Below are 144,179 nucleotides of genomic sequence, written 5' to 3' on the forward strand. Positions count from 1 at the left end.
TCTTTTGTAAAGAGCCATATATTTTTTAAGTTACTTGGAACTATGGTTGCTAATTCTATATGTTTGTTGCTTGAAATTAATGGGATTTTTTTCTTAATTTGGTAATTATCCAACAATTTTCATGCAAGATATTTGCTAGAGTTAAGCCATCTACATATCTACTTGTTCTGTATTTCTTTCACCTCCACACCATGACACAAATACATCTCAGAAAATTCTCAGGTTTTCACAAACAGATTTCTACGGATGTCTCACAGGAACTTAATAGCAGCAAATTAATGAAGATTGATTGGAGGTTTCCTAACAGTATGGGAACAGCTTAACATACCACCCCCCTCACCCCCCCACCCCCCTGGAATGAGGACGGAGTAAGAAGCGACCTTAAGAGGCAGAGGTCCTGCACCTGGGACCAGTTGTGCACTGATACAGCTCTACCACTTTCAGAACTACGCTTTGTGCCTCCACATGATGACTCGTTGTATGCAGTTTTACCAAACTGACAGGAAATGAGTGAAATAAGAAAGAGACATTTCTTCATGAGGGCATTCAGCACTGCAGAGTCAGATGCCTACTAGCTTGTCTGAAAGTACCCTTGGGCCTTCTTCTGCATCTTTAACATACAGACACCTAAATACTTTTTGCTAACACTCTAGAGCAACTGTTGAAATTTGGTTGTAGGATCTTAGCAACATTTACTTTAATAAAACAACACAGGAATTAAATGTTAATATTTTCATTAATATTTTATCTAGACATACCCTATTATTCTGCTCTATATTATCTGCTATCCAGTAGACAACAAGAAGCCAAAGAGGTCACTTTATAACAGTCCACAGGAAACAAGAGCAGACTGGGAACAGGAGCAGTGTGATCTAGGCTCCAAATCGGCAGCAGGCTTCAGGCAGTAAACTGCTAATCCTGATGAAACATGCAAGGTTGTGGTGGCTTCCCCATCAGCTGTGTCTTTCAAGTGATCAGTGAAACACTCTCTGAAAGATAGACTTTATTCAAACAGGAATTTATGCAGGGCTTGTGTTATGCAGACGATAAACTAGATGATCTCAAGGATCCCTTATGGCTTTATAATTGATGAATAAAGAGCCTCTTTCACTGTTACAGACCCAGTATTTCAGCTCCTTCGGATCCAATGTGGTGTTAGCAGAACTGCTACAATGCATGAATTGTGTAAGATGCTTCTAACGCTGTGAAGGCCCCTTCAGAACACAATGGATAACAAGTGTGTGAAAGAATTGCTTTCAGTGTCCCATCAGGTCAGTTGCTTGAACACAAAGCACTGTTGAGCAAAGAATTACAGCATCTTTGTTCTATTCTCACGTTATGAATCCCTTTCACTGACATACATGGACCCATTAAATGTGATATGGCTGCAATATGGCGGCAGAAATATGAAGTCTTCCAAGATTAGCAGGAGGTATATAGGTGATTTATTTTGTCATTTCACGTAATCATTACTGTTTACAGAGGGGGTCTGAAATTCAGAACACAGTTAAACTTGGTTTATGAGAATCTTCCAGACTTATAAGTTGAGCAGAAAAGTGATTTGTTTTGAAAGGGGTAAAAGAAATATTGACAGGCTGTCTGAATTCAAAATTAGCCAGAAATTGCTCTATTAATACAAGCAGACAGATATTAGTGTCTAGACAACAGAAGAGCTGAGTTATAAAAAGTCATATATAAATCACATCTGACAAACCAAGACACCTTGTTTCTTATTATAAAAATTAGAACCATTTCATAGATGTAGTCTGCAACAATTTCATGTCAGGAAGCGCTTGTGACATTAACTGTAGTATCTTAAACAGTGAAGGCAAGTTGGCTTGAAGAACCACTTCATAAAAGTCATGTCATGACTGTAGTTTCAGCAGTACTCTTGGCCAATATGCAGATATGCACAAACTAGCTCTTCCCCATCTACTTCAGATATGACAAGGAGGATAACCATGACACCACAGAGCTCGACTCTAACCACAGAGCCTTCCTAAGTAGATGCTGCAAACCATTCTAAGTTTCGTTTGGCCATTTCTATGGAGCTATGAGTAACCATGCTAATTTCAGTTTGAAGCTAGCTCAGATAGTTTTCCTCTTACACTAACTACAGCAGTAACTGAAACACAGGCATACTTTGAGAGGCTCTTGATCAAATACTAGTGAACAAAATCATTCTAACTTGGAGTAGAGAAGAGTACATACCCAATAGGACAAACTGTTTCAAGTTTTACTTAAAATATTTATTAAAGATTTAGAAAAAAAGTATAAACAGTACATTTTGAAATGAAAATTATACTAATTTAGAATGGATTGCATATCTACAGAACACATAAATCACCAGTTATTTCTGGAATGCAAAAAAAAACACATCTCATGCAGAAATATTTGCTCTCACAATCCATTCTCAGAAAACAAATTCAGCTTCTTTTGTTTACAAGGGTAAACTTTGGTTCAAAGGTTACTTCTTGGTGTCCTTCAAAAATAAGTATGTTAGTTATGTGTTTCTTGGTGTAGCTTAGCATTAGAGGTGATTATGTTTCTCCTGTTCTTTATCTCTAAGGATAAAGGCACCAAAGCCACCACAGAAGAGGAATGGCCCCAGTTCTGGGGCTGCATTTTCAGCATGCACATTCTTTCTCCCTTCACCACTTCTTTCCCCTCTTGCTGACAATGCCACACCATTTCATGAGTAAGAGCTTCCTCTTTATTTCTGCACCCTCATTTCCTGCTGCTTCCATTCTGTGACCCTCCTTGAGGATTTTCTAAGTATTTTTCCACTTGGGGTGGGAGAATGTATTGAATGACAAATGCTGGGGAGGAGATGACGAGGATGAAGAATAGAAAAGGAAGAGGAGAAGGTATGGAAACAGAAAGGACAACTATGAATTAAATGAGGAAAATGGAGATGTATAAATGAACAGAACAGTGAACAGCAACATAGAAGAAAGAGGGAGGTTCTGTTGCCTCCCATCATTTCTGAAAACTGAAATGGGTACGAAATAAAAAATAAAAAACCTATTATATTCATTATTAGTAAGAAAATTAAAACAGGTAGCTTCTCCAAAATGTAGCTAAGCTGGTAGTGTCATATCATGCAGACAAATCCTCCAAACCCTGATGTTACATTGGCAGCTAAATAGAAGAAAAATTGTCCCTCTTCATGGGAGCTGCAAGCACAGGTCTTAAGAAAGCCTCTTATTACAAAATATCATCTTAAAAACATATAACTTCATGGTGTGGCTGCATCTTAAATACTGTGTGAAGTTCTGATCCCTCAATAAAAAATAAATACATACATACGTACATACGGAGAAAGCAATGAAAGTGTACTCAAAAGTGAAATGGTTCCCTGCACCACAGCTCATGTAAGACCATCTTACAAAGCAGGACAGAGATGGTTACTTATCTCGCATCTACATCTCAACAGTCCAGACTTCATACAACTTTGAAGATGTTCCCTAAGTAAGTTACGGGGTTGAGATGTTCAAGTTATTTTTAAAAACAGAAACCCGAACTCCCCGTACATGAGAAAGTAAGTGCTCTGAACTAAAATAGTATCCCCACAAGCAGTTTTGTTTAGAGTTTCTGTATGTAACTCCCATGACAAGATGGCAAACATGGGCTTGGGGGTTCTTTTGCACTGTCCTGTAATCATCCTGTGTCAGATGGCTTGTCATTTTCCTAGAAAGGGGCTGTAGGGCTAAGCCACAATCATTTTCAGAAGTCAACCCTTTTCATGCAAGTTACTCAAAAAAAAGGGGGAAGGGCAGCTTCTCCTCCGCTGCGACAGCAGGCTGACGGATCAGGTTAGTCAGGCTGGCAAGTCTGTTCTAGTAACGGGTAAGGATGTCTGAACACGCACTGGCAATCTGAGCACTGAATCCCGGGCTGGTAAGCACCTCAGAAACTGCACTGTGCCTCTTGCTCTCCCTCACCAGTATTCAAAAAGAAGTTCAAGGCAACGTATCTGCCTTTTTTTTTTGTTTTAAGAAGAGGACAAAGGCATTGACTGGGACTGTGGAAGCTAAAGGGGGTTTTCCACCAGCAACCAAGTGTTTCAGAGATCCAGGTAAACTGGATACCCAGGGCATGCTGCCTGTATGCTCACTCTGGATACAAGCTCAAGCTGGCTTGTCTTAATGCAGGCCTTATTTGCAGTCAGGTCCACAGCGCTACAGCTCTGGGTTCCCACCTATCCCTGCCTCCAGGTGCCTCCTCTGCAGATATAGACACAGGATCAGTGCAGTGCCCTAGGCAGTGATCTTCTCAGGGCATGGATGGGAATCATACTTGTGAGACCATTTAAATAATGCTAATAAATTTGTTTCTTCCTAGAGAATTTCAGTTGTGACACTTGGGTCATCTTTTCCATCCTTCTACAGCATGCTTCCATCCAGAGCGTTCAAGAGGACTGAAAGATGATGCATAAAGCCTTTATCTCCAGAGTTTATTCTACAAAACAGTAAGCCTGGGATTTTTTTTTTCCTTCTGCTTGTCTGAAGATAAGTTTTTGCTCTATTTGAGACAGTAATTTGTGATTCTAGTATAAGCTTTTAGATATTCCTAGAAAACTCCTCACCTTTCTTGATGCCTTTTGAATACCTGTAAAGTGTTAATCCTCCTCATTTTGTTTTCTAGCCAAACTCTGCATGTATGCATTATTTCATTTTCTTATGTATATTGTAATGAAAACTCAGGAGAAATACAGAAATATCTTAAGAAAAATGCCTATGAATTGTATTAAACAGGCAGAGGAGAGAAACCTGTTAAATCTCCTCACAGAGACAAAGGCTGCAAAATCAGCTTATTTCCTCATAAGCAGCAGAAAATGCATTTGGAAGCAAATCTGCAATAAGAGAACATATTTTTCGACAGCAGAAGAAACTTCAGCAAAGGCTTGTCTTTGTACAGCAGAAAATGTAAGAATGATTCTACCGCAGTCACTTAAGCTATTACTGTGTCTCCAGCAATGATCAATAGCCTCGGGAAGAACCTGAGACCTGGGAGAGACACTGCCGCTTCCCCAGAAGTTGGCTCCAGAGATGTGATTGTATGGCTCAGGGTCACAGCTCCTGCTCTTTCTGCCACCGGGGAAAGGATGCTTGCAAACTCCAGCGAGCCAATACTTGCACCACAATTTTCATGAAGGGATAGAAAAGCACAACCCTGCTTACAAGCTCTATTAAAATCCTTGTTTAAACTAAAATTAGCCGAAGGTCTCACCAAATGATAGCATTTCTTATCTCTGTGTTTGAGTGCCATAACAGGAACAAAGGAATTGAATCTAAAGCTAATTAGAGGATTACTTCTGGGTTATGATAAAAAATTTGCACATCACGTAACGTGAAATGCTGCAATAGCCTTGATTTGGCAGGCGATGGCCAAAGCCAAGCTTTCCAAGGAAGCTCGGTGGATGGGGAATGGACAGCACTGGTGCAGAAGAGCCTTGGAGCCCTGTTCTCAGGTACAGCTCTGAGCTGGGAGACAGGCAAGTCCAGAAGCTTCTGGCTCACCTACATGATTTCAGACTAAGATGAGAGAAAAAAAAAAAAAAAAGGTTTTTGTTTTTTTTTTAAATACATGAATGTACTGCAGATGGAAACTTTTTAATCAGTTGCAGTAAAATCAGATGACACTGTCTCAGTGCTGATGTACATCTCTCCACTACCGCACACAATTTAGTGTGGTGATGAAGAAGCATATTGGAGTTTTGGGCCTGTTGGCACTGCTTGAATTTTCAGGAAACCATGGGTGGAACATTTTTCCTTTCGTCCTTCCCAAGAAAATGAGACAGGAGGAGAGCCTACTGCCAGATGTGCCTTTTCTCTATTCTACAGTAAAGAATTACTGTCTCTGTATAATAAGTCTAGATATTTGTAATTCTCTCTAAAAAGCTGCTAGTTCTTCTTTTCCTAATTATTTGTGTGCAAAGAATTCTGTCTTGTTTTAATGAAATCCAATTTGAAAGCTATTTTGGCAACATTTAGTGAGAAAAAAAAAAATCATTGCATATCCACTCACTTAACAGTGTTAAAATGAGACAATCCCACATGAAGCAATGCTGCCCTGCCTTGCAGAATTATTACCCAGAGGAAAAGCACACCACACCTATTGTACAGTTTCTATCTTCAGAAGCCTATGCCAGGACCTTCAGGCTGCTGTTTTCTTTCACTGCCTACACAAGTGAGTATCATAAACAATAAGAAAGTCATTCTGCATTATTGAAATGGAAAATTAAAATAAAACATGGCATAAAATAATTATTTAAGCTATGAGAAAAAAATCTGTTTTGTCATATGAAATAAAATTGTTCTACAGTCTCTGTATTTTCTTTTTTTCTGTTATTCTTTATACCACCATTACACTGAAAGCATTATTTGGCTGAGCTACAAACCTTGCAGAGAACTCTAGATTTAGGAGCTCAGGAAAAAAATGAGCCCGGCATTTGCAAAAACAGCCGCTCAGAATATTTTAGAAAACCAAAATCATGCTTGATTTCGAGTAATTCCTCTTTTAGGTATTGCAATTTATCTCAGTCCACAAGGCCAAAGGACTCCAGACAAAGTAGGTTTACCCAATTACTACAACCACGCTGGCAATTTCTGATAGTCATTGCTTCTGAGTAAAGCGCATGGACTTTTAAAGGACATAAACACAATCCTCCACACAGCTGAATTGTGAAGGAAAAGACTTGGAAGCCTCTCAGGGAGGAAACTGCTGGATTTACACTTTCATAGAATCAGTGGCTACAGTAGAGATGTGCACACGGACAGCAACTGGAAACAGAGCTGACACCCCCAGTTTCCATGGAGTTTCCACCAAGCACTAATATTTTTTCAGAAGTTATTTTCCAGGAAAACAGCCAACCAGCCTGCAATACTGTTTTAAAAAAAGTAATTTTCAAGAGAGGGTGAGACAACAGGACAAGCAGTCCACAGATAGTAAGGGTCGACGTTTTCCTTTAGGGTTGTCCAATTTGCATGTTTGAATAATAATTTCAATGTGGTGGCAGTCTGTTTAAAAGTATTATATATGCAACATTTCTACTTTGTACAATTTATATTTCTACACTATTTGTTCAATTTTTTGCCCAGTTTAATATGGAAACATGAAATGTTTTTCATCCCTTGCGTAGAAATAGGTACATATATGTGAGTCCTATAACATTTGGACCCTTTAGTGGATTTCCAGCAAATTCAGCATGAGACAAGACACAAACATTTTTGGTTGCCTGAGAGATATTTTTAGTGAAGAATATATCTTGAAATACTAAATGGCATTTGTTTGCTTTTTAAGGGATTCTTCCTGCTCTGCCCTCAGATCTACTCAGGCAGACTTTTAGTTGTAGCTGTTTCTGTCTGGTGCTCTCAAACCAGGGGCTGAGCAGGGGAAAGGGCAGCTCAAGAGATGACATCCAAGATTTAGCTAGCAGCACCAGTAGCCAAAGAGACAGCAGTAGCTGAGCACTAGGAAAGTCCTCAAGCAAACACAGCATTTTGGGCAGCCAACGATGGATAGAGGCTGCCAGCCTGGAATGTGGGCTTATTTGGAGGCCAACTCAGGGCCTAGGGGTGAGGATAAGGGGCAATAGGAGTAGAAAGGGGGTTGTGAAATGAAAACCTTTGGCAGAAATTATGGGACATTTCCTCACGGAGATAACTCAAACCCAAGGGATATGAGGAAAATATCATGAGCACAGGACTGCTGCATGATGCCAGCAGCACAGCATCATCCTTCATGTCAGAAGCAGGGTGCTGCAACCAGAAACAGCAGTCTCATGCTCCTGCCCAAATATCCTACAGGAGATGGGAAGAACAACTTATTTGTACAATATATACAGACATAAAATTGAAGTATTAACCTAGCTTATTTAAAAACCAAGAAAACTGTAAGGCTACAAATGACCAGCAGGACAGGCTTCAATATTTTCTTACGAACTCACTTGCTCACTAAGGTTCATGTTTGCACTAGAAAAAAAATAAGCAGTGGTGGCATCCAAGAGCTGTATGGCAGAAAACATTTGAGAAAATCAAATCTAAAATTATATCCCAAAAATCTCATTTATTTCTGGAACTAATAGCAACACCAGAGGAACACGAAGCATGGGAACTTAAATGCCGATAAGAGACATGCCACTCTTCTTGGTATGTCATAACAACACTGCTGAAGAAATCCAAAGCAGAGCTGTTTATGTCCTGAATATAACCCATAAAACTTAGCTTATAAAGTTTTAAGAAACCAGTAAACAGTTACTTCATTTAAATTAGTTAAATGTTGTGAATCAATAGTAAGCTAGAAAGTATAGGCAGATACCACCATGATATAATTAAATTAGGCTTTTTTAACACAAAAGAGAAAGTTGTTGCTTCATAGAAGATGAGAGCAAAAATCTTTAAAATCTCTAGAAAACATATATATACATATATACGTATCTATATGTACGTTATGTATAGGTAGATACAAACATAGATACATACATGTCTATAAACAGTTCAAGGTTTAGATTCCATTCACATAATTAATCTACTTCTTTTCCCTCATTTCAAGAAACGTAAAACAGGAAACTTGTCTTTTATTTACTAGCACTGGAAAGAAAGGTAGCTGACAGTGAGACACACCTAAAACCCAGGGGAAAAAAAAAAAAAAAAAAAAGAAAGAAAAAAAAAGCTAGAATTCATATTCCTTCCTTACCCAGAACCCAGCACTGAGCCATTGGGGACACTTCTCTACCACTGAATATAAGCTTGGGAAATTAAACTTTAAAACCATGAGCTGTTGAGAAGACAGTCAAAGGACTCCTGCATGAAATTAACTGCATATCGCGTAGTCTGATGCTGGTGGATGAGACCTCCTCTGTCATATAACAGATCATTTAACGCAACTGTCCTGGGATTTCCTTTTATGAATAATTTATGTCAAAGCAGGTCCTTAAGTGCTGTTTTGCTTCCTGCACTAGTCTATCCATGATACTTCTTCCTCCAGTGATCAAAAGGCTAAATCAGATTACAAAATATTGCAAAGACAAACTGTAACAATTATTTTCGAGTGCCAAACAAAAACATGTATTTATCTCATAACCAAGCTTTTTCTTTAGCAACAATGTCTGTGAAAAGATAAAATGATAAAAATGGCCCAGTGGGAAAATAATAATAATAATAATCTGCTGTTAGTTCATTTTCCTGTATTCCAAGACAAAACATTTCCAGATATACCACAGTGCTCTTAAGGTAGTAAGTGTGGTAGGAAAAATAAAGTATAAGGTGATATAACAAGCTTAGTACATGTATTTATCAGTTCTGTGTCATTTGGATTTACTCCAACAACTAAACCAGAGCAAAAGACAAGCCTTCGCTTACATGTGAAGTGTGATAAGCAAGCCTGGACCTGTTCCAGCAGGTGAAGCCAAGGATGTTCCTAAGAGTATGACTAAGATGAAAATGTCCAGATTACAAGAACAACGACCTTCATTTTCACTTCAGTCCTGTCCTTCCCAACAAAAATTCAAAAAGCATGCATGCAAACAATATGCTACTTATATTCGGTTTACCTCCACGGAAAAGGACAAGGTGGAACAGTTGAAGTGGTAACAGAAATACCCAAGGGTTTTCCTGGTTAAAAAAAAAAAAAAAAAAAAAAAAAAAAGGGGAGAAGACAAGTCACTTAAGAGCCCTAAACATTTTGTATAAATAACCTGTGATGCTATCCAGAATCAGCTGAGCTGCAAGCATCGTCTGCCCCAACCATGAGTCAGCCTGAGTAAGTGCAGTGTACTTTTATGGTACCATCACAGACAGAAAAATACAACTCTCGGCAGTACAAAAGAAGTCTCTGAAATATGGAAGGAGCATTTGGTGGGAAGGCATTCTCTACTATTGGCTGGCAGTGAAATCAGCGGAATAAAGAAAATGCCAGCATACTTAACATATCTGTCCCCTTATTTTTAGCCTAAACAGTGGACTGAAATCAAGGCATAAAATGAAAGGCAAACCACGTTCTCTCATGCAAAACAATTTTAAACTCTTTGCACACTGCTCCTTCTGCCCAGCAGCTCTCAGCCTATGCAAAGAAGCCCTGTGGCACTTCGGACTGGGTAAACACGGTGCTCACAGCTGTTTGCGTCCCTCCTGCTCACACTATGCCTAACATCCTGGCTGGTAGAAGTTATATTTGCGTTTAAACACGATAAGACTGATTTATATTAGAGGAATGCTTCTGATCAATCATTCTTGCTGAGTAGCCAGTGACTAAGTGGAAACGCTTCACAGGGTGCGCTGCCGAGTAAGGACTGAGTAAGAAGTTTATAAAACACTGGGACTTGGCCAGCAGGCTCTAATCTACTTAGCTGATAGCATGCAACTTCCTGTCACGGCTAAAATTGGACATCCACGCGTTTCTTCCAGTATTTGGAAGAGCCCAAGTAATCGTGATTATGGAACATAAAAGGTAGGGCTCTTTGTGCTTGGCTTTGCCAGGGAAAAGTCTGCTGCCAAGTACAAGCCAACTGCTACAGTCAGCAGAGAGATACGAGACCTTTGAGGCCTTTATCTTCAGGCGGCATGAATCACTCTGTCCACTGACTTACGGTATCAGCCTAGAAACTAATTAGCTGTCTCTGGATGAGGCAAAACCCACCAAAAGTTTCGTGCTGTCTGCATGTAGGATGGATCACAGGCCGATGGTCTTTGTCAGCCTGTCAATAGCTATGGGTCCAGTGGGGCCATGAAACCGGCGGGGGCAGCAATCTGCACCCTGGCCTTTGCCAAGTTTACAATCCAGCGGCCTCTGAGCAGCTGATCTGCTGCTGAAGGCTCCTTGCAGAATAATTTTATAAGGCACAAATAAATATTTACAGCAATAAAGCATTGCTCCTCTGATATTTGAAAAGTAATAAAATCAAGGATTTAATTTTAAATAAAGTTCAGACTTTTAGGATGTTTTCAAGAAAGAAAAGTGCAAAAGGAGGGTTTTAGACAAAAAAAAAAAAAAGTTACAACTGTGGTGTTTTTTAAAAGACTTGTGTTGCCAGTAATGGCAGAAAATGTTAAATTATTAAAAATGGATATGTTTCAAAGCTAATTTAATATTTACTATTAATCATGTTTTTAGGCTTACAGTGTTGGATCTGCTTAGACAATAAAATGTCAGGCCAATTTTTATTTGGGGTTCATGTTAGCTCAGTGCACTGGCATCTGAGAGAATAGCATCTTGAACTGAATATCATCTTTTCATTTTAGAGCTTTTTACAGTGTTAGCATTGCAGTAATTTATTTTAAAGTTCTAGGGAATTTATTAATGCCAGCCTCAGCTATGTTTCTGTAAACCAGCAAAATTAATGTATAAACATTATTTCCTCATGAGCGGAGTGGAGGGGCAGACGCTGAGCTCTGCTCTCTGGTGACAGCGACAGGACTCAAGGGAACGGCATGGAGCTGGGACAGGGGAGGATCAGGCTGGGTGTTAGGGAAAGGTTCTGCACCCAGAGGGTGGTTGGGCAATGGAACAGGCTCCCCAGGGAAGTGGTCACAGCACTGGGCCTTCTGGAGTTCAAGAAGTGTTTGGACAATGCTCTCAGACACATGGCTTAGTTTTTGGGTGGTCCTGCATGGAGCCAGGAGTTGGACTTGATGATCCTTGTGGGTCCCTTCCAACTCGGGATATTATGGTTCTACAATTCTGTGATTATATGATTCCATTACTACTTTCAGTCAAGGCCAAATTTCTGTTTATAGCTTGCCTTTTTCTGTTATACAGCTTTTTTATATTTACACATCTAAGAAAACCATCTTCCTGAATGTGTATGTTTTTCTTTGGAAAGAATAAAGGGACCCACCATTTCCAATAGCGTAAAATTAATATTAAAAAAATAATAATAATAAAAAATAAAAAATTCCTGCAATCTCTCATACTTGGGGCAAAGTTTTGATGTTCAGCACTCATCTGGCCCATGAGCCATCAGAGGTATCCTTTGCATCCCTGATGGCAATTTAGTAAATTAGGCTGCTTTATGAGAGTGGACTATCTCAGTTCACATATATTTGATAGAAACTTATTAGCATTTGACATTTTACAAAGTTTTGGAAGAATATTCAGACAAAGCAGATGAAGCAATCTAGAGGCTCACAGAAGAAAACAGGAAGAAGGAAAGACAAGGATGGGATAAGATGGAAGATGGATCATATAGGGAACAAGTTTTTCTTTGATGTTGTTACTACCCGGGCAAAAAGACCTAAAATTCACATTTACTGGTTTGAAGACAGTTTAATTTTAGCTAAACCTCAGCTGCAGCAGAAAGGCAATGCCACATATTAAAGTATGTGGTTACAGAAAATACCACAGATTCTGAGTAAGCTGTGAGGCAAAGGGCTGAAAGCCAAATGACTTTCTACCACCTGAGCAGTGTGACATCCAGCACGGCCTACAACTGCATTACCCTTGTAGCATTTCTTACTGTTTGCTTTTTGTTTTTGCTTGTTGTGGTTCTTTGTTGCTTTTTTTTTTTAACAAGAACTAGACTATGAGTTCACCTCCTCATGGTGTTCCACCTATTTCTTTTTAAGCTGTTCTAAGAATTACTTGTGATTTTTTTCCATTATATTCACTGACTATTGTTTTTGCACTTGCATGCCTTGCTGGTTCATTATACCCAGGAGAAATCAGAATGGAGGTTTGTGTTTGTAGCAGTTATAATATCAACTCTGGCCAGAATATCCTACCACAAAGAATATCAGCAAATATCAGGGCTTCTTACTGTAGTTTCACACCTAACATGTAATTAATGAGGTATTTAAGAGCCTGCGCAAGCAGACTAAGAAACTGATTTTTTTTCTTGATGAGTCCAGTGAGGTCGACAATTTACTGTTGCAAAATACTGTAACTGCTGGCAGAGTCAAAGAGAAACTTGGTGGACAGCACAAAGTCAGAACTGCTTTGTATTAGCCTCTGCACAGATGACAAGATAGTGGGATAAATCAATACTCGGGCAAAACTGCTATTAACATCCAGACGTAACCTCTTAAGAACAAGAAAATTTATGACACTTGTGCTAGAAGGAGAACAATATATGGAGATCGTTGAGAGTTTGCAAGTGAGAATTTTTGGCTGTGAATCACTGGCATCTTAGACCAAACATTATTACTGCCAAAGTATTTTAGATATGAGTATAGGAAATAGAAAAATGAGTAGAATAAATGATTTGAAGAAACAGTCAGGAAAATAAGGCTGAGTGTGTAGGAATGAGGAGGATAAATTGGGGATTTCAGAAGAATCTCAGCATAGGACTCTTTCTTCTACTTGACGGAAACAATATCAGAAAAATAATATTATGTTCTGATCTTTTTTTGCCATTGTTTTCCTAGAACAGCTGATCATCTTATACAATAGTGATTCCATTTGCCCACATCTTCTTTCCCAGAGGCGGCATTTCTATTTATTTACTTCAGACTATTCTTCCTGTTTCTTGCTTTCTAGTCTTGCTTGCTTACAATCTTGTTTTCCGTATAGCTCCTCTTTCTCCTTGAACACCAGTGAATATAAAATTTGTCCTTACTCCTGCTCTTACGCCACAAACATTCACTGGTAGTAGGTTGTTGCCCTCTCCTCCTTTTCCTGTAGCAGATGATATCAAAGTCCTCCTCTCTCATTCCTGTACCTCCCCTGCTCTACAAAAGTAATAGCAACTGCATTGAATTTAAAATGTTGGAGTATGTCCCTCATGGTAAAACTGAGAAAGAAAAAGTATACAAAGGAAAACTCTCACAACCCTCCTTGCATGCTTTTTTTTGGGAGCAGTGGAATTCAGTTTTTCCCCTAACATGCATGAGCTGCTTCTCCAAGCAGTGGGAATCCCCTGAGAAAGAGGGAACGGAATCTGCAGGCATGTGGCCTCAGAGCCCCGTCCTCCCTCATCACAGAATAAAAGCAGCACATGGTAAGAATTAACTAACTGCTGAAACTCAGGAGGTTATTGTGCATTCAGAATTATCATCCTTTGGGGATATTTCTAATCTCCCATAGGCGTTTTTTCTTGGCTAATTAAACACTAGAAGATCTTCAAGCCTGAAATTTTAAAATCAATTTCTCTACCAAACTTGCTTGATTTCAAACAAAATACTGAGCTGGTGCAGAAACTCTGCCCTGTGTTATCATAAACGTTTCCTTGGAACACAAATCTAAATGACTTTATTCTCTTTGTTTAAATCCTACTCACTTCCTTATTTTGGAACACGGTAGGAGCCTGTACTTCATGCCTAGGCATGGAAAAGGATTTCTACCTTGTTTATGAGAGACAAAACATTTTAAAGAATTTATACATTAAAAAAATTGTCTTTGTAATGATAGAGATTCAGAAAGCAGCTTAGGAAGAAATATATCCATGTGGCCAACAAGGAATGTGTATACTATTGATAGCAGGGAAAACAGGACTGCAACAGAAATAGCTTAGCTGATTCAAAAATATGCACAAAAGGATGAGGGAGGAGTTTTGTGGGTGAAGTAAAGGCAGAAGAAGAGCCAGAGGAAGTCAGACAGACTGACGGGGCACAGCACAGCTATAACCCAAGCTGCCCTTCAGCCCCGGCAGCCCGCTGCATGCCTGTGCAATGGATGCCCTCTTGTCCTCCTGCTGCCTGGCAGCCAGAGCCACAAGGTGTTCTTAAACACTGCTGAGCTGAAGGAAGGGCTTGGCGGACTCCGACCTTTTTAGCCTCACGTTAGACACAGGACTGATTAAACAAAATAGAGAGCTAAGCGTTGATCATAAACCAGGCGTTAATGTATCAAGCTTACTGCAGCTAAGTGCTGAACGTGACCAGGAGGCAGATCCAGAAACAGATCTGGAACCCAATCCAGCAGGGCATTCAGTGTCCTGCAAGTGGACAGTCTTGGAGAGCAAGTCTTTGCCGCCAGAATATGATCTGCTGCAATCTTCCAGCTCGCCGTCCCCGTGACTCACGTCACTCCAGCCTTTGTGTAGGGCAGGAGAAACTCACCCCAATGTAAATGTACCACTCTGTATAATGAGCACATTGTACGTGGCCGATAAGCTGCCAGGTCAGCTCGCTGTCTGCATCTGTGAAAAAAAGAGACAGAGGCTGACATGAGAATTAATGACCACAACCACTTAGCACCATCACTTCCTGCACCAAGCGAGCCCATCTTTTAATACTACGTGCTATCGGTCTTGTGGCCGTGTCTAACATCTCCTTCATTCTCCCTCTCAAAAGGCACAGCCCCATGCTGAGCAGATTCTAGCAGGGCCCCTTGCTCGCCATGCACCTCCACAACCATGCAGAGGTGGCTGCGGTTCCTTAGCAGGGGCCATGGATGCTGCTCTGCTCCCAGGCCAGGGCAGGGAAGGCTGGTGCTCACAGAGGTGGCAGCATCCCAGGAGGTCTGCCTTGGTTTTATGGCATGGTGTGGTGGTAGTGGCGATTTTTTTTTTGTTTGTTTAAAAAAAAAAAAAAAAAAGTCCTAGGTAGGTTAGAAGCATTTTGAACAGGAAGGGGGAGAAAAGAAAAGAAGGGGGGAAAAAGAGAAAGAAAGTACTCCACTCTCAGTAACACATGTTGGGAAAGAGCAGTACAGATAACACTCAATGAGGCTGAGACAGGCTGAGTTACCTCATGTGGTGTGAAGCAGCGAAGACTTGTGTTAGGAAGTGGTGAGATTATGAGCGAGGTGGGAAGGAGCAATGCTCTGGGGAGAGCCTGCCTAATTGTGGGCATGTGGGGACCAACATGCAAAATGCAGCACTCCTCACTGTGGCCCCAGTTGCAAAGCATCTCCCTTTAAACCCTTTGCTGAGCTTCAGGAGCAGAGGCAGCGAGGTGGAGAACAGCCATGACAGCCCCCCAGCAGCATGGGCTTGGGCACCCACCAGAGCTCAGTGGGTGCCAACAACCTGCAGCCACTGGGGAACTGCAGCCAAGAACCCCACCCCAAAATGTATATATTGGTACCTACGGATAAAATGATGCTCTGACAATTGGCCAGAGATTCTCAGGCTGCGACCTGGTGCTCCACCAACCACTCGCTACTTTTCCATGATAAGTGGCTCTCTTTTGCCAATGGCTCAGATTAAAAGATAGCTAGACAGAATTAAAACATATTCTTTAATGGACTTTTATAGCAAAACTCTAGTAGGTATAAAAGATAACTCCATGTAATTAAATCAGCTGTACTCACTAAGTAATATATTTTTCCAAATATACTGTAACCATTTTGAAAGCAATAACTAAAATGCTAAAATATTTTTCTACTTATGACTTTTTCAATAATATGATATGCAAACAATCATAAAAACAAGAGGTATTTACAAACTATTTTGCTATTTCTGTCGGTATGTCTGCAGACATCACTTTGCCAGCTCCCCTGAGACAGTCTATTTTACAGCACAGAAATTTATGTCTTACATTGTTCACAGAAAATGCATGTAGATTACACAGAAAATGAAAGGCACCATTACCAAGTGACAGTGCTTATGGTTTCCTAAATATAATCCAAGTATTAAATATACATGAAGAAATCGGGGAAAAATAATAATATTATTTTAATATAATTACGCTAAGTAAATAAAACTAAGTTAAGCTAACTGAGGTAATATAATTCTGACATTTTCCAATTATTGTATTGGTTTGACACATGCATGTACATGGAGAAGGAAGAGTGAAACCTACATCTGAGTCCAGTAGCAAAGAACCACAATCTCTCAAAATTACAGAATAAGCAATAGCTAACAGAAAGCAAATCCAGCAATATGAAAAAAAAATGGTGTACATACTGAGTGAATACACACAATTTCATACTCCTTTGCTTGGTGTCACATTTGCTCACCTATTTTTTGTAAGATGCAAGGCTGTGGATTCCCAGAAATGATACCCACGCCTAACAGCAAACAAACACTTCCCTGCTGCCTGCTCAGACCATGGAAACCTGCCTTTGCTTGATCGCCTTCATTCAAAAATGTTCACTCACTCTCACAGATGTTGTGTATACCACAATATGGAGATGCTACATTAAACATTTTGACATCATCTGCAGTTGCGTCTGCTGGCTCAGATACCTCCAGCATTTTCTCTGACATCTTTAGTACTTCGGAAGTGTTGGAAAATAACAAATGGCATTCGTGCACATCTGCACTCTCCAAAAGGCGTCCAGAAAGCGGCCAAATAATTCAGCGATTCTTTTCAGCCATTTGGGAGGCTTTTCCTGCCAGCTTCCTATCGCACAGTCAGCCACTGGCAACTTGACTCACAGATGTCTGCACTGGGAGCTGTGGTAGCGTTGGAAGCACCAGTTTGCTAACAGTTTATTGACTCCTCAGCCCCAGCAAGCCACAGCCATGACAATGGGGGCCACATTTGCCACTGCTTGTTTGCAGTACACCATACTGCATGTCCACTTGTGATTTGCATATTCTGGCAAAGCATTAATTTATTTTTTTTTCTTACAGTAAGGCTAGATACCTTTCCTAAAGACATTTTTCTCCCCCAGTACCTAAATGCCTTGTGGCAGATTGCTATCCATCCTGCATTTGCTTTTGTTTTGTGTGATATGCCGTTTTGGAAGTTTGTTTTTATGGCAGCTTGTTTCCCTGTTCCTGGCAGCATTAATAATGCATGCTAAGTTAACTGCTGCACCATATGGTTCCTGGCTTCTTTATCTCTCATCGTGCGAGTTATTTCTTTGCCACTTTGGTTGTTCGGTGTTTGCTTGTGATGAAGTTGCTTGGAAAGCAACCGACAATTTAATTTTCTAAACACGGTGTAAAGTTGTAGGATTGCAGCTGAACCAGCGTTAAAAGCTTGTTGCTGCATCAAGAGACTCCATCCTCAACAACTGCACAAAGGGAAGACGCATCCGGACCACACGTGCCTGAGTAAGGCAGAAAGAGTTTCTATTTTTATTTTTAAGCGCTGTTAGTGAGAAACTGGAGGAAAAGGGATAAAAACGATTATCAGTCTTGAGTTATCCTTCCCAAAGCAGCACCGGCACAAGCTCCAGCGCCAGCAGGTCGGTCCCAAAGCACAGGGCGCCCTGCAGCACTTTACCTCCCCGCAGAGCTCCCAGTGCCACTTTTCCCTTCTCCATTAGCGGCTCCCCACGTCGGGGGGCACTGGGAGAGGAGCAGCAGGCTCCTTCCCCGGGGCTGGGGACCCCGCTGGGCTCTGCCCCGGGGCTCAGCACACGGACCCCGCCCGCTCCCTGCCGCTCCCTCACACCCGGGGCCGGGAAGCGCGGGGGCCCTGCGTGCTCCCAGCCCCGACGGCGGGCGTGCAGCTGATGAAACGCCACCAAATAAGGCGATGGCGGCCGCCTCCGGGGGAGCTGGGGGACAGCGGGGACACCGGCGATCCCCGAGAGCCCGTCCCGTGCCCGGCGGGGCTGCTGAGGGGGCGCAGCCAGCGCCAGGCGGGGCGGCCAAGCCGTGCTGCTCGGCGGCCAGGCCGAGCCCTCCCGCCCCGCTGCTCGCCTTCCAGCCCCCCTGCTCGCCTTCCAGCCCCCCTGCTCGCCCTTCTCGCCCTCCTTCCCTCCCCAAGCCGCAGCCCGGAGCGCCTCCTCCGCGCCCCCGCCCGGGGCTTGACGGCAGCGGGGAGGAATGTGTTTCCGGGGCGGGGAGAGGGCGGCCGAGCGCGGACCTTCCCCTCCCTCCCCTTCCCTCCCTCTCTCCCTCCTCTCCCTTCCCCCGCCGCCCCGTGCGCCGGGCACCCCCCCCCGACACCCCGGAGGAGCGGAGGGCAGCCGGACAGGACAGGACAGGACGGGAGAGGAGAGGACAGGACAGGAGGGACGAGGAGGGAGGCAGGCAGGGCGCCCCGCCGTGCACAGCCCAGCCCAGCCCAGCCCAGCCCAGCCCGCTCCCGGGACGCCGGGGCGCGGGGGGAGCCGCAGGCGGGCGGCTCGGAGCGCGCCCCCTGGCAGGAGCCAGCAGCGCCGCGGCCATGGCCGAGGTAGCGGGGGGACGGGGGTGGGACGGGAGCCCCCCGGGAGGAGGCTGGAGACCCCCGGGAGGAGGTTGGAGCCCCCCCGGGAAATGGCTCGGAGCCTCCCGGGCGGGGATGGGAGGCGGGGAGCCCCCGGGAAGGGGTCCGGGAGGGCTCCGCTGGCGGCGGGCGCAGAGCGCGGCTCCTCCCCGGCCGGGAGCCGCCTGGCCCCGGGAGCGGGGCGGGAAGGTGCCGGGCCCGGGCTGCGGCTCCTTCCTGTGGCGGCGGGACGGCGGCCTCGGGCCTCCCCGCCCGCTGGCCCCTTTGTCCGCCCGGCCCCGGGAGGGATGCGGGGAGCTCGCTTCGGTGGCCGTCCCCCCCCCACCCCTGGTGTCCGTGAAGTTGGAGGCGCCCCCCAAACACACACACACCGAGGGGTGTCCGCCCTGCGGGGCTGCCTGCATGGCGGAGGGGAAGGGGCGAGTGACAGGAGTGAGGCAGGGCAGGAATTTGGGCGGCTATCTCGAGGTTTTGGGCCTGTTGGGTTGTTTGAATGGCTGCGGGGGCACAAGGCAGCGCTCGGGCTGCCTTCAGCTCGGTGCCTGTTCTGCTGGCGCTGAGCCTTCGCTCTGTACGAGCTTGTTTTGGGGTGGGGGGCTTTTATGCGATCCCTTTCACGTGGTGGTTTCTGAAATGCCCTAAAACAATGCGAGCGGCGCGTTTTGTCCAGTATCGCCGCCTTCGTGTACCAGATGGCTGGGAGGAAGCATAAAGGGTGAAGGGATCGGAAATTCTTCCCTGACTCACTGTTAGGTCGCCTTTAGCGCCAATGTCAGATGTCTTCGTCTTATGGAATAAACGTCTGCCCGCCTGTTAGACTCATCAGGTGGTCTTCGTGACTGTGTTTCTTTATCAAAAAAAGTTGGACAGGAGTTTCTCATTTCTGCTGGGTTTCTCCTTTGTATAATACAACGGTGCATTCATGCCAACACATGTGCGCATACTTGTCGGGTGAAAAATGCTGATTTTCTGGTGGATTTACCAGCTTGGTGCTGCAGTCCTGTGCATGCCAACGCACACAAACCTTTAGGAGGAGGGCTCGTTGCCATTCAGATCAGTCAAACCGCTCGTGGCGGGCGCTGAGCGTGTGCTCAGGTGTTGAAATGGAGTGGGGCTTCGCGTGTGTGGAGACGGCTTTAGATAATCTGAGCTCCTGGCACATTCACTAGGTGATGGTGGCGGGGTGAGAAGAACCAGTTTCCTACTGTGAAATGAGATGACTTGGTAGTAACTTTTTTTTTTTTTTTTTCCTTTTAAAGAAGCGTTGTGTGACTAGAAGGACTTAAATTTGACAAATTAAGCAAGACTCTAAAAGTAGCGAAGACATTCATTGTCCGCGTCCACCCCCGTGATGAAACTGATGATTCATTGTCCTGTCACCAAAAAAAAAATTATTTGCCTCTGGCAAATGATTAAGTAGCATTTTGCAAGCCTGCCTAAGGCTATATTTTTAAGGGTTGCAAAAACAGTGAGCCATTGGCAATAGGTAGGCAAGATGAGGCAAGTTCATGATGAGAACGCCTTCAACTTTTGTCCTTTTCAAAGATGTTTCATGAAGTGGAAGGTGCAAACTCAACAGGCTTGGAGGATGGTACCTTACCGTAGTCAAAGTTGGAGCTGGTAAGTTCTGTGCCACTTTGCCAGCCGTGTGATAAATAACCAGTCTTACTTCAAAAATGAAGTGTCAGCAGTTACAAGTCTGGTGTCCTTTTTGTGCAGCCAGGGAGACCATTTGGCTCTGGACACGCGTTTGTCCCATCTGCATAATGGTCCTAGTTGTGTCCGCCCTCACGAGGGACAGATTCAGAGGGCTGCAAGTTTTCTCTGGAATATTCATGAGCTTCTGATGTGAGCGCAGAATTGCAGTGTTTTGTCTTGTTGAGTTTAAGTGACTCGAGTGGTTAATCTTCTGCCACTTCCTTTGGGAAGTGATTCCCACAGCTGAATGCAAACTGTCCGGAAACTTTTCCTGCTGTTCTTTCTTCCTGATTCATGTTCTCATCCCTCTGCTCTTAGCCGTGCTCCCCGTACTTCTCTTGGGGCAGATCTGCTGTCATGCAGTTTTAAAAAGAGCACGTTTGCTACAGCTCAGGAAGTAGTAACTTGGGCAGCAGCAGGGCCAGCTCAGAGGGTGACACAGCCGCGGGGCTGACGCATGCTGTTGCCCCGAATATAGTTCTCTTTCTGCCTTTGGTATGAGCACTTCAGCTTGCCCATAAGCAGTTGTCATGCCCACCTTCCACCACTCTTGATTTAGACGATGGGTGTGATGCACACGTGCCCCTTGGTGAAGCCCGAGGCCCAGCCTTCAGAAACCGTCCTGATGGTGGCTGCTGCATGACTGCTGTTAAGGACCGATGAAGTACCTGCTCTGCAGTGGGACCTTTTTTGTAAGCTATCAGAGGCTGTGCTTTTGGAACAGGCTCCCCCAGATGTTGCTCATTCTCCTCTAGCAGCAGACATGGAGGTGGGCACCTGCAGAAATAAATGCGGATGCATGCGTGATGCCTGGCACAGCCTCAGAGCATGTCACCACTGCAGGTAGGGTGCAGATGCCTTCTGTTCCCTGCTAGTTGACAGAAAATGTTGCCCCCAGTGTGTGGTCTCATGAGTGTTTTTTTGGGGGGAAAAAATAGAGCCAGAATGAACATTTTCTGGCAGTTGATGGGCCCTACTTCCCCATCCCTGCCACCTTTCCAAATACTTTTTGTGCATCTTCCATGTGAGAGCTGCTGTTGCAAGCAGTCAGACCTTGCATAACTGCAATTAAAACAGGCATTTTAAAATTTTATTTTTTTTTTTATCAATGTTAATTAAGTATGTCAAGTTAACTGGCTTTAAGATTCATCGTGCCTTCTCAGATGACACTTGGAAGGACATTAGTTAGACCTGGAAGAGGAATCCAGGCTTGGCAGCAGTGGAGCCTGTTCTGCTGTTATTTTCTTTTCTGGAATTTCAAGTGATGTATGTATTTGTTTATTTTATAGGTTGACTGTTCTCCTTGGCAAACTTTTATTTTTAGAAACTGCGGTGAGCCCTCTGAGAGGGAACCCTTGTTGGAATGTCTTTTTTCTTTTTTAAGCTTCTCAGAATCCACTGGTAGAGGTCATAAAGCAATTACATAAATTAAATAATTCTTTAAAATGCAATTAAGGCGACTTGTAGTTAGATTTTTTTTTATTGTCATTTTAAAAGTACTTACCAGTTTGTGTGCTATTTCCCTATGACCAAATTTTTATGCCATCTACCATATTCTGTGCCCCCATAGAAATTTGCCTGTCTCTCAGCAGCAGAAAGCTCAGAATTAGCTCTGTACTTTCCTGCCTCTCATATCCCATCTCGTATATTGCTAATTATGCACTTGCCTCTACTCTGCCTTGCTTTGAAGACACTTCATAACAGTAGTGTGCTTGTTAAGAGCTTTCGTGTATATATGCATTGGGATTTTTTACACGATGATGTGCATCTTAAGGCTTTACAGGAAAATGAATCTTTAGCCTAGCGGAGGCTTAGCTGGTATTTCTGAAGAGGATCTTGATTATTTTTCAAGCGGGGGGCGTCAGAGAATCACAAAATTTGAAGAGGACTGCAGATGAACACGTTCTGTAGCGTGATCTCCTGGTCAGATGTTGGCAGTATCGTGTCCAGATTTAAGGCTCCTTTTGTGACAAAAAGTCAAAATTAGTTGGTTTGTTCTAATATTAATTGATGTTGTCACTTACTGGCCAATATAATCTATTTTTTTTTCCGTGTAGTTCTTCCTATGTTGCTCTGTTTTGCGACATATTGTGTTGTAAACCTGAATAAAGGCTGATGTTACTTGCTGTGCAGTAACCACAGCTGACCACACTATTGACCAGTGTCTGTGCGTTGTCATAGTTATGGACATCCTGGAGTAGCCTACAGAGTCTTTTTCATGTTTACCCAGAAATGGAAAAACAAATTCAACTTTTTTTGTTGTTGTTGTTGTTCTTCCCCAGTTTGTCCTCCATGGGCATGGCCTGGTAACCTAAACTTGAAATTTTAAGTCAGGGTAGATTTCCAATAAGACCTTTCTCTAAATTTACTTCTTTCCCCCCATGTGGATGAGTAGTGTAAGTACCAGAAAAAGTATATACAACTTAATTGTGAGAAAACAACATGTGCTTTGGCTGTATGAGCTTCTAGTCTGATGTAAAACATATATCGGCTTGCTTAATAGATTATTTTGGAAATGTCATGCAGAGAAAATGAAAATTCTGACTTCTGTGAATAGAAATAAGACAACAGGCATCTCACTGGCATCACTAAGTAGTACAGCTGTGTTTTTCAGTATTGAGGGTGTACTCTGTAGAAGAATGTTGTTACTTAACATACTCTATTTTTGTAATAACCACCTTTTACTTTTCTATTCTTAAACCAATTAGAGTGATTCTGCGGGCTTCCTAGGGTATTTAATTGTCCCATTAACAATTTGAAGATGTTTGAAATCTGCAGAGATGGTGAAGTCAGTAATTTAGTACAAAATTTGCGCATAACCAAACAAATGCACAAAAGCAGCTTGGCGAGACTATAATATCAATATTTACTTTGGGGAAAGGTGATGGGATTCCTACCCGACCTATAATCCTCTTTGGGATGTCACTGAATAAAAGCTATTTTGTGTATTAGAAGGATCTTTTTGTCTATATCTTTCTCAATTTCTCTTTACAGTCAGCTGCAAAAAGGGTTATGAAATATGTTTTCTGTCTTAAAAGCCCTTTCATGTGCTTTTTCTTTTCCAGCAGCAGCAGTGAAATATCATTAGTATTCTTGTGGTTTTTATTAGAGGGGAGAGTTTTGAGTAACAAAATTGAGCCTGGAATCTTAACTTTGTTATTGCCAGGAGGAGCTAAGAAGATTTTGGTGTTTTCTCACCATCGTTTTCATTCTTTTCGCTTTCTGAGAGAAAAACATCATGTGTCTCTGTTAAATTAATGCAGTTCTCAAGTTCTGCCAACAAACCATTAGTTTCCTGTCTATAGATATTTTCCCTAAACCTCTCATATGTGAGACCACATTTAATTGCAGGTTCTTCTTAAAATTCTCAAATGCTTATAAGCTGTAACAAGTTCGATATAGTATTTTCCACTTAAAAAAAAAAATCAACATAATATTTGCATTTTATGATTTATGCAGTTTATGAATTTATGATTTGTGTTTTTTACAAGATTGCTTGTGTTCAACTTAGTCCTAGCTTTGAGTTCACTTAGTTTTAACTTCTGCTGTCAACAGTTTCTAGTGTATGAGCAGGGAGGAGAGCCATCATTTATATGGACTCATATTAAAGTGTAGACTTCTGTGTAGTATCCATGCTATGTACAAGTAGTCATGTAATTAGTTTACTGTTATGACTATTAACAAATAATTTTCTTTTTACGTGTAGAACTGTACAGGTAATGGCACTTTTGATGTGGAAGCTGAACTGAAAAAGTGAAAGTATCTTCTTTTCTCGTTCACTTGCGGTAAAATGAAAAACAGTAATTATATATATTGGGCTAAACTGAAACACTGAAATCACCCTCATGCGAAAATGACTGATTTGTGGTTATTTAAAAGAGAAAAAAAATAATTGGATTAGATCAATTTAGAAAGAGTCAGCATTTCATTTAGGAAATGGTGATTCTTGTAAGTCAAAGGCAGTATCTTGGCTATTACGTGTATTAATCCCCGAAATCGTGTTTTTGAAAAAGAAACCTGCTGCTGAGCTTGCTGGTTTGGTACAACCTTGACCTTGAAGCAAGTGTGGAGATAAGGACGTGGGGCTGTTCATTTTTGTAAAGGGAAAAAATAATAAATAAGGAGAATCAGTCATTGCACGGTTTGTTAATTTTCGTTGAAGGAGCTGCAGTTGATGCATCTTACCGGGGTGCAGCGGGCTGGCTGCGGGGGAAGCCCTTCGGTTTGGTGCCTTTGTACGGGGCAGTGTGCCATGGCCTTATCCTGTCCCAACCTGGGGTCCCGTGCCATTCTGTCCCGGTGAGCTGTGCAGTACCGTGAGCATCGTGAGCCTAGCAGGAGCTGCAGGACATCACTTGGAGGGCCTGGTGTTGGGGCATTTTGGCCAGCATCCTCTGCAGCTTCAGTTGCCCAAGTATTAAATCGGGCAACACCCACGCTCTGCCGAGCACCTCAGCTATCTGCTTTTACTGATCTTAGATTCAGGCTTTTGTGTGAAGATGAGAACAGGTGAAAGGAAGGACTGTTTTTGAAGTGAAGATAAATACAAACGACTGCAATTTTTTTGATGTTAAATATAAAGCACTCTCCAAAGGATCAAGAGGTGACGCATCTCAGTAGTTGGTTGTGATTAAAATTGCATTAAATTCTCCATCAGGATGAGTTTGTGTGTTATTAAAGCATCTTTAATAGTGGAGTAATGGAAAATTTTGCACTCGTCCTGTGAAACGTACCTTCTTCTGATGATAAAAAGAAGAAATGAAGTAGTTTTATTAGCATGATACACAAGATCAACCAGTGTAAGTAAGGTTGATTATTTGCTGCCTTTGAAACAGTGTGTTCAGGCCGTTTTTTCTCTTTTTGGACTGAAATTGTGTTTTAGTGTGTTAAAATCAGTTTTGATGGGCATAGGAGAAAGTCAGAAATTACAGTCTATGAAGTTTCTTTTGTGTTTTTGCAAGCTTGTATTTAGTATATGTTAATGTGCCCAATTTCTGGCGTTAGCTGAAGATTGTCCAGATATTGAGAGTAGTACTGTGGCTGATTTCTGTAAAATACAAGTCTTGGCCATTTTTGAAATGTAGGCCTTATGGTTTTGCCTCAGAATAGATGCAAATCTATCCTTAATTGTGCATGAATGTAGCCTATGTCATTTTGCAAAATATCTCTAAGTGTAAAGTTTTAGGAGGTAACATTTTTTCTTTGCTTTTCCTGTGCAGTTCAAAAATGGGGCATTGCTTATCTGTTTTGTTTTTCTCATTTCTATGCAAATAAGAATCTGTGAGAAACAAATGTTCAAGAATGTCAGTGTTTAGATTTTCTTGGGTGTGGACTTGGGTGTTTAAAAAAAAAAGGAAACAGCAAATTTCCTTTTTTGGAAGAACATACTATACATATCAGCTATAGGTTGTTTAAACTGCATCATAAAATTGAAAAAACAGCGATAAACATTATTTTTTCCTCTGTGCTACCTCCCTCCACTGCAGATGTTGCTTGAATTTTCAAAGGCCAGATCAAAATGTTACGTAGCCACGTTGCTGACATCAGCAGTTTCAGCAAAGAACTTGGCTTTAGCATTAAAAAGTAACTAACTGTAAAATTGCTGCCAGCACTTCTTTCGCTGCCAGCTGACCAATTTGGAGGGTGTTTAGATAGTATTAAAAAAGCTTGCATAGATACTGGCTCTTTTTGGTGCATAATTTTCAATGCAGTTTCACTTTCTGAATGAATTAATGTCTGTGTTTAATATTATTAATGTTTGCTTGTAGCTGGCAGCGGTTTTAATACTGTCTTTCTGCAGAGTTTAATGAAAAAAAGGAACTTGCTCATTAAGGAGAACTCAAAACTATGAAAACCACTTGTGTTCTGCAAATTGACCTGAATTTTGTGTTTCATAAAGTGTCCCAGTAGCCCTTGGACCATACGTTCCAGAGAAAATGCATTTCATTTTCATAGGAACATGGTCTTGCAGCAATTTACGCCAAAGTAGGTCATAACTGTTGCAGTCTGATTCTCCCTGCTGCCTGTAGCTTGCAGTCTTCATCCTCCTTGCACCAGCAGTGGAAAGCACGAGGCAGTACGGTTAGTCACTGAAGAAGCTGATCTGGTCGAAAAATATCATGACAAAAAATAACTTTCAATTTTTTCAGCTGCTTCGAGTGGGTGGCCGTGTGCATTACTAGTAACACTCATTAGGGTAAGGGGAGGAATGGTAAAATGTGTGGCTTGTGATCAGAGGAGTGTGGAACTGCAATAATCCAGAATTAAATTGGTATAAACTGTTGTGGAGCCTTACGGCATCTGCTCGTGCATGTGTTGGTGCTCTTCTGACTTGAGTAATCCATGTTACCTTGCTAGGTCAGGTGAGAAATAACTCAGCGTTTCAGTTAGGTGGATTGTCTACAGTAAATATGAGTTATAGACAAAGGGTGCAAAGTCAGAAATTAGGGTCTGAAGAAGTACAGGTGTTGCCATTCAGTAGCAACAAACTGGCAGATCTGCTCAGATGCTTTGAGAAACCTCATTTTTTATCATCTTTTGCAGGACCCTTACGAGTACCTTGTGATCTCCGAGCTTAAAATCCTGCTCCAGAAAGCAGCAAAAGCGTATTAATAGGCAGGTTGTTCAGGCAAGGACGGCTTTTTATAAAGCATCTTGTGATGGATCTCTCGTAAAACTTACTCATATTGAGATTGCAGTTGTTTGTTGTTTTTTTTTTTTTACTGTCAGATGGGTGAGCTTTTTGCCAAGTTTTCAAGCTCCCATATTAAAATTTGGGAGAAGTCCACTATTCCAGTGCATGCTTACGCCTAGCCAGTTGTCACTGCCATTGTATTAATCATCATCATTAGTCATTTTGTTTATAGGGCTGTATGTGTGTATGTGTATATATATTTTAAAGTATATGTATGTAAAAATAAGTACAGGTCTATGAAGCTGTATGTAGTGGGATGACCATTTTTTAATTTTTATTATTAACTCTGTATATCCATTTTCTTGGCTGTTTACCTGATGTTCAAAGTATGCTGAGAGTTGCTTCAGTGCAAGTCTCACTCTAAACTGTGTTAGATAAGGCACCTTTTTACAACTCACAATTAAATATTTAGATGCTAGATGTTAATGTTATGCCACCTTCTTGTCATTAGAATCCTGAAATAAAAAAACAGAGTGGTTTGCTATGCAGTAGTCTTATTTTTCTTTATTTTTTTTATTTTTTTGTCAAAATAAATTAAAAACCAATTGAAAAAAAAATAAAATATATATATATATATATATATATAACTCAGAACAGCTCTGCAGACTGTCTCGCTGTTACGGAGCAGTACCCGAGGAGAGCAGGGCAGGGAGGCAGGTGGGCCCGCCTTGGTTTAGCAGCACCCAAGGAGCGCAGCGCAGTTACCAAGGTCAGTCATTCCGGCAGCCAGCTGTGACCTTGCAGAAGTTGCTTTTTCAGTACTTATCTGGCCCTTTGGAGGCCTGGTTCAATTCATTGAAGCTTACAGAAAATTGGCCTGGATGTGGAAGGGGATGAACAAGGTGTGCCCCACCAGCCCTGCAGGCCGAGGTGGCAGCTGAGGGCAGGGGGCGGTTGCAAGATGGGCAGTGCAGAAGTGGATTTTTTGGAGGTGGGGATGCTGTAGCACTACAGTTTCTTGTAGCAGCAGTTGGCTTTCGTCTTGGTTTTAGTCGCCGAAACTGTACCAGAGTGTTCACGATGGTTACTGGTGGGTAACTCTGCCATGTAAAAACGGAGTTTCCGTTAAGTTTGCACTTTGTGGTATGCCAGCTTGTGATTTCCTGTAGTACCTGCCGTGACAGCGAGTGGGACGTTTTCAAGCATTTTTCTCTTAAAGAAATAGACGTGCAGCACTGCATTAACTGACTTTCTTTTTGCCTAAGAACGTCCATACCTCTCCTCTGCTTCCCCTTTAAAACAAAGCCTCGGATTAAAGTAAGTTTGGCCAGACGTTACGGCAGTCGTGGAATATTACTAAGGCAGTACGGCCTCAGAAGCATCAATTACGGCCAGCTGCGTTAAGGAGCTATATTTATATGTTTAACTAAACTTTTCTTTTCCCCTTGTGTGGATAAATGCGAGGTTTGAGTTGCACAAAATTAAATAGCCTCTTTATGGGAGTAGTAAGTGGTGCAGAGTGTATGGGAATTTAATACTACCACAAGGAACAGACGCCCATGTTTTCAACTAGAATGCCTTAAATCATTAGGTAGCATTCCTAATTGTAATCTGAGATGGAAATGCTAAATTTAGCCAACATGCTGTGTACTAGTAAGACCTTTGTGAACAAGCTGGATGCTAAATTCATCTCCCCCCATGCAAAAACGCCACATTTAAGCACGAGGGGAAATTAAATTATCATGGCAGAAATCATTGGTGGCTTGCAAAGCATTTGAAAAGTGATGCAACAACAGATGCTTTGCTTTGTTTTAATCGCAATTGTGTAAAGAGGTGCTTGTAATAATGAAAAACTTAAGTTTTTACAATGGAAAAACTAGCTACTGATAACAGTGAGAATTGGTACAGCGTGGAGTCTTGGAGATGGTGTGCTTGGAGTCATTAAGGCTGTGGTGGACTTAAACTGTCAGAAAAGTCTTGGGAACAGATCAGGAAACATTTTTGGCAGTGCAGATTTTGAGGTAAAGAAAATCAACATTTGGGGAAAAAAGTGAGGTGTTTCAGTTCTTAACACTTAACCCATCCCCATATATTTATCCTTAAAGAGGAAGCTTTCAAAGTATACTTGTGAAGAAGCTGTTGATAGAGAAACTATTAGTTTCAACCACAGTATCTACACAGAATCTTGTTGTTAGCACCTCTGGAAAGCTAACCAGCTTTCTTTGTGATGTGCTTGCACACTACCATAAGCAGGAGCATGAATAGGTTTTAGTATTTTCTCCTTGACTGAAGTTCAAGCAACTTCGTAATGTCATTATAGGAATTGCAGCTTTCTGCAGACGGTATGCAACAACATGGGATTTGTTAGAGAAAAAGAAATGTGGGGGGGTATTCTGCTTTTTTATTTGGTATTTTATCAAACACAGTGGTTTGAGAGGTGTGCAACAGCAAGATGAAAGTACAAACTGGCTTTTCAGGAAAAAAAAGGTGCACATCGTAGTTGAAGCTAGGAATAAGTTATAGGTATTAAACAGTAAAAGCATATTGCTGGTGTTTTAGTTAGATGTAGCTGCAGGCCTCTGCCTTCTCTGCTTCAGAATATGAGGAGCTGCGTTTCTCTCCTAATTTAATGGTGAACATTGAGCACAATGTACCTGTTAGTTCATGTCATTTCCAAAATACAGCTGTGAGTTTATTCTATAAACTGTACTCTGAGGATAAATTCCTTTTTTAATTTTGAAGTAAATCTATATGGAAAAAAAAAAATATTCCCATGAGACAGAGCATCTCAGTTGGCTCTCAAGCTGTTAGCTGTATGTGGTGATCTTGGATGGCTTGTTTTTGTGAGCTGTGTCCATGTACTACTTGCCTTAGAAGCATCAATACGCTTTCCAAAGCAACTCCTGAACCGTGGAACCTTGCCTCTCGAGTATGTTTCAACAGTTACAGAAAACCTTATACAAATAAGCTCTGTGTGCATATGAGGACCAAGCTGGGGACAGATGTCCGATACAGCGGATGACTGTTCTTGTTCAATAAATAATTACTAGTAGTGTGGTAGTGCAGAGGACATCTAGTCATGAATCAATGCCATGCACAGGAGGCTTCTGCGTACCCATACTATTTGAGAAGCCATCCCCGCTTTGGAAGCGGTGCTGACTACCCGACATCAGCCTGCCTGTACCGCAGCGCTCTCCAGAAGGTGTTACATCGAAGGCAAGAGACAAAGGTTGCTCGTGCGGCTTGCTGATTCAACAGGTGAAAAGGCTTTGTCAGCGGTAGCATCTTCGTGGTGTCCCTGAGCTCCCTTTTTTCCTCACCCTGATACTTTCGGTCCCTGTCACCGGCATGAAATCTGGATTTATGTAACTATTTACTTTGTCTTTTTGGAACATCTTTCTATCTGAGTAGGCTTTAGACATGGTAAGAGTAATCTTCACAATTTACTAGAGCGCTTCACAGCTTGGTTTTGTTTGTGATCAATGTTTTTTAGGTTTGAAGCTGGTTGCAGGAGTTTGTTAGTCATTAAGTGAAATCATCGAGGGATTTTCCTACTGAAAACTTGTACTGAAATGCAGTCCAATGAAGCAAAACATAGTATGTAACAGAGCCTGCCTAAATAGGATTGCTGTGCTCCATAGGAGTCTAAATTCAGTAGGTCTCTCCTTGCCTTAAGGTGTTAAAGGATAAATGTTAACCTTACCTTCCTTTACTCCATAGTTCCTCCGTAGACCATATGGTTCCGAGCGGTCAGGTCCACAGTTAATGATTTTCGCTTGGTGTCCACTAAGTCAGAGTAGTCGTGCGTGATACAGGACAGGTACAGTTCAGGCTCTCTTCTGCATCTGGTTGTGAACATATGTTCATTTCCCTCTACAGATTATGTTATTCAGGGAGAAAAAAGGACAGCTAATACTCCAAACGATGATATCCAAGTCTCTTTGCTTTTATCCTTCAGCAATATAGTTACAGTGATTAGGATCTGGAACCCCACTTACATCTTTTCTTCTACCTCCTGCCATCCAGGTGCTTCAGCACTTAAACAACAGTCAAAACCTTTTCAGCTTCTTTTCTGTCTTGGTGCCTTTTGTTTTTGGCTGCACAGCAACGTTGTTATTATAAGAATAATGATGAATGCTCTTACCAGAATATCCACAGCATTCCCTGGAAATGTGAATTCAAACCCTTTGAGGCTGAGGAGGGTCCGGAGCCCAGTTATCTCACGTCTTGGGTATGTGCTATAAAATATCTGGGAATCATTAGCACCCTTTTGTCATACTGTACCACCAGATCTGCCATGTCCTCATAGTTTTCTGTTTCTTGAGGTGGAAAGGTGGCACACAGAAGGAAACTTTAACATTTGCATTTGTTCTGAAACAGGTACCTCCTTTTTCTGCTAACAGAGGAAACTTACGTGTTCTATCAAGAAAAATCTCCATCTCTACCCGCCTCCGTGCAGCCAGGCACCTAACTGGGGCAGATTTTGTTTCCACTCAGTGATTCAAATCAAGACCAAAATGTAATCTTCAGAAAAGATACTTAATTGCTTCCTTCCACTATTTAAAGCTATCACTAGGTTGAGGGCTTCCTTGAAATCCGGGAACAAATAACAATAAATACCATATATAAAAGGAATAATATGATCAAACTCTGTGAGTGCTTATTAAATTAGCTATTCTGTTTTAAAACAGCTGTGTTTTCTATAAACTAACAAAGAGAAATCCCGTCCTCTAGGGACACAAGCAGACATGAGAACACATTTGGACCTCTGTTCATAAGCTGTGGTCGCAGCCTGCTGGTACATGCATGTGAACAGTTGCATGAATTGAGCTGAACAGCAGCATGGCACAAGTGCACATGCTGGGTTTTCAGTTGTGATTTCAGAGCCACAAATATATTTTAGAACCTAACACCTGTGGATTTCCTGTTGACTCCCATGCTTTTTAGTAAATCTTAAGCCACTTTTCTGCTTAAACTAACTAACTGGGTAGTTATGTGATACAAGACATTACTGAGCCTCTCAACAAACCAGTTGTGTTATATATTTGTCCTCCTTCCTAAACACAGGAGGTGGACACAGGTTCCCTTGCAGAGGCTGCAGAATTACGATTTGTTTCCCAGTGATTCTCAATTCAGAAATGTGCGTTTTTGCCTTTTTCTGGACTCCCAGCTCTGCAGAGAAATTTTCTGAACCAAACCGTGACATACACTAGTTGTGTCAGATAACTTCAGATAACCGTACTAGAGGATTTGGGCTCCCTAACCTGAGCAGGAAACTAGTTTCCTATAGATTCCCTTTGTAATTGAAGTATAAGTCCTATCTTGTGTATCATATATTACTTTAACATATGATGCCCCAGTAGAGCAGAGTGGTTGTGGAAATGCTTATCACAAGTATTTGTTGAACATGCTTGTTTTATTCCATCAACTTAGAGATAATAACAAAGAGAAATGAAGGCCAGTGTGAAATGCTGCCGGTTGATTTATCCTGTGGCTTCACAGTAGCTGAAGACGTTTTGCCTTAAGTTAAAGCTTTTTCAGGACACAGTTTGAGTAAGCAGTCTTGATGTGATGAATTTTTGTGCAAAAGCTGTTTCAGTACTAAAGAATTTCTTATTTTGCACATTAATCTGGGTTAATGTCCCATTCTTTCCATATTACTGCAGTGATCTGTTAAGGTCTGTTAAGCTCTCGGGGAGGGAAGGAACATCTTGCTCTTGCTGAACCATGCACTAAGCTGGTGCAAACAGGCTTAGGTCTGTGTGAATTGTAATACTGCAAAGTCCCACTCTTGAGCCTGCATTTCCAGTGTCATTCTCAACCATTTCCACTATGTTCCCAACCCACGAACACCCAGCTCGCTGATCTCTGTCGCTTCAGGGTCAGCAGCTGGGCCTGCCTGTGAAAACGTGTCCTCAGGGCACTGAGCAAAAAGCCAGGTCTGCAGCTGGGAAGCAAGCAGTTTTGCAGGGTGAGTGAAGGTTTGGGTTCTTTAACATGTCTTGCTTATTTTTTCAACTGTCAGTGCATACCCCAAATCTCCATTGCCATGTGGAATGATGCTCCAGGTATATTTTTAATGTGGTGGTCCCAGGTTTTGCAGTGCAAGCAGTGTATTCCAGCTAGAATTCAGTGTCACAGCAACATTCTTGTTGATTAAATAAGATAGCTGCTAAGGTATCAAGTAAGGAATTACCTATTTTAGTTTTGTTGGAAAATCTACCCCACACCTTTGATTCAAAATACCAAGATTAACTCTATGGCGTGAAACATTTTCATTTTTGCACCTGTGCTTTTTTAACCAATAAACTAAAGAGAGAGAGCAGGAAGACACTGATTTAACACCATCTTTTTATAGCGAATTGCTGATTAGCAGTGAACTGTTGTACAAGCAGAAGGGATGGTGTGTACAGTTGTTGCATATCTGGGCAAGTTCGCATTTGCAGTGAACATCGGTTGCAGTTGTGGCCATCAGGAGTGCTGGCAGTAGCGTGAGTTGCTGTTGTTAGTGTCTGTCCCATGTCACCAGGTTTGTTTGTTTTTTTTTCCAGTTAAGGAAAATTGCCATGTCCTTTTTATCTTCCATCTTTTACAGAAGTGTGAATGGGATACATCTTGCCAGTCTCTAAAATTCACACTGAAAAGTCAGGCCTTTAGGTAAAGCCGGTAAACTTTCTGGAGTGAATGAAGAAAACTTTTTTAGCACGGTATCCATCGAGTACTGAATCAGACGTCTCCAGAGAGTATTTAATTCTGCTTATTTTAGAAACATGTCTCTTCCTGCTCCTTTTATAAACAGAGCCTTGGCGACTGGGGGTCGGGGCTGACCGTGTGACTACTCCAGCCCAGCATACAGCCACAGGCTGTGCGGGGCAGATGCATCCTTTGTTCTTCTCCCAATTCTCTTTTCCTCCATCCCCATCTGGTTTTTCTCACCACCTCTGCCATACCAGGATGAGCGTTTTTGTACCCAGTGGCTGAAAACAGGTACTTTCTTTGCTGGCTTAGTGCAACCGCCAGATCATTTCACTGCTCTAGCTCTTGGTGGTGGTTTTATTAATGGTGACAGGTCAGAAAGGAAAGTAGTAAGAATTACCAACAAGGAGGAGTAGGATGGAACAGCTCTCTTTAGTAACTTTCCATTCTAGGTCAAAGTGGCTGTTGTAAACATCATCTCAGTTTTAGAAGGGATTAATTCCGTACAGCATTTCTCAATCAAGCTTTAAACCCGTGAAAACATAGCTGATTTATAGAGGTGTCAGTCTGCAGGAAGCACAAATGCTAGTCCAAAAGTGTGAGCTGCTTATTCATTTCTAGTTTTATAAGCTTAGTTAGAGTGGTCTGTGGGGATGTGGGTAAGCAGGCTCTGTGGTTATTGCCTCAAAAAGGTGGCTTCTGCACAGTAACTCAATTCTTGCTGGGTGTCTGACCTGTGCATACTTCCCCTTCATTCTGAAGCATGGATATGTATTTGCGTATAAAGTTTTGCAGCAAGGCCCAGCTCAATACACCATGCAGGCAGATGCCTCGTACTTTTTTTTATCCTTTGCTTGGCATTGGCCACATGGATGCTGGAGCCCAGGGTGAGGTGAGGAGCTGCTTGATGGACTGGGACAATGCTGCAGTGGTTGAGCATCTTAACCACTGACACTTAATTTCAAAGGAATTAATGCTTCCACAATGTTTATCTTTTTTTTTTCTTGATCCCATTTGCCCAGTTGATTTTCTACACAGATGCTATTGCTGTTCTAATTTAAAGAAAAAAACCTGCAAAAGGCTTTAGTAATATGGAGGAGTAAATTTTATTTCTAAATACATGGTGATGAGCAGAATACAAAGGTGTTGATACTTGATTTGCAAATTTAAAATTAGTCTCATTGCAGAGAAGTAATCCTTTACTTCTGTTGTCACTTGATGAGTCTCTTATTTCAAATTAGAAGCTTCAGAGACGTACATAAAAGCTGGGTTGTTTTTTTCGTACTGAAAAAAGTCTATTCAAACATTACTGTTTGATGAGGCACTTAGTGAAAAATCTTGGAAAGCAACTAGTTCAAGCACTCAAGGTTATGCCTGTGTTTGTCTTCCTAAAATATTTAACAAAAATAGATTAGGGTTAGCAAACATACAGAAATAATTTTAAAATGAGCTTTACAACAGCACACCATTTGCAGCCTTTTTAAAAGGATCCAGGTTGTGATTTAGTTGTTAAATATAGAGAGGTTTCAGTTCTTGGCAAGCTTACCTTTTGAATGCTTTGAGCTGCTTTTTCAGGGGAAAAATCACTTTTTCAAGGATTCTGGGATATTTTTCAAGGATTTAATTAAAAGGGGAACAACAAGTGTAATAGGAAAATATGTAAAAGTTGTGCAAAAAGCTTCATTTTTTTTTCCTTGTAACAATGGGTTATTTTCTGTTCCCATATTCTGTGGTTGAATACCAACATAGGATTTAGTTCCTGTTCCGCCAGAGGTTTCCAAGGGCTCCTTTTGACGGTCTGGTGTAGCTGGGCGTTACTGGTTTTGGGTTTTGCTTATTCCCTTCACTTACAAGTTGGCAGCACAGCAATCTGGAGTGCTGAGCGGTGACCCACAGGCCAAGCGGGTCTGACACCGCCACGAACAGGTTGCGGCAGGGGCTAGGAGGAGGTTCGCAGTCCAAGCAGCGTCCACACCAGCAAATCTTTCCTGAAGTCGTTCCAGCCCTCACAAATGGAAAAGCCATTCAGCGGTGGAGGTGAAGGAAGTGAGCAGAGCACGTGGGAGGGCAGGCGAGCAGCTGAGGAGAGGCACCGCGGCGGCCTTATATGGGAAAGGGAAAGGACATTTTCCTCGTTAACTTCACGGGGAATCGGTGCCCAGAGCTGCATTCATCATGTGGATGCATTTCCACAGGAACGTTTCTTTTCCAAATCGTCTTAGTCATAGTTTTAGCACTGTGTCACATCTCTGCTGGCTTATTTATATAGTCTACATGGGCTCGCTGTGCATCCACTGCTAGTCTGCCCTAAAAAGGTGAACTGTTTATAATCTTGGCCAACAGAAAAGACAGTACTAAACCGATGCCAGCAGCTTGGTTTTTTTTTTCGTACTGAAAAGACCACCCCGTTTCTGGGCTGTACTTAAAGCAAAACTTAAGGCATGGCAGCAGTATATCCCTTCATCTGGGGGGGGCAAGGTTGGCTAAACACAACATGGCTTCCGCGAAGCCAGGCCAGAAGGAAGCTCAGCGGCCCCGTGAGGCCTTCCCCTCCGGGCTGCTCGTGGCCCTCTGACTGCTGTTCCTCACCAACCTCACACCCTTTCTCTCACCTCGGCTCTTTTTTGGATCACACTTACCCTCTCAGCAAGGCTTGCGGTCACACGCATTTGATTTAGAAGGGGCTTGCTTAGACAGCCCATTCAATGCTGGGTGTTCATGAAGGAGCAACACCTCTGAAGGGATGGCCAGAGGGAGAAATCCGAGTTAGCTGTGCAAAGAGTAATGCCCAAAAGTTGGGTTGGGTGTAGTTCACAGTTCAGTTTTTCTGTTTGTTTTGTTTCCTTTTTTTTTTTTTTTTTTTTTTACCAGAAGTTTCTTTTGTGCCTGTGCCCACCATCTAGCAGTTATCCCACACCAAATTCTCTCAATTCTGCTACGTCTAAACTTCCCCCGCTCTCTGGCTGCAGGATCCGCTGAAGGCAAAAGTGGGCCAAAATGATTTGTCAGAAAAATATGAGACATCTAACATTATTGTTGGATAAAATCTATTAACAAAGGGTTGGCTCCTGTTTGAAACCTCCACTAGATTTTAGAGCAGCTGTCCCATCTAAGTTAGGCCTGGATATGCAAAGTTACAATTATGAATGGCCCTAAATCAGTGTGGGAAAACCAAAACTCAACTGCTGTGCTAATTTAAGCACTGCGCTCTTTGCTGCTAATTTATATGAATAATGGTACCTCTTCCAGAAAATGGCAGGTTCATTTTAAGAGATTCTCTTGGCTAAATTGCAAGATAGCTTTTAGAACAAAAACTTGTTATGAATTCAGGTATTTTTAGGATGCCTGGAAAGGCTGCAGTTAGCAGTAACATTTTAGGGCTACAAAGGAAATTGGTGGCCAGGCTCCAAGTTCTTGTTCTTATAATGAATAATAGAGAAATGGAATTTAAAATAACACCAAAATTTCAAAGTTGTATACAATTTGTGAAAACTGATTTCGGGTGGCTATCTACTATTGGAGGAGAATAAAATTTGGCCAAAAAAAATGGTCTGTTTGAAACCTGTTTTTAGTCAGTAGTCCTAACTCTGGAGTAATAAGTGAAGTCTCTAATAATTATGGAAAATTACAGTTCAGTGACCTTAAGTTGTGGTTTATAGGCATTCAAATCTCATCTTATAAAACTTATATATTATAAAGGTTGCATGTATTTATTTTTTTGGAGCAGGTTTTCATTAAGGTTTGTAGCTTTGGAAAAAGGGTAAAGAGTTTTTTCATTAATAAGAACGGTACCCCTTAATTATCCTTATCCCTAAAGAAGAAGAAAAAAAAGCTGAATTTATATCAAGGATGCTTTAGGTTACGTATTTTGAGAGGAAATTTCTAGTTTGGAGTATAAGGTGCCAAGTTAGGCTGTAAAATACCCTTTGAAGATTCTTAGGAAAAGATTCTGGAAAGGGCCTTGAAGTTTTTCTTACCTTAAAGCAGAGGCTTGAATAGAGAACCTGTATTTCTCTCATACCTCTCGGGTATCTTTATTTTGAAGTCTTTCCCCGGTAACATTCAGAGCATAGATATTTTTGGATGGGATGTTAACAGGCTGGGGTTTTTTGGTTTTGTTTTTTGCCCTGACTGAACAGAATTTCCAAATTTCGGTTATCTTAAGAGTCTATCTAACAAGAGTGTTTCAAAAGAATTTAAGTAGCAGCTGCTTTGTTTGATGTCTTATAAATGAGAGTTTGGTTTATAAATACAGTTGTATTAGATGAAAATTCATCTGTCTGTCCAGTTGGTGTGGATAGGAACATCTGGTTTGAGTCTACTCTGTTCCTATCCCCTCTGAAACAGTTGCATGTGTGTACTTCCATGCAACTTTATTTTTGTTTACTGGTCACAATAAATCATAAGATCTGGTTGTCTGGTTTTGTATTTCAGATTAATTTAAAATTTCTCACGTGGGCTGGCATCCTCTGTTGCTTGATATGGAGCGGATTTGGTCAGCAAGGTAAATCATTTGATTTCACTGCACTACTTTAATATTGCTTTAAAACTGTATTTAGCAGTTGTTTGTGCCAATGAATGTATTGGTTAGATGAGTGCTCCTAACAAGATGTTGCTCATATCTCTTAGTCATAACATGTAGAACTTAGTTTACAGGGGCAGTATGAAACAAATTAAAATTGTATTACTGTCAGCATGTCTTTATAAATGAAGTGACCTATCTGTATTCTTTCATAGCTGGAAGTGACTGCATAAAAGCTAATGCAAAATCATGTGGAGAATGTATACAAGCAGGACCTAACTGTGGTTGGTGTAAAAAAACAGTAAGTATTGTACTGTTCCTTTTATTTTTTTCCCTCGGTTTCAAATTTAAATAAATACTTTAAATGTATATAAATGTCATTTTTATTAACGATAATTTCCTGTAGCTCTTCAATTGGAAGAGCTATTTTTATGTATTAGTACATAAAAATTCAGTACCATGATTTTCCTGATGTCCTGATTTGAGTAGATCTTTTTACAATGTGTTTACTTCTCCTTTTGTAAAAGTTAAAGGTATATAGACCCTACAAGCTGTATCATAGCTATTTCATATCCTTCCAGCATGGAGGCTGTCTGGGTATGTTTAATTATATGTTTTCAGTGACATTAGAGTAAAAGGTAAGTTTAGACATAGGTGGAGTAGAGGAAGAGAGCGAAGGTCTGCGTTTAAAAGGAAAGATGTTCAAATTTTAGAACATCTACCATCTGTTGTTGGTAGACTTGGGGGTGGGAGACTGGTTTGTGGGGGTGGGTTTTTTGTTTTAGTATGAACCTTCAAAAGAAAGCTTGTGTAATTAAAATCAAATCTTAAATCTTAAATTATGTGCTGTATATGCTAAAGTCGAGTGGAAGTGTCTTCAGGTCAGAAACAGAAGGAAAGGTGCTTTAGAGCACTTTTTTGGTTTGTTAATGAAAACTGGGAAACTTTCCTGTTTCCTGCTGTAAGATGATACTGTGTACTTAATTCCATGCGTTACCAACTTACTGTCACTTGGATCAGCTTGTAAGCTTTAAACTTTTCTAGTAAACTGACTTGACTTTAAAATTTGTCTCTCAGATTCATTTGGCCAAATTTTATTTATTTGGTCTTAGTCAGCTTCTCATCAAGAACTGATAAAGTTTATAATATATTTACTTAGATGTGTATTCTGGGGGGAGGGAAAAATCAGAATTGCCAAGCTCCTCAGTTAGAAACCTTGTTTACTTATATTTGAGTTTAGAGCTGTTTTGAAGATTTGAGGTAATAGTAAGTTGTGTTCAGAGCAAAGTTACTTTTTTTCTTTGCTAATAGATATTACTTTTGGATTGTTGTCCTTCTTTCCACTGCTCTGTCAGCATATTGCCATTGTTTTGTTGTGGAGTACCAAGGTACCCTTACGTAATCTCTAATTAAAGCCTTTCAAAAAAAAAAAAAAGGAGGGTAATTGGAAAGTAGGCTGTACAAATAAGTTCACAACTTAATTGACAACTGCATGAAGATGTGAGCCTTTCCCATCTGCTGTCACTTGTGGAGTAGCTGATTTAAAAAGATACACTGCTTCTGTTAGAGGTGACGTTGTATATATATTTTTTACTTTCATCTTGCTTATATCTTTTACACAGATTATATACATAAATGCAAACTCTTGGATTAAATTTTAGCCACTATTTCATTGAGTAAAATTTAACATGTTTCAGAACTGTGTTTTATTACTGGATTCTTTTTTTTATAAGGATGGAGTCATTGTAAAAAGTGTTACTGTGTATAGAGTATAGCAAGTTTCAGATAGCTGTAAATTTGATATTCGTTCACCCCTCTTTTCCAGGACTTCTTGCAAGAAGGAGAACCAACATCTGCCCGATGTGATGACTTGGCAGCACTGAGAAGTAAAGGCTGTCCTATGGAAGATATAGAAAATCCTAGAGGTAGCAAACAGGTGCTTGAAGATAGAGAAGTAACAAACCGTAAAATAGGTGCTGCAGAGAAACTGAAACCAGAGGCCATTACACAGATCCAGCCACAAAAATTAGTACTGAAACTAAGAGTCGGTAAGGACAGTTTCATTCTAGTCTTCATATGATTTTTCCGTCACCACCACAAGTGCATCTTGTGTTTTGAATGTATAATCATTTTGTTTCTGAAACTGCTGTTGTTCCGATAATCTGAATAATAGCAGAACTATTCAGGTTAACCCCAGGTGTTTAGGTAATTCAAATACTGTCAGATTTTTAGAAAAGAGGTTTTTATCACTTGTTCCAGATGTAATTTCTGAGAAAATAGATAAAGCTCATAAAAATGTCAGCATGGTTCAGATAGATCACAAAAATTAAATTGTTCTGTTTTCAGCATTTTACAGTTGATTTTCTGCAGTGTGACTTCTTGTAACAAAAGTAGAGGAGCATGCAAAAACCTAGAGAAGTTATGAGAACAGTTGCTATTCCTTGAAGTACTCCTGTTAAGCAGTCTGCGCCAAATGATTTCATAATATGGGCAAGATTTTCAGTTTGCTATATAAAATAGTTTCCAGAGGGTAAAGAAGTGGATATGAGACTGCATTAATGAAAACAAAGCAGTTGTGTACCATTTCAAACCCATAAAGAGATATTTGATTAAAATGGGAGTGGGGGAACAAGTCTAGTATTTCACACAATACTTGAACATAATGGAAACTGACCTTAAGGACAGTTCCTAGGTGCTGTAACGGTGTCCAAAAATACCTTATATTTACCTGGAACAAGAGCCTGTACTTGGAGCCAGCTGCTTGTTGGGGACTGCATCAATAAATGCAACGTGATCCGAGACTGCTTAGCACAGTGAGGAAAGGGAAGAAAAGGAAAAGAATTAAAATTATTTTACAATTTTGATATTAGCCCTGTTTAGTTCTAGTGACCCTTTCAACTTCAAAAGACAAAATAATAGTCTGTTGACACAAATTTGATCAGCAGAGCATACAAGGGACCTGGACAACCAAAACCTATTAACCCAAAAAATCATTGTTCAGTTTATGAGCACTTCTTTTGGTCACAAGGTCTCCGATTAGGGTTTGTGTGCGTACAGAGGGGGATGTTTGCTTTCTGTGCAGGCTCTTTTAAACAGTAGCTAAGGAAAATCTAAAGCTTTTATTTGTTTTAAATAAAACGTGCTGCATAGCTGCCTGATCCATATGTCCATTCCTTTTGCCCATTTTATGCTTTCCCCAGCTTGTCAGTTTTCCTCATATTAAGCAAATATTTTTTAATTATTAAGCAGACTTAATTGGCAGCAATATCACCATTTCACTTTAGTGACTAAAAGCTGGGATGGAGGAAAAAACTTTCAATTCCATTCCTTATTTCATAAACAATAGGCAAAAGAATTATTTTCCATTTCACTTGCGGGTAGTTCTTCTGCACTGTCTTTCAACATCAGAGTGAAACTACATGCTTCTGTTAGCAAAGCACAGGGTCTGGGCTTACAATTGCAACAGACAGTAACCAATTATCTCAACTACTGTTTTTGTGTTCAGCCTATATTTGATGCAACGTAACTTGAAATATTTTATCCAGAACTGATTTTTCTTTTATAAACCTATTATAAGCGTTTTTCCTAAACTAAACCCTTATGATTTCTTCAGTCATCTTGGATACAAATAGATATTGAAAATTTATGCTATTAGATTGTTAAAATTATTGCAAGCATCGAGATTTAAAATTGCAGCAGCTAAGAGAGGCTTGGTTTTATCAGGATATTATTTTCTATGGGGAAATGAAATGCATTGACATGTAAAGTTGGGCATCTGAAATAAATACTCCTTGAAAATTTTTTCATCATAATTTAATGTTAACTATTTCAATTAACAGGAGAAAAAAAAACCTCACCACTAGCTCAAAACCTCCATCGTCAATATCTCAAAGACTTTACTTAAAAAGACATTTTTCTTGCCGATGTAGTTATTGTGGAATTTTTAATGACTTCTGTTTGTTGTTTAATCTCTGAAACAGGGGAACCGCAAACAGTTTCATTAAAATTTAAGAGAGCTGAAGATTACCCCATTGACCTTTACTATCTTATGGACCTCTCCTATTCTATGAAAGATGACTTAGAGAATGTGAAAAGTCTCGGAACAGCTCTGATGCAAGAAATGCAAAAAATAACTTCAGACTTTCGAATTGGTAAGAAAGATTTGCTTATTCAAAAGTTTCCTTCCTGATGTTTTTCACATCAGTAAAGTGAAAATCACTTCTTATGAAGAATAATTCTTTTTTTAAAAACTAGCAGTATTATGGCAAATATACTAGCACACAGAAACTATTGAGGAATATGAGAATAGTTGTGAAGGAGAAGGTAGAATGTAAACAAGTATGAGAGCTATTTTTAACAACAGATCAGCTATAATGAATTTGTATTGTATTACAATATAAATAATAGAATTCCAGTCTTCAACTTACAGGGTTTTTCTCATTCTCTCCTAGGGTTTGGCTCTTTTGTGGAGAAAACTGTGATGCCATATATAAGTACAACACCAGCCAAACTGAGAAATCCTTGTACAGGTGACCAGAACTGTACAAGTCCATTTAGCTATAAAAATGTGCTCAGTCTTACCAGTGAAGGAAATAGATTTAATGAACTTGTAGGTAAACAGCAAATTTCTGGTAATTTGGATTCTCCTGAAGGTGGATTTGATGCAATAATGCAGGTTGCAGTTTGTGGGGTAAGTGTGTGTTAGTTTTCTGAGAAGAAATTGTTCTAACTGATACTTTAAGGCTGTATTTAAACAATTTCATCTAATAATGTTTTACGGTGCCTGACCTGAGTTTCAACTTGTCATGCTTGTGCTAGCAAGATAGGGTAAAGTAGGCTGCATGAATACGTTGATTTGTTTTGTGGAGACCTCTAGTGAGTGAATGAAGCCAGCAAATGTGAAGGTGGTGATCACAGGTTGTATTCACATCAGATAGATATGTTGCAAAGATGATGTTTTTAAAGGCTGCTGCAAAAGAAGAGTCAAATTCTGCTCACGGATGCATGGAATTCTAAACAGGCAATTGTTATCCAGTGATTTCAAAGAGTCATTACGCTTTTTCCAGCTCATGTTTCAGAATAGCTTGGTGAAGGTTAATTTCTACTAGCTTCTTAGACAGAAGTAGATCAAAAACAGATTTTTGTTTATTTTTGGAGAGCTGATCTAGATTGCTTCATTATTCTTTGATGTTTCTATTCTGACACGATTCTATGCACAATATAGACTCTTCAAAAATTATATCCTACTCTACTGCTTTGTTACTGTATTAATATATTGTTAATCAATGAAGTAAGGACTTTATGAAACTATATGGAGTCCTGTTTTAAAAGTGCAGAAGGAAAGTTTATTGCCTTTGGTGAAAATCTTACAGGTAATATTTTACAGGAGACATTTAATTAAATATAAGTGCTTTTAAGATTTGAGTGAATTACAGTTTCCAGGATGATGCTTTTGTTATATGGCTTCTCCTAAGTCTGTCTGCCTTATTATGTATGTACCTCTTCATTGTTGGTCCACATTAATATAAAAGAAAGTGGTGCAGAATACTGAAATTTATTTTGTTTTAATTTCCTAAGGATCAAATTGGATGGAGAAATGTTACAAGACTATTAGTGTTTTCCACGGATGCTGGATTTCACTTCGCAGGAGACGGTAAACTCGGTGGAATTGTTCTACCAAATGATGGGAGATGTCACCTGGAAAATAATGTGTACACAATGAGCCACTATTATGTAAGTCTTTGCATTGTCTTGTAGGGAAATTTATGTTTTCTGGTGTTTAAGCTCAAAAAAATCATTTTAGTAAACTGGCATGGTTTCAGAATGCTACATCTTTTAAAATTTACCTATTTGCCTATGTATTAAATCAAGTGACTTTAGCTTAAGTAAAGCAAAACTGCAAGAATTAATCCAGTCTTAATTCAAAAACTTCAAGAAGTGGCAACTTCCACTTTATGATTTGTGGTAGTTAATAACTCTGCTTGTCCACTGGTGCTCTGTCCTATTATTTTATTATTTCATTAGTCTGCTTGTTCAGAAGTAGTTCTAATACTGTCCAGTTATTTATAATGTCATATCTAGTTGTATTTTCTTTGGGACCCAAATTAACTGCTTGCAATTAGTCTCTGTTCATAAGTATTTTTTTTTTATATTTTATTTTATGCCTGTTAGCCATTTTGAATCATTTTATCATGAACTCTCACTGTATACTTGTAATTTTTAAATCAATTTTGCACTTATTTGTAATTGAAATGGGATAGAACTCTGACTGCTTGACATCTTATGCTACAAAATTTATGATAAAAATACGTTTAAAAACGTTGTTACCATGTCTTATTGATAAGGTAAGCAGATGAAAAGTGAAATGAAAAACATTTACTTGATAGGATGAACACAATAAGCTTTACAAAGTTTCCATGTTTGTATTCCTAATTGAGAGCGCTTGTTTAATGACAACCTACAATTAATTCTGTTTTATTTAATCTTTTCTTTATGAAACAGTGCAGAAGCTAGTGATGTTCACAGAGATGTCATATGGAAAACTATCAAAGATAATTTTTGGAGAAAATTGAGATTAGGAATTTAAATTGGAGGATTTAAATGTTAGTGAATAGGATAACATTCTTGTACCTTGTACCTTCAAAGATCACCTATCTTCATGGGGCATATATGGAATCTTTTCAAGGATTGTTTGCTTGTGGGGTTGTTTTTTCTTTAGAGTTGTAACATAAGCTGGCTAGTTAGAAGTCTTATGAATGTTTCTAGAAGTGATTTGTATTTCTACTGTCAAAATGTTTCTGATTTTCTACTTTGTGTACAAACTTTGAATTGCATTTTATGCTTGATGTTTTTTAATAGGATTATCCCTCTATTGCTCATCTGGTACAGAAGCTGAGTGAGAACAATATTCAGACAATTTTTGCTGTTACTGAAGAGTTTCAGGCAGTTTATAAGGTAAAGATAAGTAACGTATTTCTGGTCTCTACTTATTTTTCCTCAACCAATTAGAGACTTCAGATTTGGACTGAATTAATTAAAGTTGTTTAATTTGAAATTAAAACAAGTATGGATGGAAGTGATCACAGTAGTATTTTGCTATTTATGTTTTTGTTATTAAGCCTTTTTTTAAGTTGTTCAAAGTGATACTGAACACCTTAGTAATTTCCAAGGAGAAAACAGATCTCATATTTCCTCAGTAAATGATCCTCCTTATCTCTTTACCTTTATAGATATAAGGCAATGGAGAACATATTTGCAATGCTACTTTTTATGCACGTGTTTACAACAAAATAGCTTAGGAGAGCACCTATGAAAGAACGTATTTTGTCCTTTTTGCTCTATTTATATTCATTATGGTTAAAATTGAATATTGGATATGATTATGAAATAAGAAATTACTATTTAAAAGAGTTACTTCTTTTTCCTCATTTTAATGCATCAAGGTATATTTCTTTCTTTTATCTGTATTCAAATTATAAGTTTTTTTTCCACTGGAAATCAACTTTTTTATACCTATCTCTAGAAGCATTGCGCTTCTTTTTTAAGATCTTGAAAATGTGTGTGGTAAATTTGTGCAAGAGCACATCTTTTATTGTATTCTGTTTTATTCTGTTACCATAAAATGAATGTCTTAATTGGCAAATTTAAAGTGAAAAGAAGAGAAAGGTGGATATTTTTTTTTATTCCAGTATTCCTCTGTATAACCTCAAAAATCATGAAGAACGATGACAACACTTTAGCTTTACTTTTTGAAGTACTTGATCTTGACTAGTTAATCCAGTAAAGCATTATATCACCATACAGATACTTACACTACAATTTATACTTAGTTTGTTAGTCAAGCTGTAACTTTCCTTTTACTTTTGTAAATATTGACAGGAACTGAAAAATCTGATACCAAAATCAGCAGTGGGAACGTTGTCTTCAAACTCCAGCAATGTGATTCAGCTGATCATTGATGCATACAATGTGAGTTTTTTTTTCCAAGGTAGATTTTAATTTTTTCTACAAAACAGGAAGTTTGTATTCTAAAATGTAACTTTACAGCCAGTGCATTAAAACCACATTAGACTTTCAGGCACTGTGGTGATCAGAGCTTAGATGACTAGAAAGATACACGCTTACGGTCACTTAACCTCTTTACTTCTTTCTAATTTTATTATCTGTGTTTTCCCTTTAAACAAACAAACATAACCCTTACTTTTGGACCTTCGGCTCTTTGCCTTATTTTAACATGGAAAAGGAATGGGCCACTTTTCAACCGGGAAAATGTCTCCATCAACCTCAGTGGTTCTTTCATTTGGCTCCAAAATAATTTCTTCATACCTGTGTTGTGTAAATGAGAATTGTTGCCCCTTTGGAGTACATAGAACAAGTGTTTGCCAACGTCCACGCATAGCAGGGCTCAGGTGTGAGAAGGGGTCACCATGTGTGAGGATGGGCAGCCCTGAGGCGGTCTGTCTCAGCACACTGGAACTGCCCATCCCAGAAACCTGGAAGGCTGAGGCAAAGTGTCCCAGACTGCTGGGCACAGGCAGACACTGCAGCATTTCCCTCTGCTTAAAACATACCTGAGGGAGAAGAGTGTACTTGGACCTCATTGTGCTCAGAGCCAGAGACCACTTGTGCTTCCCATTGAGAGCCACTGGGCACAACACGAGGTTGGACTGGGATCAGGTCCCAAAGCCTCTTTTGCTCATTCTCCTGCATGTCTTGCATTTCCTGGCGTATCTCTGCATCAGTAGGAGTGAGGGAGAGTGCTGCCTTGTTCAGACTGTCCTGTATTTGTTCATCAAAATGCTTTTGCAACTCCATTCTGAGTTAGCTAATAGCAATCGTTTTAGTCCCTTTCTTCAGAGGTTATCCTGGAAAACAGTAAGCTACCAAAAGGAGTGGCAATCAGTTACAAGTCTTACTGCAAGAATGGAGTGAATGACACACAAGAAGATGGAAGGAAATGTTCTAACATTTCAATAGGAGATGAGGTAACTTACAATACATGTGCTACTGAGAAATTTCATTAAAAGTGTCCAATATTTATTGTTTTTTATAAATATTACTAAGTTTCTTTTAATAATATAGCACTCCATTTATTTTTGTTTGCAGGTTAGATTTGAGATTAATGTAACAGCTTACGAATGTCCAAAGAAAGGACAAAATGAAACAATTAAAATTAAACCACTGGGATTCACTGAAGAAGTGGAAATTAATCTCCAGTTCATCTGCGAATGTCAGTGTCAAAGCGAAGGAGAACCTAATAGTCCAGCCTGCCACGAAGGGAATGGAACATTTGAATGTGGTGCATGCAGGTAAATATATAGACCTTATTTATTTTTGAAAATGGGAAATATGATCTATATTTGGTTTACTTAATTAAGGTTTATTTTATTTTAATAATTTTTGAGTGAAGGAACAAGAATTATTGTTACAAACCTGTTAGGACATTTTGACATACTGTCATATATCTGCAAATAATCCTTGTGCTGGAATGTATAATATCGATAATTATATTGGAGCTATTGCACACATCAGAATTAGAATGTGGCCTTGGGTTAGTCCTTTATAGGACTTTATAGTCCTTTATATCTTTATAGGCCTTAATGCTTTTTTTGTTCACACATTTAATTTTAAAGTCTATCTAATGTAGCGGAACTATGGGAGAAAATGAGTAGAATTAACTTGTGATATTTTTTCAAATATTAATACTTATCTAATTTTGTCTTTCTAATGTGAATTCTGCTGATTTCAAGAAATTCAAAGTCTTCCTAGGTTTTGATAGGAGCTCCTACCTAGGTTGGCACCAATTATGCCATAGAAGGGAAGAGTAAAGTAGCTATTCTTTTGCGACTTTTATTTTAGATGACTTTTTCTCCCTCAGTCTCTTCCCATATGTTATTTTTAACCTTTTAGGATCTTATTAAAATGTTTCTTCTAATTACATGCATCTATAAATCTTTATGTGCAATCTTTTATGTACCTATGCCTTAAAATTTTCCATTATTGCCAATCGTAGTCATTAGATTAGATGTATATCTCTCTTTACACATTTGAAAATCAAGTAAAATAATACTGGATTTTCCGGATTTACACACCACTAGGAGAGTAGTTGGAGATTGACCTCTAGTACATCAAGGTTTAAGGCTTTTTTCCCAAGAAACCTACAGCAAAAATGAAAACAGTCTCTTCTTGGAAATCCTTGAGACAAGAGTGCAAAGACCAGAACAAAATTAAGTAGTTCCCAAAGAAAACAAGATCCAGGACTTCAGAAAACAGTACTGGTTCCTGCTCAGTGAACTGTAGCTGAAATAAGAGTTATAAATCTTTTTCCTCATACTTTAATATGCGATTATTTATGTGACTGAAAATAAAGAAGTTACTGACTTCAAGTTCATAGGACGTCTGGTGTAGGACTGACTAATATCTTTGTGGTGAAGCTGATGACTGTAGAGAACTGAGTGAAAGAATGACATATGGCTCTGAACTCCTTAATACTCAGTAAGTTGAGGAATAACTGCTTCAGACCATAAACACTGAATAAATTGCTTCATTTTGAGGACTTTTTTGGTGTTTCCTTTAAATAAGGAACCATCAATGACCATAGAAAGAATTATTAAACTTGGTATCACTGTTATTAGCATCCCCATGATTTCACACAGGCGATAACAGACCTGTGGATAAGAACTGCCTTTTGCTTTTGGAGCAAGAGCAGTTTCATGATGGAATTATCTCTGATTGACAGGTTGCCAATTGCTGAACAAGAACATCCATTTCTTCATCATTGCTTTATGCTTGATAAGTGCTGAGCCCCAAAGATCTTGGTTGAATTTGCTGGTGCTCAGAAGCTCTGAAGATCAGCTACTCCCCGGACTAATTGCTGCTGTTCTTGGGAAATTCTTTCATTGAAAGTTAACAGCAGCTACAGTGAACAGTCACTGTCACTTAAAAGTAATTATTGTTCTGTCACACAGGAGAGGAATTAATAGTGGTTATGTGGCAATCTAGTTAGCGATGGTGACAACAGTTTCTCACCTGGAAGTAATCAGGATAGGAGCAGCTTAGTCGAGTTATCTCCAGCAGCTTCAAGAGCTGTTAAATAGCTAGAGATCCTGTTTTAAAATTAACTTGGAACATTCCTTGAGATAAGTCACTATTATTCCTGTTCTCTGCTATTTTTGCAGTCTTTCTATTGTATATGTTTTAATTAGTTAGGTTTACATTTTCAGTCATGTTCTTACCTTGCAGATGTAATGAAGGACGTATTGGAAGACTTTGTGAATGTAGTACAGATGAAGTAAACAGTGAGGATATGGATGCTTACTGCAGGAGGGAGAACAGTACGGAAATATGTAGTAACAACGGAGAATGCATTTGTGGACAATGTGTATGCAAGAAAAGAGAAAACACCAACGAAGTTTATTCTGGCAAATATTGTGAATGTGATAACTTCAACTGTGATCGATCAAATGGTCTGATTTGTGGAGGTGAGAAGTGACTTCAGACTTTTTTATAGACAAAACTGGTGAATAGTTTACCAGTCTGTCAACTGTACCCTGTAAAGAAGTGATACTTAGCTTAAAACTACATATCTACTTGATGAGATGAGAAAATGCACAGAGTAACAGTGACTGAAAAAGCTTCTTTATTAATAAGACAGCCCTTTGTGATCCTGAACATAGGGTATGAATACATGTTTCAGCCTTCCTTGATTCAGAGCTAAAAGAAGGATGTAAACTGAACTTGACTTCTGCTGTTTATTGCAGAATTGCCTTCAGGTATTATAGTAAAGAATGCTGAGACAACTGTCATGAGATTATAAAGTTATTCTGGCTCAGTGTAACCACTGCGTCAATAAAAAGAGATAATGACCTCAGTTTACTTGTAATAGTGTTTGAGCAGGTGCTTGACAACATACCAGTGAGATGCTATCTTGAGACTATTTCAAAAGGTGAGTGAAGCTTAGAATGTGCTAGACCCAGAAAGATGCCTTAAATGCTTGAAACAAGACTCTAAATGGCACATTATTCTGAAATCAAAAGCAATTTAGAAAGCCCTCTAGCAGTGACTGTCTAACTAAATTTTGCTGCATATATTTTTGTCCTGTAACTTCCTTAGGCTTCTTCATACGTGGAAGTAGCTGGTGGGAGTGTAACTACTACCTCAGTTTTGACTGTGATCCAAAAAAATAAACAGAGAAACTGCTGAGTTTTAACTGAATTAAGAGAATACCTAATCTGTCTGATTTAGTTGGAATACACCTGTTGCTCATCAGCTGTCCAAAGGATAGGAGCAGTGGTGGTGGTGTCCCAAAATAGATAGTGACAGAGGAGTGTTGACCTGAACACTTTATTTTCAATGGAGAAGAAGTGTATCCAGAGATCTTTCCATTCAATCCAAATTGCCATTTTCAAGATATGGATATCTGTTTCCTCTAGGGAATGTAAGGAGCATAAAGCTCAGGTGAGACAGAGTTACTGAATGGTTTTATAAGGAGGCTAAGGGAGCTCTGCACTCGTATGGCATCACCTCAAGCGTTGTGTGCAGTTTTGGGCACTACAGTATAAAAAGGACTTTAAACTATTAGAGACCCCTCCAAAAGAAGGCAACAAAGATGGTGAAGGGTCTAGAGGGGAAGGTGTATTAGAAGCAGCTGAGGGCCCTGGGTTTGCTCAGCCCCGAGCAGAGCAGGCTGAGGGGAGGCCTCATGGCGGCCTGCAGCTCCCTCACGAGGGGAGCGGAGGGGCAGGCGCTGAGCTCTGCTCTCTGGGGACAGCGACAGGACCCGAGGGGACGGCATGGAGCTGGGACAGGGGAGGGTCAGGCTGGGGGTTAGGGAAAGGGTCTGCACTTGTTGGGCACCGGGACAGGCTGCCCAGGGCAGTGGTCACAGGACTGAGCTGCTGGAGTTCAAGAAGTGTTTGGACAACGCTCTCAGACACAGGGTCTGGTTTTGGGGTGGCCCTGTGTGGAGCCAGGAATTGGACTCAATGATCCTTGAGTGTTTTTTTTCAAACTCAGAATATTCTATGTTTCTAGGTGTTTCATTTTTCTATGTTATAAAGTCTAAGTTAGTGCATTCCTCATCTTTTTAGATCTTGCATTATAAATTTACATAGAGATAGGTACAGCAGTGATCAATAAATATTGATCTGTAGAGTATTTATATACATACAAAATCGCCAGCTGAAGCAGTGCTGTGATGCTATCCACCCATGAGGTATAGCCATCACATTACACTGTTCTTCATCAGCTTTCCCTGGTCTCATCATTTTGTTTATGAAAGGAAATCCAAATGTAGGAAAATGGGAGAAGAAAAGAATTCTGAAAGTAGTTTTTAAGGAAATAATTTTTTTTAGTTCTTTTGATTCATTAGTATATTCATTTTTTGTCGACCAGAGTTTTCTTTTCACTGTGTCTATTTGAAGTTGGTAAACATTTTGTTTCTTAATGTCATAAACTTGTTTAATATAAGATTTCATTTAACTGAAATATCTTTTAAATGCTCAGGAAATGGTATCTGCAAATGCAGAGTTTGTGAGTGTTTCCCCAACTTCACTGGCAGTGCTTGTGATTGCTCCCTGGATACTACTCCATGTATGGCATCTAATGGGCAGATTTGCAATGGAAGAGGAACCTGTGAATGCGGAACTTGTAATTGTACAGATCCCAAATTCCAAGGCCCCACATGTGAAATGTGTCAGACTTGCCTTGGCGTCTGTGCAGAGCACAAGTAAGTATCTAGAAAACCAAATCCTTGCTTCCATTCATTTGGCTTCATGGTGAATTTATGCATAATTTGAAAAATGTGGTATGCCCTGAAATGGAGGAATATAATGCTATCCGTTTAGGTAATAAAAGTCATTGGGTGAGAATCAACAATTACAAACTAAACAGTGTTTTGATTGCTTCCAGATAGTCTCTTTATTTCTTAAATTCTTTCACTGTTGTTTTCTGTTATGCACAGAAATGTGTATATTATGTTAGATCAGTTTTACCCATTCACGTTGACTTGGGCAGGTTACAGATTTTCCCTATTTCATGTATGATTGCTAACAGCCAACTTTCTGCAGAGTTGTGGGAAGCTTAGGTCTGTTGTGACAGGCTGTAAAGTCCCACCGTCAACCTTTTGAAATTAATGCAGCAAAAGTAAGCATAGATAAACTGCACAGTTTCCAGAATAGTTAAAATTTCAGATAAGCTTTTTGCTGAGAACTTCTGTTTTGTTTTAAAACTTTTTTATTCTAAAAACCTATTGCAGAGGTCAGATTATCCTGACATGCGAAAACTAGACTTAGATGTGGGAAGGTCAATGAAATCTGCATCCCTGTCTTAGGAAATCCAGATTTTTGCAAGGAAACTGTTTTCTGCATGCAGAATTTTGAAATAAATTTATGAGTAATGGCTCTGCTGATTCCTAGCTTTGTGCAACTGACTTTAAAATTTCTCTCAGCTCAGTCTTTTTACTGTAAAATTCCTACTCAGTCTGCTGTTTTTCAATGATTTATGCAAGTGATATCTTACTGTAAAACTAATCACAGTTTGTTCTTTTTAACCCATCATTGATACTGTTTCATTGTAAATCTTCTGCTCCTACACTAACTTCTTTGAGAGAATATTCATTTTCCAGTTGTAACTGCTGTAACTGCTGAAAATGTTTTAGAATTATTTCCATTTAGAAGTTTAGGTCTTTTATTCTTTTTTTTAACCCCCTGTCCTTGAAGCTTGCCAGTCATCCATAAAACAGAAATTTGGCAAAGCGGGTTTTTGTTAATCGAAAGATACATTAATGTTACAACTGGTTAAAAAAAAAAAAAAGTCTTCCTTCTTTTTTTTCTTGCTTTTATGGAAATGTTTTTGGTCTTTGTTTTTTTTTTTTTCCTCATTTACTTTTCTTTAGATTCAATGTTCAATCTTTTGTGAACATACTAGAAAGCATTGCTTCTGATTTGCATTTCCACAGGGACTGTGTTCAGTGCAGAGCTTTCGATAAGGGTGAAAAGAAGGAAACATGTTCTCAGGAATGTATGCATTTTAACATGACACGGGTAGAAAGTCGAGACAAATTGCCACAACCAGGCCAGCCCGATCCACTGTCTCATTGCAAAGAGAAGGACGTTGATGACTGCTGGTTCTACTTCACGTACTCCGTCAACTCAAATGGTGAAGCCAATGTCCATGTGGTAGAGACTCCAGGTATAAACATGATGTTGTCATTTCTCCCTCACCTTAATTCTTGCACTTATATAGTATAAAGTAGCTCTGGTTGTTTTGCCTGAGTTAAATGTATTTTTTTTTCTTTCAGTAGAAATCAATTCCTAAGATGAGGAAATATTTAAAAGAAGAAAAAAAAAGTTGCGTAGAAGCAAAGTGTTAGTTGCTAACTAGCACATATCTAAGTAACATCTATATATATTACTTATAGTCCAAGATAAAACGAGGAACACCTTGTTTGACTTAGAGCTCTTGCATGTTTAAAATACAATTGCTAGTTATTTTATTCTTATACTCTGGATGAATTGCTTAAAGGGTTAGCAGTGTGTAGACTTGTTGTTGATGGAAGGAAGACAGGGACACTCAATATGAGTGATCAGCAAGCTTCATTTTATTGCCCGAATAGCCTAACTTTTATAGTGAACTTAACAGGGGCGGACAGTGTCTCACACAAGATCATTGGTCAAAAGCACTCAGACAAACAGTTACAAGAAAACAACCCCACCTGCAAGAAAAGAACCCCTTGTGATTAGCAGTCACATAAACCTTGTCCTTGAAGCCAGCTGCTGGTAACAGTATTTTTCTGAGTTCCTTAATTGGGCGATGTGGGAGTCATTGCCGTGGGAGCTTCTCACAGTTACTCTGGTAGCTTGGTTTGCTCAGCTACAGCAGGCCATGAGATTTCCTAAGGCCTACCCCTGGTTGCTTAAAGCAAGTTCAGATTGAACAATTGTTCCACGGGCACATGTCCACGTCCTGTATGCCAATGCCCAACATAGACTTCATCAGAATATTAAATATTCTATTACTAAGATTAAACAAAAATTAGAAGGATAAAAATAAGATGCAATGTTGCAAGATGTTGTGTACTAAAACTTTAGTAATTTAAAGTGAAAGTAGTATTATCTTTGGTACTATAAATACTGGCTTCAGTACCAAATATAATTTTAAAAGCATCTTCATACACATTACCTTCACCATTCTGTAAAATCATGTTTCCCTTGTTTTGTTCCCTAGAATGCCCTAGTGGCCCTGACATCATTCCCATTGTAGCTGGTGTGGTTGCTGGAATTGTTCTTATTGGACTTGCATTGTTATTGATTTGGAAACTACTAATGATCATTCATGACAGAAGAGAATTTGCTAAATTTGAAAAGGAGAAGATGAATGCCAAGTGGGATACGGTAAGTGAGGAGGCTTTTATCTGTATAAAAGCTGCAGTAGTTGGTGAGGATTAGGAAATTGTTGTTCACATGCCCTGTGTGTTTCAGATTTGTTTCTCCATAGGACAGGAATACAGAAATACCATAATTTTAAGCTGATTTAAAATGTGTCATTTGTTACCAATAGCAAAACAAAAACAAACAAACAAAAAAATCAGAGTCCTCTTCAAGAAGAACATCTTGGTTTAGTAAAGTGAGTAATAACTTCAGTTGGAATAAAATTTCAGAGAGAAAACGTGATGGTGAGAGAATAGTTCAGCTTTGCAGTTGTACCACATTCTAAAAGATACAATTAAAATGTCTGTTAGAAGGTGAAAATCACACTTGTATAAAATCAGGAAGGAAATTTTTTGCTTATGAAAGAGATCTTGTAAATATTCACATGGGATTAGTTGGGAGATTTCAGTAACTGGTCGCAAGGTCATGGTTGGTGCTGGCTTGTTGAGATCTTCCCAACCTCTTGACAATAGAAAAAATATATAAGAAAAACAAGCCTATGGTCTGTAGGCTTACATATGATATCGGGTCTCTGCCTCTGGGAAATGTTAGGAATCTGGCAATCAGAAACCTTATGCTACTGTTCTATAGGTCAATACCCATATACGGTTGGTGAGAGAATAATTTGTAAAAATGTCCTAGGATGTCTTCTGTTAAGAAAATTAACTCTAAACTGGAAAAATAATACTAACAACTTTATATATAGCATGATTTTTTCAGTGACAGTTGAGAATGTTGCTTTTTTTTCCTGTTGAATTATTCGACATTGACCATTTCTTTTACTTCAGCAAGAAAACCCAATATACAAGAGTCCTATTAACAATTTCAAGAATCCAAACTATGGACGTAAAGCTGGTCTCTAAGTCTCAGTTTGTATCTCCTTTCATTTTCTTCCTTTTTTTTCCTTTGCATGTCACTTCGAACTCACTGTGTGTCACAGTCAGTTAATCACAATTTGAGTCTTGTGCAGTTTATCTGCTGCTGCTTTGATTCTGGGGTTTTAAAGAATGCAGCTTGAAAGTCTAACTTGTTTTGACAGAAAGATTGCTTTCTTACTAATATCACCAGTACTGGCTTAAACTATTCTACAATATATACATATTTTTAAATGAACTATTTGTGAGTAACTATGTGGGTATATAATAGAACAGCTCTTTGGATTACAGAAGATTGTGAAGAAATGCAGTGTTCAGGGAAGGATTTATCTTCTACGCCTTCAAGTCAGCAATCAGTTTGCTTAAAACTAATGTGTTTGCAAAGCTGGTTTAGATACTCCTGAGATATCCAGCCTATAAATATAATTATTTTTATTAAAATAACTCTGACTATTTGGGAGTGGCCTTACAGTTTTTTTTTTTTTTTTTAAGTGCTTTGGCTTATTAACCTAGAATAGAATGAGCCTGAATTTAAAGTGTGAAATGCATATACTCTACTCATTTGGTAATTAAATATGCATCTTATTTTTTCCATCCCTATTTCTGTTGTAACTGGCAATATCAGTCCTTGTAACTCAGTCAGCTTGGGGCCTTTCTTAGAAAAAAAGCATTCATATGAGAGGAGGAAGTGTTCTTGTCCCCTCCAGATGTACTTTTTGCCCTAGTTTCTAAGTCCTTCCTAAACTTTGTCTGAACTCTAATTTGTTTGGAAATGCTGACTTCAGTTCTCTTCATACCCAAAGAGAAACAGAATTATCCAGAAGAGCAAGACAGTAAACCAGAAGTGATGGATATTCTGTGTAGGCTTTTAAGATTGCACTCTCTTGAATGCTTTAGGATTCTCCTCCTTCCCTGGGATTCCCAGTTGCTGGGGAAGGAGTAGGAAAGGGAGGATGATGGGAGCAGGTGTCAACAGAGTGTTGAGAGTTAAGAAATGCAGAAAATCTGATTAAAGGGAGGGAGTGGGACCTGAAAAAGTTGGGAAGGCAGCAGATCCCTTTAAATATCAAAGGGCTTTTTTCAGGAGCTAGTGGAAGGGAAGGATCACTATCTCAAATTTTACTCTGTCTGCTGTTTTAGTTTTTCAGTGTTGCACTTGAAAGATTTTGTAAAGAGAAAATGGGAATTAAGAGTATTTAAGCTCTTACCTGTCCTCACTATGACATTTTCAAATACTTTGTCTAGCATTCTGAGCTCCAGCTTGATGAAAAGTACTTTCCTTTTCTCTTTACAATCTTTTTATTTTCCAGCGTGTCCAAAATTGATTGGAGAAAAAAAAAAAAAAAGAAGAAATGAAAATTGTTTTGCTTGACACAGTGACCACATTCACCTTCTTTCCATTTTTTTTTTCTTCTCAGAGTTGATTATTTTGGGGAGGAAATTGAGTTCTTAATCCTCTCTAATATTTCACGTATTCCATCTGTTGTTAAGTCTCTGTTACCTTCTTTTCTGCTGTTCACTGACTTGTGTATTTTCTGTTCCGTGCAGAACAAGCATGTAACAAACCACATGGTGTGTAACTTCCTTTCTTTCTTCTCACTCTCTACCCCATGACTCCTCCCAAAACATAATGTCTTCAGTATTGCCATTTCTCCTCATATTTACTTCTTGCAGAAAGCTTTCTTTCCATGGAGAGTGAATCCTGCCTTCTTGTTTCACTCATTGTGAAAATCAAAAAATATGAAGGAGTGTAGGTTTTCAAGTATGATTTTTATCCTTTCTAGTATTCATGGAAATATCCGATCCTTGGAGAGAGAGGGCAGGCACTTTTAGCTTTATTAGCCACCAGAAAGTGTTGTCCTTGGCCTGCAGCACTGACTGCGTGGTTTAGATCTGTGCCATTAAAAAAAGTATTTGCTTAGTTGTAGGCTAGTTGTTTTCTTCTAGTCTTCCAGTCGTAGTAGGTGATGCCCTCTGTCATCTGTGCTGCCCTCAACCTGGGCCTTCGCTTCACCCTCTGATTCAGTTGCTATACTTACAGATTGACAGATGACTTGTCTTATTACTGTAAAATAATGAGTAATAATATTGGTAATATAATGAATAAAACAAAAGTATGAGAGCTGAAAATCGTAGGAGCCAGCTCTTGAACAATTTGGGTGAGTGTAAATGGTAGGATTTAAACCCACTATATAGGTATTTTAGGTGACTTAAAGCAGTAAGTCCACAGGGGAAAAAAAAAAAAAAAAAAGGAATAAAAAGGTTGATCAAACATCCTGTATAAGTTTATCCTTATAAAGCACCAGACTAAACTGTTTACTTCTGAACAGCCCAGTCTGCTTAAAAATAAGCACTGTTGCAAGAACATGATGCTTTATTCTCTCTTGAAGGTATTTTTTAAAATGCCTCTATCTTTTGTCCAATGTATTTCATTCTATCTTGCATATAATTATTGTTTGTTGATTTTTGTTTTATTGTTGCTTTTGTTTAAGTGTGTGTGATGTTTTAATTTATAAGAACTTGTGACAGAAGTTTTTCCTAACTTTGCATGCTTAAACCAGTGTTTTCTGCACTGGCATAAAGGAGATGGGTTTGCTTACAAAGCCGTAGTTCTTGCCTAAGCAAGTTTGAAATACCACGTTTTGGTGGCCAGTTAAAAACACAGAATGCTGCTAACCTCTGGAAGTTCGTACTGTGTGCCAGCTGTCAGGGGCCTAAGTGAGGTGAGAGTTGGGTTAGACTAGTGCATGTATCATTTACTACTTCCATGTTAGATTTAATAATAAGCTGTCTGTCCAGAAGACCTTGTTGAGATAGAGACTGAGCATGGCTGGCAAGGCCAGTGCTGCCAGTGCCTGGCTAACAGAAGCCATTTGGGCGCCTTGGTTACAGGCAGTAAAGCCACACAAGCTGCTAAGCTGAGTAAGCGTAAGGTTGGGTTAAGCTGAACAGTTCTGATTGCGGTGACTGCATCTCCAGTATTTGTAGCGGGAACTGAAACACTCAGCTGATGCGGGGAGGCACCTGGCTAAGTGCTGCTCTGTGGCCTAAATCCCACTGGGAGTTCTTGTAAATGTAAAATGCAAGCCCAGGGGAAGACAACAGTGCAGCATCTCACTTTCTTTGTACATGTAAATAGGCCTTATGCTAGCTAAATAAAGAGCTTGTACATCTCAAATCATGATTTCTCTTGAAGAAGCGTTACAATAAATATTTACAGTCACATTTGCACACAAAATTGCATTTTGGACCTGATTCCAAATAGAAATTAATTATATGAGTCGTACCCTGCAGATTTCCAGGTTTTACTCCTAACCTTTGGACTGATTCCTGCAATATCTGATAGATGGAAGTTACTGCCCTTTTACAAACAAGAAAATGTAACCATATACCTCCCTGCTTGTGCAGGGGGTAGTCTGTTCTGTAAAATGGTGAAGGTTAAAAGCACAGGGTAACAACTGTTATATAATGCCTTGCTGTTGAAAAGCTATGTGCATTATTTTCTAATCTGTATTCAATATAGCCTACTAAGCTTACAGACTTTATCTGAATTACAAATTTTACTTTTTGTATGTGTGTGGATTTCTCTTATTTTGTTTGTTTCAGAAATTTGTGTTAAAACTTGTCTAGGAAAAAATCAACATACATTGCCAAGCCCTTTGAGGCATAATGAGGTATTTCAGTTACTGATGAAATCCCTCATCCCTGGATATTTTTTTCACTTTAATCTGTATCTTACTGTTGCAAAGCCTTTTAATAAAAAATATCCTGGGAAGGGGGTACAAGTAATTTTTGCCTTGATAATTTTTCTGGCTGAGAACTAGCCACAACACTGTGTTTCTGTGATAAATAAATTCTTTCTCTCAGCTCCCCATCCCTTTCCAAACCAGTAGATGACAGATTTTGAATCAAGAGGGAGTTGTCCAGCATCTGATAGAAGGGCCTTTTGCCATTACTGTGTATTTGTGAAGTTTAGCTAACACTGGACACCTAATTCCAAGCTTACCTCAAACCAGATGATGCTGACTCAGGTCTTGAGGAGATGAAGTAGAGAATCTTGATTTCCAGGGAAGAGACATTATCCAGCAGTGCAGTTTCTGGACTTGAGAGATTAGGCTGGGGTGGCAGATCTAGCAAGACTGCACATGCTTCTTTGTTTTTGACATGTAGAGAAGCTTACTTGAAGGAGAAACACTCTTTCCGTCTGAGAGACACTGTGACAGAAACGCAGAATACCAGCTCATTGGCCTTGCCCTGGCAGCAGGAGCTGCTGCTGTTTGGGTAGACCAGTCACTTGTCCCTTGCCAGGTCTGAAAACAGAAGGCAACAAACTTACTAGGAATTGATACGGTTTCAGACCAAGTTGTTTCTTGCTTGCATTGTCACCTTTTGGCACATCCTGTGGTATCTGTACTTGATGTTCAAGGTTTACGACCCTGGAAAAAAACAGGCATGCTTAATCTCTGTGAATCACATACATTTACAGGGGCTTTGGGTTTCTTAGAAATAAAACGAATATTCAGAACAGCATCTCATAGCAAGATGCAACCCGTTTAATGGGTAAATATGAGTCACTTAGGTTTAGACACTTCAGATCAGATGGCATATAGCAGCTATTCTGTAGAGCTGTGTGAAGAATGATAAAAGATTACTTAAAAATCTACTTTATTAAAGCAAGAAGTCTCCGCCAGACACAGCTTACTGTACACCCAAAACCAGACTATCAAAGATTAAAGAAAATAAATTAGCATCCAGGGTTGGGGTAGGATTTCCTTTGACTGTAGGAACAGTGGTTTTAACCCAAAATGTAAAAGCTATCTCGTCTGGGAGGAACCTCAAAGATACTCCCTTCCTAACCTTCGGATATTCCCCTGCTGCTAATGAAGGCCAGATATGGTTCTGGCCTGAGCTATGCTCAGGCTGAGATCTGCTCTGTCCTGAATTTCCTCAGAAATTATTCATGCATACACAGAAGAGCTTCACATTGGTAAACAATGTGTATTTAGCTTGAAGTTCAATTGTGGTAAGAGTACAGCACCGGAGATGCAGGCTGTATCGGTAGAGTTCTAGCTGGAGCAGTTTCTTCGAATAAGATCTATCCATTTAGAGTTCAAGGAGTTCATCGTAGGTGTGCCAGGATGTGCCGTAAATGGAGTAAGATTTACTGAGATAAAAGGAAACTTGGGAACAATGGACGTTTAAACTTAACATAAGCTTATTTTAGAGGTTTTCAAATCTCAGTAGGAGAGATATAAGCAGTTATGTGGGCCTTTGTCTTATCAGCAGAAATAATGTTTTTATTACAGCATTCTCACCAGGACAGTAATCTCTTAGTTTTAAGTATGCATTTTCTGTATATTGGGACAGGGGGTAATCTGCAGGAATAAAATGAGAATGACAAGTGCTAATGTTCAACATGAAATATTGAGTGTGTATTGTTAAAGTAGTACAAGCCTTTCCAGTCTGTGTCTAGAATTAATTTATAATGTGAAATAAGCTATTTAAATGTTAATTATAGCAGAATGTGGTCTGTGATCTATGTGGTCTGTGATCTGTAATGGTTTCAAAAGATATCGTTTGCAGTTCTTTAAAAAAAAAAAAAAGTGTAATGGGCTACAGACGTGAGTTGACTGCTCAGCCCTGAGATACAAGCATATGAGGTGCAGCAGTTTCGAAGTAAACCTGTGGCATAAACTGAATAGGATCATGCCCTAACCCTTTGCTTTATTAATTAGCTAAGCATGCCTTTGTTAAAGTTGCAAGAGGAAAAAATAGTTTGATTTAAGCAGTTTGTATACAAACAAACAATTGTGGATAATTTCTTAAGCTAATTTTCATACTTCTTGCAAACAGAGTGCTTATTTCATCTCACTGAATGCTAATAAAATGTTTTTCTTTTTCTAGGGTGAAAATCCTATTTACAAGAGTGCAGTGACAACTGTGGTCAATCCTAAATATGAGGGAAAATGAACACTGCTTGTATAACTTCACAACACTGTATGCAGCATAGCAATTTTTGTAGTCACAGTAAGATAGATTTAGGGCAAACTGCAGTGATTTTACTAATTCATTACATATAGGTTTGTTTTCCTGTTCAGGTTTTGAGAATGTACCATATGTAATTTTTTTATTTTTTATTTTTTTCAAATAAAAATAATCAGTGCCGGGGTCTGACAAAAAAACTTGAGACTGTATAGCCTAGTCAGCTAAGGTCACATGGTGCCTTTTTGACCTTTTTCCACTCCCTTGCTGTGAATCTTCGACAGGGTGTGATACTGCTATGACATGATGGGAGGGAAATGGTTAAAGCAATCAGCATGAGGGCTCTGCCTAGCCATTTAGTATTAAATTTTTTAGCTTTACAGGGAAATCAGGGCTTGAGTTTGCAGGTATAATTAAACTCATGTAGCATGGAGCTGGTGAATAACTGGTGTTCTGCTTACTAGATATATGATTAAGTGTATGGTAAGTTGAGTAAGTTGGAAACGAGGAGAGTAAAGGACTGAAAAAGCGTGTGTATACTTATTTTTAAATTTTAATTGCTTATTGCCAGGTTATGGTTAAGATGAAAGGGTTTGGAAAGAATTTTAAGAAGGAATAAATAGCTTTAAAACACGTGCCATTACTGAAAAAGTTGCTGACTGGTAACTTGCCTAGTTTTTCTTTGTAAATTCAAGCCCTGGGTGGCAGTATCGTGAAGTACTTTACCAAGACATCCTCAAAACCCATAAGGGCCTTATGTCATACTGTGTCTTCTGTAATTTTTCCTTAGTTTAAAGCCTGGTGCTTTGTCACCTTTCTAATCTTTTTAATGTATTTGTTTGCAATTCTTTTTGTAATATTTTTGTATCAACACAAGCTTTTTTTTTTTTTTTTTTGGGCAGTCTTAGCTGTAAATTTGCCTTTGCCCTGTAGCTAAGATTGCATAGTTTGTCATGTGACGAGTCACATATTTTTGACATGTGCCATGTATATTTGCCTTTGACCATTCAAACTGCATCATAGTCATCTTCTTGTTTTAAGTGCCTTTTTATTTTAACAGATGTTCACTTTTTACAGTGCTATTACTGAAGTTATTTATTAAATAAAAGTACCTTAAAATACTTGAATCTTGTCTCTTTGTCTTTTAAAAGATGATACTACTGGGGAAAAAAAAGAAGTATGTATGGGAAAGATGTAATAGATATCGTAATAATACAAAGTACATCTTTTACATCAAATTTGAGAAAATTTAGGTTAAAAAGGTAAGTTATGTAAAAGTGATCTTGAGTAACAGAAGTTAGTTGTTGTATGAAAATGCATAAAGGCCAGGGTGCAGCACATACAGCATCAACGTATCACATACAGTGACAACTGATGTTAAGCCACTGCCTTTTATTTGTATGTGTGCTAAAGAAGTTCTGTCATTTAACACTCTTCTACCAAATGGACTACGTGGGTAATGCTGTTTCACAACACACAACATTAGAAAAATAATGCATTTTTAGGAAAATAAAGGGTTAATGAAGTTTTGAGGGTGCAATGTTCCAGATATATTATCTGTATATCTATAATCACTTTGTAATTAAAAACATTGTATAGTATGTTCATGGAATCAACTCTATGATTTTAGGGTTTTATGTTGTTTTTTTAAAAAACTTCTCAGGATAAACTAAAGTAGCAGTAGATAGGGTGTGTCTGTGTGTGTTGGTGTCTTCAGGGGGGGAAGATCTGCAGCGCTGCTGGAGCAGGGCCTCCACAGCTAGCAGCAACAGGGGAATGGAGATCCAGGGGCCAGCTGCTGGTTAAACTAAGCCCAGTCACTGCAGGGACACACAGTGTCAGTCCGTCTCCCACTAGTGGGCCTTCATTCTAATCAGCCAGACAGGGGAAATAGGATGAGGTCATTCATCCCAAGTGCTGTTTTCTGTCAGTGCCTATGTACTGTGTACTATGTACTATGTACATATATACACATATTTTGTGTATACACACTTGCTGTGCACTTCAGCTCACTTTTAATTAGCCCTGGCAACATGGTGCTGCAGCAGCCTTACTTCTCCTGGGCTACTGGATTTGGCAACAGGTGTGGTTTTTGCTGGTCAGTGCAAATGAGAGCAAATTCACAGATCAGGAGAAGCCACGCAATGTTGTAGCCTGCTGCCCTTCATAATGAAGTCCACAGTACTGCTCTGGATTGCTTCTTACTTTGAGAATGTGCTTGTGTTCTCATTCCAAATATGGAAAACAAAGGCATTGTAAATAATAATTTGGACAAAATTATCTATAGTCAAAAAGTTGGTACTTCTATTTTTTTAATCCATTTTCCCTAAACACTGTCAATGTTTATCCATTTTCCCTAAATGTCAATGTGTGACAGCCTAATTCAATCAACTGGTGTTTACATATTATTCTTAGTCAAGTAGCTGTCTTCACTCTCAATCCAAAAGGATTACATGATCAAATATTGTCCAGAACACCTCACTATCTTTGTTTACTATAAAGATGATAAAAAAAGATATCAAAACACCTTTTTCTGAAGTAGAACTATTTACTGAAGCTTTGGTTTTGATCAAGGAGAAGTAATGAAGAATGCTCCAGCTACAAAGCTGTACTGTTTACAGACTGTTTTCTAAGCAATTCTCTTTCTTGAAAAAAAATCAAAAGTATTCAGCAGAAAGAAAATACTTATATGCAACCGTGAATACAAGTATCATGACACAGTGCTGCAAAGTAATTCACATGAATGCCAGTTAATGATAATCACATGGGATTAATGTATTTCCCATTAAAATGAATAAACTGCAGCTAGGAAGAAAAACAGCCTCTATGGCACAATATCAAATAACTTAATGATGTTGGGGTTAAATACTGATTTTTGAAGGCAGGACTTTTTTAAAATAAGATTAATGATGAACTGAAGAGAATACAGATCCATCTAAGAAATATCTTAGAAAACAAGATGAGCAAAATATTGTCAATGGAAAGTTAGCAGATACACTTTATATTCATTCTTCATGGGATGGTTGTATGATCTGTCTCGACATGCTTTAATACTGTTACACAATACATAAACCAAGTATTTTGATCCAGAGAAGATCTAAGAGTACTGCATTGTTGATTCTCTGCTATGTGAAATTATAAACTCGTTTCCATTGCTCATTTTACATACCTTAGGATTGTCAAAGCAAACCTTAATGCACACTTTATATTTAATGTCACTGTTAAATAATTTGAAGAATAAGACTTCCATTATCAGTCTGCAAACTATATTCAATAGTCTTTTACATGTCATAGTTTTCTTGCTATTTGAAATTTAAGTTGTACTTCTTATCAAGATACTCATTATCAGCTAAAACTACCTCAGTGTGAAGAATGAATTAACACTGTAGATGTAAGCGTAGAGTGTTCTTCATATGTTAGGTACTGTGGATTTGCCTCTAATACACCCTACTCATCATGACCGGCTTTTTTCCTTTCCTCTGCTAACTATGAGGCTGTATACCAAAGAAAAGGATGGAGCCAGTACATGGCACTTGCACAAGGTGTGATTGGTGTTAAAGATCATCTCTGTGAAATGAAAACTGAAGTGCTGAACATGGAAAAAATGCATGCATTTTTTCAACAATACTATCATGGCAACATAAAACAGTCCATATAGTTTAAGAAAACCACTGCATTCCATTAGATCAAGTAATTAAGTGATGTAAAACAAATACTGAAAATGAACAAAATATTTCTTTATTCTCATCTTATTTAGTTTTTATGTTAGTAAAGGATGAAGACAGGTGAAAAATAAATGCATATCTAAAGTGTCAAATATTTTACTCTAGAAATATTTCCTAACCAAAGCACAGGCTCTAAGAATAATCAGTAATACACTTGTGGAAGAGTATGGAATCAAGATCAAAGCCTACTTCAGAGCCCCATAAAAAAATAAAAAGGCACAGAAAAACAGTAAAACAGATCAAATATATCTGTTCTACAAAAGCAGTAATAGTCTAAGTATTTCTGCTTTCTTAAATAAGAATGCTGATGTAATAGGTGTATCAGAAAGTCTAAGGGTGGTAACTGATTGGATATTATTGGAAGACTGGAAAACAAACTATCTACAGCAATGCTTAATTTCAAAACGGCAAAGTATAAAAACACAGACCTTTCCGGTTTGATTCCAGGTTAGTTTGCAAATCTATGCTCTGTTACCTCCTAATTTTTTCTCCTGAAAGAAGCAGACTTACCTTTAATCTAATATATTAGAAAAAAATATGCTGATGCTTTGAGGTACGTGGCTAAGGAGATACCAGTCAGCTGCTTTATATTCAGTTTTTACACTGTGCAGGAATTTACCAGAACAGAAAATCTAGCTATTTGAATATAGTTCATAACATATGGGATGTTCAAAACCACCTAAGACTTTGAAGTATGTCCATGAAAATTGGTGTTTTAGCAAAATAAGCCACATACCAACCATTTTAATCCCCAAAACTAAAATGATGATTGTGTTCCCATTTGAAACATTATCCATAGTCAGCAAGTAACAAACGTTAAATAAGAATTATGAAAAATAAAAAAGCGGATCACTTACTGAATTGCACTGGCACTTTTGTGTCATCTTCATCCATTCAGGATCCAGAGCACTAAGCCTCCCCTGGGTGTGGACAGGTATAATACAGTTCAGAGGCTGTTTAAACTTGCCTTTGCATCCCCATAGTAAGAACAATACACTAAATATCAGGTACAACACTTACTCCAAGTTGTTTTAAAAATATTTACACAGAAGAATTAAACTATTCTATAAACTTCATGGACAGTTTCACGAGAGACCATGCAGGTACGTAAAACCCTGTCTCTGTACAGCATAAAGGGAAAAGTGAAGAAATAGTTAAATAGTTTTCTGTCTGCTGAAACATTCACCTTATTATATAGTACATTTGAAAACATTTTCTTATTATAGTAACAATCTAGTATGTCAGACAAAGATCAGGAGGGTATTTTTATGCATTTTTAAGTACTATGCTCCTAAGTTATCAGCCATTAAAATATATTTTCTTTACAAAATACCAGAGTACCACTTAGGCAACCTAATATATCACTCTCCATTGCCAGAACTGCTCATTCCTTTAGTCAATGATTAATTTGACATATGCAAAAATAGACATTGCCTTCTAACTGTTTTTACATAGGTCTCAAAAAAATTCTAAACATTAACATTTTTCTGAAATTGTTTCCATGTTCATAAAAATCCAGTACTGTTACTCCAGGAAGATAAGACTGTCTCCAGAATTCCAGCATATTCAGTAACAATTTTGTGTCTGTAAGCAATACAGTGTCAGACTTCAGCTGTGTGCTCTCCACACGTACTGCCTGTTCGGCTAGCTGCCAGAAACAGTTTCCTGAAGGCAATGTTTCCTTTCAGATCTGATACCAAAATCACAAGAACTCTTCTGTTTTGGTAGCTCATTTAGTCTATCCCCTGCAAAAACTGTAAAATATAGGTGGTTAATTGGAAAACTACCTTTATGTATTTTGTTTAAAAATTTAATACTAACACACTGACCTTAAACATAAAACTTTATATTGGAAATAACATCCATAATATAATAAGTCAGCCTGTAGAGTAAGTAATATTTAAAAGAAATCTTTGCCTTGAAAAGAATGTCTTCTCCTTGTATTTAAATAACAACATGAAACATTGCATAATGCACAAAAGCAATGGCACTTTTATTATCTTTGTCAGCCCTGCCCTCCCCTATGTGTTATATATTTAAGCCCTGCAAAACAAAGATTATCTTGTGATTTGTATTCTAATCTCTGAATCATATTATCTTATTTTCCCATCTTACATGTTACAATAGCAAGAGGGAATCATGGTCGGATGTATGGATTGGGAATGTATGATGTCTTCTCCCATCTTTTCTTTCTCGTCCATCTTCTTCCTATTTTGGATGCTGTTGACCCATCTTGCCTTCCTGGCACTTCACACCCACTAGGCTTGAAGATTGCTTTTCTTGTTCCAGTCCATTTGAAGACTGTTCTTTTAGTCTTGATGAGCCTTTTTGCTGTTTTCCCACCCTCAATATTCCCCAGGGCAGCATCCATTGCTTTTTTCCTCATCTCACATTATGTTCTCTCTAAGCAATTTCATCAGCTGACACATCTTCAGTTATCATTTCTATGCTGATGACTAATAAATCAAGCTCAGCATCAATTGTTCTTCTTGTAATATTCTCCCTCTGTCCTTTCAGATTACATCATTTCAAGGTTTTATCATCTTTGATGAAACTTCTGGAAAAGATCTGTTTTTCTTTCCCAAGTACCTTTACTTTCCAAAAAAATAACTTTCTGGATACGCAGGTACATAATCTCAGGATACTTTTACAGTTTTCCCTCACAATGTTATTATAAAAAGCAGAGGGAGGATTGAAGATTTTTCTTCTTTCATCACCAATGCCTGCTCTCTACTTAACATCCTCTCTCTTTCCCTGTTTGGACAAACATAAGTGGCTTCCCTCTAGTCCTTATATAAGGTTAGGAAACCCTTATAAAAACCCTTTTGATCTGTTAACGTACCCTTGCTTCAGCACTGTCCTACATGAATTCTTCCACCAGCTCCCAGTTCTCTGACACTGATTATGTTTTTCAGTAAGTGTCCAGGTGCAATGAACATACATCTTTAATATATAAATAAAATCAAACCTCATATTAGGTAGACTATAGCTACTTACCAAGTTAAAGAAATACCTGAGCTAGTTTTAAATTAGCCAAGTATTGACAGAAGTTAATTAGCAACTGTCAAATGCCACAAGCAGACCTATTCCAGTCTGTGTTGAAGATAGGAAGCCAGACAGCAAGCTAAAGACAAAGCTTGCTAGTGTAAGCATACAAAATTGACTCCTGTTATTGTTTGTTATGTTCAGGGAGACAGAATCACATGCTTCTGTAAACATGATTGCAAGGAAATTAAAACTTAGTAGTATTGATTTGTGGGAAGACAGGAAGATTTGAGGAAAGCTTAAGGACACAATCAGGACAATCATTTTCTTAGTACTTTTAATGCATAAGAAGCTTCTATTAGAGTACCAGAAGCCAAAAATGCTATGGTAAAGCAAACTCATACAGATTGGAACATTTTCATTTTGTGCTATCAGGAGCTGTGCAAAGCAGATGTTTAAAGACAAAATAAACACAGCAATTAATGAATAACATGTAGAAAAGGAAGGACACCCAAGGAAGGAAAAACGAAGGAAAGACATGATTGGAATCACATTTCCTGCAGGAATGGCAGCTGTTTCCTGTCATCATCAAGGTGTGCCATGGGTATATGAGGGTAAGTCTGGGACTGCTTACCACAGTATAAAACCTTCATCAGCTGTTAATACAAAACTATGTTTAATCAATACCAGATTGAAAAAAATGCAATTTCATTTGTTCATGGCCAAACCTATCAGGTTTTATTTTGCTTTCATTCAGCCCTGTCTGAGGAGGTTTATGTTTTCAGGGAGGCTGAGGGCTTTAGAAAACTATGAAACATCCACTTCCACAGGCATTGTTAAGGCTGGGAGAGAGAGAGCCAATTACGGAAACTCTCATTCCTTACAAGTGTCCATGTGATACTGCCCACTTCTGGTAACAAAAAGCAGTAACAGCATTAGGCTGGACTAGCAGAACCAGGTAATATCCAATATAAAAGAAAAATTGACCAATATAAAAGTAGTGCTTAGACACTGCAAATGGGTTTAGTGGAAGTGGGTGTATTGCCTACAAATGAACAAACCCAAATTCGTTCAAACTTATTTTCTTAGTAACTCTGAGCACATTTTCCTCTTGTTTCAAGCCTCCCTCCCTAAACAACGCAGAAGAAGCTGGTATTTCTTTCCCTTCCAGGTCACTTCTGGTATGAGGAAGACAAGCAAAATAAGTTACTGTGTTTTCCAAAGCTTTTCCTGGCTGGCTAAGACACAAGATAACATTACCCCTGCTGAAAAGTTTCTCCTTAGAATAAAGCAACCCTGGAAAGCTATAGGCTATTTCCGTAAATAGTGATTCTTGTATACAATTTGTGTGTAAGTACATGGCCAATAAAGTAAATATCAAGAAAATGGGGTAGGAATTTAGGTTAGAACTCAAACTGAATTGCTTAGAATCAACCTAAACAGGAGAGCAAGTTCTACATGGAAGAGTTGTATGAGCTGGTCAAAATGGCATCATAAATGCCATACGTAATCACAGTATAGCATGTGATTACTGTATTTATACTGTGATTACTATGGCCAGTCACACCAAGACATTCCCAGTTACATTTTCAGGGACAGCAAAGAGCAAACAGCTGAGACTGTGTACAAAACTGGTACACAGAGCAAAAATTTTCTTTCCACCTCCTCGCAAACTAAAGCCTAAAATTATACCAAAACCACTGTGTTCAACAACTCATAGCCCTGTCCCCCAGCACATGCAATCCCATCTTCTACTGATACCCGATATAAACAGTTAAATGATTAAATGTGAAAAAAATAATTAAGAGGGAGGTCACTATGTACACAAACCGATGTTTTGATCTTTCCCACTGCTGCATAGTCATACTGCTGAAAAGTTAAATCCAGCTCCCTGATCACTATCAAGGAAATCAAATCACTGTGAAGAACATGGCATTATTGTATTGTTTTTAAACAACATAAAAATATAAAGAAAACTGGTAAGCAAGAAATTGTACCGTTCACTTTTAAGAGGATGTATTATTGCTTTTTGTAGTTAGCATTTATCTGCAGCAATTGTATACAAAGTGTTTTTTTTCAAAACAGAGCGCAGAGTACTATATACTGTCACTTACACTCAAAATAATGTTTGGCAAGTTTAAAAGCAAAGTGTTCCACAGCACTACATAAAAATATAATATATATTTTTGAAGTGTTTGGTACATTTTGGGTTACTTACAAATCCTCATAGCCAAGCCAAATATTAGAAGCCAATGCACAGTTCCAGAATAATCAGAGACAAAATGTTGCAAGATGATCACATTTCCAGAAGTGGTAAAAATGAAAGAGCTCTCAGGCTTTTCTGATTTGGTTGGATAACCCTGACTTCAAGCTGACTCTAAGCACCTTACAAAACACAGCAGAAAACACCTTTGGGGTTTTGGCTCTTGTGTTCAGCATGCAAACGGAAGGGCATTAATGTTTTCTCTATATATTCCTTTCCTTCTTAAGTAGATCAGATTTTGTTTTATACTTCAATTTTGTTCATGCTTTATGTACATATAGATTTTTAAACTAAAGTCACAATTTAGCTTACTGAAACTAGAGGAATATGATAAGAAAGAAGGGCTTATTTATAAACCATTTTATAACATCATGAATCAAAGTCTTTAGTGTGAATATAATTGCCACTATTGCATTCACCATTTCTGCATTTGTGGAAAAGCTCCCTCTAGTTACAAGCATTCATGACCTTTAAAGTAATGGAAAGTTAAAGACACCTTGACATTAGGATACAAGAAAAACTAGAAGAAACAAATACTTACTAGAAGAAATATTCTAAGAATTCAATTTTACATTACTGTTCCTCAGCGGATGGAAACTCTTTCCTACCTTGAAAAAAATAAGTAAGAAGTAATCTAAATTTTAAGTCAGTCAAGACAATAGTTGAATTAAGTAAATCAATATCTAACTTTGTACAGACTGATTTTTTTAATCAAATCCAAATCTTTTATTTTAAATTGTGACAACCACACCAGTATAAGAATTAACCCACTTTAATTGTTTTAACAGATATTAGTGCTTCAACCACAACTCAGTAAAAACAAAGTAGCCACTCCCCTCATTTGTAAAGCCTCTTCTGTTATTTCTAAGTGACACACAGGACAAAAAAAGCCTCTGTTTCCTTGATTTCAGAAAACAAGTTCCACACAGGAGACAGAACATGTATTTGGACATATTCCCCAGGGGATTAACAACATGCCTTTTAACTGCGTTAGCTTACATACTTCAAGGAAGACTATAAGGATGTTGTGAGGCTGTGCAGGGACAAAATTAGAAAGGCCTAAGCTCATCTGGAGCTCAGTCTGGCTACTGCCATTAAAGACAATAAAAAATGTTTTTACAAATACATCAGCACAAAATGGAGGACTAAGTAGAATCTCCGTCCTTTACTGGATGAGGGCAGAAACTTAGTTACAAACGATGAGGAAAAGGCTTAGGTGCTTAATGCCTTCTTTTCCTCAGTCTTTGCTTCAGTCTTATGGGTAGATGACACCCCTAAGGATTTGTTTAATCTTAGACAAAACCTCACGTGCATTCTAGAGGCATACCAAGAAGAACATCTCGTCAGAACATCCCAAGGACAGTCAAAGCTTTGCAAAGCTGCCAGAACTCGCTTGGAGAAGAAGAAAGGAACAATGAACAAGTGGGAAAACACATTCCTGTGACCCTACTTCAGAAACTATTAACAATGACATTTCACACTTTTTTTCAGGGATCTGGTCTATGGAGGGTTCAGGGGGAGATGGCCAACAATCATCTCTATCTGTCAAGTTATCTCCTTGAAACTGTAACTTCTAGTAGTTTAAAGGCTTTTGACTTGCTCATTGTGAAAACAGCATTTCTTTTACAAACAGCACATTCTCACAATGAACACTTTACAAAGGTAATGATAACACCACCTGCATCTACCCAAATCTGTTTCTTCTTACCACAAAGCAAGGTAAGAATTCACAGTAAGGCATCTTTTTCATGCAGTCTGTTCTTCAATCTTAACAAATACTTAAAAATATTCTTCAAAGTCAGCCTTACCTGCATACACTTGAGCTTCAGATGTTGTTTTATTATTATTTAGGGCTGGGAAGGAAGCTTAGAATTCATTTAAGTAACTTCACTGAAAACAGACAAGGCGAAGGAAGTACTCCAACACCCCAACATGAAACAACTGTAGAACCCAGGAACACTTACCTGCCAGCTTCTGAACTTGAGTCACTGCCAAACTACTTCCCAGTGAAATAGTACCACCAGGGTTTTACTGTACTGAGAAGGCACCACCAATGTAACTAGCTCATAGAGTCTCTAAAACTATTGCACATAGATGGTAGAAAACATGAAGAAAAAGCAGCCTACTAGGGAACACTGAGTCCATTTCACCATGACAGTTGAAAAGCACCCTAGCTAACCTGAGCCTCAAACTCCCCCGGAAAGGCAATTCTTCCCATAACTCATCATGCTTCCTATATAGCAAAGGTCAAATGATCCCCACCTGGCAGATTTCACTTAACAAAGGTGGAGCCAAGAGACCTTGTGGAATAGGCTCATCTACCTGGCTTCAATATTTTGAGGTCAATTGCTCCTTATTGCTAAGAGAAATAACCTGACAAGGCGCTTAGTGGTTAGCGTTGACCTAATGAATTAACTACAAAAGGCGCATAAGGGTCATATTTCTGTTAGTCATTCTGTGAGGAAAAGTAGTACAGAGCCTGTTAAAATAAGATAAATAAACATAAATAAATGAAATAAATAAAAGAAAAATGAAAACGACCTTAAAGGCAAAATTGCCGTCATAGATTTTCATCTGTCTAGTCAAGACAGATAAAGAATGTAGCAATCAGAATGACTTTTCTTGACATTAATGTTATTTCAATTTGATTCTCTGAGATCTCTTCTTTATGCAGGACTTTTCATAATCTAGCCCCGTGACCTCTGACTCCACTATTTATTTTGGCTGCATATAAACTTTCATGTATAAATGTCAGGATCCGGATCGTCACTCCCTATTCAGGTCAAGGACTGGGCTGAAGGTTTGGGCTTTAATTTGGTTACATGCCTACACTGCTGTTTCCTGGTAGGTCATGGACAGAAGATTGGCTGGCTTGGGGGAGCTTATGTAGACGTGGCTTTTAGGCTGCAGCAAAGCATTCCTCTAGATCTGGAGTTTTGAAGAAGGTTGCAGTCTCCAAGCTCAGAGCCAACTACATATTAGGCTGGATTTTTGTGTTCCTTGCACTAGCTCTTCCTTCACCTCCTCTTCAGAGACAAGGACACACATCTCTTTCGTGCTCCTTCATTAGTAAACAAGCCAGGATAGATTAAAGCCTCTTTCTTCAAGTCAATAAGATACTGGGCTGCCAAGATGGTGAAGGGCCTAAAGAGGAAGATGTATGAGGAAGACGTATGAGGAGTGGCCGAGGTCCCTTGGCCTGTTCAGCCTGGAAAAGAGGCGGCTGAGGGGAGACCTCATCACGGTCTACAGCTTCTGCACAACGGGGTGTGTAGGGACAGGTGCCAATCTATTCTCTTCAGTCACTAGTGATAGGACCCCCAGGAACAGCGTAAAGCTGAGGCAGGGGAGGTTTAGGCTGGACATCAGGAAGAGGTTCTTCACTGAGAGGGTGCTCGCACACTGGAACAGGCTCCCCAGGGAAGTAGTCACCGCACCAAGCTGTTGGAGTTTAAGAAACATTTCTTCTGGATGGTGTTTCTTCTGAATAGGATATTTTCATTTCCCTTTTGAAGACTTACAAGGATGTAGTAACAAAAGCAAAGGCGTAAAACAGTACCTGAGGCATAGGCTACTTTTCAGCCTGCAGCAGACTATAGGTATGATATCATTTCAGACAACTATGATCGACATAATGTGAAGTGTTCCGGCATGCTTACAATCTGCCAAAGGCCAGAAGGAATTTTTGCTCACCTAAATTTTATTATTATTATTTTGTAACAGCTTCAGGTGTCCACAAGGAATTTCACCCCCTTTCTCTTCCCCTCCCCCCCCCAAAAAAAAATTGTTCATCACACGTTCACACCTACAGTCACACGATAGCAGTGGTCTGGGCCTGGAACTGGTTAACCCAGCCGGGGCTGTGCAATTCAGAAATGAATAATGTAGGATGTCAAAGAGCAACCAAGTAATCTAAAGTCCTTATTGTTACTGCAGCCTCAGACTTTAATTAAAATAATCTGACATTAAAGTGCAGTTAGATGTGGCCTCTAACATCAATACTTTCTGTTTTATACACAGGCAACAGGTGGTGTATTCCCATCACATACAAACAAAAAGCAGAAATGAGCCTTTTAGACAGGGGAGGAGGAGAATCTCTTTCTCACCCTGTGGGAAAAAGAGTAAATAAATCTTTCCAATACATCAGACTTAATGTATACATAAACCTCAAAGAGAATCCTGTTTTAGAGAATCCTGTTTTAAAATGTGGAGGGGGAGAGGTTGCTAAGCACAACAGGGACCTTCTGTAATGGAAAATTCTCCCATTACAAATAACCTGCTTAGATCAAATATAAATTCAAGGAGAAGCATGAGATGCAACAATAGAGTGCAGCAAATTTATCAACTGAAATATAATTTAAATAGCACTCCTTGATATATACATAATATTTTCATTAGGAGTGCTCAGCTCCAGTGAGAGAGAAATCATCCCTGAATAAACAAACAGAAACCCCTTTCCTGCCATAAAGTCTAAATAAAACAGAGTAGCATTTACATGATAGATTGAATAAAACAAGAGCAAATAAGAGTGGCTAACATTTAAAAAATAAAGAAATATATAAACATCTGCAATTGTGTATGTTCATTTTATACACCAACTCTTCATTATACCATGTATTTTCTAAGATACAAAATGGGAAAAAAATGAATATGATCGTTCACTTTTGAAAAGATACTGAAGCTGAATAACTTATATAAACACAGAGACTATTTATTCATACTTCATAATTAATACAGTGAGGCTGCATAATCATTAGCAGATCATTAGACTGGACTATATTGTAGTTGTTGAACATACATATAAACTATATTTAAATATTTATTGTTGTATGGTCAAGTCTTTGCAGGTTAGGAAATGGCATAACAAAATTTGCACAAAAAAAAATATTAATTCCTGCCTTTCTGTGTTGTATACACCTTAAGGTCCCATGGAAAAACTAATATGTTATCATATACCTAAAATTTCTTCACTTTCCAAGTTCCCTTTTCCTAAACCAGCAGTTAGTGGTTGTTTCATTCTATTCTTACTGTTGATACACATAAGGGATTATTAATACTTTATGGCTTTTTCCTCTTACAATGCAGGTCACCAATATGAGTACTTTACAAATGTGAATCCACGTGTTTTCAAAGACACTTTGGATGGTGGATGAGGTCATGGTGTTATTTTACATATGAGCATAAGAAGACCAAAGTCAGTAGCATCAACACGTTTTTGAAATCCAACATGAGATAGTAAAGCTTTAATTTTTCTGGCATTAGCACTTGGTGTGTTCCAAACAGGATTCCCACTCACTTCCCATGCATTAGGAATTTTAGGTCCCTCTGCACATTGTGACATTTCCAGATTGGTCATTTCCACCACTTTTCTAAATTCTCTTGGAGTAACTGGGCCAGGATCATACAGGAAGAGAGAAATTCAGTCGTGTTTGGGGATTATGAAGCTGCCTTAATCCTTTCTTTTTCTGAGGCATTTTTCTATCTCATTCACTGCACATTCAGTTTGCATATTCTGAAAACAAATGAACTTGGAATATCAGAGATAACCTTTAAAACTGGGCCTTGTGTGTTGTTTTTCTTTTGCTTTAATATGCAAATAACTTATCAAACATTTAAAAAAAAGGGGGGGGGGGGGCAGGAGATACACATGCATGCTTTTTGCCTTTCTACGTCAGACATTTAATGATGTAGAAATGTATATACGCTACACAGATTCTGAACAATACTGCGGTGTTCAGACTGGCCACACAGACTACTTCCCAGTAACTTGTCACTGTCTTATACACACAGAAATCAGAAGAGAGGTCACAAACCTTTTCATTGTTTCCACTGTTATTTGCAGATGGCAAAGGCACATGTTGGCTCCAAGAATTATGGATTAATTCCAGGCACTCAGGGAAGTTTCTCCTTCCTCCTTAGCCATTCTACATTGCTTTTCTCCTCCTAATCAAGTTCTCTTTGTCTTCTTTAATAAGGACAGCCCAGCAGAGTTGTATTCCAGTCAGACTACATCTGCAAACTCTCTGCACATCAGTGGCTGAACAAGGAAAACCCTCAGACATTATCCTCAGTCTTAGCTTTAGCACCACTGTAACTATTAATGCCATAACAGAAGTGTAAGAAGTTCTGCTGAGCTCTGCAGTCCTCAGACTAACTACCACTTTGTTAGCCAGAAGGGAGCAGAAAGCAGAGCAGAACTATATGAACAGTTGTTGTAAGGATCTGATGACATTCAAGATGCAGCAGAATATGAGTCTAGTAAATATATAGGAGCTATGTGGCTATGAGGAACTCTACATATGCAGAGTAAATACAGATGCAATCTTTCTGAAATGTATAAGCCCTACAAGATGTGCATGTAGAAGTGCAGACAATAAAACTGGACAATTTATAGGTAGAAGTAAGAGAAACCTAGTAGTATTTACTGAACAGATGGAAATTGTTTTTCAAGGGCTTATTCTGCCAATATTTGATAGCTGTCATAAAAGTAGCAAATTCATATCATTAATATCAGAGAGGTTCTGCTGCCAAACTCCAAATCCCTGCTCCAAAATGTGGTGATATTGGACCTTATAGTTCTAAAATCTCAGTACCAGGGAAATTAAATGTGAAAAATATGGTATATGGTGGGAACTATAAACCACCAAGACTCACCTTCATATTGGGAAAATTCATAGAAATTGTTATAGATATAGTACTGAAAGACAGATGGATAAATATGGTATACCTGGGGAAGAGTCATCATCACTTCCCTAAGTATAAAATAATGCACACTGGGAAAAAAAAAAAAAAAAAAAAAAAAAAAAAAAAAAAAAAAACCTACATATATATAAATGGATCCTAAGTCACTATTAATTATACCTGCCTTTTCTGCAAAAGGAAAACATGGAAATTATTGCAGTTATTTCTCCAAACTAACTCTTAGTATTTAGAAAATAATGTTAAAAGCTGTTGGAAAATGAAAACAAAAATAAGGAGAGGAGAATAAGAAAAAAGGAAAACTAAAATACAACAGAAAACTTCATTATTGCTGCATGCATGAATGGCATGGTCACACCATGAATACTACATCTATTTCTGACATTCCTATCTCAGAATAAAAAAAAATAGAAAAGGTGCAAAGAAAGAACACAAAGATAAAAATAGGCTTTGAACTACTTCATTTGAAGTCAAGAACTTGCTTTTATTTTCCCCAAAAATACAGCAGAATCCCTATTATCCGTCAGAGAAAAAATGGTGTAGAATTATGAGTGATTGGAGAATATGAGTTGAAAATTATTATTCACCATTTTTAAAATTAAATAGACAGGGAGTGGTATGTTAGAAGACAATCAGCCATTTACAAATAAAGTCAAACTGGACATCATGGGATATTATACAAATGAAAAATATTAATGGCTTTTAAAAATAATGCCCGAAGTCATGGAGTGTATTCCCATTGGTGGCAAATAAGCATTGTGAACCACATCAGCTATATCAGTAGTGAAGCAAACACAAGCTTCAGAAATCCCTAACTTGCCACCTGTCAGAGCTGAGCATGTATGTATACCAGTGCAAGGATCACTCTATACTTGACCTGTTTCCTATATTCTTCCCTGCTGTCGTTAGCAGCAGGCTGACATTTCATTTCACTCTGTCTGTTCTTACATTCTTGCACTACTGAGAAATGTAAGCATAGCAAGAGTATGCCAAATTAACAAGCAAAAGCATTCACTGATCTGTATGTGGCCTAGATTCTTGTGCTTTTTTCAGTTTTCACTAATTGTATATTTGCTATGTTTTCACATCAAAGAAAATATTTCTCTGATATTGTGAAAGCTCTCCCATTCCCCACCACCCAGAACTATCTATTTATGGAGGCACCTTACTTTTCAACAGGGGTTTAAATTTGAGTTTCTTCTTCTATGTTTCTAAAAATTATAATCAGTAGAAATAGGGACATTGCCAGAAAATACATTTTACTTCGTAAAATAATGGAACCAGGCTTCTCAACAATTTCTAAAATTTTCAAGAAATGGGGTGAAAGTATTCCTTTTACGCCAATGAATAGGATGCAATCCTAAACAGACAAATGAACTGTTAACATGGTAATGGACCCACACACAAAAACAAACAAACAAACAAACAAAAATGTCCCCAGAAAGGATGGTACTTTGTTAAAAATAATTTCAGTAGTAGAAACTAGAGATTTTTTAAAACAGTGGAAGGATACAAATCTAGCCTCCACTGCAGGTCTTTTTTGTGCAATTATTTTTCTTCAGTGTGGGTATTAATACAGTGTCTCTGTCATAATGAAATTAGTAAGAGTTGAATACATTTAAATACATACATATCACTCTAGGAACTCACAAAACTCTGATTGTGGTTAGAAATTAATCATGCATCCAAAAACAGACTGATATAAACACTCTTTATTCCTCTGTCACGTGTGATTGAAACTGGCCAGCAGATTCAGAAATAATTAAAGGAGGACTGCAGTAGATGACTGTACAAGATTAATTTCCCTGTAAAACCTGCTACAAAGCCATGTGAGAACTTTAGGAGAAGAGCTGTACAGAAGGAAAGGATCTTTGGACCTTACTGTAATGGAAATGAGCAAAGAAATTAAAAGCACAGTGAAGAGTGCGAGTGAAGAAAGAGGCATCAAAAACATTAAAGGAAACTGTTAACTGCAAGGGATAACTCAAAGCGGCATTACTCTGAATGGGAAGGATATTTTGCTGAAATAACACATTTCTGAAAGTCAGGAGAAGAACCAAACACTCTTCTAACTGTTGTTCATTTAGCAAGCAACACGTATAACAATCAGTCAATGGTTTGAAATATGTTAGATGCTGTCCTAATATCAGTCACCTTCAGGACAGAAGGCAATGTAAGCATAGACATATAAGAAAGCTCAGAAAAGAAATGGCTTGCATTTACCTGTAGACATTTAGTAACAATACTTGAACACATCTGTACACTGAATTAGAACTGTTTAAGTTTGATTTTCTAGATCAAGTTTATCTGAAAATAACGTGGTCCTTCATGCTTGTGCCTTGAAGAAAACAGACTCTACAATCAGTAGACTGTAAAGTAGGTATATTTATCCAGCACAGGCCAGCACAGGGGGTAGACACCCCAAAGTCGTGTGCATGAGATGCAGCAACTTGCCATAGTTATACGCAGTACAGAGTTACATACGCACGAAGTTTCACAATGTGCCTATACATATGCATAACCTGTCCCTGCTTCATATTAAAATTAGTTCCAGAAGTCATTTCCACAAGCTCCTCCCATCTGCACTTGTGCAGTGTCTCCTGGTGGTGGTCACCAGGGGTCAAGAGGATGAAGGTTGATGAGTCTTCCTCCTCACCGTTAGTTGACCTCTTGTCTTTGCAGCAGACTCAGTTGCTCCTTGGCTCTTGTCCATCCGCAGGACCAGTTTCTTACATTTTCTTAAGATAGGCTCACATTCTTATCAAGGGACTCACCTTGCTAAGGGGCCCAAGGCTTCTTGCTTTAGTTAATTTGCACAATGCACCATAGTTAGCAAAGACATTAAGCAGCATCCACTAGTTTGATACTGTCAGCGCTCTATCTCTGCTAAGATTCTCCTAACTCCCTCTCTCATCTGTAGTGGTCTGAATGACTGACTGCAAAGAGACCAACAAACTGCTCTTGTTTTTTGAATTTTATTAAAGCACTTTTCTTTTAAATTATATCATTGGAACCAAAAAAGTACATTCTTAGCAATTTTACATCTGAATATATCAATAAGTATATGAATGAGAAAATAGGTTTGACATATTTTCTCATATTTTTTGCCAGTTTGACCTTCTGTCTCTTGATTTCCTGTTCACTGAACTTGCTGCTACAAAGAACTTGAGCTGGAAAAAAGCATTGACTTAATGTATTGAAATTATAATTAAGTAGAATGATATATAAAATTCATTAAATACTTTTAGTTTAAATATAGTTAATATTTCAAGAATTACATTAATGTAAAATTGAGGCTTTACAAAGTCCTAATATTATGCTTACACTAAGGACTCTCTACTTAAAATCTTCTAAGGCAATTATACAGAATAAAAGTGTTAGTGAACTTCTGAGCATTACTACTCTGAAAAGTGAAGAAGGGGAAACAAATCAGTTTGTAAATTCACAAGTTTATAGAGTTCCAATACTAAAACTACACCAAAGATAATGATGTGTTTTTTTTGTCATATTAAATCTTTTCTAATATCTTCCAAGAAGCACTAACAGTTTTAGAATAAGTTTTAAAAATGATAAAATAGAATATTCTTAGTTTTAAAGCTGGTAAAATAGAATATTCTTAAGATTTCCAGTCCTTCAGCAAGTAATGCTTCATTTGGGAAAGCAAACCCTTTACTCATAGACTTTCTAGAACATCTCATCTTCTTTTTCCATTTTTTGTTAAGTCTAAGCACAATTACAAAACTTAAATGTGTTCAGTCCTTTTTTCCTTTCCTTGAAAGATGTTAACTAGTAATTCTGTAGTGATAAAGTCCATTTGATTTTATGTTGACTCAATAACCTCCCAAGTCTACTTGCTGTGTTGTTTGATAAATGAGGAAATTCGATGTAGTGTCAATAGGTTAACTAGTGATCCATCAAATGATATCCAATAAGTAATGAGAAAAATGTGTTAACAGTGGGGAGGATGATTTTTGCCTCAGAAAAATAAATTAGACTAAAATGAAGTAAAACCAGGTAAGCTGTTTTTTGCATTGTGACAGAAATGTTTATAACTATCCCGTCTGACAAACTTCCTAGGTCTACCTGAAATAAAGGTCTATGCTAAAGCTTGATAAAAAGCAACCAAACAGAGCTGTCTTATGTAAAAATAATTGACCTCAATTCTGTTGTGAGTTCATAGCTCTTGTGAAGTGCTTTGCATAAAAGTATTGCTGGTCTTACAAAGTACTTCCAAAGCAATATGGATTATCTTAGTTCATGGTTCACTTCAGTACTTAACAACAATTATGAAGAAATATAAATGATGGTGAAGCTTCCTAATATTTGTCCATAACTTCATCATCACTGTTTCTTCACATATAAACAAACAAAAAAGCTGCATCTGTACTTCCAGCTCATTCAATGTGTTAGCTGACAGTAGACACTAAAGCCTCGCTGCTGGTTCTCCAGTACCTCTCCTAACCACATACAAATTATCACTGTACATAAGTGTCCTGGCACTAGTTAGTCCGAGATATCCCACGTGGCAAACATACTTCACTGTACTTCACAGTTTTTAACATTTTATTTTCATATCAAGTAGCTATAGTACGCACCTGGGTACCATCAGCCACTTCCAGACAGCTGCAGGGCTCTCATATGAATGTTTTCTGTATTATCTGCAATAATGCTACTGCATGCTGCTCAGTAGGGACTTCAGGCCTCACATTAGAATCAGGATGAGGGGATGAGAAATCTCCTGTCCAGTTACAACTCAACACTCAATACTTTGGTGCAAGGATTAGGGCAACCACTGTGGAAACACGGATGGGGAACAGAAGTTTCAAGGCTGTTAGCTGTCGTAAGTGTGTGTAGTTCGTACCTGTTGCACCAGGCAACAAGAGCATGGCACAGGGACTGGAGAGCTCTTAGCTCTTAGTAAATCCGCAGTTGCTGTCACGTATGTCAGCAGGGTACAGAAATTAACTCAGAAAAGATTATTTTACCAATCAAGGCTGGAATTGAAAGGTCTGGTGTATCATTTCATTACAATCTGAGTGAGAAGCCCATCTTTTGGGACTAGAAGGCATACCAGCTCCTTATGAAATCAGACCATGTTCTAAATGCTCCAGCCACCTAGGGACTCTAGGACAGTTGTTTGCTGTCCTAGACACCAAACTGTTCTTCATCAGCTGCAGTTAGCATTGGTGTCAAGCCAGTACTGAATGAATTGACAAAAAGCCTAAGTGATGATTCTTGAGCCACATGGTCCTTTTGTTATGGCTAGCTGCCAAAAAGCCTGGAAAGTTAGGGTATTTTTAATAACCATCAGGGTTGTGTGAAACCTATTAATTTCTGCAAGCATTCATTGGGGACAAAAAATACAATATTATAGGCTAGAGTACATATTCAACAGTAACAGTTTTCATTGGTATTTTGTTATATTTTTGCAGGTCAGCTATTAAAAAGATACTACTCCAATATCTAGAGACAGCCCTTGACACTGTGAAACCACATATAGAACTGAATAATTACTTTAAAGCTATTAGGAAACAAAATAAAACATATGTAAGGCCTTACCTATTGTTCACAAAGAATCACTACAAACCTTTGGGTTAAATTTAAAGGTTCATGAGATTTTCCAGAAATTTCTTGAGATTGTTTCATATATTTTTGCCTGCCTACAGATATTGGAGAATTTTTAGCTTATTTTTCCTGGAGTCTAGCAGAATGAACACCTAAGGCAAACAGCAAGGTATTCATTTTCAGGGCTACTTTTTAATCTCCTGTGGTCAGGTGACCAAAAGTTAGACAGAGTTTTTCAAACGAAATAAACCACAAAAACTAGTGCTGCAAAAGACATGTTATTTTGATTTGGGTCTTGAGATTTTAGAAGCTGCTGTTCTTGGGTCCTTCCTTAGGTTGTCAGCCCTATTTCTCACCTTTTTGGGTTGAGTTGCTCAAAAAGCTTTATAAGGCATATTCTGGTGTTTGTTGTTGTTTGTTTGTTTCCTTTAAACAAAGGGAGTCACAAAGGTGAATTTTGTTCTTTAGATAAATTAATTTTCCTTTGAGGTTTGGTGCAGCTGTGAAAGATTAGTAAACACATGAAGGAGTTGTCCTTTCAAGCACCGAACCCTGAGGAAAGCTACAAGCCGTGAAATAACACAGAAGTTCAAAACTAAAGACATGAAAATCCTGTTCTCTCTGAGCTGCTCTCAGAGCAAGATTCAAGGTGAAGGGGAGATATGACTGCTAAGGCCCAATTCTGACAAACTACATTAAAGCAACTTCAGGGCTGCTCTGGCTGTGTGGCGACGTTGCTATATGCTGGTGTGCCACCTAGGGATCATGGCCGTGCAACACCCAGGGGCGTGCTTCAACAAAGTCAGGGCCTGGAAAATCAGAGCTGTCTTTGTGTGAGCCTCAGCCACCTTTATTTCAAGGATAGCTAACCAGCAGTCACATTTACCTTTCTTACTCCTATTCATGCACAGCAATAAGAAGGAGAAAAGACTAAGACCGGCCCCAAAATATGTCGTTCTTTTTGGAGACGTCAATAGCTCCTGTTGAGAGCTGCAATCTTGGTGCTCAGGAACAAATGAGAATTCTTCAGGGTTACACTGAAAAAGCACACGACTACTTCTCCTTTTCCCTATAACTTGAAGCTTTGAACATAACATTATTCTGATCTGCCAAATGCAGTTTTAAAATTCTAGGAGCTTCTCTGTCTTCTCTTTTAGACAGAAGAAAAGGAAATAATAGTGCCAAGGGCATAGAAGTTGCAAATGGAAAGAAAGAGAAAACTCATACGGGGAAAGAGAAGAACACACACAGTGACTGTGGAATGGGGTGAAAAAGAGGACTGAAGGTCACAACAGGAAAATTAAAATAAATAGTCATGCAAAGGATTAAAAGAATGGCAAAGCTACATAGAAGAGCATGCAGGAGGGCACACAGCCCTGAGAAGAACTGAGAGCATTAAGAGAATCTGGCTGACAAGAGAAGGATATTAGGCACTGCTGGAGAAATAAGGGGAACCTGAATCATCTGATGGGTAAGTGGGGGAATACTAAAGAGCCTGAATACCTGTTGGCATGGTCTGGAAGATTCCTGAGATGTGTAAGTCTGGATCTCACCTCAGTGAGGATCAGAGAGATGCAGTCAGCCCTCTGCACGTGCACTGAGCACACTGGTCAGCTTAAAATAACTTGGCCAGGCTAAAGACAGGAACAGATCCAATGTAACCCAGGATTAAAAACCAGTGGATGACTCAGTCTGAAGAGCAAGATATGAGTGTGTTTTATGACATGACTGAAAGTCAGGAAGGAGAGGACTCACTGTCACTACATACATCAGAGGAGCAGGTCAGGACAGACAGGTCTATCAAGCAGCAGAAATGAAGCTTTGGGAGAATCTGATAGCACAGCAGTACGTTGAACAGTGAAGGACAGCTTCTCTCCTAACACTAATACAGCCTAAATTGGGGAAATGCTAAATCAGTGGCCATTTCCTTATTACTGAGGCTCGCTAAGCCCTTGGTCACTGAAGAGACAGGTTGCAGGGAGACTTGTCCAGGTTTTGCCCAGCTAAAACAAAAGTAGCCAGCCTTACAACCTTCTGCTGGTTTGCATTTCAGTGTACGCTCAGGTCTCATATATAAAGGATTCAGCTGCACGGGAGAACTATTTAAAATTTATATTCCAACATTTTAGTTTAATTGTTGAATGACACAAATAGGAATGCTTTTAAAACAAAGAATTTCTGTTCCTAAGGAACACAGAGACACCTTTGCTGGACAGTTAATATCTTGTTATGTGCTTCCCTTAAAAACTCTACTCATAAAGCAGTAACTATGTCTGCAAATAACTTTTAAACTATAAATTATTTAAATGATTTAATTATCAAAAAATAATCAATTCAAACCCAAATAATTTTAGGGAAAGCTACACGAGGAGAAAAGTCAGTGGCTATAAGGTAAAAGCTAAGTTCTATGATCACACACGGAAAAATCCATGCTAGTTTTAAAAATGAAGAGGAACCTGACAGATAAAAGAAATAATCAGGCATTATTTTGAAGGTAAAGCATATATTTATAAACTAAGTTCCCCTTTCTTCCATTTATAGACTGACAACATACTACATTAGGTTGATGTAGGTATGTAAGGCAAAACTAAAGACGTTTTCCTGCTTTATACCAGAGCGTGAATCAGGCTTCTATAATGTTTAACGATCAGTGTTAGAAGTGTAGCTCGTCACTTGCAGGTGTGTCAATTACAAACCAATGCGAAGCATTTGCATTAAGATTTTTGTGTGGCTAAGCATACAAGGCTTAGCGTCTTTGCTAAGACCATACGAGCTCTGGCAATATTTCTTGGAAATTGACTTTGTAAATAGGTATTGTAATCCAGCTGGCAACACATGTACTAGATTTACTCTCTAGAATACCTCCTTTTGGTCTGGTTATTTTTTTTTCTTTGTGGAAACTATAGAGAAGTTTTTTTGGCACAACAGAAAAATTCTTCATGCCCCTTGCTAAGAGATGCTGCTACCATGAAGGTCAATATGAGTGGAACAAGCAGGGCAAGAACTGCATTGCTGATTGTACATGAGCAGCAGGGGAATGAATGTTACTATTATATCTGTAGCACATGTAGGAGGGTGGGGAGACTGGGGAAGGAAAAACTGGGACCAGTGGGACATAAAATATACAGGACATTAAATGAAAATGCCACATCACTGCAACATGGTATGTCTACTGGTACATACTTTCTTTTGATGATTGATTACATTTATAATCAACAAGGTAACTAAGTTTGGGCATTGTCTTCAGAGCTTTTTCTAACATTAATAAAAAAGCCAATATTAAGCACATTGTTTAAACACAAAAATAGGGAAACTGACAATAAATATGTATTATAAGATAGAATTTCTAGGAAATCTATAAGAATGTGAAAAATCAAATAATATTCATTCAGAAAGATTAGGGATATGAGAAAGAATTTAAGGAAATTTAGCCACCCCCCTCCCCCCCCCCCCAAAAAAAAAAAAAAGGCTTGTAGGTATTATATTTGCCCCTGAGTGGTTTGAAATGTTACAGCTAATAAAAATAATGCAGAAGAGCAGATATGTCAAATAGGTGATTTCATATCTGAGAATATGATGGATGACATAATAATACCAGAGGATATATATGAACTACTTTATTTTCCAACAGCCACTGTATTCTGATATTTTAAAAGAATTAATCCTTTATTGTTTGCACCCTGGAATTCCAGATGAGCTGCCCAATGAATGCATTGAGCTTGATGACCAGGTTATGCTGTCTGATTCTAGTTCCTCAGTGAAAAGTACCCAAGACGAAATAGAAATCACTAAACAAAGAGAAGAAGCTAAAGCTTGTATGACTGCAGTTCACTGCAGTCTTGCTGAATCTGGAACTGTAAGGGACATTGGTTCAGTCATCTCAGACCTGAATATCCCCAAAGTTGTGTACGACCATAGGCTTTTCTTAAATTTCCTTTGATATACTCTCCCTACGTTCATCAAGTTTTTGCTGACTAAACTGGCTTCTGTTCTTTATGTCACATCATCAGAACATTTCAAAAAAGTAAAACTGAATTGTGACAGCATTGCCTTTGCAAGACATTTGTTTTTTACTTCTGCTGCATTTGTTTGCAGAAGAAGTAAAAGTGCTATGAGTGACTGAACCTTTCTTAAATGCTTTCAGTAGTGGCCCTATATTCTGAATGACAAACATGAATTCAGAAAAGAACAAATAAAATGTTCTGAACACATAAACCAGTCAACAGGGAAGTTGGCTGAACACAGATGGACTGAAGCCATTATTCACCTTAACTAAATCCATCACATTTCTACTGAAATTTCCTAGGAAGAGAAAATCATATGGGGAAATTGTCTCCAACAGTAGGTCATCTAATGAAGTCCACAAGCGATTCCCTTAATCATCAGAAAATGAAAACCTGAGAGAGGAGATGACAGAACATATTTAATAAAGCAGAAGCATCACTTGCATGTTCCCTTGGCCTGGCACAACACACTGTAAGCAACCCAACAGCAGTGCCAACTGCTGCATCTTAGTGTCTGTGAACAATGCTCACACAAGAACCACTGCAGACATAAAAGAGGAATGCATGCAAGTGAAAAAGATGCTTTATCTGTTACTTCTGCTTGTAAACATCTCAGTGAATATTTCTTCAGCTTCAGTTTCTACACAAGGATGAGGAACAAATATTCTGTCCCTTATTGGATCCAAAGGCACTGAATAACCTTACACCTGAAATTCTAAGACCTGGACAAGTGCTGATGAGACCTTCTTCAAACATGAGCACATAACAAGGAAAGTGTGAAGAGCAATCCTAGTCAAGCAGTTGCCAAAGTTAAAAGAAAGGTTTTACAGTGAACTTTTTTTTTCTGACTTTGCTCTGAAGTTATGTCTGGTTTGTTGGAGCTGGTGGAGAAATACTGGCCATACTACATAGGACCTTTCATATGAAAATAGATTTAATTCTATGGCACATTTTGATTCCTACAGCAATACTTTCCAAAACTCATGAAAATTGTTAATGTATAAAAAGATGTAGATTATGAGCTGACCAATCTGTACAGTGGATCTGTGTAGATACTTTCAGACCACTATAAAAGGATGTAACACAAATAAAAGGGAGAAAAAAAAAAAAAAAAAAAAAAAACTATCATCAGAAATGTGTGGCACAACTTGGCAACTACAAGCAACAGATGTTTTGGAGGTTTACTTCTATGTTGATGGGTTTTGTTGTCTTTTTTTTTTTTTTTTTTTTTTCAGAAGACACCCATGCATTTTTGTAACCAACTGCTTTTCCAACTTTACTGACTTGGCTCTTTTTCCACAGCTTTTGTGACTGAACATTATCCTAAAACCATCTGAACTATCACTGGCAGGACTTCTGATTTGAAAAGGATGAATGACACATCCACCTGTGACAATGCTGTAATTTAAATCTACTTGGTCTAAACACAAAATATTTGAAAATGAGGACCCAGCACAAAGAAAGAAAATCAGCAATTTCACTGTTTGAAACAAAGAGAAAACATTTATTGAAGTGAGATTATGAAGAAAATAAATCCTTCCTGATGCTCCATATTACTGAAGAGTTTGCATGAAAGGAAAGTAGTGGTTGATGGGTTATTTATAAAAAACAACATGGATTAGTTTATTAAGGTGGGCACAAATGAGCAACATGTATATCTGCATAGAGGGGAAACAATATTCTAAGAACAATCCTGTTGACAAAAGAAATAAGAAGGTATGATCAAAAAGGGCTGACTGTAAAGGATATCGAAATTAATTGGATAGCTTGTTGAATGCAGGCACTCCTAATGATAAAGCAGCAAGAAAGCAAAGGAAATTTGGGGAGATAAGGTGTTGCCTCACTTCAGTATGTGACAAACAGCAGCATGACTGTTGTTGGAATATTACACCTGTTTCCGATGTCCATGAGTTGTAAAGCATGAAGATTGCTGATAAACTGGAGACAACTCAGAGAATCACTACCATCGTGTAACTTCTATAACAGAAAAACATCTTATTCTGTGAGTCTCAAATGCTCAAAAAAAAAAAAAAAAAAAAAAGTTGGACAGAGAGAGATGGAAAGAAGAGGTTTAACAGGTTACAAGGCATGTGACTTAAAATTAAATTTTGAGTCACTGTAACAACGTAGCAAAGAATGTGGTGGATTTTTAATCACTGTATATTTTCAGTTAAGACAGGTTGCATTTTAAAAATATCTGACTTGGGTCAAACAAGAATTAAGCTAGGGAAGTCTTATGTCCTCTCTTATATAGTCAGGCATCAATGATCCATTCTTATGCTATAATTTATGAATTTTACAAATTACAACAAATTGGTTTCTTAAATTCTTCAAGAGCAATTATGCAGCTATGTGAACCTTATCTACTGAATTAAAATGCAAAATATTTATGCATTTAATGACCTTTCAACTGAGAAACGTTCAATGCCATTTTTATGAAAAGAAAACAAGTGATAATTTACATACCAGTGGTAAAAACACTTTGAAATCCTCCAGCTACTGCTGTCTACCAAATGATTTACTGACTGAACAGGATTGATAATTTACTTCATAAAGACATCAAGAAAAGATTGTCAAAAGAAGATCAGTGTAATTTGTTTATTACAAGAGTAGAGACAGAGATCTACTTGGAAAATATGGCACTAGAGTTAAATCTTTATGGGTAAGATAAAGATTAATGGAAATGAAAGATAAAGAGTAATAAAAGCAATTACACAGCAGACAGACTATAAGAAGTTTTACTAATTTGAGTAAGAAAATATTATTTGAATGCTATCAGTTTTAGCCACTCTTTGTGTTAGTTTACATTTCAAAATATAGCTAGTCTGCTTCTTTGCTCCCACACAGATTTTTTATTTCCCTGGTTTTGAGTAAAATCTCAAGATGAACACTTACACAAACATTGGGCGATCCTTCAAAAAAGTGCAGACTGGATACACCATGGTGGTGCTCCTTAGAATTAGTCTCAACAACAAGACATTTGGGAAAAATTGACATCAGATCAAATGAGGGCCATTCTTAAGGCATGGGAATGTATTGTTCAGCTTTTCTTGGAACAGTTACTGAGATAAAAAAGCTGCAATGGGCTTTTCAATTGCTATCTCAATTCTCAGTACTTAGCACTTGATATTCATTATTTCCAGTTAAAACTGATGATGAATTTAAACATGAGAGAAAATGACCCTGGCTGGCTTAACAGTTACCATACACCAGCCCATCTACAGAACTGGTGAGCATTAAATCAGCAGAAAGAGTGGGATGGTTCAGTTTAGCTGAGCCTGTGAAAAAAAGAATCCAATCAAAGTCTTTCACCTGTGCCACACCACGATATCCGCAGGTATCCACCAAGGCCTAACTCTATTAAGGTAATTTACTAAAATGCATTATGACGTGACTAGTTAACATATACTTTTTGGTATAGTAAATATAATTGTATTAAAGGCATTGGCTGCAAGGGAATCACAAAGACTCTGCAAATATGCAGCTGCTACAACTGCAGAGCTGCTATTAAATGTGGATAAAAAAGAAAGAAAAAAGTTTTAAAGTACAAAACAACATTACATAACGAAGAATTTACAGAGTGGGATATGAGCCCACAGGCCATCCTCCTCCTCCAGACCACGGTTAGCTCTCCAGAGGTAGCTCCACCATCCGGCAGAGCTGTGTGGCCCTTTCTGCCTTCCCCGCCCTTCCAATCAGGGCTGGTGTTTTTGGATGGACGTTTAAGCTATGGGACGTTGCAAGGAGGCTAAGACTTCACAGAAAACAGGTAACAGGAGAAGGAACCTTCCTAGCTTGCATGGTCCTTCTGGTGCCAACCGACCTGTGTACTAACACCTGCACTAACAGGCCTGAGGTGGCACTCACTCACTCTGTAGTGGTTCATATCATGAATGCTGCTGTGAGAAACAGCACTTACAAATTCACTAAACACATGCCAGGAGGCAAGTTCAGATGAGCAACATGTAGTGGTAATGGTTAAGAACAACACTTTTATTCCTACAAAAAACATGGTGAGTTTCAAAACAAAACAGAATCTCAACAGCTTCATCTCTTCAAACTCATAAAATTTAAGCTATATTTTTTCCTAGGTCTTGTTGACTGCTAATAGGCCTGGTTTATGCTTCTTGTATTCACCCCACCTTTTAAATCCTTTCATTGCCTCTCCTTTCCTATATCAAATATAAGATTTGCATTTGTATATTCAACGATATCATGGCCTACCTCCCCCTTTATCATTTTTCTGTCATTATGAAGAAATTAATGCCAATTTTATTAGACTTATGTAGTTCATCTTCTTCTTTTTTCATACAAGTTTCTTTGTGCTTTCCTCCATGCTATCCTTCCTGTTGGAGAAGTCCTCTCCAAACAACCATAAGAACAATTAATTTTCTTCATCAAATCCCACCTTATGTCTTCTCTCCCATGGCGTATACACAGAAACAAGGTTGGGTTGATGCTGCGTTGCAAACTGTGCCTTCCTGGCTGATCAATACAGGCTCATTGTTTCCCTCATCTGTCCGTAGCCATCTGCTGTCTTTTGTCTTACACTTTTGAGCTCTTCAGGGCAGGAATTATCTATTTGCCCTATATTTCTGTGTGGCATATTATTATAACCATAGTCCAGGATTAAGGCTGCTAGATATCAGGACAGTACAAACAAATAACAATTATGACAAAATTTGCTTTATGTCCTTTTACAGATAATTTTTTTGCAATTTAAGGCCTAGAAATAGGATGTGGTTAAGGAACAAAACCCCTCAATTTCACTTTTTTTTGTTGTTTGTTTTTGTTTTTGTTTTTGTTTTTTTTTTTAGTGCTTCTGAAAAAGGTTTAGAATAGCAGTGGAGGGGAATATTAATTCAAGCCTTTTAAATTAGCGCTGGATCAGGCTCAGCAGGTCTGACAGCCTGTCTCCACCGTGACTCCTACTAAAGGCAGTGAAAAGACTCTCCTGGGAAATGAATCAGGCCCTATGGGGCCCAAGAAGCAGCGTGCAGGAGGAGCTCTGCTACTGCCTAGCGAGGCTGCTGGCTGCGATGGAGGACCACATATTGACATTTTTATCATCATCTCTAATTTGAATATGCCATACCTTCGTGTTTATTTAGTTAAGGTGAACACCAAGAAAAGTTTAAGGTCGCTACACTGTACAGGGGTGTAACAAGGGAAAACGCAACATTATTTCCACAGAAACCCTAACTCGGGGAGGTTACTGCGAGCCACCAACGCCACCAGGCAAACATTACAAAATGGATATCTATGTGCAATAGCCCCAAATTCCCGATCCCGACGAGAATGCCCATTCCAGCGTCCTATCTGCGGCTACACGCTCACTTCCAGGCTAAGGGGGCGATTTAATCCCGCGCCGAGCCCTGGAAGTGGGAGAATTTGCCAGCATTTTGCCAGCCGCCTTCCAGCAGCCGAGTACCTGACTCAGCTCCCGAACTGGAGCCACAGCATCGAATTTCCCAACCCACTTCAGCTGAACGCCTGCCAAGATAGGTGAAAGACCTTATAAATATGTAAAGCAGGAAGTTCGAATTACACAGGGATGTAAATTTCCAGTGATTGATGCCCTTTAAAAAAAAATAAAAAATAAATAATAATAATAATGAAATCCTCGAGAAAGTCCGGCGCCGGGGAAGGTGCTCCCCCGGCCCTGGTGCCTGGCGGTGCCGCCCGGAGTTTTGGGGCCGCATTGTACTTTTTCGTGCCGATTTTTATTTTGGATTTTCTACCACTTCCTGGAGGCCAGGGGGAGGCACGGTGGGAGGAACCAAAAAACTCGGTGCCACAGCCATTTTGTTTGTGGGCAGCATGGTAGAATTCTGTCAGTCAGTCCGAGGAGGGGTTTTTAAAACGGCATTTATGGAAAAACTATCCCCGCCGTGACGGGCGTACCCGGTGAATTTAGCGTTAATTTAGCTCTGGCGGAAGGTAGGTGGTTCTAGCGCGGAAGGAAAGCGAGGATTTCGCTGGGAATTCAAGCCTCCCGCTTCCCAGCCTTTGCTTCGGGCATGACTGGGGCTTTTCCAGCCGCCTGGGGGGGGGCTGAGGTGCGGCGGGGCCGGGGGCTGGCCCCGGGGTGCCCCCGCCGCCGGGCCCGGCCGAGGGATGCGCTCCCGGGCACCAAGTTGCTGCGGGGCTGCCGGCGGGGTGGGGCGGCACGGAGGGAGGGAGAAAGGCGAAGTCTGGGCGTTATTTGCTCCAGCTGCCTCTATTTATTCGTTCTGGGGAGGCGGCTGCTGGCGTTGGGAAAGAAGAAGAAGAAAAAAAAAAAAAAAAAGAAAAAAGGTGGAGGCGGGGGTGGGCTGCGTAGTTTTGCAGTGTCACCGAAAACCAGCGCTAGACTTTGGTCCTGGGTGGCTGGAAGGCGGCTGGAAAATGGCACGCCGCGGTTTTCCAGGCGGTGGCGGTGAAGATGCTGGGGGGGAGGAAACCAGGGAGCCGGGGGCGACCGTGGCAAAGTTGTGACCCCGGTGGCTCCCCCCCGGCATCGCCCGCAGAGCCCGGGGAAGCCGCCGCCTTCCTCGCCCTCCAGCCAGGCGGGGGCGGGGGGAGGGACCGGGGAGGGGGGGGGGGAGAGAAAGTCTGACTTTTTTTTTTTTTTTTTTTTTTTTGCATTTGCGAAATATTTTAAGGATGTTCGGGGAGCCCTTTGCGGCATGGAGGTGGCTGGCGGTGGGAGAGCGAGTATGCGGTCCATATTGTTCCAGGCGCTCTGCAAGGGCTGCCTTCTCCCAAGGTAAGTTTGGGCTTTTAACCGAAAATATTTGTGGGGTTTTATTATTTTTCCCCCCCGTGTGTTCGTGCTGTGGAGGGTTTGCCTTGTGCTGGCGAACAAAACAGAGCCTTGTATTTTTCTTAGCTTTGATCTCGTGTGTATTCCACCCAGCGATGTCTCCTTAATAGCGACAATTGCTAAAGTCAGTTTTGCTTCCTCTTTAAAATTTAATGCACGCCGAGCTTACCAACGATTTAAGTTCGATTTCAGGGTGGAAGAACTCGGGTATTTTTGTTATTTTTTTTTTTTGAGATGGACTTGGCTTTTCCTTCTGGCTTTTCATCTGGGGGGTGGTTTCCTTATCGAGTCACAAACGTAGCCCTGGCCGAGTGTTTTCCCGTCTTTAGCAATACAATGCAGCCCCGAGCCACACGGCAGCACAGCACATTATGTCGCTGCTCGGCGGCGGTGGCCGTGCCGAAAAAGAGTTTAAAAATGCCATTTGCGATGGCTCTTGATGGATTACTTTGGTCTAAACTACGGGGGGAAACTGCCCTTGGCATGGCGGAGGTGGGGATTGACATCGCAGGGTTTAGATGAAGTTATGGCTGTTAGTAAACCGTGACCTTTTTATTTACAAATTAGCGCTGTTACGGCAATTAGCTCCGAGCATTAGTTATATAAAAGCTCTCGTTTCGTCGCTCCCCGTTCGGATGGCTGGCGGGGACGGGGGGGGGGGGGGCGTTTTATTTCTTTGCCTCTTTTCCTTCTAAGAAAGGTACATTTGGGAGACATTTTGTAATTTGGGGCATTTTTCTCGGCGCATTTTCCCTCGCACGGGGAGGGGGGGTCGGGAGGTTTTGATTTTTTTTTTTGGGGGGGGGGTGGGGGGAGCCCCTTTTTGTGTTGCGCCGAGCTGCGGCGGCGGCGCTGTGGCGCTCCCGCACGTTCCGGGCCCTGGCGGACAAGGAGGGGGGGAGGACGGGGACCCAGGGGGATTTGGGGGGAATCCGGGGGGGTTTGGGGGCAGGTGGGGTGCCGGCAGCCCCATTACATCCCCGCCCCAGAGGTGCCCGGAGGGGGAACGGCGGCCCGCAGCGGGCACGACCTCACCCTGCTGCTGCTTTGTGGAATGGAGCTGGTTTTATTCTTTCCCTTTTTTTTAAATCTCCATCCACCTAAAGATTTTTTTTTTTTTTTGGTAATGGGATTCTCGGCCCCACCCCCTTCCCCGAGTGATTTTGCGGTGGCCGCGGAGGAGCTGTGTGTAGCCGTGCAATATGGAAGGCAGCGCTCGGCTCATTGTGCGGCTCGCCCATTGTCTGCCGGGGGCCGGCCCCACCGCGGCCCCCGGCCCTGGGAGCTGGGGCTGGGAGGGGGCTGTGGGGGACGGGGAGATGTGACCCCATTTCTGCAGGGTGGAGATGGGATTCACCCGGAGTGGGTGGGTTTCTTCTTCCCTGCTCTAAGTGGAGCATGAGTTTACATAGACCTACATATATATACATATATATATATAATTATTCTGCCTTCTTTCTTTTTGTTACAATCTACCCCTCACCTCAGTTCCCAGTGCAAATGTTTCGGAAGGTGCTCTGCTAACAGCCATGTTCGGTGGTTAAGAAAACAGGAGTGATTAATGTTGGAAGAAGATGGGTGGGAAGACATAGGCAAGCCTGTGAGCACAGCCTGCATTAAAAAAACTCAACAGGTTCAGGAAAAAAAATTAACATTAAATTCACCACGCTTTTAAGGCATCCTTGTGGCTATTATTATGGACTAATGTGAAGCTAATAATTTTACAAACCTTTGCATCTTACACCTTAATATGTTTATTGCTTTTAAAGAATAAATTTGACAAGTATTTTACTGTTTGAAAACCATCTTTGCAGTTCTCTTGTGCATTTTCATCTTTAAAAATGCATTTGGCCTCTTTTTAAAGAAAGTTTGCTGATTAAGTTATTTAGTTTAATGCAAAGTGATGTGCAGCTTCAGGTAATGGTCTCTCTCCTTTCCTGTAATGGTCTCCCTCCTTCTCTCTCAAAAAAAAAAAAAAGTGAGGTAAAATTTAATTCTATCCTAGGTAAATGTCTTGCAACCTTCCTTCAGTAAGAGGAATTTATCTTCAAGACAGCAGTCATCTTCCAGGATCTCTTTTCTCTGTCAGACAAGATCTGGTTTTATCAAGTCCTGGCTGCAACATGGAGCCCCGCTGGCCCATGAAGGTTCATTATGAACATTACATCTTCAAGGCCCTCATACTTTTTCCTAGATCCAAGAGTTGTACCAAGCTATGGGCCTTCTGCGAAGAATTTTGGACATTTTCCATCTCTGAAACCAGGTTGCCAGATCACAAGGTTGGCACTTGAGGTTACACCAGTAGCAGTAAAGCCACTTCTTGAATCTATTACAGTAATGATAAATCTTGGAGAACCTCTGGGTCATTCAGATTTAAGTAATTCTTACACAACTTTCCTTTTCTTCTTTACATCATGTAGACCAGTGTTCAGTTTGCTCATTCATTGATAACAATATTGAACAAATGATAAACTTCTGAAGGCCATTTCATGTTTCTGCTCTTCTTGCTATCCTGGACTATGGAAGTGGTGACTTCTTGTGACTGCAGTGTGTGCATGCAGGCCACAAACAAACTGATTGCTAGTGATCATGCTGCTGAGAGGCAGCTTCTAGCTCTGGTCAGCAAAAATATGAATTCTGAGTAGAAATCCGCTATTTTCTCCTCTTTGGGCAGGGCTATTATTTATCATTGGTTGTGGTTTTGCAGCTTTGCTGCATCTTATGAAAGCGTCTACTCTCGCTCTTACCAAGAAGTTACAAGGTAAGAGGAATGAAGTGCTGATATTTTGCAACTTAGTGGTTTCCTCACTTCTCTCCTGCTTCTTTTTTGAGCCATTGTTGAACAAGAAACAGTTTCCAGCAGACATGTTGCCAACAAGGAATAAGAATTGATTAAGATTTAGTGTTCTCTCAAAGCTAAGTCACAACTAATTTACTTCCTGCATCTTCTGCAGAAATGTCTGGAAGACACATTACTGAGGAGTGGCTTTGCCTCAACTGCACGTCTCCCAGCCGCACTCCTGAAATGTCTGTGCCTGTCCAAAACACAAGAGGTTGTAGCTTTTGTTGTTTTTGTTCGTTTGTTTGTTTTGGAGGGGGTCTTAATTTTGTTCCCTATGTACCACTCCAGTTCTCAGATAGCAAAACTAATATGTTTTTCTCCTAATACACTTTCCCTTTTACCTAGAAACTTTGTGTAGGCTCTATATACTTTTTCAGGATATGTGGCTCTCCTGGCTTAAAACTAATTGAAATATAGCATCTTATCATAACCTAAATAATACTTTTAAGATGTTAACCCATCCTGACCCTTCAGCTGGACCTGTGATTGATCAATATACGTTCTGCTTGCCTTCATGACAATATTACTAGTATTATATACTCAAGCAGGAGACAGAAGGTAACGCTGGCTGGCTGTAGAGGTGCTGGGTGTATGTTACAGACCCCAAGCAGATCTAACCAGCTTCCAGAGTTAGCCAATAATGATGTGAAGACAGCTCCCCAGATGTGTGCTAGTGGTATAAGAGAACATCATCTGGGACTCAGTTCAAATCACAGCTGTACCTCCTGATGTATTCACTCCGTATATCATTGTTCCCTCTTTTCCTACATGTGGTAACACACCTTGATGGCTTTGACTCCTGGCTGTTCCCTTTTGAGGGTTCTAAACTATTGGTTGATTCTTTGATTCAACACTCAACAGGGTTTAGGGAAGTGGGATAAAAAGGTTTCTCTATTTTATAAACCCATCTGACATAGTCTTGTTTCTCACCTTTCTTGTTATCTGTAGTACTCCACATCATACATGTCAGCATCAAATCATAGTAATGAATACTTTTTAAAAATATATATATATCTTTAAGGGTAACCTGTTTCCCAGCTGTGAACAAAGTCTGTCTGTCTTGCTCCAGACTCTCGTTCTTCCATGCCTCTTGCAGACTGCAACTTGTATGGCTCTTCAGTGTTATGCGTCAGAGGAAGCTGCATCCAGAGGTTAAAGCATCCTTCCAACTAGCATTCTTCATATTTTTCCTCTTTTATCAAATGGCTCAAGAAGGTAATTCATGTTGTAATAGAGGTCCAAATCCTTGAGACAATCTAGGATTGTAAGTGCTTTAGTAAATACTCATGGGTGGGGAAAAAATAAATCAGTGCTTTGAAACAATTTCTCTGATTTGCTGTTGTTCACAACAAAGCAAACTTGTGTGCTTTTGACACATACAACCATTGGTTTCAGTCCCCCCAGGGCTTCTTTAGATTCTTAAGTCATGTTTCCAGTATATCATATTACCACAGGCCCTGGCAGCAAGATAATATATCGGTACTATATGTTTCCTTAATAGGATGTTCATAAGTTTTTCTACTGATAATAGCTAGAGCCTAAAATTGGTGTGCAAAATTTGACCCCTAAAGTGGGCACTGAAGTAATTAAAAATTACATACATTTCCTAAAAATGACTCTTTTTACCTACCTTAAATATTTCCCCTGTAAACAACAGAGAGAGAAAACGGAACTGCTAAATATTTTGTGAGTGCTAATCCTCGCTGGATGTGCAGGAAATTGAGATACTGCTTCAGAGATCCCAGATGGTAAATGGATGGTTGCTCAGAGGCATACAATACCATACAACAGGAAACAAAATGTAGGAAAAACCAGGAATAGTGAACAGAACCAAGGACTTGTTCCTCCCAGAGCAGTCCTCTTTGTGTCAGGTTCCATTTTGCTTTTTCTCTGGGAACAAACATATGGCTAGATGTCAGAGTAACAAACCCGTGAGATGGTGTTAACTCATGCTTCAGTGGATTAACAGTAAGTTACGCTTCTGAGTAAATTGGAATCAATGTATCATAAACGTTTAACGTAGAACTTGCTTTACCTGACTTTAGATGGGGAGTGAGTGTTAAATCTGTAACCATAACTGCTGAAAAGAAACAGGTTGAAGATTCTTAAAAATAATAACACAAATATTTTGTGTCTATTTGGAGGTGAAGAATGGTTTAAACTTAGCTAATTATCCTGACCAGATCATCACCTGCCTAGTATGACTAGCTCAGGTGTGAATATCCATACTTAATCGGATAAATTCCACACCCTAATGTTTGTTTTCACCTTGACATGTGTGTGATGTAGGTAATGAAAAGTTAGTTCTTAATCCTCTCTCCTATTCAGAGCTTTAAGAAACTTGCTAAATACAAGCAAGATCTCTTTGACCTTAAGAGGTATGTGCAGCTTGAATGTTCACTAACAAATAAGGAGGAGGTTTTCATGTTTATTCAAACAGGATGAAAAATAGGTGACGCAACTCTGGGCCTTTCAGCACTACAGGCATCCCTTAGGTCTTATATTTGCTTATTAGTAATATTGGTGCTGCTGATACAATGTGATAACTAAAAGAATAATTTTGTCAGAGTCCTTTCACCTGGCAGCTTTTCATCTTCTGTAATGCCAGGCCTAGACAGAGTATACATCCTTAGCCTGATGTATTGGTTCAGGAAGTTTTTTCTTGAAGAAAAATCAAAATTTAATTTCAAAATGTTACAATACAGAGCAATTGTGTTATTTCTGATGGTCTTAAATGGATCCATACAAGGCAGAATACCTTGACATTCAACACTGATTGCGGCATTTTCTTTGAATTGTGAATATGCAATCAGCTTTTTTTTGACAGAGTGGAAAACTGTTTATATTTAACTCCACATGTACATATTCTGGACCATATCCATTTACAAGCACTCAAAGAATGAGAATTCCACAAAAACGTGTTCTAATTTCTGTTGTCATCTCTGAATCAATTTCCCAGCTAAAAATCTGCTGTCGCAGCAGGTTAGAAATTCTAGGCAAGGATACTTTCAGATGAGCTACTTTAATGTGAGAAACTGTCTTCCATCCTGTCTTCTATGTTCTTTGATATTTTTCAAATTTTACTGTTACATTATTTTAATTAGGCTATGTACTTCTGTGCTAACAGCCTTCTTGAGTTGCTTACAAATTAGATGAAGTTGTGCAAACTTGGCATCTGTGACCAGTAGCTGGCTTGTGCACAGGACCCTGTGTTAGTGACAGTGGTGTCTGTCTCCTCTTGGAAGGTGAGAGTGCCAGACAACTGTAAAACAAGCACATTATTTAAGAGAACCAAGTATCTGTATTGGAGTGAGGGAGAGAGCCTTAACTAGTACTCTAAATAATTTGAGAAGACCACTTTGCACTTGTTTGTGTTTCTCAGGATGCCCTTACACTGGACTTGAGGATCTCACCTGAAATATATATGGTGTCCTGGTCTATTTTGAAGACTACTTCAGTATCTAAAAGGGGGTAGACTTAGTCTGGATATTAGGAAGAAATTCTTCACTCAGAGGGTGGTGAGGCACTGGCACAGGTTGCCCAGAGAAGCTGTGGATGCTGAGGTGTTCGAGGCCAGGCTGGATGGGGCTTTGAGCCCTGGTCTAGTGGCAGGTATCTCTGCCCATGGCAGGGGGGATGGAACCAGATGGTCTTTAAGATCTGTTCCAAGCCAAGCCATTCTGTGACCTCTAATCTACACAGGGTGACCAACCCCTTAGCCCATATCAAGTCAGCTTTGGTTTTCTGAGCCCACACATAGAGGCACAGAGAAAATAATCTTTTTTCTTTCTTCTCAGGGCAACTTATCCTTCTCAACTGAAACACTTTCCCTGTCAACAACTGCCAAACTCCCACAAGTGTTTTGCATTCTCTAGATGTTGAAAGACCTCTAAGAATGTATCTTCAGGTTAACCTTATCAATTTACTATTTTTATGCCTCTGACAGAATCATTTATGTACACACATTCAGATATAATATCACAAAACAGTCTTGTCAATTGGTTTTGTATTCAGCTCTAGCCTCCTCTGCTGGATATGTATGTTCAAACTCAGTTCATTGTTTTCCACTAATAGAGCGGTATTAATTTGAGCCTTCTGAAGTGTGTATACAAATGCTTGCATATAAATATGGTCTTGATTAGTTTGTATCCCAAAGACAAACAGTATCGCTGTAGTGTTCTCTCTTATGCTCAGTTTAGAAGTATAAATCAAAATACAGTGTGTAACGTAAAGGAATCTGTATCTGAGGTTGAAATAATTAGTGTTCTCATAAGCTAATAAAAATCCAGAAGTACCAGAAAAATCTTCAAATTGAAGACTGAGGAGACAAAAGCTAATCAAGGTAACTAACCCTTCAAAAAAAAAAAAAAACAAAAAACAAAACAAAAAAAAAAAAAAAAACTTGTACTTCAGGATTCTGTATCTATACATGAAACATCCCTCAGTTTACAGACTTTTTAAATGTTAGTCTTGCAGTTCCAGACTTTCAGAATCCAGAAGATGAGATGTGTGTTCATTTTTTTTCTTTATTTGGAGAAATGTATTGGTTCTAAGTATGGTATAGGCTATTTTAGATGCTTGGTTACATCTATGTGACTTCACTATATTCCTACTATATTTTCAGTAACTCTCCTACAAACTCCACTAGCCACTAGTATTTAAGTGTAACAGCCCAGAATTTCACAAGCTGCTGTTTGAAAGGAACAGCGCAATCCTATTACTTTGATCTGGAATTTGAGTTTAGTCATACTGGAGGTGGGTAGGAAGGGGCACTGACATTTAAAAACAAACAAAACTAAAAACAAAAAAGCTTGGATTTGCCACTAAGTTCCACCCCACTGCCCCTCCCCTTTAAATGTGTATATTGGGAAATAACCTCTTCATTCCAAGAGGCAAGTATACTTTCCTGCCCCCCAAAAATCTGAAATCCAGCTAATTCCTATCTAAATATAAATCAGCGATCTCCTGAATTGCCTGAGGCAAGTGGATACACAGCTTTAATTCTGAACCAGGAATTGCAATTTAAAGCATTTGACATGACAGAGTAGGCATTGGATATAACTCTGCCTTATTTACCATCAGCGATAGAATTCTGAATGTTTGCAAGGACCTGATCGTTCTGTCCAGAAGCTCTGAAGCACTTGAAACAACAGACTGACTTGCAAGAAAGGGTTGCTATCCTAGGAGAGTAAGGTATTAAAGTAAATGTTTTATTTTAAAAACAAAATGTAAAAAGTTAAAATCACTGAAGATTGTGGCTTGAATTTGCTGTAAAGTTGCAAATACATGCACAGGGCCATGCAATTAACAGTTACAGCAGTAAACTTTTTTCCAGTTATGCAATGAACGTGGCTTGGCCCCAGTAAACTTTTTTTTATCCCTTTATCCCAGGTCAGTGTGTGGACACTGTGGCAGCCTAAGGTTTTTATAGTGGTGTGGGGGCTTTTTCTTTTTAACTTAATTGTCAGGTGACAGATTAAAGGCAGAGTTTGTTGCTGTCCCTACCATTAAACCTCAGTGTTACCATAATTTTTATATTTGCTCTACCTTTTTAGCCCTTCTCCTTATCCTATGTGGAATATCAAAGTAACCTATACTTAGCTCTTTGATTAATGAATTAGCAGTTGTGTTAGGTAGAGAAGGTGGGTTTGGTGTTTTCTTGTTTTTTTGTTTTTTTTTTAATTTGGTGGTCTTAATATCTTTTATTATTATTTTTGGTGAGCCCAATCCTCCGCATTTCCAGCAAATATTTTTGCCCTTCTACTGGAAATGCACAATCATGTGATGAACTTTACTTGACTTGGCAACTGTGTGTTATAAACCAGTGTTCTCAGAAGTTCATAGCTAAGAAAAGTGTGGATGGCCTGTGTGCCAAGTTCAAATTTCAGTTACCGTGGCTCTTTTTAACTAGTATTTAATTATCAGAGTAATTAGCATGACACAAGAATGAATAGTGATTTTTAATATTATTACTGATTTGTATTTCAGAATCAAAAATGTTTGGGATAAAATTGCTGTTTTGTTGTTGTTCTTAAGTTCTGAAACTTAGAGTTGTACTGAAATGTACACATCTCTTGCCTGATGGCAGCACCCAAGGTACCTGCTTAACTGGAGGGGTAACACAGGAGCTTCTCTTTAAGTGCATCTGTAGAAACACAATAACGCGGTATCGTGTATTGTAAATGCCCAAAAGACTAAGGAACTTTAAGGGCTACATAGTGCCTTTTAATTAGGAGCTTCTCAAAAAGTCCTAAAATTTAATTTTTCATCTTTAAAGGACTTCAGGGGCGGAAGAAAGGAGCTTGAAAGTGCTGTTTTCTACAAGTTCAGCCTAGGATCCCACTAGTCCAGGTCCTGTAAGTTTCAGTGAATGTCATAAGGGCAGCCAAATACAAGAGATTAGAGCAGTTTTTTACATTCATAATAAACTATTTAATTTTGGAACTTGGTTACTTTTTAAAATTAATTGCTTTACAGTCATTTGCTAGTGGAATAGGAAAAATTGAAAGGAAAAATAAATTGCAGTTGTTCTGGAGGAACAAAAGGAGGAGCAAAAAGTCTGCACAATGCACTGAAGACTTACATCTTCTAAATTAGTAGTATTTTAATGCTGTTTATAAACACAGTATTTCAATTAATACTATAAATTCAATTATACTATTGAAATTAAGTGCTTATGCTGAGTGCTAAGGAAAAAAAAAAGGACCAGTGTCAACATCTGATGTGTTAATTTGATGATCTGGTTACTATAAAAGAGTCTTTAAAAAAATCAGCTTAGACAGATTCGGTAAAGAGAGAAACCGTTAGGTGAATAAAGTAGAGCATCAGGTAATTCACAGCAGGAATTGTGTATTTCATATAAGTTGCATAATAAAGTTCGTAAACTACTGCATTGCTGTTCTTAGAAAATCACATATATGATCACTAGAAAAGAAAATGAATGTAAAGAATAGATATTTTCCAAATCCTAGAATAGAGCATAAAGTCGGACATTTCAGGATTTTTTGTCCCCCTCCTTTTTAAAAAAAAAAAAAAAAAATTAAATTCACTGAAGAGTTACATTTTACAACTTTGTCATATTTGCTGGAAAAGATGACTAGAGCATGAATTCAAGGTGTATTTGTATTTTGGAGGGAGTATATATTATGGAATTGAAGAATAAAGGAGAAACTCCAAATATCTTACAGCACTTAGAGTTTAAGATAACTATTCTGAATCCACTAAAACTTAAAAAGAACTCAAAAAGGGAAAGATATCTCTTTCAATGTAGAAGAGTCTCAGCAGAAGTAATTTTTGTTTCTTTAGCACTGCTGTATCTGACAATCACTGCTTCCATTACTACGTGCTTACACAAAAAAAAAACAAGTCTCCTAAATAATAAGCCGTATAAAGGAAACTAATTCCTTTTGGACAGTGCCAGGAGAAGGGAAAAAAAAACACAACCACCCTAAATCAAAACAAATAAAAATGAACAAAAACCCATACCCAGCAAACCGTTTGTGCTTTCAGATGTTTTAGACAGATAGAGTCTATTTTGCCATCCTGTTTGCCTTACAACAAATGTTGACTGCTTAAAATAATAATCCTACTTTAGAAGGAGGTGTAAGTCATTAGTGCCTCTTGCAGACTTTGCTCCTCCTGTGGAGGCAGTGCTTGCAGTGTCTTGAAGATCCTAGTTCCAGTTGTACAAGTAGCAGTGTGATAATAGTTTTTGCTGCTCCTCTGCAAGCTTTGTTCCTTTTCAGAAAAAGAATTGATAGCTGCTGGCTTTACCTCCTCTTTTAGATGTAGCTCAGCGGCACAACCTTTCAGGTTCAGCTTGGGTTTTCAATTCTGCCTGCAGTAAATTGATTATTCCTGGATTACATTTAGACAGTTTCCCTGAGGATGCTGGACTTCACTGTTACATATGTATGACTGGCCCTACATGTTCTCCAAGCAGGATTACTCTGCTAAAATGGCATCTAATGCCTTCCATTCAGGTGGAAAAAGGTTGCCTGTTCTATATATAATAGAAACTATAAAATCCCACTCATATACAGCTGTAACCAGCCTGTAAGAAAATAATAAATACAGCATTTATAGACTAGTTCAGACACTAGTCTCATAGGTCAAGGTTTTCAAATATATAGCATATATATTTAGCATGGTTTTACTGTCCTGAGTATGTATTAAGTTGCATGTAGTTTGGTCACTTTCAAATCCTTTTTGCACGAGTTTATCATTCCAAAATTGTGTGGCTTTCACAAAGTGGATCAGGTGAGGGAAGAGGGCATTGGCATTAAGCTGTAGTTTGAAAAACAACTTCTTGCACGGGTCCTACTGGATTTCCTTCTGATTTATATAGTTGTTTTTTTTTTTCCTGAGTTGTTGAAGTGTCTGATCAGATTCCCAACTTGGTGTTCAGTGCAGCTTCATAAGCAGGTGTCCTGATGTGAATGAGGGTGCAGTGTGGCTACAGAGAATCATGGAAACAGAGTGGTTTGGGTCGGTGGGGACTTTAAAGCCCATCCAATTCCAACCCCCTGCCATGGGCGGGGACACCTCCCACCAGCCCATGTTGCCCAAAGCCCCATCCAGCCTGGTCTTGAACACCTCCAGGGATGGAGCATCCACAGCTTCTCTGGGCAGCCTGGGCCAGTACCTCACCACCCTCTGAGTGAAGAATTTCCTCCTAACCTCTAGTCTTTTAAATCTCCCCTCTTTTAGTTTAAAACCATTCCCCCTTGTCCTGTCATTATCTGCCCGAGCAAAAAGTTGCTCTCCATCTTCTTTATAAGCCCCATTTAAGTACTGAAATGCTGCAATGAGTTCTCCCCAGAGCCTTCTCTTCTTCAGGTTGAACATCCCCAGCTCTCAGCCTTTCTTCATAGAAGTCCTGCAGCCCTTTGATCATTGTCTTGGCCCCCTTCTGGACCCATTCTGACAGCTCCACGTCTATCTTGTGCCGGACTCCAAGTGAAGCCTCAACAGGGCAGAGCAGAGGGGCACAATCACCTCCCTCCCCTGCTGCCCACCCCTCTGTTGATGCAGCCCAGGATGCAGTTGCCCTTCTGGGCTGCAAGCAGTACTGCTGGCTCATGTAAAACTTTTCATCCACTAGAACCCCCAAGTCCTTCTCTGCAGGGCTGCTCTCAATGAGTTCTCCCAGTCTGTGCTCATGTCTGGGATTGCCCCAACCCAGGTGCAGCACCTTGCACTTGGCCTTGTTGAACCTGGGCCCGCTTCTCAAGCTTGTCCAGGTCCCTTCTGATGGCCTCCCCTCCTTCTGTTGTATCAACTGCACCATTCAGCTTGGTGTCACCTGAGAACTTGCTGAGGGTGCCCTCCATCTCACTGTCTGTCACTGATCAAGGTACTAAAACAAGACCGGTCCTAAGACAGGCCCCAGAGGAACACCACTTGTCACCAGCCTCTACCTGGACATGGAGCTTTTGACTACAACTCACGGCTGGAGCCATTGGGCCAATTCCTTACCCACTGAATGGCCCACCCTTCAAATCCATCTCTTTCGAGTCTGGAGATCAGGATGTCATGTGGGACCATGCCAAAGCCCTTACAGAAGTCTATGTAGGTGACATTGGTTGTTCTTCCCTTGTCAATTGATGCAGTCACTCTACCACAGCAGGGCACCAGGCTGGTGAGGCAGGATTGGCCCTTGGTGAAGCCTTTCTGGCTGTCTCACATCACCTCCTTGTCCCGCATGTGCCATGATAATTGCTTTCAGGAGGATCTGTTCTGTGACCTCCCAAAGCACAGAGGTGAGGCTTGCTCGTCTGTAGTTCCTGGTTCTTCCTTTTTACCTTTTTTTAAAAATAGGAGTGATTTTTTCCCTTTTTCCAGTCATTGGAGACCTTGCCTCACCACCAGGACTTCTCAAATATGATGGAGAGGCCTGGCAGTTATATCAGGCAGCTCCCTCAGGACCCTTGGATGGATGCCATCAGGCCCCAAAGACTTGTTCAGTTCCATCAAACCTGCTCTTTGCCTACAGTAGGAGGGACTTTGCTCCTCCAGCCCCTGCCTAGAAGTAACTGTTGTTTCCAGTTTTCCCTTGTCATTTATCAGAAGACATACACTCTCCTTGGCCTTTCTTTTCTGACCAGCGTACCTCTAGAGTTCTTTTTTGTTACTCTTCGCAGCCCTTGCCAAGTTCAGTGTCACCTGGTCTTCAACTTTCCTGATCCAGTCCCTGGTCTTCAACTTTCCTGATCCAGTCCCTGCTCATCTGGACAGCATCCCTGTGTTCTTCCCAGGCCTCGTGTCCCTGCTTCTGCTGCCTGTGCACCTCCTTCTTACATCTGTTTGACTGGCTTCCTGCCTTCCCTGCTTGGTTTCTTACACGTGGAGGTGGGGAGTTCTTACGCTGTAAGAAAAGCGTCCTTAAAGATTTGCCAGCTCTGATCAGTTCCTCTGTCCCTAAGGACTGTTTCCCAGGGAACCTCATCCACTAGGTCTTTAAATAGCAAAGTTCACTCTTTGGAAGTTCAGAGTCCTGACTTTGCTTTCTGCCAGCCAGATATTCCTTGAGATCAGGAACTCAACCAAGGCAAGGTTGCTGCAGCCCAGACGACCTCCAGTCGTAGCCTCTGTAATGAGTTCATCTGCACTGGTGAGCACCAGGTCCAGTACCACTTCTCTGGTTGGTTTGTCTAATACCTGCACCAGGAACTTATCCTCAGCTCATTCCAGGAGTCTCTGGGGTTGCTCACAGCCTGCTGTGTAGCTTTTCCAGCAGACACCTGCATGGCTGAAATCCCCCATCAGGATGAGAGCGTGAGTGCAGTGCTTCTTGTAGCTGAAGCAAGGAAGTGTTAACAGGCTCCCCTGGATCAGATGGCCAGTAGTACACCCCAACCACAGGGCGTCCTTTATTGGTCTGGTCCTTGGTTTTTACCTGCTGGCTCACAACCCATTTGTAGCTTTTTCTCAGGCAACTCTTGATAATCTATTAATTCTTCAAGGTAGAGGGCAGCACCACCACTCCTTCCCTGCCTGTCTCACCTGAAAAGTTTGTAGCCTTGACTGCAGTGTTCCAGTTGTGTGATTCGCCCCATGATGTTTCTGTGATAGCAATTAACTCACAGTTTTCTAATTGCACTGTGGCTTCCAACTCCTCTTGCTTGTTTCCCAAGCTACACTCACTGGTGTAGAGGCACTTCAGATGAGCTCTCAGCCACATCACCTTTTTAGAGGAGCACTCTCTATTTCCTTTAGGACAATTCAGTTATTTCCCTGCTGCTTCCTAAAGTGTTGGTGTTCCCTGGTTCTTCCCTGTCACTCAGAACTACATCTCCTTTCCCCACTGAGTTTAGTTTAAAGCTCTGCTAATAAGCCCAGCCAACTTGCTGCCCAGAATGCTCCTGCCACAGCTGGCCAGGTGTGCCCCATCTGGTGTCAGTGTCCCAGCTCACAGATCCAGCCCCCTGAGGTGGCAGCAGCCACATGCCAGTCGTTCACCTGATCTGAAAAAGGAGAAAGAACAAATTGGCAGAGCAGAGAGCAGGACTTAACAGTGCTGTTAATGAAGGCGGAACACTATAAAACCAGTCTCGTGCTCAGAGCCTGTGAAATGACAGAACTGTTGTTCATTTCAGCCTGTCTCATTAACTTTATTTTACATTAGGTAGTGCTGTCTTGTGTCTTCCTTTATGTAGTTGTAAAATGTGCAACCCATTGATCAGATAGTAATCCTTTTTATCCAGTTTTTAGTATGGGCACTCGCAACAAAGCATTGAAACTTCATATTTTGTTGCTGACTTCTGTGTTTCTGTTCTGAATGTTAAGGACAGGTAGTTTTATTAGGCTGCTTTACTAGACATTTCTCATAAGGTACTGTTCATGAGACTACCTGTCATAGGCTTTATGGCGGAAAAAAAATGCTCATGTTTAATGCTTCTGAGCTTCCTATTTTATCAGTCTTTTTTTTTTTGGGGGGGGGGGATATAAAATTAGGCAGCTTTGGAATCTAAAGGATTGCTTCCACCGTCTATATGTTGAGTGGTAACAGAAATAGAAGATTAAGTGTTTTATTATCCCTTCTCCCGTCTATTTTGTATTCCAAAGTGTAAGTTAAAAGTGCTTACAAAAAATAAGTAATAAAAGAATTGGTCATGCAGTACGTGTACCTTCCCATTCACTACAGAAACAACAACAAAAATGTGCGTGTGTGTATGACAAAGCACTTTCTCCTCATAGAGACAAGAAGTGAGGAACAGTGATTCACTTGGTCACTACTTCAGGTTATGATTCAATAAGAACTTCCGACAAGCTTTGTACCTGTTGCATCTCAACTGTGAATGCCTTAAGTAACTGAGTGAATATACCACATCATTCTTTGAGATACCAAAACTATGAGACATTAAATTGTCTTTCAGGAACTGCCAGAAGTTATCACAGGTGTTTTGCACCAGCTTTGTAGTGTGGTATCTGAACGCTTTACATGTTTGACAGGTCCATTATCTCTGTTATAACAGGTAGTTGACATCACAGATAAGGTGAAATTTACTAGGAATGACACCAGCTAATTTATGATTGAAATCTTTGTTAAGGTAATTTCTACAATGTGTCTACTTACTACTGTACTTAGTGTAGCATAAAACTTCATAAAATGAAGAACCTGTAGTGTCATTTTTGCCTACACTTACTTCATTTTAATCCAAACTCCAGTTAGTTGACCATGATGACTTAAAAGAATATAGCTATCTGTAATGATATGAAACATAAATAAATGCAAAAAGATAGCTGAGGATCAAACTTGCACAGAAGAATCATTAGCAAATGTAAACCAGGAATATGCTTACAGAAAACGTCGTCTCTTACCATAAAACGAAAGAGCCTTTTACTCTTTTCCAAAGAGTAAATTATGAAAAGAAAACAAAGCATGGGAATTCCCTAAGTTGCTATTTCTTAATATGTGATTATTGAAAATGGGGGAAAAAAGATCAGTGATACTTTTTTGTCAGTTCAGAGTAGTCAACTGTAACAAAGCTCAAAGGCCAAACATATCTTATCAAAATCGTTATATAATTAAGTGATGAGAGAGTGAGCTCTACGCTAGTAGAAATTGGTTATAAAATAGGCTGAGAGTGGCGGAGGGTGTGGGGGGGAAGGCAAATACTTATGGATAAACAAATTAGTATATAGTATACGCAGTCTATTCCTCAATTTATGAAAACAGGGTAGCATCTTCTGGAAAAAGCTCTTTTTAAATGGTTGACAAATGAGAAATTTGCCTTACCCTTAACATATTCTACTCTTAAAATCTGCTACAGTTTTAAGTAGGCACAAGGAAAGTAGGGTCAGAAAAGATGCATATATGTACAGAGTCAAATGTACTGGGATTTCTAATCCTAGCTTGACTCTGGATTCTTTTTTTTTTTTGGGGGGGGAAGGCAAGGAAGTAATCTTGCAGTGAGGCTGGAGTGTGGAATGACATCAGATGTTCACTGCTACTACTGGCTATTGCTGTGAAGATTTTTTTTTTTTTTCAAATAAATTTGCTTTCCATAAAACTAGAACAGAAAACTCATATATGTAATATCAGCCATTATATTATACAAATCAGCCTCTGTACTATACGTGTTTTCAGTTTTTAGCGGTCTTATATTACACTTGCCTTTTTATAACATCTCTTTATTTAAAAAAAAAAAAAAAAGGAGGGGGGGGATAGTTGAACTGTCTCGTAGCATTTTATATCCTTAAAATATAGAGCTACTTGATTCCAGAAAGCACCTATAGTTTAAGCTATATGTCCTTTGTGCATAGCTGTTTTGTGCCTAGAACCAATGACTGCTGTTGGAATAGGAGACAATATTAGGCACCTGTTCAGAAGACAACTCATATTTAAATAAGCTACTGAAAGTCTTTTTTTTGACTCTGAGAAATTTTAAGCCACAAAACTAAATACTGAAATTTGTAAAAACCTGTCAAATGCTGTGTAGAACTTGCAAACAAAAATAGCAAGTTAAATAATTAGGCTTCATAAACCTGAGTTAGATGCTCTAACAAGAGACCCCTGTCTGTAGCTACATAGATCAAATTGTTGGATCCCCTCCCTTAATGCCTAATCTGAATCCAGTGGTTTTGACTGAATATTGAAATCAGCTTGTATTTACTATCCAGACAGCTGACATATTAAAACTGTTTTACTAAACTGAAAGAAGTTTGTACAGCTCGTTTTTAAGTATTTTGAGATCATAAAAAGATAGCGTTAGAGGCATTTGTTTGATACTCCAAAGAAGTATTTTCATCAGTTTGTAAAAATAACAAAACAAACAAAAACAACCACCAGGAATTCAAATTGCTGTATTCTTTACATTTCAGATTCCTTCCAGTTCATTAAATTTTACTTTTTACAACAGATACCGTACAATTTCTCAACTTTAAAGTAGAGACAGACAGGATAATGCTCGTCTATTGTGTTGTTTGTTCATTTAATAAACCAGACAAACAGCATAACATATAATGGTTCATCTTCTGTATGCTAAAATTTAGTATAAATGTATTTATTTATTATATTTAGGATTAAAGAAGAAAATAGCACTTCTCTCCAGAACTAAATTTGTGCTTACTGATCTTTTACTGAGAGCTGTCAAAGCCTTTTTGGTCATTATGCAAAACAGGATACCAATTTTAAACTGACAACTGTCATAGCAAAGTACTGATGTCTACAAATGTAACGTAAGCATTTTGGTAAATGCTACAAAAATGGCAAAACTTAAAATATACCTACATGTCCTAACCGAAAGGAAGGTAAAATAGAAATATTTATCAGTGTTTAAACTCCTGCCTCAGAAAAGTTCTATACTTTTCTGTCAGGGTGATAATAGGAAGCCTGTGCTGATGTCAAATTGATTTGGAATATCCTTGCTTTCAAATTGCACTTCTCATCTCACTAGCAAATTAATTCAGGTATTTTTGTGGACTAATCAAATTCTGCTACAAAATCTGTTTTATTGGTAAAATAATAAAAGCTGATGAATGAGCTTCAGGCCAAAATTTTGTCTTAATGCATGCTGTCCTATTCGTATCTAAATGTTATCGTCCATTCTGCGTGTTCTGCACTTTTCTCAAGCCTGTAGTGGGGTTAGAAATGCAAAGGTCAATTAAGGATAAGTTTAGACTTGAGCATTCTTTCTTTATAGTTCAGAATGTTTTCTATACTTTGCTTTTCATTGGAGAGTCATATTTAATTGCCTTATTTGTTGCCTAGCTGCCAGGTATTTCATTTCCAGTTAGTGTTTTAGGTCAAAGGAAATCTATGATAGTGTGTTGCTATTTATTTATTGTCATTGCATTATGTTTGCTAGTTGGATAAAATAAATTATTCAGTATTTGTGTAAAATTGTAGATGTTTTATATGCAACTTATTTTAGGATTTCTTTAGGATTACTATTTCTAGCTAGGGAACGCTTAAGCTTTAAAATGAGCATAAAAAGCAATGTGCAGTTTTCACATCTGGTTCTGATGTAATTACCGAAATACAAATTAATACAATGATACTCCTTAGTTCATGCCAGTATATCTAAAAAAAAAAAAAAAAGTGTTTTTCTTAAAAAAAAAAAAAAAAAAAAAAAGTCACATTCTTCTTAGGAGCTGTATTGCTGTATTCCACTGCATTACCTATTTCCAATACAGATTAAAAAGGTGATGAGATTAATACAAGCAAAAATTATTTATTTTTATAGACAGAATAGATTTGAAAAATTACCAAGTGAATTAAGACTTTTTAAAAAATCCTTTTGTTACACTTATGTCCTTTTTCCTGAAGTTCTATTTCCTGGGAGTAATGTGTGATAGGAAAGGAACAGGTTTTGTCTGCTGTTTCTTATGTAACAGAACAAAACGGTAAGATTTTGCTTGAAACGTGGAGGGATATTGAAATTCAAACAAAACACAATTTATTTTTTTTGGTACTTTTAAAACCAAAAGCATGTGAGTTATGATTTAGGTGTAGAACTGGAGTTACCTTATAATTCAATGCAACCCCCAGACGTGTTCGAGCACTTGCTGCGTTCCTTAAATAGCTGGCTGCAGGGATGGGCAGGGGGAAGCGCTTTTTGACGTTTGTAAGGCTGCTCTGGGACGACCTGGGGCAGAGCAGAGACATTATTGAGATAAGTGAGGCTCTAATTTCCCATCCTTTGCTTATAGCAGAACGCTGCATCCATTTAATCAAGTCATTGAGACACAAACTAGCTTACCTAATGAGACATCTAACCATTAGTTCTACCCTCTGCCTGTAACGAGCGTGCTTCAGCGGCTAACCGAGCGATAACTTAAACCCAGGCAAGGGTTAAACCGCTTCACGTGCCCGCACTTCGCGAGCGCAGGACGGAGTTTGCTGAAAAACTCGGGGAAACCGCGGAGCCGCTCGGCGGGCGGCCGCTGCTGACAGCTCCGCGCGGGGCTCCCTCAGCCGAGCGCGGGCTGGCGGCGCTGAGGGGTGCCGGTGGGACCGGGGAGGCTCTCCTCAGGACCGAGGGGCTCCCAACGGGACCGGGAGGTCCCCTCGGGACCTGGGGGGCTCCCAACGGGACCGGGGGGCTCCCCTGAGGCGCCGCGGGGCTCGCTCCGGGCTCGGGGCGCCGCCGCCGCCTGAGGCGCGATCCCCGCGCTGCGGCCGTTGGCGCCGCGCCCTGAGGGGGACGGAGGGGAGCGGAGCGCTGGGTACCGCTGTGAGGCTGGGGGGCGGCTGAGCCCCCTTTTTCCTTTCCTTTTCCTTGTTTTCACCGCTGGAGCGTGTGTGTGTGTGTGCGTGAGGGGGATATTTTACCTCAGGGAGGTGCGTGCGTGTGTCTATGTGTGTTTGTGTGGGGACGTTCGGTACCGCCCGAACGCCGGAGCGGCGGTTGCCTTCCCCGGCGGAGCAGCGCTGAGGAGGAGGCAGCGTGAGGAGCGACTCGCCGCCTCCACCTCCACCCATCCCGGCTCGGCCGGGCTCCGCTGGGCTCGCAGCCCTCCCGCGCTGCCGTGCCCGCGCTCCTCCGTGCCCGCGCTGCGCGCGCTCCCCCCCGGGCGGCGCTGTGCCCGCGCCCCTGCGCGATGCAGTGTGGGAATGGCTGTGGCGCTGGGGTTGGCTGAAAGAGGCGGCCAGTCGAGGTTTAATGTCCGCCATGTTGGCCGTGGCGTATTGAGCGGAGCCGGAGCGGCGGAGGAGAGGAGCCAGCGCCCAGCCCAGCCGCGCCAGCCGGCGCCGCCGGGCCCCGTGTGGGAGCGCGCCCCGCCCCGCCGGGGGAGCCCCGGTCTCTCCATGAGAGCGCTCGGCGGGGTCCGGCTCTCAGCTCGGAGCGCTCTTGCTGTCGCCCCCCCCTCCCCAGCCGGAGCCGCCATCGCCGCCTAACATGAGCAAACTGTCGTTCCGGGCCCGGGCGCTGGACGCGTCCAAGCCGCTGCCCGTCTTCCGCTGCGAGGACCTGCCCGACTTGGCCGAATATGCCTCCATTAACCGGGCCGTGCCGCAGATGCCCACGGGCATGGAGAAGGAAGAGGAGTCGGTACGTGAGACCCCCCCCCCACCCCCCCCCCCCCGGCCGGGTCCCTCCATCCCCCCCGCACCCGGGGCCCCCACCTTCGCCTCTGCGCAAGCACAAAATGGCCGCCATCTTCTCCCCGCTCTCCCCGCCCGCCGGGAGGAGGAGGAGGAGGAGGAGGGGGGGGGAGGCTGAAACCGGGGAGTGCGGGGAGGAAGGCTCCGCGCCCTGCCGCCCGTTACCGCTCCCCCCTTTACCGGTGCCCCCCCCTTTTACACCGCTCCCCCCCCCACCCGACCCCCCCCCAGGGGCGGCCGCTGGCCCCTTCCGCCGGGCCCCGCTAGGCACAAAGGGGGTCACGTGATCCCGCGCCCGGCCGCCATTTTGTCTCCCGGCTGCTCGGGCCGGGCCTTGTGCGGCAGCGGGCGGCGGGCGGGCGGCGGGGCGGTGGCGGCGCTGCCCCGCTGGGGGGCGCCCCCGAGCCGGCCGTGGGGAACGAAGGAGGGAGGGAGGGCGGCCGCGGGAGCGCGCACGGCTCGGGGGCGCGCTGCCGGCAGCGGGAGAGCGCCGGGGGGGGGGGGAGATTGGGGGCGAGCGCGGTGTGGCGGCCCCTCCTCAGGTTTCCCTCAGGTGATGGGCTCGGCAGGGCCGCACCGGTGTCTGTGTGCCGCCCGGGTCGGGGTGGGTTTGTTGGGGGAGTCGTGAGGTGAAGTTGTGGGGTGGAAGCACGCGTATCGGTCCCGGAGGCAGTCCCCGCACGCTGATGTGCTTCTCGGTGTGAGGAAGTCTGAGCTGGGCGCCAGAAATCCGCCGCTGCCTCTCGGTTGTGCTGTATGAGGGAAGCACGAAACTTGCGGCTTCTCCAGTGTCAGGCTGCGATCGTTGCGTCCCCACAGCCCGGGGTGGCCGTAACGTCTGATAACCCCTACTGCTACAGACCCTTGCTGAAGTGTTTGGGACTATCACGTTGCTCGTTCCTTCTGTCTCCTAATCATTCCCTTAGTATACTCGGCTTTCTCCACTTATACATTAAGTGCAGCAAATGGGCGAGAGCGGTGGAACTGCAGTTATGTAAACAGGCTTTGAAATCGTGATGAGAACAAACGTGACAACTTCGTACCCTTTCAGTTTTGCCTGCTGTCAGGCTGCTGTTGTCCTTCGAAGGTGACAGGCTGTCAGGTTCCCGTTTGTATTTCTAGATGTAGTAGCAAGCCTTGAGTTACTTCTCTAAAACTTAAAACACATAAACCTTCCTCAAACATCGTATTCTGTTTGTGGTACTGTTGGGCTAAGTTTAACCAATTCTGTGAATTCTTATAAAATGTCACGGAGGCTGTATGTATTCTGGACAGTTAGTGCCCTTTGCATGTTGTCTCCATTCAATAACTGCTCTCCTGCTGTTTGGTTTTTTTTTTAGCCCTGTTACCGTAAATGCCTGCATTCTAACATAATTTATGTAACATTTCAAAGTTTATGCAAGTCATAACTTTAAACATCCACTGAAATGAAGTTGCTTTTTTTTTAAAAAGTGATAGTGTTCAAAACTTTATCGTGATATCCATTTAGTAGTAGTGTGTAAGTAGTTATGCTTAGATCCTCTCGGTTCGTTTGATGCAGTAGATAGACTCCGAAGCAATACCTGTAGATTCTGATATGAGAGAGCACCCGTAGTTTCAGCTTGCACCAGAATTTCAAATTTTGTTATGTTTGTTAGTCAGCAAGTGTCCATGCATGCGTTACTTATATAGGAATGTTAGATAACTTTCGCTTTCACTGTTTGCCTTGCAGTTATAAATCCCGGGGATTGAAAATTACACGGGGTAACTCCATAGCTTCCATAAACCCACAGATATGTGTCCTAGCTAAGGAAGAGGTAGTCATGAGCAAGGGAAAATTGTTCAGCGTTAATTATAAGACTTTGTTTCTGTGGTTAATGGGATGCTTTTGTTTGCAGAATCAAGCTTTGAGGGTTAAGCTCCAGAGTAGGTGCAAGTAAATGCTTTCTACAGCTAAAGTTTGCTCATGCCTTTGTTCTGAGTACATGTGCATGCACAGACACACCCCTGAGAGAAATTTGTTTGCCATTGATAAACACAGGTGTCTTCTTGAATCCTTTTAGGAGCTTCTTACGTAAAGCAGTTGATTTTAAACTCTTTCCCCCTTCATGTTTCTGCAGACTTGCTAGACTTCTTTCTTTCTCACATATCACCCCAAAAAAACTTTCTCCTCAGCTTTGTACAGGTGCTGACAATGTAGAAGTGTGGTGGTTCACTAAAGGTACAGCAAATGTTACAGGTTTAATACCCTACTAGGTTTTCTTCCCTAAAGTTCATGCCATGAAGGATTTTTAGAAAGTTGGAAATTGTATTATGTAGCACCGGAAGACTTGGTTTAGATTTTTTTCTCTAATACTTAAAATAATAGATATCTTGCATTATCAGTTTCTTTAAGGACAGATGGCAAAGTGTCCGTAAGAATCTGGGGGGAGAGGAGGGGTGACTTGGGTTGGTGTGAACAGCCATTTATAACGTATTTTATAAATAGAATTCTAGCATTGCCTTGAGTTTTGCATAAATCTAATTTTAAATGAACACACATTTGGAGTTAAGAGCTCTTCTCTTGACTAAATAACTTTCCCTAGGGAAAAATGCAATCAAAGATTTAATATTCAAGCATCAAGTCACAAGATATTTAAATGACTAATTAGTGTTTTGATGCACAAAAAGGAATATATTTTGCTTCCCTTTCATCTTACCTCTCTCCCATCCTGTTCCTACAAAGAATAAATATGGAAAACAGTGCATCTTCATTATTGCAACTTGAAACTTCAGATGAGCAATGCTGTTTTGTAAGAGTCCTCTGAAGGCCAAAAAAAACTTGTCAATTCTCAAGTATGCAACAGATAAGAGGGATACAGTAATTGTTTAAAAACAAATGACAACTAAGGACCTTCCTTAAAGTGATGTTTTAATTCTGTTAACAAGCGAAGTGTACCTTTCTGCTTAGTAAGTCATAAGTTCAGTTAGTGGTTTTGTTTGGAGGTAGAAGGCTTAGAGAGCTTTTTACTTACTCCTGGCACACAGGCAGTGGTACTTGGAGCTATCAGCTGATAGCTCTGACAGTTGGGTTAGCTCCAGAGTTTGTAGGGTAAACACACAGTGGCTGTTGCTAAATCTAAGAGACTGAAAACAATCAGGAGACGCATGCATCTGTTAAATAATTACAACCAAAGCCTCCAAAATGTGAGGATGTTTCTTACGCAACACTAAACGTCCGCTGCATTATCTCAGCCTTGTTTTTGAGCAAAATGCATCCTCAGCGCAGTGATTTTGACAGCCAGAGAAGAGGTCACTGTTAATACTGTAGTGATGCAGATTCAGGTAACACATTCATTTCAATTCATAACAAACGGCCTGAATAAGGAAGTAGACGGTGGCAGATTCATTTATCTTTGGGAGTAGTGTTTCTTTCAAGATGGTAATTTGTGTGACACAATTTTTGCCTTTTTCCTTAACTGGAAATTGAGATTTCAGACTGGAACATAAAGCAGACAGCTGGAAAAGCATAGCAAATACAACTTTTCTGAACTTACTTCAGATAAACTACTTTACTGAAGAAATCAGACAGCCTGAGTCTTCTTAGCTTGTTCACTAAGTTACGTTTTGCAAAGGAAAAATGCGTAGCTTTGTAAGCATCCTAAACTTGGTGGCTTTTCCAGCCATACCAAGGAAGACTTTACTAATTTTCCCTGTTTTTTTTTTTTCTTTCCTGAATGAAAGAAGATAGAACAACCTTATCTTGCCCCTCAGCCTTTAGGCTCTCTTACATCAAAAACAGAAACTTGAGATGGGTGGGTTTTTTGGAGGCTTTGTAGCTGAATTCAATTTTCTAGAAGGTTTTTAATGTATTTTCTTTCTAAAAAGATATTACCTCATCATCCCCTCTCTCCCCCCCAAGAAAAAGAAGAAAGCAATGTTTTTTGAAGCACCTCAAGTCAACGCTTGTAAGTGTATGTAACACATCAAGATGTGTGAACTTCTTAGGATCTTTAGTTGAAGTACTGCAACAACAAAGGCAATGTGTGAGCAGAGATACTTTTAAATGAGTGCTATGTTACACATCATAGAAATGGATTATGTGAATAGGAAAACATAGCTATTTTAATGAAACTTCTACAGTTAATGACGGTTCCTGTTCAGTGTGGGTATGGGAATTAACCTCTTTTCTTAATTTTGTTATCCTGATGTGAATGCTGACATTACTATGGTTTCACTAAGGATTTGAATGCTGTGTTTCTGTTTAGCCTTGTGTATGTTAAAGTTTGTATGTGTTAGATGCACCTTTTCCATCAGGTAAAATTCTCTAAATCCAAGTGTCTCTGTCCTTGGTGTTGAGGCAGGGGAGAGTGAATTATATAAGTGGTGAGAAGTCTTGTTGCTTCATTATATTACTCTTAACTTCCTCTTCTAACTAAGCTCGAGGGCCAGTGGTTAATCTCTTCACTCTTCACTCAGCAGTAGCAGCGTCCTTGTCCTACTAGATTGTTTCCAGGCGTGATGCACCGTGTGCAGTTCAGCTCTTAGGGGTCAGGATTTACAGTTCCATTTTGGTGAGTTACTAATAGCTAGGTATCCAGGAAAACTAGGCACCCAGAGCCTGAAATCACAAGCTGCACAACTGCTTTTTAATTTCTTACCATTTTCCTTTGCAAATGTGTTATAATGCAACTAACAGGTTGCACAGAAAGTGAAATGAAGTCTGCACATGCAGTTGTCAGCTGTAAAAGCTATTATATTCCATTATCTGGTGTTTGTTATCTGTCAAAATAGTTTAATGTGTGCTTTTGATCTCTTCAAATCCATAGCTGTAGTTCTCTTCCCTGCCCCAGCTTTAGAGATGTTCAAGAGAAGCTTATTTCTTAAATTGTCATCATTAAACATTCTTAATCATTTTTTTCCTGATATCAGCATGAGCATCCAGTATTTCTGAAATGTCATATACAACCTGATGATGATGATTTAGTGTTCATTCAAATCCTTTGAAACATTTAAAATGTATCCCTAACAGGGCATCTCTAACTTAGCAAAGCAATAGGTTAATTCACATTTACCCCCTTTTGACCAGGCTCCTCTTCACAAAACTTCCTTGAGCACAGCTGCTGTGGCTCTTCTCCAGGAAGTGTACCCAGAGAAAATAGGCCTTTCTCCTCCCAAATCCATGCTGGAGGCATTGGGAAGTGAGCATAGCCAGACTATATTGATACTGAAACAGATGTTTTCCACCTTTTCAAGGGAAAAAGCTGGTATGGAACATAGCAGATGAGGCCTATGTCACCATCTCAGCTATGGTGAATTTAAAAATGAGTGAATTAAGCGTGTAGCTTAGGTGTAGCGAGTCAGTGAAGGAAAGGATAATAGGATCTTTTCAGTGAAACTCAGGTGTGTAGTCTCTTCTGGTCAGGGCACTCTTAAGAAATCACGTTCTGTCAGTGTTTCAATAAAAGCGTGTGTTTCCTTCCAATTAAACACCTGTGTATATGGTTTTTAAGTACTCTTAAAATCTTTCCTTTGCTGATGCATGGTTCGCTGATATTAAGTGCTTTGGGATCTTGTAGGGGCAATCAGTATTATATGAATGTAAAATCGTAACGGGTCCTGTGACTGAATCATTAGGCTCAAGTCTGTTTTCTTCCTCTTTGATGTAGCAAAACTTAACCACATTCAGTTAGGAACAGGAAGCAGAGAGAACAGCTATGGGATTTGATAGTATCCTGGAGACTAACCGTCCTGATTGAAAGTTCAGGACTCATGATAGCGTGTTGTACCACACAGAAGTCAGGCGCTAAGTTGAAGTTGTGAGCAGAGGATTGTCACGAAGCGAGTTGATGATGTGATGTTTGCTCTGTATACGTTGTCCAGTAGACATAATATCAGTAAGGGTGTGTGTCCCATGCTTCAGAGCTACATAGAAAATAATTAAGGTTACAGAAAACAGCAAGAAGAGTGTTACTTGATCCTTAGCGTCTTGTGTGGGTCAGAAGCTTCTGTAGGATGTCCAAACTCTGTTTTGAAGTAGGATGTCATTCACACCACGGAGGGTATGAATTAATTAACAAACCCACTCTGGAAGAATTCAAAGCCAGGGCACCTGTGTTCCAAGTGAAAGCCATTCTTTTTCTGTTTTGTTTAATTTCCATCCAAGTTAAGTATGTATAGAAAAGCCATTTAATTTCTCCAGAAGAGCAAAGTGTAAACCGGTTTTGAGTAATGAGTTTGACATATGCATGCTCAAGTTATTTCTGACCTTTTCTTGATTTCCTGGTAATTGGCACAAAGAGGAGGCTTGCAGCAGCAGTGAGCAGTTTTATGCATAGCAGAGTAACCTACTCTGAGACCAGTTGTTCGTGTTCAGGCTTAAAACAGGCTAAGCTTATTTAGAGCTCGTTTGTGAGGATAGTTAGCCACTGGAAGAGATTGAAAATCTCTCCTTATTTACTTACATTAAGATGGAGAAAAATCCACAAAGGTAACTTTGTTAACAATATTCTTAGTGGCACAAGAAGGAATGGAGCTGGTAGGGAGCTTTTGGAGTTAAAGGAGAGGTGCTGATTTTATTTCAGGATAAGTTTAAGGTCATTTTTAGGGTACACTTGTACAGAAAGGTTTTAACTCCCGGGAATTTTGATATCATCTCTTAAGGATAAGGTTATCTTCGTGATTGTTTTTCATATTTGATCTATAGTGTAATGGATTTCAGCAAAGGGACATTATTCATTGTATGCAGTAAAATACTTGTGCAGTTAACACCAGGAAGGTTTAATAACTGAGTAACTTAAAGGTACATCACCCTGATCCTTCATTAGTGTTTCTTTGGATTTTAATAGCCAAAGTCTTGTATTTTATTCTTAAACTTAAATAATCTATTACTTGTTTTCAGGTAAGGGGGAAGAAAGTGTAGTGTGGCCAGCCCTTACACGTGCTAACATTTTCTTTGAGCATACTTTGCTTGTCGCTGTCTCAAGAGTTACCATAATTCTGTGGCCATGCCCAGTGGTGCTTGTGCATTTATTTCAATATCAAAAATTTGCAGAGTATTCACAGCGAGTTTTGTACACCCATAAGTTAATACGTTACTTTTTCAAGTAAAAGTTTTAAAGAAGTGTGTGCTTGTGCATGGCAGTCTGCGCTGCTAAAGGAGAGTACTGTAATCCACTGACCTTAGTTATCTGTAAGAGGTTATTTCTTCTTTTTCCACTTCGTTATTTCTAAGAGCTAGCTTTAATATCCAGGAATGCATCACAGGGCTAACATATCAGAATAGAAATACCAGTTGTTCTGTATATCCTCCTGCTGTTTAATGAGCTCTCTATATGCTCTTTGCCAGCGGTGTCTTTGTATTTCTCAGCTGTATGTTTGTTCTAGGAGTAATTTAATTCTGGGAGGGTCTCTCTAGTTTAAAAAAAAAAATGCATGACAATGAATTGCAGGAATTGAAGATGAAACAAACATTTGGGAACCCACTGGTCTGTATCTCTTCAAGCACAGGTACTTTGAGCGAGAGAGGAAACCATCCTCTTATGGTTTAAGTACCACTCTCAAAGATTCATTTCCTTTATATTTAATCAGAAGTTAAGAAATTCATGCTTTTTTGAATTGAAATGGAAGCTTTCAAGAGGGTGTTGATGGAAGGAATTGCTTGCTAGCATCCAAAGTGACGCTGCATCCTGGTACAAAATCATGTAGTGCTCAATTATGAGGGCCCAGAGTGACATGGTAAAATGAGGCTGGTCTAAGCACGGTTGTTGAGTGAATAACGAGTTTATTTTGCATTCATACCTGTGTACCGATATCACAATTCAGAGCTGGTGCCTTCCTAATTGTAAATAGAAATTAGATAAGAGATGTTCTAGCCTGCCTGGAAGGCTTAGCAAGCTCATGCTTAAGGAGGGAGATTTGAAATACGGACTGCCCGTGTATATGCTTAATGCTGCTGAGTGTTTTCTGTTAGGATTTGTAAGGCTCTAGGCTTCAGGTTCTTCACTGATCAGATATGCAGCCCACAGCACGTGGCTGTCATCAGGAAAGTGCTAGCATGGAAATTAAATTCTGTTTGGGCTTCTGCTTCGTGACTTTTCAAAACCTGAGAGTTTCATGCCAAGACTGTTGTTAGGAAAGCACATTGGTAGCGGGTTAAGGATGCAGAACTCTTGGAAGGGAAAGAAGGGTGCAGGTAACTTTGTCAAACTATTGATTTGCAGTAGATGTTGCCCAAAATGATCTTCAGGGTGTAGGTAGGGAAGCACTTGATGCAGCTGGATTAGTTTGTTCTTCTGTCGGTGTCATTATCATCCCATGTAGTAGTTCTGTCTACATAGTACCTCATCTTTTCCTCCAGGCATTTTCCCCAGATTTTCATGTTTGAAATTGCCAATTGTCTTGCATTTTTAAATTGTATAGTTTTGTTCTCCTCAAGTTTCTTTATAACACTGATTAAATCACATTCCTGGTTTCCTGCATGTTTACATTTTCTCTTAGGAAGTGCTGTTTTTAATTGCATGATAAATCTACGTAATCCCCCTCCCCACCCCCTACCCCGTATTAGTATGCCAGCAGGACACGTCCTGCATGCCTTTATGATTCTTGATTTTTCTTATTAAGAATTATTAAGATAATTCTGAGAAGTTTTGAGAGAAAATCAGAACTGGCAGTAGAGGTATTATATGATATTGTAAGTTAACATGTAATATTTACAATTCAGGAATGTGGATATATCTCAGAGAATATCTGAATTTGAAACCACACGGAGGTTTTGTTGGCAAGTTGAGAAAAGGGGGTATAGGTAAGAGCCAACCGGAGTGTCTTGTATAGTTACTGACTCTGTTCAGTGATTACCTCTGCAAAACTGTTAAAGCCTGCAGGTGCTTATGGATAAGTTTATGCATTCTTTTCAATTTATTTACAGTTTATTTTTTCTTGTGTTTTCATTGTTGTAATTGATGGCCTTGTTTGCGCTCCCTTTCTGTTTATCTTCTGCTTTGTTAGAAGAAAGTTATGATTAATATTAGTGCACTGGCTCTGCTTTGTGCCGAGGATGTTGTAGTTCTGAGGCAGAGGCCAGGTGCTGTATGAGACTGTTGGAATGGTAGGATGAAGGCCACTTAATAGTCATAGTTATCTTGGGAAGCCAATGCGTTTTGTCAAGTTAAGATTTCAACAAACTTCATGTCAGTAGACAAGACTTCATCTGTTTGCATATGATAGGAAAGAACTGAAACTGAAGTGAAACAGCTTTTTTTCTTTTTTTTTTGCCAGTAATGTTAGTCTTGCTCAATGAGGAAGAAAGCATGCATGGGGGTAATTAGTGACACATTCAAAAAACTTTTACCAGAGCTGTAGAAGTGACTCACAGAACTTTCTCGTGTGTTTACTCTGTCAGCTGTCCTCAGAAGTATCCTGAGGAGTCTTGTCTTGGGAAGATGGTCAGAAATGTCCTTACTGCTATTAAGCATTAAAGTCAAAGTTGGTATGTGATGGGTTGGAACAGAAGGCAGTGAGTTCTTGGTGACCTTCAGGGCTTTATTGGTGGTGGTTGTTGACAGTTCAGCGTTAACCCTTGCATCTGTCCTGGTTTTCCATGGCATCTATATTCTCATTGCAGAAAGCTGTTGAGTTGGCATATGGTAGTTAAATTTTGTCTTTGTTTGGGAGCTTTAATCAGCTTTTAGCTATTTGAAGCTTGGGCTACAGAAATAAATAGGTCCTAGAAATAGAGACCTTTGGCCTTGATTAGAAAATCTGGAGATGCTTCCGAGGAAAAAGCATCTCTGAAGTGCTCGTTACAAGCTTATAGAAAACAAACCTGTAAAAAATGATCCCTCGGCTTTTTCATTACCGATTCACTTTGGCAGGTAAAGGCCCATGGGTGTGATTTGGTAACTTGATGATTTTTTATATCTGGCAGCTGATCTACCTTGGTAATTTGAAAAAAGAGGGGCAAGGTATCTGCCATTTCATTTTGGCTTTCATTAAATTGTAACTTCTCTGCTATGATTTTCTGGGGGGAAAAATGTTTTTCAAGGTTAGTTGTCTTATGGATAATCATCATCCTGTTTATCAGCAGTCTGGGTTTGACTTCATACTTGACCCGTGCTCAAGAGAGAACTCTGGATAAGAAACCCTTTTTTGGTTAATCAAGGGGAAGATTTAGCAATAGAAGTCAGTAGGTCTAGAGATGGTCCCTTGTCCAGGAATGTTTTGCGGTGGGATCAGGAGTCTATGTACAGTTCACTTCTGTGTTTATAGTGGATGTTTATCTTCCTCTTGTGGTTTCTCCCACCATTGACAGAGCCAGTGTGCGTGTGTGTCTTGGGCTGTGGGATCATTTCTCTTGAGATGGTTGTGCTGAGAAATACAGCCTGGATTTTTTCAACACTCTGCTCTTTTGCACTTGGTAAATTACCCATCCAGATTACCTGAGAAAACTAGACGGTACCCATTGCTGAGGAGTTGAAGGAAGTCAAGGCACCAGTTTAGCAGATGGCACTGTCTGCTCAGGTGGTGCTGGAATCTGAGGGCCTAAGCCAGCATTTGGCAGCAGTATCGCTTCCAGGGATGGAGAGAGAGAACATCATCTTAGTTTGGCTTATTGTTCCTGAACTGACTGAACTAGGTCAGATCTCTACCGTAATACTGAGAAGATGGAGAAAGCAGGTACACATTGTCTCGTGGGTAGCTAGTGGTTCTTGATATGGTAGTTCCCTTTAACTTAGCAATGTGGAAAGGAATAAAACACCTACTTAAGGAAGAGGCCATACACAGCCACATATTTGAGAACCTCAGGTAGGTGTTGGAACCAGGGTGCTGTCAGAAATACCCAAACACGCAAATGAAAATGGATTGAAATGCCTTCTAGATGGTTTTTATAAAGTTTTCTGAAGCATTAGTCTCAAAGACTTTTATCTCCATGTATCAGTGATATTTTGTTGATCAGCATAAAGGAAACGGCTTCCCCACTATGACGTTGGGGCTTAAGTGTGGTTCTAAATACCATAGGGACTTTTTTGTGATAGCAAACTGTGGCAAATACTTGGTCATTTTGGTTAGAATTTCTTGTTAACAACACATTTTATCTTTATGCCTAGTTCTGTTTTTTTTTTTTTTTTTTTTTTTTTTTTTTACCTTTCATTTTAATGTTGTTTTTCCTTTCTGTTGATCAGTTATTATTTGGTCTTTATTTTCAGTGTGGGGGAAAAATGTGGGAGCTGAGCAGAATGATGATTGAATGTGGCAAGCGGTATGAAACCAAGACTGTAATTGGCAATTTAAAGGCAGCTCCTATTTTTACTCTAAAAACGTAACCAGTGTCAAGTTGATGGTTTTCAAGACATGTATATTTATAAAAGATTATTTAGCACATGTTAATGGCAGTAGAGCTAAAATACTCTGTGCACAGAAGGGACTTGAACTGATGCAGAGCACAAAATCTGACGTGCAGTCCTCTGATAGTTTACATAGGGCTTGGTGGGAAAAGGGAGAGACAGGATGGCTAGTGTAATAGGATCTTTTAGGTTTCATAAAAGGGTTTCTCTGCTGATACTGAGTCCAAGAATACAGTCCACGTATTTGGGAATGACACAAAGTTTCTAAAATACCTATAACGCTTCAATATATTATATTATATATATATAAAAGCATGGTTATTCATACCACAGCTTTGTTCCCTGGGCACCAGGAGTTAGTTACCCATTCAGAAGCGTAACAGTCTGCAGCTGCACATTTGGTGGAGATGCAGGTAGCTCTGTGTTGTGTTCCACGTAGGTGTGATACAGCTTGTTCGGGGGATGATGAGTGGCGTTCTGGGGTTTGACTGCTCTGGCTTTGGTAGGTGGAGGTGGTAACATCAAGGTTGATCTCCGTGAGAGATCGCGTGCATTTAACTTGTGCTGTGGGTACAGGCTTCTGCAAATACAATAGATACAAGGAATGAAGACGTAAGGAATACCAGTGTGACATTCGGTTTTGGGGTTTTTTGGATGTCTGGAAGGTCCTAACACCTTTGTCTTACCAGCATTCAGGTCAATTTAAAATACCACTTTGCATTTGAAAAAGGCAGCAAAAATTTGCCTGGGCTGAAAAAACTGACAGTGTGGCCTGAATTTATGGATGCTGTCATATTTTAAATCCCATTCGGTGTTCATATTTTGTCCCAGTCAGACAGTTAGGTCTCACACTGTACACAGAAAGAATAACCACGACAGTTACAATGCATTGAGCTTATGAGCACTAGGGAAGTGCTTGTCCTTACTGTAAACCTTCCCTCTTCACCCTCTATTCTTCTCTCCTCCCTCTCCGCCTCTATATGACTTTACAGCCTCAAACCTGTCTCAGTTGCTCAGTGTTTATATCAGACTTCAAAACAAGTTTGATCATAATTGCACGTAAAAGGTCATGAATTTGGAATGCTAGTCTGTCCTGTGTTTTTAAAGGCAATCTAAATAAACTTGGAGATTACAAGACACTAAGAATAGCTGACCTATAAAGAATAATGATTTGGCATCTGACTCACACTGCATGTCATATTGCACTGTCTTTCAAAAAAAAAAAAAAAGGAAAAAAAAAAAACATTTTTACTGGTCAGGAAACATGTAAGTTTATATTTTGTCTGAGCCTTTCTGCCTAATACAGGTTTCTGCTGTAGGCAGCATCTTGGAGCACTCAAATGGAGCTCTGTTCATTCCAAGCCAAGAAAGTGTCTAAATCTGTAGATTTGTGAACTGAAGACTGACACTGCAGCAGGAAGTACACAGATAAGCTCATCACAGTGGTGTAATCTTTGGAAAGTCTATTTTAAGTTATTCAGCATTGCACCTGTCATTGTCGCTAGCGAAGAAGCGCTCCTCCTTCCACCTTTGTGGCATCAGACCTGAAATTCTGGTCTGCTGGCTGTTGTGAATACAGATGCTAATAGAGTTTAGTAGAAAAGTACTGATAGATTTTACTTGCATTTTCAGAGTCTTGTGACAAAATTTAGCTGATGAGGGCAGTTGCATGCTAATTGCTAGGACGGTTTCTTCTTTACTACATGTCTTACACAGTGCAATTCTGAGCATCTCTTCTAGCATTTTTACTTTTTACAAGGCTTATTTTGGTTTTCCCAGATATCTTAACAATTATCTTGATAGTTTTGCCATCTTGGTACATGAAAGCCCTACTTTTCTTTCCAACAGTTACATGCTGTACGGCGCTTTTTTTTTTTCTTGTAACAAAAGTTATGATTTGAAGGAATGTGAGATGGGAGCTTTGATATCGCTGACACTGTGACAGTTGCTGAAGGGATATGGTTAGGCATACTTTGGCAGTGTGTGTATTTTGCAGCCCGTGCTTCTGCTCATCACTACATAATAGCTTCTTTCCACTGTTGTGTGAGGTCTTAAACAGAGGAAGAAAGTACTTAAAAACAAAATGCTCTGGAATCTACAAATATGTGCTTGTTTAACCAGCTGGGTTTTAGCCATCAGTATGATTTGCCTTGTATCTTTTTTCTGAGCTTGCTTTCTTCCATGTAGGACTGAAATAAGTAGTACTGTGGGTTTATTTGTTTATTTTTGAAATTAAAAAAGGACTTGATAGTTCAAGGAGATATTCTGGAAGCTTCCTCAGTTTGATGTTTTATACCTGTAAAATACAAGATTTTATATGAAATGTGTCTGTGACTGTTCTTGAAAGGTGCTTAGTCTCCTTAGGTTGATAAAGCAAGCTGCTTTCAGCTTGATTGCCTGACATGAGATGCTGAGCCTTAACTATTGAACAAACAAATTCATGCAAATGTTGATGCTCGGTTTTCTTGATGATGTTTTTGATGCTTTGCTGTCCCCATGTAACTTGAATACTGTAAAATATTCAGTATAAATATCAATCAAATTCTGTTACTACTTAAGTGTGAATGACTTCTTGAGGTAATGAAACTGTACTTTACAGAAGAGGTGGTTAAACCTGACAGGAATGCGGTAAACATGAGGCAGTCTTAGGGAAGGTGGTACAGCTGTTGTAGTTGTGTTAAAGATCCCTGCGTTAAACCCCATGGTTCAGTCACCTTTTTTATTTTTTATTTTTATTTGTTTATATTTAGCTTTTGTTTCTCTTGCTCATTTTCTCCCAACCAGAAGTGAGGTTGCATACCTGTTGGGTATGTGTCAAGCCTCTTTAACTCCAGAGTTGGGCAATGCACACTACTGAAAGTTCATGGAAGAAATATGTCAATACCAAACAGAGAGACTAAAATAAATGTGGCTTGAGCTCCCAGCTTCTGATACCATGTGGCTCAGAGGCTGTGAAAACATGGCTGGTTTTTGCCCTGTTCTTAGCCTTCATGGGGTGGCCATGGGCTCCTTTTTGAGACCATGTATTAGGCTAAGTGGCTTCCTGATGAAGTACAGGCTTGTCTTGTGGTTCGTGACCAAAACTGTTACTGCATTCTTTGAAGAGTTGGTTACTAGTTGGGCCTATGGTTTAGACTAACCCAGACAACCAGAGATTGACTACTTATTTTTAAAGGTCCTTGACTATAGCAGCACAACTGGATGTTTAGGAAGCTGACCTTCGAGCACCAGGGAGTGTTAAGTTTAGATATTATTTTCAGGGTTTGTTTTTAATGATTTTTAACAAAAATAAATAAATCTCTTCTTCCTGTGAAGAAAAAACGAGTCTAAATCTTTAAGCAGATGTGGATCTGGGAAGCTGCTGATCCCTGCAGCTTGTGTGGTTTGGCTTGCGGAAGGCAATGGTTTTTAAACCTTCTGTAAGCTTATAATGGAAAGATACAGGCACTTCTCAAACTACATGTTACGGATTTATTCCCTTGCCTGGTGTTTTTTAGTGCCTTTTCTGTCTTGTTACTGTACTGCTGTCAAGCTGATGAATGGGTCAGTTTTGAGGTATGCTCTAAAGGCAAAGGAAAAAAGGGTTGGCTTAATGAGGGACACTGCAAGACTTGGTCTGAGGAACATTTTTGTGGAAGAAGTAGTTGATATTTCACTCCATGGCTGATGTAGAAAACTTCTGAGAGAAATGTAAAAGTTCACCCAACTTAGTTATCATCTTTTTGAGTCCTGTCATCTATCTAAATGGTGAAGTTCAGGGCAGGTGGTAAATCTCCAAGTGCTGTGCTCAGTGCTGTGCTCTGCCATACAGCAGGAGCAGTTGCAGCACCCTGTCTGAATGGAGCACAGCCACGTGTGCCTGTGCATGCTAATACTCAAAAGAGCTCTGAAACAATAGGAACTTGTTTCCTGTGAAGTTGGGTACCGTGTTCCTCGTTATTCAAATGATGGTTTTTTTTGTTTTTTTTTTTTTTTTTTTTAGCAGTGCTCACTCTTGTTAACACTGATGTGATGTTCCTGTAACTAACAAAAATGCTGGAATACAAGTGTAGAGCTTTTGCCATACAAAATTGTTAGGTAGGATTGCTGACATGCAGTAATGTTCAAGCAAGTAACAAGATTGCTTTGGTTTTATTTTAGTTTGGGAACTTGATACAGTTTTCTTACGGGTCAACTAATGAAAAATCTTGACTTTCCACTTCCATGTCATATAAGGGGGAAATGTTTTTGCCATAAAGGTTTATTCAGGCTCTCTGAAATGACTTTATAGTTGGAATTTGTGATGATAAAAGGCTGGATTTTAAGGGTTTTTCATTCCCACATAGAGTGTATCCTGAAAGCTGTGACTTCATAAACTCCATCAAGTATTAGTTTTCTGATACAGCCTGCTTTGAGCAGTGGAGGTCATGCCCTGGGCTACTGAAGTAATGTGCACTAAAAGCATCTTAGTGTGTCCTTCAGGATCCTTTAGTTAGGGTTCTGTTTAACGCGATCACTTAGGTGGCTTCGCATCATTCTCCCCAATGACCGCTGTGCAGCTGGAGCAGCGAGCCATGGTAAGGAAGTGGTAAGGCAGGCTTGCAGTTAATTCTGGAACTGTGAAATGCAGCTGTGTGGTGAAGTCAGGGGCGATGGGCTGAACTACGCTGCTGTTGGATAGAGGCAGTTCCACCTTTTCCTTAGAGCTGGCTGTGGTTTATGCATTACCTCTCAGTGAACCCATTTAGCTCAGGCACAAGCAGAAGACAACTCACCTAAGAATAACTCCATGCATTTCTGGGCTGAATAGGCTGATTGCATGACAGCAAAGGAAAAGGTGGGGAGTTCTTACAGCTCTTAGCAACTCTAAGGAAATAGGATAGCTCCTTCTGAGCTGTTAGTAATTTCCATACAAAACCATTCAAAGCAGTGTTGAGCATTATGTTTCTGAGTGGATGTAGTGCAGTTGCGATTAGACAAGCTGCCACACTGCTCCAGTCTTTTTAGGGAGTCTGGAGAGGATCTGTACCTGTGGATGCTGAGGTGTAGATTCAGTTGGTGAGCTATGTAATGTAGTCAGTGCATAAATGCTGAAGGTTTCCCAGTTCCCAGGATTCCTGTATCGTGAATGTGCTCCTCTGTAGCTTGCTCTGAGCTGATTTCACTTGTTTCTTTGTCTGTTTTTCCAGAGTAATTTGGAATATGAAACTAATCTTCATTCAGTCTTCTGGTAACAGGACAGCAAATCACTCTGTTTCTTCAAGCATTGTTATGATCTCTAGTAATAATGTTGTTGGGCTTGTGGATCAAATGCCTGTGTCCTCCACCCCCGTACCACCATTCACTGAACAAATGTAACAAATGAAAATTTCACAGAATGTGTAAGCAATTCCCTACTGGAAGTTCAAATATGGAAATAAGATTTTTCCAAGAAAAGGATAGGCTCCTTGTATACTCCTAGAAGTAACTGATTTGAGCATTGGGAAAGCAGTAGGCTAAGATGCTGAAGACTTGTGTGGCTGACCTCGTTTTTAACCAGTGTTCCAGATAAAAAGACTAATAATTAGCAAGGTTTCTTGATAGTCTGTTAATTACAAAAATGCATATTTTTTTTAAGTACAATTAGATTACATTTTCACTGAGCAACTGCTGCTCCTAGACAGCTGTTTAAATTGGGATTTGTAGCAGAGATCTAATTATTGTAGTAATTACAGCGGAATCCTTCTTAATTGACTACTCATGAGACTGACATCAGTTGATTAACAGAAGTGATCTCCATGGTCCTTCACCATGTCTGGAATATGAAGGGACAGCTCTGGGCTGTGCCACAATTACAAGCAAACAGATTTCTCTACTGCATGGAATGATTTGGGGTGGTGAGAGATCCTGGTTGCCTGAGGAGGGAAGGCCTTACAGCCACATGACTCTTTGGGCACTTACACGGATGTGAGGAGTTGTTTACCCAGTGTTTTCATGTACAAGTACCCATAACAGAAGGATGGCTCACACTTGTTTGCAGCCCAGACTTCGCTTTTTTTTATTTTTTTAAATCTGCTGTCTCCTTCAGGACCCATCAAAGGGAGAGCAAGGCACTGCATGATGCTGCTCTGGTGACCCACAGCCCTTGTCTTGTTCTGATCACATGTGCTTGTTGTAACCAAATTCAAACTATTGCCAACATTTCTTATGTTATTCACATACCTGGGGTCAGGAGGGTGGAAGCTCCTTACCTACTTGCCCAAACCTACTACATTGCCATTAGCAAAGGTGTTCAAGAGCTGCCGTTTGCTGTCTGAGAGTCCCAGGTCGGTGTAGCCAGGGGCTGATCAGGGTATGTTTGGAGCTGTACGACAGCAGCTACTCGGAAACAGATGCGGTAACAAACTTCTCAGAATGTCATTGCTGTTTTGCATGTCTTAACGTGTGGATATGCATGTGAGGTGATAAAGGGAAAGTGTGTGGTATTGTTTCTGTAATAGGCTGTGAAGGCTCTTGTTTGAGAGCGTTTTTAGCTTTCAGCCATGTGAGAGGCAACCATGGCCACTTACTGTCCTAAAGATTAGAAAAGCACAAAGAAGCTTGGCGTGTCTCTGACCAGTTTACACTGATCCAAGTTGGCTATTATATTCCGGCTGTGTACTCTTTATCTCTCCTTGCAGCATCACTGGTGCTTGTCCTGGGTAGGCAGATATTGCAGTGGTAAATAGCTACCCCCTGAGTCCCACAGAAACACATCCCAGTGCTTGAGCAGGCCCAAAGGAGGGCCAGGTAATAATGTGAGGTACTAATGGGTAGTATGAAGCCAAGCAGTTCCTGACTCTTTTTTTTACTTGCCGTGATCTCAGATCTCCGTGCTCCTTCCAATCTTGGATATAAATTAACATCTGTTTAGTAGGTTGCAGAATAACTAAGAGCTGGTAACAGGAAGAGTAGGTTAAGGGAGTGAGACAGTTTGGTTTTTATTCCCTTCTGTCTCCTTTGTGAACAGATTGTTGGGTTGAATCTGTACAGGAATTTCCTTTGGAGTAGTTTGACTGTCAGCCTTCCAAAAGAGACTGAACCTGACCATGCAGCTTACTGAGATCCTCGTGTGGCTGAGAGACAGCACGTGTACCCCATAACTTGCTGAGCTGAGCCAAGGAATGGGGAGAGCAGGGCACGGTCTGCATGCAGGAGGTCACAGAAGTGCTCTGGGAGTCCCAGCCCTGTGTTACAGGGTGAGTTGGAATGGTCCCCGCTGGGTGTCATGGTGACTTTGCTCTTTTCTACACTGACCTCACACCAAGAACCCTTGGTGCTGATGATGTAAGGTAACCCAGATGCAGGGACGGCGTTGTCCCTGTGAACTCAGCAGCCAGGAGCCTTGACTTTGTAGCCTGCAGTCAGGCTGCTCCTGCACCAGTTCATCAACTCTCAGATGACACAATCGTAGAATCACTTAGGTTGGAAAAGACCTCTGAGATCAGCAGGTCCAACCGCTAGCCTAGCACTGCCAAGTCTAGCACTAAACCATGTCCCTAAGCACCACACCTACGTGTATTTTAAATCCCTTCAGGGATGGTGACTCACCCGCTTCCCTGGGCAGCCTGTTCCAGTGCTTCACAACCCTTCCAGCGAAGAACTTACACTTGATATCCAACCTGAACCTTCCCTGGCACAACTTGAAGCCCTTGCCTTTTGCCCTGTCATTGTTGCTTGGAAGGAGAGACAGACACCCTGCCTGCTACAGCCTCCTTGAGGTGGCTGGAGAGAGCGATGAGGTCTCCCCTGAGCCTCCTCTTCTCTGGGCTCCTCATCAGCTGTTCCTCATAAGACTTGTGCTCGAGGAACTCTGTAGAGTTCTCTAATGAACTCTACAGCTTCTGATTTTCTGGCTCCTAATGTTTTCTTTTTTCATCTAAATTATATGGTATTTTTGTTTGTGTGTTTTTTTTTTTAATCTTAATTATAATGTGTTTGTTTTAAAGGTGAAATGGGATTTTGCTTTTTTTTTTTTGAGAATTTTTGACTGCAAGTTGCTAGAAGGCTAATTTAAAAAAAAGTGCATTAAAAACAGCAGGTCTGGGAGTCCGTATACTTGTGTGCCCTTAGTTTTGTCTCAGCTGTTTCAGTGTAACTGTTGTGAACCTCATGGTTCCGGACAACTGCCTGTTGAAACTGGTGTCCTCTTATGCATCAGGCATTGCAGTGTGAGCTGTGAGACGGTCATGTTGGATGGATGCAAAGGATCCTCACAGGGCATTCTGATGTAAATCAGCAGGTCCATGGAGGGTAGGGAGCGGGCAGTGGTGTGCTGGGACTGCCAGCAGTGAGAGAATCAGCTGTAGCATCCTCAGGGGGAGCTGCTCTGCACGGGGGGCTGCAGAGTTGGCTGGTTTGGCAATTTCTGCAAACAATGGTGCTTTAAATTAGCACTTCCTTCAAGAGCTCTGGAGTGAAGTATTTGGGGGGGGGAAATGCAATCAAACTGCAAAATAGTGGATTGTTCCTTTCATTTTTAATAAGATGCAGTCTTTGCTGCTGCCGTAACAGAACAACACTACACGTCCCGTCAGGTTTGTTCAGCTGCTAGTGACACGATTATGTCACTTGGGCTTTTTATTTGATCACTTCAAATGCCTTGTGTTGTGGTTATCGTACTTTGAATATAGTCTGTCTACAAGGCGTGGTGCAGACTAAGTATTTTGTCAAAGTAATCTTTGTGCCCTGTCAGTGCGGGTTTTCTTTGAGAAACTGTAACTTAGAATCCAGCAAGCAGTCTTGTTGCCAAAACCTCACCAAGTATTACTAAAATGAGAAAGGAAGCAAGTACTGTTTGATTTCAGTTATTACGCGATTACTTGTAGTCGGGCTGAACCAGAATTGCAGTATGCTGTCTGTGGCATTTTAATTAAAATATACAAAGCTATGTGCACACTCTGCACATAGGGCATGTATGGCTTTTATGTAGCATGCTAGAAATGTGACTTGAGCAGGTACTGCACTTGAACAATTACCCTTGAATTCCTGCATTATCATCTGAGAGAGGTCTTGTTGCTCCTCAAATCAAAGCAGAACAAAAGTTGTAATTCCTTAGCTCACGGCTGTTCCTTGAGGCTGCAGTGATTGCTGCTCTGCTGTAATCCTGCTTTCCCCAGTGCCCTTGTTAATGCCTTCTTTAGATCGTCTTTTCGCTCTGATCGTTTGGAATCCACTTGGCAATAGCAATACAATAAAAGTGGATGCAAGTGACAGACTTTGTGTCTTAAGAATTAATAGAAAGGAAGCCTACAGAATAAAGAGTTGTGTTTGTGTGTAGTTTTGCTTAGGAAAAACATCACACCTTGCTCCATTCTGGGTAGTCAGAAGAAGGGTTGCTGTTTCAGTGGGCTTTTCCTGTAGACCCTCAAATTAGAGGAAAACTGGAGGAAAGAAGAGAAAGTTGAAAAGTAGTTGTTGAGCTTTTGTTGATTTAAACAAGTAGCAGAGTAGTCTGCAATACAAGAATTAGTGCTGGAATTTTAGCTGCCCAGTTACCTTTCAGGACAGGAATATAGAGGAATAAGGTGTAGTTTCATACTAATGGTTGGGTGTTGCAAAAAGTGATGAAGCTGCTTGTTTCCTCAGACCTTGTATCTGGTCGGAGTGCTCTTACTGCAGCCCTTTCACTCTGGGATTGTCTGAGCTCATGATGAGCCAGCGCAGGAAACTATCCTGATGGAGAATTAACTGGGGGGAGGGAGGGTAAGCAGGCAGATTTTTCACTTTGGGCTGAACTCTTTGACTAGGCTTAAACACAAATTTGGAGGAGCGTCAGTGCTGCACAAGGTAGGGGGAATGAAATTTGAGGAACAGTGCCATTGTTCTGAAAGTCGTGGATCAAATTAGCATCACAGTGGGACAGCTCCCAAGGTTGTATTACCACTAGCCTTTATATCAGGCAGAGAAAGCGAGCGAGAGGAAAGCTTTTCTGGATATGTGCCTAACGGTGGAGTTCCTGTGAAAGTGAAAGGCAGCTTCAGTGAGAATATAACCACGAACGTGGTTTAGTTCTCTGTAAAGGAAAAATATCAGAAGCAATGAATACATTTCAATATCTGGTTGTTAAACAGGGTATGTATGAAAGATCCAAAGGAAGCAAGTTGAGAGAGGGAAGGAAGTGCTAACTCCTCTGTTTTTCAGTAGTTCTGAGTGGTAGTAAGACAACTGCAGGCTATTCCAGCCTAGTTCCAATAGGAAGGATAATTTAGCTCAAAAATCCAGTTGCATGGAAACTGGTGAGTTGGAACAAATAATACATGAGCAAGTAATAGTTAAAATCAAAGAATGGTTTGGGTTGGAAGGGACCTTAAAAACCCTTCAGTTGCACACAGACACACACCACATCGTGGGCAGGGACACCTCTCACCGGACCAGGTTGCTCACAACCCCATCCAGCCTGGCCTTGAACACCTCCAGGGATGGGGCAGCCACAGCTTCTTATGCAAAGTATGCAGGGTAAGAAGAGAATATTCTGTAAGTATTCGTAGTAAGAGGAAGACCTCTTGATTATACGTGATGCTAAGATGGTTAAAAATATTTGTGACAAGGCTTTTCATAAGTCTATTCTCTTTCCCTCGGTATTCAATTTTTAAAAAAGAATGATTTTTAATGATTTATGCAGCTAAGCCACTCTGGCTAGCTTCTGCCAAAGGGGATCATCTTTCTCTCTTCTTCCTCTCACACAGCCCCTGGCAGCTGAGGGAGCTAATTTATCAGAAGGCTAATTGCTTTCAGGGGAATAACAGGCAAGAGCTGTCTCATGCCCTAAATTGTCCTAGGATCAGTCTGGCGAGGCAGTGATAAATCAGGGAACAGCAGCAAGGGGCGCTGCGCCTTGCGGTGGCAGTTAGCTGGTGCATGAGCTTCCTTCGGACGTGACAACTACAGCCTTTGAGCGTGACTAAGCCATCTAAACATCATGCTAGGCACTCAAAGAAGCAGTTTGAACCAACTTCACAGCTATCTGAGAACTTCTGAGGGACAGATAATGTTCCAGAGGAGAAGGGGAAAGGCCCTGTAACTGCGCTGCTTTAAAAACTGTTGAAAAGGTGGGAGCTGGAGGATTTCAGACCAGCAGCTTAACTGCACTTCCTGGAGGAATATGGATAATGAGAATTATTTGGCCCCACTGATCACTTGGAAGATAATCTCTTTGAACAATAACAAGAGTTTTTCAAACGCAAAACCTGGTTAAGCCAGTCCAACTTCCTTCTGCAGCAGGCCAAGGGACCTAGTGGATGGTTGCACTTGACTTTTTAAATGCTCTTTGCTATTACAAGCTGGTGTTGGTAGCCTAACGTGGCAGATAGCTGCTGTACAGAGGACGTGTATCTGTCCAGACAGCTCTACTTGGAAAAGGATGGCTGAAGTCAAAGGACTTCTTGAATTTCCGAGGAGCTCTGTCTTGAAACACTTGTTGGTGTTTTCAGGAATGTCTTGGACTACAGCACCTACGTAATAAACCAACATAACATCGAGGGCGGCCAGCCTGTTAGGATTAGAAGTTAGGGTTTAGAATACAAAATCGTTCTGGCAAAGTGAGGAGGAAACCACTGCATTTTTAAATACCAGGTTCCAGCCTCGGATGAATGAAGTGTTGCCTTTGAGTGGGAGTAATCAGCTGTGCAATCACAGCAGAGAACGACTGCAGAACAGAAACTGGAAGCTGTAGTAGGTTAGGTAACTGTAGTGTGTTTTTTTTAACATGCTTTCATGTTTAAACATGAGAGTTTCCAGAGCTACCAATCATGCCTGATTGTAGGTATTGTCAAAGGAGAGATGGGCTGAGCCACCGGCTGAGTTGTTAAAGCTAGGTGCAAAGTTGCTGGTGCTAATTTCTGCCCAAACATGTGAGAACTTGGGGTGTGGGGAGGTTGCCTTTATTGCTTATTTTCTGTTATTTACTAGAATGCCTCTTGTGATTAAAAAAATAAAAATAAATTAGATGCTGCATCTACCATGTGATGCGGCTATGTTTGTCAAATGCTAGAGGATCAAAATAAGCTTTGTGAATTCTGCTTGTGTCTCTGTGATGTCTCCTTCTCAAGATTAGTCTCTTCATATAGAAATTGATTAACGGGACAAACCTGAAAAATCTCTGTAGCTAGCTTGAAGAAAAGATAAGCTAAAACCTTGTCAATTCTGGAAACAGAACTACACCTTGCAGCGGGCTTCAGTTTGAGGCTACGTTCTGGTTCTGTAGTTTACAGTAAAGCCATTTTTATAATTTTCTTCTAATTCTTTCAGATGAAAGGTGTTAGTAGCTGTTATTGAAGAGGGGTAAACTGAAGTCTGACAAAGGTGTAATCAGACTATATAGTTGAAAACTATATAATATTGTTGATCTGTTACACAGACTGTAGTAAGGAATGTAAATGTATTTTACTTCTAAGCTTGAAAAACAATTGCAGTTTTCCAATGGTTAATTATTCTCATCACAGCTTATAGTTTAATGTTAAACTCCGATGGATTAGGAGGGGAAAAAGGAGGATAATGCGAAGCATTGCAATAAACAAGAATGTCTTCAGGAACCACTTATCTGGATAAAAACAGTTGCTTTTCTTAATGCTTCTCTTAATAGGAGGTGATAGGAGGCCTCCTTTCTGGTTTTCTGGCATCACTGTCTATAAATTGTCATAACAAGTACAGAAAAAAACTGAAGTGAATATCTGTCTGCGGCTATTTGTTATAATCTGTATGTGTAATCGATCTTAAATCTCTCCAGAAATATGTACAGATGGATTTGTGTAGCTCGGTGTGCCAAGAACACACAACTTAACTAAGTTTAGTAACTGAAGTCCTGTGTGTTTGTGTAAGAGGGAGAGCTCCACCTACTGGAAACAAGCTACCAGTTTATGGAGCGTATTTTGAATGAAGTGTGTGATACTGATTTCTTGTGTGCCAGAGAAGTCTCAGGGATTTCGAATGTGAGCATTTGCAAAAAAAAAAAGTCTGCTTCAACGTTTGAAAGTCTAATCTCTGAAAATACTTTCTCAAATTTTTACATGGACTTTTTGTTTGTTTATAGGAACATCATCTCCAACGGGCTATCTCAGCACAACAAGTATATGGAGAGAAGAGGGATAATATGGTTATACCAGTCCCAGAAGCAGAAAGTAATATTGCATACTATGAATCTATATATCCTGGAGAATTTAAAATGCCAAAGCAGCTGATTCACATACAGCGTAAGTACAGTGATCTATTGTAGTCTGCAACAAGAACTTTATTTTGCCAGTCATTCATTCAAGAAATTACAAATGTCTGTTGAGCTCACGTCAAAACTAACTTCTGAGAATTAATTTTGTCCAGCATGTAAAGGAATGTGTACTTTTTACTGAAGAGGTAATATTAAATTCTTGATCAAGAAGTAGATAGATATCTTTCTTGAGCCTATCCATTAAAACTCTAATTTTAGCAGTCGCAAAGATCCATTTTTGCTCTCCATGGCATTCAGTAGTTACAGCTTGCAGGAATCTAGTTTTATTAAGAGAAACAGCTACTTTCAGGAGCAGATTACCTGTTCACTGAAGCTTAACCAGGATAATATGACAGTAGAGTGGATTGGGAAGTCAAGCAGAAATGGTGGTATTAGTACTATTTGTCTATGCCTGGATGGAAGTATTCTACATCTAAAAGTAGGTGCTTTTTTTTGATCTCACCAATGACTTCTAAAGGTGTTAGGATGTTGTTATTACTGGAAGATGGCAGTTCTGTGAGCTTGATGTGAGCTCTGTGTTTGAACAAGCTCTGAAAACATTATAAAAATACAAACTGTTTCAGAACTTTGTTGCATAGTGCAATTATCAGAATGTAAAAAGTAGCATCTGTTGTATGTAAACAGATCTTATGCCTAAATAATGTTGGCTACATGTTAGATTTCTGTATCCATCTGAGCTTCAATGATAAGCTAAATTAGGAGCATGCTCTAAGAGGCAAATGGAGACACCAGTGCTAGGAGTCTTCCATGCTGATATTAAGGTATGCTTTTTCATTCTTCTTTTCCTTATCTAGTGGTCTCACAGCTGAAATGACTGTCTTCAGTTGTATTCTGTTCTACCTATTTATTTTTTTAAATAAAGTCATACTTTTTACAGTGTGAAATACTCACTTGGAGAAATTATCTCTTATAAACTAAAACACAAAAGACTCAAGAATCTGGGAGGTATTGTTCTGGGTGCAGAATGCTGCATTTTCATTGGATATTGTGGAAAATCGAACAGTTTGTGTTCTGCAAGTCATCATTTGTATTTGAAGATTACCTGCTATGTTGGGTAGGCCATCCTGGTAGACCAGTTTGGTCTTATGCTTTTAGGTCACAAAAATAATGGATGAGGATGTATGTGGGGTCTGTGTAATACAGTCTGTCCAAAGTTTTGTTCAAATAGCTCTAAGATGCATTTAGGCTAGAGACTTAACTTCAGAAGTTGATGATACAATCAATAAAGCTGTAGGATACTAGAGAGCATTGAAAAGTTTGACCAATCTAACAGTTTCTTACTGAAAGCAATGAGGTCAAAAACTTGGATGTCTTAGGCACCAGTAAGTTTCATTGGCTAATAAAAGCATATCCAAGTAGATGTCAATTTCTATTCCTGAACTTAATGGTGTATTTTTTTTTAAAAGAGAAAGCTAAATATAGCTTCTAAGTAACATTACTGCAGTGTTCAAACAAATTATTTTGGTTTTGTGTTTCAAAGAATCTGGCATATTCTAATAGCAGTGTCTGGAGTACAAAGCATTTCTGTAGTAAAACTGTAACTCTAACTTTGTATTGTGTTATTCAGCTTTTAACTTTTCATTGTATTATTCAGCTTTTAGTTTGGATGCTGAGCAGCCAGATTATGACTTGGATTCAGAAGATGAGATCTTTGTGAATAAGTTGAAGAAAAGAATGGATATCTCTCCTTTACAATTCGAAGAGATGATAGACCGACTCGAAAAGGGCAGTGGTCAGCAGGTACAACATCACTTTGAATTAAAAAATAAAACCTAAAATATGCACTATTTATGTGTATGACTATTTATGTATATGACTATATGACAATAACATACTGGGTTTTACATTTAGCCAGTCAGCCTGCAAGAGGCCAAGCTATTGCTGAAGGAAGATGACGAGTTGATCAGAGAAGTGTACGAGTACTGGATTAAAAAGAGGAAAAACTGTCGGGGGCCCTCTCTTATCCCAGCAGTGAAACAAGAGAAGCGAGATGGTTCTAGCACAAATGATCCCTACGTTGCTTTTAGAAGACGAACAGAAAAGATGCAGACAAGGAAAGTAAGTAGATTAATCCTTCCATCTCGTTCTCTTCCTTCTGTCCTCTCAGAAAAAAGCTTATCTAAAGAAACAATCTTGCTATGTAGTGTAAAATAATAGAAGCTGACTGGTTTGTTTTGCTTTTAATTTGCATGGGAAAAAAGATAAACTACTGTAGGCCAGCTATTAAAGGAAAAATTTGTATTTTTTTGCTAAATCTGCTGCTAAACCTACTTATGATGGTGGTGCGGTAAGCTGTAGCTCAATGATACTTGCCTATGTTTCTCTTCATTTTTTTTTTAGCTTGTGATTTTTTTTTTCAACACATAAATACTTAGAACTTTAGTTCAGATTATGTAATTTAAGTGATGTGGGAAACCATAAAATACTGTGTATCTACAGAATCGAAAAAATGATGAAGCATCTTACGAGAAGATGCTTAAGCTGCGTCGAGATTTAAGTCGTGCAGTTACCATCCTGGAAATGATAAAGAGAAGGGAAAAAAGCAAGAGGGAGTTGCTGCATTTAACACTGGAAATCATCGAAAAGAGGTAATACTTATTGAAAATGTGCTGCAGAAAGCTTTGGAAACTACTTTATATTCCCATTAATACTTGATAAAGTATGAGAGATTATTTTAAAATAAGTGTTCAGACTTCTTCACTGTTACGGTATAGCAGATTTCACACGTGAGATAAAACTTAGAGACTCACTCATCGTGGAAAAGTGGCCAGCCACCTTAACCTACACTGGTTTTGTTCTGTGTATTCAAATATATGTATCACGTCCTATATGTTATATAGGAAGAGAGCTCATGATTTTGGGTAAACTCCAAAGGAATTTAATGCATTAAACTTCTTTGCTGCATAGATGAAGGAAATGATAGTTATTTTTAAGGTCCTTCCCAAGCATTGCTTTCTTCCTTTTCTTCAATGTCTCTGTTCTTTGTAGCAAAGCTTGATCTAATACCCTCATGAAAACAAACAGGCATTTCATACAGCATAACATGCTGTTCTGTGAGTCATCTCCAACTAGTATTTCTTTTGACATCCTGTTTGACAGCTGTGCCAAAGACCAAATGCTCTGTTCTATCAGCTGTCACTTTCCTGATCAACTGAGAATAACATTTGCAGTGTGGAGTTGTCCTTTAGCAATTGATACTTAGAATTTGAATAAGATTTCTCCAGCTTAAGGATTCATATTTGAAAAGTTAACGCAGAGTCAGACTGAAATCTCTAAAAGTAACTTGAGTTAGTTTAACAAGTTAAGTATCAGTCTGTTCTTTATATCAGGTGCACTTTTTCGAGCACTGACCATTTTCAGAACTAGAGAGGGGAGAAACCCCCCTAGCTTTTTCAAAGAGGAGAAGCTGTTGAACAGAAGAATGACTAATGCCCACTTCATACTGAAAAACTGTTTCACCTTAGTACTTCACACAGGACTTGAAATGCAATACATTTTAAGGTTCTATTTCCTACAAAACTGTTCTGTTATGCAAAAAAGAGAGGATTTGTGAATAAGGTGCTTTGCCTCACTGTTTAAAACCTTTTGTGATAAAGGTGTATTTTTAAGTGGTACTGTCCCTGGGGGGGGGGGGGGGGGAGCCTGCCCTGTTCTTTCCATCAAGTTTTTATTTCCACTTCTTACACTTACATCTCCAAAAGATGATAATGCCTTACAGTTAGTCATCCTTGTGTTTGTCAGAACTAGTTAATTGCAATTAAGATAAAGTTTGCGTGTAATTAGCTCCTCCTCCCCCTTCTCTGGAACAATAATTTTTGTACTTCGGGCTGTCATCCTGGACCTCCTCTTACCCCAGGTTGCAAGTATTATTCATCTGTGTTTGGCTGTCGCATAATTTTTTTTTACCAGATGTGTGTTGTAAACATTCTAACAAGTAAGAAAATAAAAAACACTCTGATTTCAGGTATAATTTGGGTGACTACAGTGGAGAGATTGTGTCTGAGGTCATGGCACAGCGGCAGCCAATTAAACCTACCTATGCTATTCCCATCATTCCTGTGACTAACAGCAGTCCTTTCAAACATCAAGAAACTATGGAACTGAAAGAATTTAAAGTTAACAAAGTGAGTAATGTCAGTAATGGAATTAATAGTTCATGCTGTTACATGTGTAAGCTACAGGATAAGACTGTGGAAAACATTTTTAACTGGGTGTGTGGGGGGGGGACACTTTCTGATAGGGGAAAAGCACTACTACTGGCAGGGAAAATACAGCAGCAAAGCTGCAATAGGAGTAAAATACTTCACTCTGCTGGAGTGATGATAATAGCCTGGGAACTATTGGAATTCCTTAAGACAGAAATAAAAGGAGTATAGATGAACTGGAGACAAGGCCGCATACAGGTGTAACAAATTCTTGCACTAATCAGTGTTAACCTTTTTATCTGATACTGTCTACAGTGTTAGGATATTTTGAACGAAGTTGTATTTATTACCTAAATATTCTACAAAAATGAGGTCTAAAAAAATAAGACTTACACTGTTCTAAATTCATGTAGCTATTTTAATCTGGAGGGTTTCTTTTTAAAATTTGATCGATTGATTTTCCTAGCATGCTGGTTTTCTATTTAACTTCTGGATAATGTATTGATTCAGACAGTTGAACAGTATTTTTCCTCCTGGCTTTGTGCCATACATAACATAGCTATTGTGCCACCAACTTAGCACGTTAAATAAGTCCCATCACACGGGCTAAAGCGTTAAAGTACAACTTTAATTTTAAACAAATACTCCTTATACCTGAGGAATGTATAAAGACTGTTCCAGATCCGACAAAATAGAGTGAATCAATTAAAGCTTCTGCTGGAGTGTACTTGCCTACTAGTTATGCAGGGTTGATGTAGTGTCTGAAGGCTTGAAATAAATCTCTATTAGAAACTTGGAAAATGTATTTGAATCTGCATAGTATGGGGAAATGTGTTTAATTTTTATTCTCTGAGATGCTAGGTATCTTTGTGAAGTCTCACTTCCGTCTTTTAAAGGATTGTTTGTTACTTAATAATTCCCTAATACTGCATAAACATCTATATATGTTAGCAAATAAAAATGGTGCCCAATGGCACCATTGTATATATTTTGGTCTACTTTTCCAAACTAGTATTTTTATCTTGACGACTGGTGTTCTACCGACGGTAGTGGTTGAGCAAGTGGTACTTAATTCCACCATATCTATTAAACATTCCAATTACTGGAAGTGATAAACAAACAAACATGAAATGTCTGCTTGTGTTGGCATCAAGATGTTAGAGAGATGAGTTTGCTCTTCAGCTTTCTTATGCAGGAGTTTTGGGAAACTCCTGTTTTAATCTAATTTGTGTGCGTTTATATGCATTATATGC

At 39.8% G+C, this 144,179-nt stretch overlaps 2 protein-coding genes and 3 long non-coding RNA genes across 15 annotated transcripts in view; 2 read left to right on the forward strand and 3 right to left on the reverse strand.

The window, feature by feature from the left end:
• The first annotated feature begins 18,622 nt into the window (after window positions 1-18,622).
• ITGB1 (integrin subunit beta 1) lies at window positions 18,623-62,950 on the forward strand. 3 transcript variants are annotated; one of them, XM_068673572.1, is made up of 17 exons: window positions 18,623-18,956; window positions 38,452-38,521; window positions 38,755-38,854; window positions 40,378-40,587; window positions 42,520-42,690; window positions 42,991-43,229; window positions 44,117-44,272; window positions 45,398-45,493; window positions 46,418-46,507; window positions 47,383-47,523; window positions 47,645-47,847; window positions 49,781-50,019; window positions 52,043-52,265; window positions 53,496-53,728; window positions 54,764-54,930; window positions 55,755-55,835; window positions 61,746-62,950. In XM_068673572.1, the coding sequence occupies exons 4-16, from the start codon at window positions 40,440-40,442 to the stop codon at window positions 55,827-55,829; spliced, it is 2,181 nt and encodes a 726-aa protein (XP_068529673.1). In that variant the 5' UTR covers window positions 18,623-18,956; window positions 38,452-38,521; window positions 38,755-38,854; window positions 40,378-40,439; the 3' UTR covers window positions 55,830-55,835; window positions 61,746-62,950. The 3 variants fall into 3 exon arrangements, with proteins under 3 accessions (XP_068529673.1, XP_068529671.1, XP_068529672.1); XM_068673570.1 differs by having other exon boundaries at window positions 38,755-38,840; window positions 40,365-40,587; XM_068673571.1 differs by lacking the exon at window positions 55,755-55,835 and having other exon boundaries at window positions 18,624-18,956; window positions 38,755-38,840; window positions 40,365-40,587.
• LOC137852169 (uncharacterized) lies at window positions 27,631-31,709 on the reverse strand. Of its 2 annotated transcripts, none has more exons than XR_011093693.1 (2): window positions 31,025-31,709; window positions 27,631-28,421 (listed from the first exon to the last, which is right to left on the reverse strand). It is a non-coding gene; the product is annotated as an uncharacterized lncRNA (long non-coding RNA). The 2 variants fall into 2 exon arrangements; XR_011093694.1 differs by having other exon boundaries at window positions 27,631-28,493.
• A 2,595-nt stretch (window positions 62,951-65,545) lies between the features above and the next one.
• LOC137852163 (uncharacterized) lies at window positions 65,546-73,061 on the reverse strand. Of its 3 annotated transcripts, none has more exons than XR_011093688.1 (5): window positions 72,761-73,061; window positions 72,105-72,188; window positions 71,328-71,404; window positions 66,422-67,293; window positions 65,546-66,053 (listed from the first exon to the last, which is right to left on the reverse strand). It is a non-coding gene; the product is annotated as an uncharacterized lncRNA (long non-coding RNA). The 3 variants fall into 3 exon arrangements; XR_011093689.1 differs by having other exon boundaries at window positions 65,546-67,293; window positions 72,761-72,877; window positions 72,976-73,010; XR_011093687.1 differs by having other exon boundaries at window positions 65,546-67,293; window positions 72,761-73,059.
• A 19,778-nt stretch (window positions 73,062-92,839) lies between these two features.
• Window positions 92,840-144,179, forward strand: part of EPC1 (enhancer of polycomb homolog 1) — a 67,831-nt gene continuing 16,491 nt past the window's right edge. The window contains exons 1-7 of one of the 5 annotated variants that reach the window (XM_068673566.1): window positions 92,840-93,004; window positions 93,709-93,812; window positions 138,590-138,749; window positions 140,376-140,521; window positions 140,633-140,839; window positions 141,221-141,369; window positions 142,746-142,905. In XM_068673566.1, the coding sequence (XP_068529667.1) occupies window positions 138,650-138,749; window positions 140,376-140,521; window positions 140,633-140,839; window positions 141,221-141,369; window positions 142,746-142,905 (762 nt within the window). In that variant the 5' untranslated portion in view covers window positions 92,840-93,004; window positions 93,709-93,812; window positions 138,590-138,649. Of the gene's footprint in view, window positions 93,005-93,708; window positions 93,813-113,283; window positions 114,210-138,589; window positions 138,750-140,375; window positions 140,522-140,632; window positions 140,840-141,220; window positions 141,370-142,745; window positions 142,906-144,179 lie in introns of those variants that run through there. The other 4 variants (XM_068673563.1, XM_068673564.1, XM_068673565.1 and 1 more) reach the window with 4 other exon arrangements.
• Window positions 95,543-114,441, reverse strand: LOC137852165 (uncharacterized). Of its 2 annotated transcripts, XR_011093691.1 has the most exons (3): window positions 114,284-114,441; window positions 112,682-112,802; window positions 95,543-97,967 (listed from the first exon to the last, which is right to left on the reverse strand). It is a non-coding gene; the product is annotated as an uncharacterized lncRNA (long non-coding RNA). The 2 variants fall into 2 exon arrangements; XR_011093690.1 differs by lacking the exon at window positions 95,543-97,967 and having other exon boundaries at window positions 112,597-112,802.

This window comes from Anas acuta, chromosome 2 (genome assembly GCF_963932015.1).
Source record: "Anas acuta chromosome 2, bAnaAcu1.1, whole genome shotgun sequence".
Classification (NCBI taxonomy): domain Eukaryota; kingdom Metazoa; phylum Chordata; class Aves; order Anseriformes; family Anatidae; genus Anas; species Anas acuta.

Bases quoted from the DNA above. Each gene is read 5' to 3' on its own strand.
- ITGB1 (XM_068673570.1), top strand. The intron at 43,230-44,116 runs GTAAGTGTGTGT...TAATTTCCTAAG, and splicing joins TGCAGGTTGCAGTTTGTGGG to GATCAAATTGGATGGAGAAA. The intron at 45,494-46,417 runs GTAAAGATAAGT...AAATATTGACAG, and splicing joins AGTTTCAGGCAGTTTATAAG to GAACTGAAAAATCTGATACC.